The 144,179-nt window shown below is 31.4% G+C and overlaps 1 protein-coding gene across 2 annotated transcripts; it reads left to right on the forward strand.

Annotated features, from left to right (window-relative positions):
- Window positions 1-57,128: 57,128 nt before the first annotated feature.
- ASIC4_1 (acid-sensing (proton-gated) ion channel) lies at window positions 57,129-107,665 on the forward strand. Of its 2 annotated transcripts, XM_051212937.1 has the most exons (11): window positions 57,129-58,240; window positions 75,164-75,409; window positions 77,687-77,863; window positions 82,266-82,360; window positions 86,907-87,181; window positions 90,540-90,636; window positions 91,977-92,314; window positions 96,365-97,278; window positions 99,387-99,478; window positions 102,064-102,171; window positions 105,642-107,665. In XM_051212937.1, the coding sequence occupies exons 1-11, from the start codon at window positions 57,300-57,302 to the stop codon at window positions 105,650-105,652; spliced, it is 3,294 nt and encodes a 1,097-aa protein (XP_051068864.1). In that variant the 5' UTR covers window positions 57,129-57,299; the 3' UTR covers window positions 105,653-107,665. The 2 variants fall into 2 exon arrangements, with proteins under 2 accessions (XP_051068864.1, XP_051068865.1); XM_051212938.1 differs by lacking the exons at window positions 57,129-58,240; window positions 75,164-75,409; window positions 77,687-77,863; ... (2 more) ...; window positions 90,540-90,636; window positions 91,977-92,314 and having other exon boundaries at window positions 95,187-97,278; window positions 99,387-107,665.
- The last annotated feature ends 36,514 nt before the right edge of the window (window positions 107,666-144,179 follow it).

The following is a 144,179-nucleotide window of genomic DNA, read 5'->3' on the forward strand; positions in this document are numbered from 1 at the left end:
ACTCATGGTCTCAGCTATTGAAATTAATAAACACTCAATAAAAACTTTCTATTTCATTGTGCTAATATTTTCATAACATTCTGAAAGAATTTCTTTCGGTTTCATTTATATGACTATATGAAAATTATAACCCATTGTTTATATTGGTGGAATATTACTCTCAGATATTTTATTTAAAAACACAAGCGATTTAAGAAAACTAAAGCCATCTGAGTGAATAAAATTTCCTTTTCGATTGTGTTGTTCACTAAAGTTTGCTTTGTACTTTTTTTCAACTGCACATTGAATCAATAGTCAAAATGGCTACCTAGAATTGGATGTAAAATTAGTCAATAGTTCTATTGTCCATCTATCTAAATAAGGAGATTCATTCAAAATCATTCATGAAATCGAACAAACTGACCTCAAAGAAAATTGTGTAAGAATTGTATGCACAGCTGATACTTTGATAACTCGTTAGTTGGAGAGTGATTTATATTTTCTAGAGGGATATAACCAGTTCCGTTTCTTACCACAGTTATAAACTATTATTAATTTCATAATTTTGTTAGTTATTTTGAGCAACTTATATTTAATACTTAGAAAAAAATATATATATAATATTGGCTAAGTGAATAAGGTGTTGGCATTTGATGAGGTAGGTATTGGGTTTGAGTCACAGTGTGAACATCAACACAGATGCAGGTGAACAAAGCCGACGAGTCCAAAATAGAACGAAACGCAGGTTGCGGATCCAAACATAGGACAAAAATCAAACCAAAATAATGAAGTAAACAATGACAGGTTTTAGGTCAACAAGAACCAATCAACATAGAGGTCTACAGGACAAGCTGTGAGCCATATGTGGAGAAATTCGAACACTTCAATTCTACCTGACGTTTTTACTGATGATGTCGTTCAGAAGAACGATGAAAGCTCCACGACCAAACCATCCGTCTCCGAGAACAAAACTCCATCAAAATCATCCACCTGGGCTACGAATCTTCACTATCTTAATATTGTTATTTCAGATTTGTTTAAACTTTTCATTATGAACTATGGTAACGTAATGGGAAGTTCATAATATTTTCCAGTGTTTAATGCTATATACTTTTAGTGCAAACACCACGGAAAGTTGGTATATACTCTTACAAGTGTATCCTTTTGAGAACCATGAGGTACTTCACTTTGAAGTTTACTCACCAAATTACTGTTAGACAAAGGAATATTTGAATGTCAGAACTAGTTGTAAACTCTCAAGATTTAGATAAACTGCAGTTGATTACCGTTGAATATCTTTGTACTGAGAACTATTTACAATACCCGATGATATCGTAATAGATATAGAGTGAAATATTATTATTGTTATATTCTAAAATTTTTAAGTAACTATTCCATTTAAAAATGAAAACCTGTCTAATGTAGTTATTTTATTATGGTTATCAAAATAGTTCCTGACAGCAACAACCTATTATAGGAGAGAACAAACAGGATCCTGGCGGAGGAAGAAATCAGGAAAAAGTGCTGGAAGTGGATAGAACACACAATGAAGAAAGTACTCAACTGCGTCACGAGGCAAGACCCCACCTGGAACCTTCGAGGCCAAAGGAGAAGAGGAAGATCAAAGAACACATTACGTCGAGAGATGGAGACAGCCATGAGAAGAATGAGCAACAATTGGATAGAACCAGAAAGAAAGGCGGAGAACAGAGTGACATGGAGAATGTTGGTCGGTGGCCTATGCTCCACTGGGAGTAAGTAAGTAAGTAAGGAATCAAAGTAATTCTAAACACAATGCAGCATTTAATGGAAAAATACTAGTCCGAGAAGACTGTCTTAAAGTGACTTAACTTTTCCGAAATTTATTCACTTATGATATTATGTCACACGAATATAGATGTATTTATAAACAAGATTTACATACTTATCCGTTGTAACAATGAATATATGGTAATGATGGACTAACCTTTTGTTTTATTTCAATGAGATGAATATTGAACCGTTTATTTAAGCATCATTGATACAAATTGAATTCATGTAACAAATAGATGGCGTTTAATTTTCTCCTTAAATTGTTACATTTAATTGGTCAAGTCTACCTAGAAATACTGGGCATGACAATTTGTTATTTACAAGTACTGGACAACTATTATAGATACATATGGGCAGTAGGAGAATAGCATTATGGTACATCTAAATTGAAGTGCTACAATTTTAAAGTCATCATTAAACTAATAAAATAATTTAATATACGGTACCTAACGTTCATATTTATTTGTCACTAAGTAATAACCAGTTTCATGTTTCCAAAATAAATCACCTCGTAGACTGAATTAATCATAATTGTAATATACTACTATTTAATCTTAAGTTGTTGAAGATAACAGTTAGGCTTAAACCTAGTTTCATTCCGGTTGAAACACTACAGTGGTAACAGCCCTGACTTTGATATTGAGCGTTGTGAATGACACTTTGTTGAGAGCCTATAATAAAAAATTTACTGAATATTCGGAAAGACAAAAACAATCAGTAAGTCCACAAACATGTTTAGTACATTAAAATCCACTGTTGTCAGTGGATGAACTCAATAAACTCTCGATATGCGGTTATGGAGATAGTTGAGTTCTAATAAGTTCACAAACCGATCGTAATTAGACAGTCATGAAATTCTGGCAGTATCTGAGAACTGTCTTATCTTAGTATAGAGCTCAGAAGTGCACATCTATAACCCCAATATCAAGAATCAACCATAGGACCTTCCGTTTTGCACACAAACGGCTTACCTTAAGATCAGTGGGGTGGAATCCAATAGTGTTTAAAGGCTGGGAGTTCACCCGCGAAATCAAAAGTTCCGAGTCTGAAGATTGTTGTCGTGGTCGTCCACTCTTGAGAAATCCCATTCTAGGACGAAACAGCTATGAAATGCTTTCAGCTTTTCAATGATTGCTTAACTGTAATCGATTCATTATCTCAATACCATTAAATAATTTCGGTAAGGGTAAATTAAATTAAATCTACCGGCGAGACTATAATTTATGGACGAGCCAATCAGGAGCGTCTGAGAGATTTCAAGGTCACGGCGCCAACTTCATTGCTTAATGCTGACGTACGGTAGGTTCACAGGGGATTTTGTACAAAACGTGATAATTGAGAGGCTATAACGAACAAAACGGCGAGACTGTGATTTGTGGACGAGTCAATCAGGTATAAGATAACAAATCTTGTATTCTGGCCGTTTCGTTCTAGTATGGGACTCCTCGGCAGTGCGCGTCCACGGTCCCGTCCAGTGCTTCCAGGTTTTCCATGGTGGTCTAGCTTCAATTGAGTCATGAATACAACTAGTGAAATTCTTAAAATCTACATAAAACCCCTTCTGATACTAATAATTATTTAAAACTGCCCATCTACTTCTCAGAGTTTCATAATTTTACATTATTGTTTAATCGGAATAATTTATTTTCATGCTTAAAAAAGGTAAAACTAATTTTCTCATTATAAATTTCATGATTTCTTTGTTTTTTTTTAAATTTCTATTTATAGTGAAAGGTCCCTTACCAGGCTGATCTATAATTTCGGTGAAGGTTGAACTTCCAAACGTCGTTTCCCGCTGTGAATACCTAATGTTTAGACCACTGAACAGGCATTAAATGGTTTACACATCTAGTTGAGGATAGAATCCAGGGACATCAGATATCTAGGCGGAGCTTAACTTTCAGACCACTGAACCAGAGTTCACTAATTTATACATATAACTTAGTAATTAAAAATTACGACGTGCTTAGTTTTAAATAACTAGACTAACTAGTTGTATATAGATTTTGCACATAATATTTTATTTCGAGATATTCATCAGTTGTTTTCCTCATTCGAATGACAATGTCTTTTTGTATGATGAATTAATTGACACATATCAATATATGTCAAAGTGAAATATCAAACACAGAATAGCTGTTCATAAAATTTCAAAATAATTTCATACAGGGAAAGCAGCTGTATGACTGACAAATTAGCAGGCAAGCAATAATAAGATGATTGATCATGATCCCCTATCAATTAAGACAAATATGTTATCATAATGATAAAGTCAGATAGAAGAATAACTTGATACCATTAAACACTCAAAGTCGTACTTAATTAAGTGAAATGAAAAATTAGAGAGTATGAAATTATTCAGTCAAATAATAAATGAAAAGAAACTTGAACATCATATGTGAGACGATACAGCTTCAGAATAGAACCATCCATCATACATCTTATTCATTTAACAAAATGATGTACCTCACTACCTATGACGAATACAACAACAAAAAATACAGACTACAATATCAATATCATTTACTTTGAATACGAAATTTCCCCATTTTCATTAGGTTACCCTAGGAGTAATGAAGAACTAAAAGATATTAATCCAACACAAATACTCTTCATTCCGTGGTGCAAATTTACGTACTGAGAACTTAGTTTGAACATTAGGTATGCTATTTACAACTCTTAAATTTGTGAAAACAAACCAATTGCTTGAAGATTGTAGGAGATTTATGGAAGATCCTATAAGCATGAATTTATATAAAAGCCTTTTGAAAGGAGTTGTTAAAAAGCTTCCAGAGTATTATCATTTTTCTTCAGATTGAAGGTACGCTTTACTGAGGGTTGTTAGCTAGAACAAAGCCTAGGTTCAACAGTTATTGCTAATTACTTCCATTCACCCAATATTCAAGCTATGGATGGTATTTCAAACAATTCACTTTAGTATATCAATATAGGTTATGCTTCAATATAATTATGTATCTCTTTTTTCATATGTAGCATAGAGTTATCGTCAATTAACATAATAAAAATATATTGAATGTGTGACTCAACTGAATATTGTTTAAGTGTCAAGAAAAGAGATGTTTCAATACATGGAAATCATGCTTTCTAACATGGAATGAATAGCTGCATATTGATATAAAGGTTACTTTCTTTAATTAAGATTTATAATGATGTAATCAAAATCACTTAAACTACAGAAAGAAATGTATTATGAAATCACTTTAACTATTATTTAAAGCAAACAAAAGGTTTTATGACAACGAAAAGAAACTTTTAGTTCCTGGTTGAATTGTTAAGCGATATGGAATTCCATAGGTTTCTATTAATTTTCGTTGAATATCTGTTACCTCGATGAAAATGGTATTACTGAATTGATTATACAACTAAATAGGTAAAGTTTTCAAATCGATATAACCCACATATTTTGATTTCGCATCTTACATAAAAATATTCAAGTAGATCATCTGTAGCCAAGCTCCATGAGAACTTTCATTTTGTTTTAAATTAATACTGTTATAAATGGTAAGCATTAGGTATATGGAAAAATATGTAAGATTAATAGACACTAAAATCTATTCATTCTGAACTTTTGCTCACGAATTTTAGTTTGAGGTTCTTTTGAGAAAGATCTAAATTTGTGGTTTCAATAAAACGTAAACTCTTAGAAAAAGAGGAATAAATCGAGAAATTATTTATTTGACGAATATATTAGGCAGCATCATAACAAGAAAAGGATTGTAAAGCAAATTCGTTTGCTCCGTGATAAGCAAGTTAATTCTGAGAAAATTTCTTTTCGGTGATGTTATTTACTCAATACACCAGTGGGTTTCAGCTTAGTGGTCTAAAGATTAGGCTTCGTCTCGCAAGACCGGAGGTCCTGAGTTCGACATTGGTCGTAAATGGGGATTTCTGAGGGGTCCTATTCTTTTCAATGTTCTTAAGTTTCCAATGGTTAACTTATATCGGTTCGTAATCTCAATAACATTTAACAATATCTACAACCTCCATACTAGCAATTATATTTAGTAAAAAAAGTAACCTATTGAAAAGTAAAAAGTAGATTATATAACAGATTTTTTGTTGATTTCAAGTGTTAAATGAAGGTTACTGAACGATCCAGAACTTGGAGATGCAAATAAACGTACAAATGAAAACTACCAACTTAAAGAGTATGGTAAAGGTGAAGAAATAATTAAAAAACGTGGTAATAATAACATGTAACTAAAATTCTGATTTACATAGTGTGAAAAACTAAGTGTTACAACTATCATAGAATGAGCGTTTAAATGTATGTCACTTCCACATGGAGTTCTGGTTAGAAATATTAAATTTCTAAAGCCTCTTCAGTGCGAAATTTATTGAGTCCAATCTTTTGAATGGGCAACTGATTTTGAAGGACGTTTCTGGTGTGTACTATGCCCATAATTACCGAGATACTCTAACATTGAACTACTGATTATTTTTATTCTTCTTAAATGAGGTCACAAATGCAACACTGTAATAAATGATGATAGTTTTACAGACATATGTTCATTTCTAAAGTAAATAAGTTCCGCCAACATATTCATGATCTAGATAAATATATAAAACAAATAAGTTCATTCGTCCCATTAAATTATCTTGAATATATATGGGAATATTACCACAAAGTTAAAGTTAAGACCGTTTAATATTGATTTAGGTATAGATACTGTTGCAATATATATATATATATATATTTCCTGTTTACTGACCTAAAAATCTGCTAACACAGGCGTTTTAATATCCGAAATGAATATTCCTGATGAAAATGTTTTCTTTTCTATCAGTTTAAATAATCAATAAAACTTGCTGGCTCTAATACACAATATTTAAACGAACTTGGACTCAGAATGTAGAGGTAGAAAGTCGTAAAACATACATAACAATAAACTAATCAATTTAAAATTTATTCATAATATATAAAAATAATAGAAAACGAAAGGTGTATTTTCAAATAAAACTTGCAAGTAATTGTAAAATTCAATGATGTTGATTGTTTATTTCTGTATACAACTTTAGACTCATTTAGATTTAGTGATAACCTGGTGAGACTATAATTTATGGACGACCTTTGAGCGACGCTAGATTGACTTTGAGTGTCCACTTAATAACCAGGACCAAATGAGGGTTATAAACCTGTATGAAGAATTAGAATTAGAATTTACAGTTGATGATTAAGGTTAGGAACTAGGTGTTGGGTTTTCATCACAAACTGACATCAGCTATAATGCCAAAACTCTATTTGGTCAAATGGATGAATGAAGTTCACGTCAAAATCCAAGACCTGTTATCTTATACGTGATTGGTTCGTCCATAAATTATAGTCTAGCCGTTTCAACAATCTTTACTATCACTAAGAGTATGAATACCTGTAGTAGAAAGTTGAATTATGGTTAAACGCTTATGATAAATGTTCTTTTTCTTACTTAGAAAGTAACTAGCAACATCTAGAGACAGTCGTGCTGGTTTAATTTAGTTATTCTTAAATTTCACTCAAACGAGAAAAAATTCAGAGCGTGTAGGATGTATTACAAGCTCAGTTGTTGAGTTTATACTCGGATATTTGCTTTCTTAACAAATAAATTAATTGCGATAAATGTTGTCTTCAGCACAATTTTATTTTCCAAATATTTACATTTCATTTACATGATAAAGGAATTCTAAAATGACATTAGGTGAATATGGCATTTGTAACAGTATGGCAGACAACTGATTATGCAACACTTGAGATATGTCAAAATCTATGATAATCATGAACAACTCATCACGTGTTTCTTATCTATAATTCCCTTATGTGTAGACGAAATGTGACAGAAAATTGAAATGGTCAAATTAATCGTTCAATGATAACACAAAGTAGATAGCTGATTAGAATACAATTCAAACGTATGTTACAAAAGAGTTCTTCTGAAACAAAAATTATTTTAAATTCACTTGGTGTTGTTTGCTTTCTGTCTTCCGATTGTTCATTAGGACGGCAGTTGATCAGTCTGTTATTAGCATATGTGTTTACTGTGCGGTTGCCTCGATATTGCTTTAAGCCACATGCTTTATAAGCAAAGATAGATAGTGGCTATTGGTGGAATCCAGGACGCTTATAAGGCTTGTGACTTAGGGTAATATCGAGGTAATTCGCACAGTATGAACATATGCCAATAAGAGATTGATCAATTGCAGTCCTAAACAACAATGGGAGGATACAAGCACACAACATCAGGTGAATTTAAACTTCATCCAATCTCACAAGCTAGCGGCTATCAGGAATCAGTAGCTAAGTGGAAAATGTGATGTCATTTGAAACGGACGGTACTGGATTCAAGTTCTGGAGTGAACACTAACTCTGAGATGCAGGTACATCCAGCTGACGAGTCCCAAATAGGACGAAGTGGCGCGCGTCTTGGATTCTATTGCTAGCCACCATCTATCTTTGTTTATAAAAATTATTTTGCTAAGATTATGAAGTAAAATATTTCCAACTACAGAATTCTACATTTTTCAGTATCTGAATAATCAAAAAAATTATTCAGAAATATATACTAAACTTAAAATGATTTACTAGAGTTTATGCATAGAATACTGAAATAAATCTACTCTTCATCGCCTTATGTGTAGAGTAATTATTTTGAAACAACTTTGGAAATTTTAATATTTTGTACAGTCATCCGAGTTTGATAATGATAAATATGCTTCTTATACTCAAATTCAATTAGCTACTCTAGGGATAAAGTCAAAAGTGACTAGGAAGCTTTTATTGCTCAACTGAATCGAGAATTTATACATAACCAATACACAAATATATATCAATTTCCTAAGAGAGTTAAGCCAAACCTTAAATAATCGCATCTTTCGACTGTCATTTGATCTGTATTTGATTGACAGAGCATATCAAATTCTTTATAATTATGTACTGATATTACATAGTTATGTACCCGTTGAACAAGGCAAATTGACTATATTTATATAACAAACATTACAAGTTTGTATACACTCATGAACTCAGAATTTATTTCCACAAATAATTAATACAATATGAAAAAGCAGCGAAAATAAGTTGCCACTGATTATCTGTTTTATCACTTGTTTGATCATTTTTGTATACCTAGTTACGTGATATACTAAGAAACCAAGTTTGATTATAGTGTATTACTCACAATTGAAAATTAAAATAATTAAAGTTAATTATACATTTTAAAAAATATTTATTCAAAATAAAAGTAGTAGATATTACAAATCATGTTTATTTAGGTTAAAGTGTGTATAAATGACCTATTTACTTAACCAACTAACTGTTTAGTATATATAGAGCTTTTGATAAACTAGTGATTCTTTATATTCTTGAGATAGAGTCAAACAGTGATTAACAGAACTTTTGTTTGTTTTATTATATTCACCCTTAATTGATTTTGAAGAAAAATTACATTTTAATGTAACACTGAATTAAACTTATAATCTGGTGTTTATCACACATCATCAATCGACTGAATAAAGATAAAAAAATTACAGACATTAGTTCGTAATAATAAATATTCATTTCAACACATAGATATTACTGCAAAGGGCATCGAATATATATGCACCACACAAGTCACTTGATTTGTGTGTGGGTTGTGATACTGCCCGGGTGGTCAGACCGAAGCAGGTGGTTTTTTTACGAGGCACACTCCGAACCTTCGTCCCAAAGATCTGATTCATTAAGCAGTGGAGCAACGTAAGAAGATGCAGTCCCATGATAGCCGGTGACCAACGATTGGTTCATACTAGAGCCCATGTGCACCACTGGTTTGGAACCAGGGCTTTCCAACTCCCCTAAGTGAATCCATCTTGTCCGCCAACCCGGTTAAAGCTACAAACATTCGGTTTTCCTCCTCTGAATTTCGTAAACAACACCCCCGTCGCCAGAAGGCAGTGAGTAGGACTTCCCTGGTAGTGGCTGTATACGCGTGACCATGTGAGAGCATTTTGAGAGGGAGAGTGGAATATATCCATCTTCGTCAGTACCATGGAATTCGGGGACAAAACCGCTGAGCCCGACGTGATAATAAAGCGAAATTTGTGTACATAGAAAAAGCAGATGAAGTAGATTTTTAAGAGTTTGTTAACCAGGTATGACACTTTGTTTTGACAAATGCGTGTCAAGTTAATATTCTACTAAACAATTGATATTTCATGTTCTTACATTGAAATTTGTACATAAGGAAACAAATAAATCACGTTGCATAACTAGTATTTATATCTACTATGAAATACCTTACCATATGGTTGGTTAATTCATGATTTTTCCCAGTTTCTGCCTAGTCTGGTAATGTACAATCACTCAAATAAATGTCAAATAATACAAGTTAATTGCGAACTGCAAATGAAATGTCAATTATACTAAATATTCTTTACCTCTGAGTGAACTAATCTTTGCTACTCATTCCAAAATACAACGGACTATATAATTAAGATCTTATATAAATATTCGTCAATATTTGTTTGAATAATTTGGTAGGAATTAGTCACCTATTACAGGGAAGACATTATACCTAAAAATTATATTGAAAACAATCTCAGAGATTGAAATTTAAATATTTACATTTCTTTCAGCAAACTTGTCTGTCTACCACTATATACATGTTAGTTGTTCTGTTGTTTGCTCAAAAACAATAGTACAAATTAAAGGTTTTAAATTACCAAAATGCATATAAAATGAGAAATGTCAAATACATAGTTGTGATATTAAAAACTTGATCTTTGTCGGAAATAAGCGATATAAACAGAATGGACAGAAATAAGATTCAAACTACTTGTTAATAATCAGTCGTCAAATCGTGACTAATTGCTTTCCAACTTTTTGTCAGATTATTCCTATTAGCCTATATATACAATAATTCTGTCATTAATCTTCCTTTGTAAGCGCCAAACTCTTTCTGAAGTATTTTAGTCCCTTCAATGTTGGTTTTTTTATCCTGTTTCTAAAGAATGTCGATCCATCCTCAAGTTTTTTAAAGTTTACCGAGGATTTAGTAACATAATTCAAGCATTTTTTATACTTCTCCAATCTCAGATTTAGTCGTTTGAATGTTTTTATCACATAGACTGTATTACTTTCATGTAATTTGATTCCATAGATAGGATCTTGTTGTTCTTCATCTGGTGACTTATGGGAAACTAAACACAACTATCTGGTGTCCGATAATCAGCAAAATGTACTATGGTTGTTTGCTTACAAATAACTAACTTTGAAAAGCATACCTGGAAACGTGACGATAAGTTGAAGGTTCTGAATGTGAGAAGCATGGTGGTTACTCAGAAGCGATATTGAGTAATAGTGATGCCTTATCATGAGTTGAGTAAAGTTAAAAAATGAATTATTGAATTCTGATTCAGTACTCTGCAAGAATTGTGGACACTGTGTTAACTGCAGTATTATAATTAAAAAAAAGACATTATTGTGCATTGATAAGGGACACAAGTATAAATTGAAATTGGGGGAACTGTTCTCTGTTATTCGAAATAATTCTACAGTTCGATAGCTTGGAGCTCTAAGTGTTCTTCAGAACATCATCATCAGCATAAACTTGAAGTAGAAGTGGAGTATTGGAATTTCTTCACTTCTACTTCAAGTTTATGCCGATGAATGATGTTCTGAAGAACACTTTAAGCTCCACGACTAAATCGTTCAACCTGGAGGACAACACTCCAATAAAATCATCCACATGAGCTAAAAATATCCACAATCTCAATATCTATGTAATCTTTCTTTTAAAATATTTGTTACAAACATCTGCGAAACATAAAAATAGATAACTTTAATTATAAACCTTATCATTTGAAATATTTTATGGTCACTGATTTTTAACGGCAATGCATTTTGTTACGTTATCTTATGATTGAATCAATTCGTTTCAACAAATCGTTTACTATCATTATAGAGGTTGTGAAGATTATTAAGTTTTTGATTGAGATCATGAACCGATTGATGTTAGGCCACCGACGGAAACCTGGAAGCACTGGACGGCCATTTATTAAAGGAAAAATATTGGAGAATAGGTACTTTTTTAAGATATTTAAATGTTTGTAACTGTTGAGTGAAACCAGCTGACATAGAATCGAAAAGTACAGAGTTTTCTTACCCCCATATAAATTTAAGTTGGTAAAATTTACGTATATATATATATATATATATATATATATATATATATATATATATATATATGTTAGTGGTCTCTGCGCCTAATATGGACATCAAATCCGGGATGTAGGTACATTCAGCTGGTGCTTCTTAGATAGAACCTTTAGCTGATTTTTGATTCTACTGATAGCTACAATCCATATATTCTAAAATTAACATCATATAAGAACTTTTATTGAAGTCAAAATACCATTTACAAGATTACATCGCTTACATTATAATAAGTAAGATTAACTGTTCTTTTTCTACAATTGATTGAAGGACTATACATGAAATCTGAACACGATAGTAATTTTTTATATTAAATTAGTTCCATCCATGTTCACTTGGTTGTTCAATAATCTCTATAGAAGTTTATAAGATATGTCACTTTATACCCTTATTCTCTTACGTCATTTGATAAACAAGCATTCAAAAATTTACGCTAATAATCTGTGCTTTAATACATTGTTATTTGTCCGTCATACTCATCATATTAGTTTACCTGTGTTTTATCTCATATGGCTTGTATTTATTACAGTAATTACTTGTGTACAAGGGCATATTGAGCAGTAAGACAGAAATGATGAGTGTATATTGTTCAGCTAAAATAAACCGAATGGCAAAATAATATCATCAACTCTTATCACTATTTACATAAAGGAAATTTTTATTTACGTGATCTATTATTTTACAGCTGTTTGATACTTCAAAGTGAAACCGATGTTATGGTTCAGGGTGGAAGTTGACAAGAAACCTTAGACCTAGATTTCGTGCTAACGCTCTCTGATGAACTCGACCCCGTATCACTCATTTTCACAGTAACGGATTTTAACTTTGAGCTATTTCGGATGTTGGTCGCTTCCTTTAGGACGAAGGTATACTTACGACTGATTAACCTCTAAATAGTATTCAGTGTCATTTATCCCAAATCCTTCTTTGTAATGATCGGATTCGGTCGACGTTGTGCCGTTTTTTTTAAAAGTAGTTCATTATTTTTCATTTTATACTTTCCATTCTGTGATTATAGGGTAGTAGAGATTGTTTAGTTTTGATTGAAATCATGAATGGACCAATGTCAAACCACCATCAAAAACCTTTAAGCACTGGATGGACGTTTCGTCCTAGTATGGGACTTCTCAGCAGTGTGCATGTATGACACGGTCTCGCATACCAGACTGGGGCCCAGGAACTTCGGTCTCCCGCACGAATGCTTAGCCTTTAGAAGACCGAGCAAGCGTTCAACAGTGTTAATGCATGAGTATAACCAATGCACGATATTGCGCAATCGTACTCCATTGTTTTCAGTGAGTAACTGCCTCACACCACACACAGTTGGACTTCATTGGTTTGAGTCCCACTTACGAAATCGTTGATGCACACTTCTGAGGAGTCCTATACTTGGGCGAAATGTTCGTTTAGTGCTTTCAGGTTTTTTATTGTGGTTTAAGATTGATCCATCGATCCTGTAATTACTCATATAATATATGTTAGTTATTTCCTACGCATATGCCATAACTGTTTTCCCACCCTGCGTAACTAAAAAGACATTTTATTAGATTAACAAGCATCAGATAACCATTACGTAATGTAAAAAGGGCGGCAATAAAATCAAGTAATAAATCCTGATTTAATTAGGAGTTCTGTAACCTACGGAGTTTTTATCATTTTATCTCGTTTCTTAGTTACTTTTCACTAATGTTGATGTTTGGTTTTACATCATGTACATAAGTTATCAGATGTGACGGCATATCATCTGCATATCATCCTTCTATTCATTGCTTTAACAACCTGAAATGTGTTTATCACTACAAAAGTCTTAAAACAATTCATTCCAACGTTATTGCACTTATATAAAACGAAATACAGAACTAAACAGCTCTTAGAACACAGGTTATTCATGTCTCGTTCTTTCGTGTATCATTGTCTCTGCATAATCGCTCTACATTTTGTCACAGTAATCTGACGTGATTATCGAATTATGTTCCACAAACTATTGTATATTTACAACTGAGTGTCCAATTATGTATAAACCAGACAGGCTATGTACTTGTTGTGAAAATCCAGAGTTCATTGATAGCTAGTCGAATAAGAAAAGCTGTTAAAGTAAGACTAATCCAAATTAGTTGGGGTTTATTTAACTGTATTCGTACGTGAAAATTTAAATATTTCAATTCATGTATTCGTTATAAACAGTTTGTGCCCCAGTAAAACAAATCAATTATTTTTAATTGATTCATTGGGTCAATCTGAAGTCAGCCAAATTATAAATGCACTTGATTGGTCAACTGATGACTTAACTTTCCTAGGAATTAAACGTACACCATTAGTGGCTTTATTTTCTAAAGGAAATGTGTATTTATATAAATGAATAAGTGAGTTTCCGTAGATTATGATGCGTTTTAGTCAATAATCATCCTTTCTCACTCATTCTCCTCATTCGACGATATAGTTGGGCTTGTGTTTAGGAATACTGCAAATCTGTATGAACTCGTGGACACCACTCAACACAACAATAAATACTAGTATTATTGGTTTATAAGCTACGCTTTACTTATGGTATTGTAGTGGACGAGAACATAAGTGGGGGACAATTGAAAGTATTTGAACACAAAATTACAGTATATCTTAGTAAAATCAGCGAACCATACAGTAAATACTTAATTTACAAAATATCAATCAATTGTCTTAAACTTCACTGTTACTTTTTCAAATATCAGTCAATCATCACAGACTTCATTGTCCCTTCATTTCCATACCCATTGCTTACTGTTCATGTTCTATGCTTCTCGACCTTCTATTTCCAAACATTCTAATCCTGATTATCATTACATACTACTTATATCGATATAAGTAGCATACGTCACAGTATTATACCATCAACTGAGATTTGTTAATTAATAGTTGGTTATGTAATGATTCCATTGACTTTTTCTTTTAAAAAAAATAAAGTTTACACCAATCTAATCTTTGATGATATTTCATGGTGGTCTGTTAAATCACACACACACACACACACGAAGAGAATGATCTAAATTAAATTAAGTAAATTTGAATCAATTCATTATGATTTATTATAAAGTGTGTGGTTGATAGACTAATAGTGAAAATATCCTAAATTCAACAAGTGATAAAAATCAAATTGTGAACAAACAATGAAACAAACAAAAAACCAATATTGTAATTAATGTTTGTGTTTACTACCAATGAATTACATAATTATAATACAATACAATAACAACTAGAGAATATTATTTATAATTTCCGTTTCCTTGGTAGGTAACACTATATAGTGCTCAGATTACATTTTTCCATGTAAGTCTTTTCTTTCTTTTGTGAATTCAAAATAATTTATGTATTGAAATAACTCTGTGAAGTTAGTACTGATATAAAATCTGCATTGTCATTATTAAGAAAGAATTTAAATAATCACGTTGTTAATAAAATGGACTGAATTTGATCGGTCTTGTTGATTTATGTGTATTTTCTACAAAGTGTCTCAATCTAGACATTTTTCACAGATTTATGTACAGTAGATGGACTTAAGGTTAGCGTCGAGGTAATCGACACAAGCAATACAAACAAAGATCAGTTAGTTATCAGTCAAGTTTTATCAACAGAGTGATTATTTCAATCCTTTACAATAAGAATAAAAATAACATGTCCAGTGCACAAATAAGTTAATATTTGGAATCAGTAACTCAGTCGATAACGTGTTAGGGATTTGAAACTAAAGTAACTGGGGCCGAGTCCCGGTAGAGATATGAACAATGAGATGGCAATGTATTCAGTTAAAGAGTCCAGATAAGATGAGACACGTGTCCTGTATTTTACTGGTATGTACAGATTCATTTATCCAAAAAAATATAAATTGCCAGTTACTTAATTATTTGAGTCGTCAAACGATGTAAATATAACAAGATACTAAAAACTGTATTGTTGTTCCAATTCGTTTAGTCTATTTTCATACAGGAAAATCTCACATTGTATGTTATTCAGAAGTTGTTCAACAGTTCAACTGTCCTAATTATTTTTAAAACATATGTTATGACTAGCAGTGAAATCCTAGATGCATGTTTTATCCTATGTTGGACTTGTGAATAGGATGTCTCTGTACCTCAGTGTTGGTATTCACACTACGAATCGATTACAGTGTAGTTCTCAAGCCATTTTGGGGGTATCCAATCAGGATGAAAATAGGCCAATGAATCCCGTGATAATAAAGTTTTTTAATAATAATATAAACTGTTTTCATGTCATGTGCACATATATAAAGTTATAAATATGAATTTCAATAGTTGAGATCATGAGTCCATTGAAGCTAGATAACCATGGAAAACCTGGAAGCACTGGAAGTCCGTTTTGTTTTATTGTGGGACCCCTCATGATTTCAAATATTGAAATTACTATAATATCCACAAAAACCGCTCCTGATTATAAATATTATATAATCATAATTCCAAAGTGAGATATGAGTAATTAAAGTGAAAACTGATAATGTCTCCCTTCAAATACCTAGGAAGCATCATCAATAAACAAGGAGGATCAGATGCAGATGAAAAGGTGAGGATTAGCAAAGCAAGAACCGCATTCCTACAATTCAAGAACATATGGGACTTAAAACAACTTTCTACCAATATCAAAGTGAGAATCTTCAACACCAACGTCAAGGCAGTTTTACTGCATGCAGCTGAAACTTGAAGAACTACTACAACCATTATCAAGAAGGTACAACCATTTATAAACCGTTATCTACGCGAAATATTCAAAATCCATTGACCGGAGACATTAGCAACAGCCTTCTGTGGGAGAGAACAGACCAGCTTCCAGCTGAAGAGGAAATTAGGAAAAGACGATGGAAGTAGATAAGACATACATTACGCGAATCATCAAACTGCATCACTAAGCAAGCCCTGACATGGAATCCTGAAGGAAAGCGGAAAAGAGATAGGAGAAAGAACACATTACTTTGGGAAACAGAAGCAAATATGAGAAGGATGAATAGTGATTAGAAATAGCTGGAAAGGACTGGCCAGGACAGTGTTGGATGGAGAGTGCTGGTGGGCGGCTTATGCTCCTTCACGAGGAGTAACAGGAGTAAGTAATTAAGTAACTAATCATAATTTCAAAGTAAAATATGAATATTTAAAGTGGAAACTTTGAAGCATCGATGACAATAAAAAAATTAAAACTAACTATAAAAAATGGAGTGTACTTCCCAGAAAAACCGCGGAAGGGGTACATTATTGAAATGAAAACAAAAGAAAATGAAAGGAAACAACCAATCTCATAAACAGCTTAGTAAAAGTACACCATTTTAATCGTTTACGTATGAATACTTATGTTTTACCTTTTTCATTGAACAATAAGAAAAGAAACAAAGTCATTTTAATCACAAGTACTTAATAATCATGATAATAATCAAGTTATTATTTGAACGTAATAATTAATTAAGAAGTTCTTTTCCTGATTAAGCTACTGTAAATAAGAAAACACTCCAGAACTTAATATTATCTTGATAACCGACTGAAATTTGTTATTCTTTTTCCAATATCATACATACACATAATTTGTCACGCAAATATGGGTATGTACTTTTATATACAATCATTTACTTTATCTGAATTGAAAATGATTTCTAAAATTAAATACTAAATTGATGTTTTGAATGTTAAGAATGTTTTTTGTTTGTATGTTGTGTTTAAGAAATGATGTCTATTAACATGTTTCAACGATTTTTTTTTAAAAACCTTCTCTGGTACAAACTCCAAATAGACGTTTTGATTTAAAGTTGATGTTATTTATCGATATTTTATGAATGTAATGTAATGTAATGTAATGCGAGAGGGATTTTTGGGGAGATTTTAGAAATTTCACTAGTTGAAATCATTAGTCAGTTGAAGCTAGACTATCATGGAAAATCTGGAAGCACTGGGCTGCCGTTTCGTCCTAGTATGCGACTCCTCATCAGTGCGAATTCGCGATCTCACCCCGCTGGATTCGAACACAGAACCTATCGATCTCGCGCGCTAGCACTTAACCACTAGACCACTGAGCCGGTATCCAACGGTGTTAATGTCTAAATTCAACCAATCCACGAAGTTGCTCCATCGTACACCAATGTCTTCAGTGAGCTGATAGGTCCTGGGTTCGAATGTCGCAAGGCGCTATCGTGGATGCGCACAGCTAGGGAGAACCATACTAGGACGAAACGGCCATCCAGTGCCTGCAGGTTTTCCATGGTGGTCTAGTTTCAACTGACTCTTGATTTCAACTAGTGAGTATAGTGTTGACATTTTCTCAGGATTAAAAAGAGATATTTAACTATAATACAATAAAAATATATGTATAATATTAGTCCAGAAATAGGTTCAAACAGTTACTATTCATGATTCTTATCGGGATATATTATAAATTCATTGTCATTTTTATGACCCATTGGACATGGTGTGTTTCTTTTCCACCTAAATATCTTTGAACAAATTTAAGTGGTTAATTAACACGATATAAAAGTTCGTATGCTTAAGACCTCAAATATAAAGATGAATTAGATTGGGAAAGTGTCAAAATCGGTGATCAGGGAAACCGTGTGTTATGGAATTTCTTGACTATAAATTTCAATATACAATTTATCGAGGACTTTTTCAATGTCAAAGGTTGTCTTAGAATTCATTCAAAAATTAGAAAAACTATGAAGAAATATGGGATCAAGAATCAGGTCAAAGGGAAAAGTAGTCTAGGTAAATATGCAGACAACTACGGGTTGAAGGTCAGCCAAAGCCAATCAAGGTCAATCTTGGCAGTAGAAGCTGTCAGCAACATTGGAGAGATTCGAATAAATCATTTCTATCTGATGTTTACAATTGTGTTGTTAGTAAGAACAATTAGAGTTTCACAAGCAAAACATCCAGTTCAGAGAACGAAACCACACGAAGAATATATCTGAGTTACATATATTGCTTTAAGGTTTAGTTAGAAAGTCATGTATTATATCCATCTTATAGTGGCATATCAAACAATCAAGAGGTTCTAAAATTCTCGAATACTTCCAACTTAACAGTTGTATATCAGGATGACGACAATAGGACCTAATAATGTTGAGCATTCCAAGACCACTTGTGTATCCGTACAAATTAAAGCTGTATTACCTTAGTGAATGTATCCAACCAGGAACACAATATCTATAGAATATTTATCAGTATTGCAAATAAAAATCATGGTCATGCAACACACCGAATGAAACTGCGTACATGTTTTAACAAAATGAGCCCTACAATATCGTATAAATTATGTTTCAAGGGAATTTCATCCAAGTTTTTATTGAGTTCTATGATAAACAATCAAAATCCCTAATTACACTATATTTATCAATAGATAAAGAAGTAAGAAAATAGGGTAGTAAGACATTAAAAAACACTTCGATTAACCCATTGGATATTTCTAATCATATTATTTGTATTTGCCTGAACATAATTTATTTATTCATCACGTTATGATTTCATTATAGAATAAATCAAAAGTTTACTTTGTGAAACATTACACACGTTAGCTTAAAAAATACGGTGTTTTGACTGTGAACGTCTATTTATGTGCTTGACTAAAAGCTATACCAAACAGAGTTTAAATCAAGGACCTTTATATACGTAAAAGTTTGAGTTATTATACTATTGACATCGAATTTTTCATATCAACAACGGGATAACTCAAACATTCATAAATCAAAATAAATTCATATACCTTTTTACAAGCGAGTAACTATCTGCACTTTGTAGCTCGGCAGATAGGACATTAGGTGTCTAAATCGAAAGGTCCTAGGCTCGAATCCCAGTGTGGACATAAACACTGATGGTGATGAATCCAGTTTATCACTTCTAAATATGGCGAAACGCGTGTCTTTCATTCTAATGTTAGTCGAAATTCATCTGTTCTATAAAGGGATTCATTTGATAATTGAGATGAATCTGTTATCATTGGTTTCTAGCTTCATTATCGCATAAAAATATTAAAACACCGGCGTTATGTTAATGTACTCCTTCATTTGTCTGCAGTTTGAAGTCTTATACAAAGAAATAAATATTTCTTAAGGTGATCGTTCCTTAGGAAGTGAGAAATAACAGGCGTGCCAATTACGCATGACAAGTACACAGAAAATAAGTCTTGTAATGAATACGTTTCTCTTTTTCAGTGAATGTAAAATGTTGCCTCAGAACAGGTTGTTGAATCGAATTGGAAAGAAAGTTGCAATTAGGTGCGTTGACCGCTTCATCTATCTTGTAAATCCCATGAACCCTCAATAGGTTGATAAGTGATGAAATATGGTTACAGATTCAAAACGTTGACTTGGGTTTCCTTAACTTATTAACGCCTATTATGTAGGCAAGAGATCTGTCTGACTACCGCAGTGTACGCTTACCGTTTAATGGTCGATCATATTTTAATATCTATCGTCAAACATAGTATACAAATTGTCATATATTTCTGAAAAGAGTAGCTCATTTACGATAACATAATCAAACAGAGTAATGTGGCGTCGGTTTCTATGTTAAGACCAAATAGCTTATTCTAGCTTCCGGACAAGCCTATTTATTCATACTTCTTGAGTCACATTGTGAACTTGTTAATTATTCGCATATCAACCTTGACTGCTTTTATGTAAGCGTGTGTGTATGAGCATTTCTTATCCTATTCATCACATGACAGTAACTTATTTTTGTTCGACTATAAATATCTTAACACGCTTGACTAAATCGAGTTGGCTCATACACCACCACCGTTCATCGTTTCGTTTCTTTGATCGTCTGTCTGGATCGACGATTATATGAAATATACCAATTCAAAATTCATTCTCGTGTTTGACTTATTTAATTCGATTATTCACTAACGCGATTTACGTCGATAATTATATGCGAGCATTGGCGGAGTGTATATTTTGCCACTAATCATTCAATAACTATTATTCATACAAATTAACTAGAGTCAGATATAGGGCCACTTAAGTAATAACAATATTAAATGTAGAGTATCAAACGCAGATAGCATGTCGGTTATGGAGTGTAATTGTTTTTGGCCTCAGTGGTTAATACATGCATTTAATACACCTGTCCACTACCTAATTTGCATCGTAACAGCTGATGTAAGGGAATTGCATGGGATCAGACCAAGATGTGCTTTTATTTCACGAAGTTACTGAATGTAAGCTAATGTCCAGTTGATTAGTACAGCATATCTGGTCGGTTTAGGCTTCATAATTGTGCCAAATTGTCTACAGTTTAGTAGATGCTATAAAATACTACCTTGCTCTACATTTAAAAGTTCCATTCGACGTAACTGGTAAAATATTTCAAGTGTAAATATCAATACATAGTGATGCACTAGAAAATGAAGCATAAATATTCTTCATTTGACAAATTGTTTGATATCGATTCAAAGCAATTCTGTTATAATGTGATCTACTGTTTTCATTTTCTTTTGTCCAGTATTATTTTAACTGATCATTACGACAAGTTGCCAAATTATTTAAAGAAAACTTATTTAGTGAGAGATTCTCTTAATTTTATTCCCCCCCCCCCAAAAAGTTGAATATTATGAAAGTAATCCAGTTTGTTTTTTATTCATGTCACGGTTATTTTCAATAGCAATTTTAGTCACTGACTAATATTTAGAAAATTGATTTTCGAATTTCCGTCTACTAATAACACAATTAATAATAGGATACAATGGGATACACTGATATTATATATTGCATACATCGGATTGGTTACACGGTGATTCGTTGTCCAGTAAATGAAACAATTAAGGAGGAATTTTATTTATCTCAAGTTATTGATTCTATCTGATTCGGAGTATGTATCTATCAGTTGAGAATAAAACTTGATAAATACAGATTTTTTTGTCCGACAATAATAGATTTTAACTTGACCTCAATATCATCTATTTCATCCCCTTTCGTTTTACACTGAAGTAATTATAAGTTGGTGCCGTCTAATAATCTTTTATCATATAAGATTTATACTTAATCATAAATTATGTTTTAGATTCTAGCTAATAACAATAAAGTTTTCATTCCATTTCTATTTATCTATTTCACATAGGAATAATAAGATGATCAAATTATCGAAATGCTGATTGGATAGGTGTAATTTATAATTTATGTGTATAGTGGGCATAATGAAAAGTTTGATCACCACAGCTTATACATTTAAACGGATTAATACCTAGAGATTTCCACACACATATACACCTATATATTTAAAGGATTAAATATAAACATATGCAGCCAGATCAATGTAATTGTGAATAAGGTATTAGATATATTTATGTATGTATATATGTATATATATATATAGTTATTATTGTAACCCAGTTATTTACACTCATCTATGTCATTTGTTTTCACTCTATCTCAATGTAAAAATTCTATCACATTTTTTGGTTTGTAAGCAGCTGACGAGAAACCTCGAAATAATATGAATTCATACTATTCTGCACCAATATTTGTTCTTGCTTTATTTAAATTCATAAAGGGAACCAATTGCATGAAATTTTTAAAAAGCCGTCTCCCTGATCACATTTTTAAGTCACTTAACCGGTTGGTGGCAGTTCGTTGCAGGATATCGAGAGAAACAACAAGATTAAAGTTTCTGTTACGTTGCCTGAATGATGGCTGCTTTCCTCGTCATATTATTAAAGCTGTCCGTGCTTGCAAAATACCTCCTTCCTTAAAAAATCTTCGACGCGTCACAAAATCTCAAATTGAATGTACCAAGGAATTTATCTCAAAGCTTAAAACAGAATCACTCGGTTATGACAAAATTATTATGGATCTAAACATTGTATGCAGAATCAAACTCATGAATTTCATTCACGATGTTCAGTCCAAAACCAGTCATAAATTCCTAAAGACATTAACCAAAACACTTGTGAAAGAACAAAAACATAACGCTTTTTCTACGAATCCAGAAAAATACGTACATAATTTATCCAGTAAAAAACTAACTCGAATTGAAACTGAAGCACTCTCCCTTGGATTTAAATTTCACATTCCGAAAAAATGCAACAGAATAGACACTGAAACCCAGTTTGAGTATTTATATCAACAGTTGTCGGAACTGAAACCCATGAACGATGAAAAACATAGTTGGTTGAAATCGAAACTAGTTGACATTACAAACCAGTACATAACGACACCAACCCCACAATCGAAAGTGTTGACTAAAGATCACCAACTAGCTTTAAAAAGCTTGTGAAAGATGAAACAATAATGCTACTTCGTCCAGATAAGGGTTCCGGTGTAGTCGTTCTTAACAGAGACGAATATATTAGTAAAATAATGTCTACTTTAAATGATTCCACTAGATTTATCATCGATAATACCCAGAAGGATTTAACAGAGACGACAGAGGAGCGACTTGTAAATAAATTGAGAGATCTCCTAAAGAGAAATCTAATAGATAATCATACATACAATGAACTTAAACCTAAAGGATCACAATTACCGTACTTATACGGCCTACCCAAAACTCACAAGCCCAATATCCCGATTAGACCAATATTATCCATGGCCAATTCTCCTTTCCATAAACTCGCCCGCTGGCTGACAAAGTGCCTTGAACCAATACGAAAGAAACTAACACCTTACAGTCTAAAAGATAGTTTTGAATTTGTACAAAAACTTGACAACCTAAATGTTTCCGATAAATTTATGGTTTCATTTGACGTCTCATCGCTCTTCACAAACATCCCCTTAGAAGAAACGATAGAGATCATATGTGATTATCCCGAACTTCTACCCCTACCAATCCATGATTTTAAACAGTTTCTCTTCTTATGTACAAAAAACATACAATTTCAATTCAATAATGTCCTTTACCGCCAAATCGATGGAGTTGCCATGGGTAGCCCATTGGGCCCAATTCTTGCCGATATATTTATGGGAAACCTAGAACAAAAAAGCTTAAGCACGTAATCGATGGTACTACATTGTATTGCAGATATATTGATGACACATTCCTCGTCTGCAACAATCACGATCACGCCATTAAGCTACTCGATCTATTTAATAAAGCACACGAGGACATAGAGTTTACTATGGAACAAGAAGCTGAAGACAAATTCCATTTCCTTGATGTTGGGATCCGACGAACATCTGATGGTAAATTACATAGACATATTCACCATAAAAATACCTGGAGTGGTCTTTATCTCAATTACCACAGTTTCTGCCCAATGAGTTACAAAAAGGGTATTGTACGAACCCTTTTTGACCGCGCTCAAAAAATCTGTTCAAAAGAATACCTTGATGATGAAATTAATCTGATTACTAGTGTTCTACGCGATAATGAATACCCATTGAAATTTATCCAGAAATATGCAAAAAGCAATCCTCATACAAAATACGATGGAGTAGAAAGAAAAACCTGCTTTTTACACTTACGTTTCAAAGGTGATGAAATCGCTGGAATAATCAATCACAGAATAAACTCTGCATTGAAAGTCACCTACCCAGCAGCAAAACTTATGACAGTATGGCAAACGAACTGCTCACTTCAACAAACCAACATCGACAAGCCCTCTTTTCTTAGTAGCTCCAACTGCATCTACCAATTTACATGTACGTGCCAAAGCACATACATTGGAAGAACTGAGAGAAGAGTGCATGTCCGCATTTCTGAGCATGTTCCAAAAAACTTGAGGCTGCGTGGGACCAGGGCTTTCAACAGTGCAATAGCTCGACATCTACTTGATACCGGGCACACCATCAACATTCCTCATGCTTTCAAAGTTATCAATAGACAAAGAAGTACGACCACCCTCCGTTTTGCTGAAGCTATTATGATCAAAAACTTAAACCTGACTTATGCATTCAAAAAGAGACTTTAATTAACTTATCACTACCCTGGTAACCCTTTATTATTATTTTATTTTTATTTATTTATTTTAAAATATTTATATTCCTCCCCTATTACATAATTCTTAAACCACATTATTATTTACGCATTTCCACCACCTGATCCTCCTAAATTATCTTAACTTTTCAAATTCTATTTAATTATTATTACGTAACCTATCTTATGATTATTCAATTCCACTATTACACCACCCAACCCGAATTAATTCCTTTTGACCTCTGACCTGTTCTAGCATATATATATATATATATATATATATATGTATATATATATAGTTATTATTGTAACCCAGTTATTTACACTCATCTATGTCATTTGTTTTCACTCTATCTCAATGTAAAAATTCTATCACATTTTTTGGTTTGTAAGCAGCTGACGAGAAACCTCGAAATAATACATTTTTGTTTATACTGGATAACCCTTCATACTCAATTATATTTTCCTGTGTTTAAGAGTTTTACTTCGATTAGATACATTTTCAGTTTTGAGGAATTGAAAGGTTGATAAGAAACTCGAACAATTTCCGTAGATTTCCTATCATAACCCTGCTTCAGTGGTGACTTGCCTCTGGAATAAATAATTGATTTCTAATCTAGAACAGTAATTATTGGAGTTTAATCATCCTTAGAGTAGTAATAAATTAGTCACATGATATTACAAACTTGGCAAAATTAAGGATTTATGCAAGTGAATTCTAACTCAGTGGTCCAAATTTATGGTGTTCACAGTGAAATCTGAAGGTTCAGCGTTTGGTCATTATCGATATCGTGGGTGCCCACCACTAGCGATCCCAATACTAGAGTGAAATTATTATTCAGTTCTATCTGGTTTTTTATGGTATTCTATCTGTGTCTAGTTAGTGATATAAATTAAATTCACTTATCATCCATCTGATTATTTATCCGGTTTTTACGAATGTGAAGAAATGTCACATTTGGAGGAATATGAATAATCCATTGTTGTTATTTTATTTTCTAAAAAAAGTTGTTTTGTTACTTATTATAGGAACAAATAATTCTTTTGTCCCCTCATCGATTAACTGGGTCCCGATCCGCTGTAGGACCAATGACTCTCTACCTACCAAGGTCACAGTGGGGGATGAACAACTACCAAGGCTTCAGCACATATCGGTCCTAAAGATACCACCAATCCCGTGTCCGATTTGGGAATAAAGTTAGCAAGTAGATATTCTCTGTATTGTGAAGCCATCCTTATGACTCTATTCTCATATGGTTACATAGAAAAATGTTCTGAACCCACAACAACGTAAATGAGAAATTACTATGTGTGGTCGATAGTATTCGATGTGCACTAAGAAGGATTTGACACACATTACATTGATCACTACCCACTGATCAATCAATTGTGACTACATCTCAGTCCTACAGAAGGTCGGTCGCGGCCCGGATAGCCCAGTGGTAACATCTCTGACTGTGAAGCTGGGTGACACGGGATCGAATCCGTCAGGGAGCGACAGTTCCCTCGTGATTACAGGTGCACCTTGCTGACGAGTGCCATGTAGCACGAGAGTTAAGTCCAGGATTTCCTGTTGACTACCTTCAACCACTATCTTGCATCTTAAGTGAAAGAGAAGTAAGTAATAAGTCAGTAATTAATTAACAATAAATTGAGGAAGGGAAAAACGGTAAGATAGGTTTCTTTATTTCATATACTTTGAACAATTTGAAATACAATATCTACAATATTATAAAATAATATATCCCGATAGTTTGAAAAGTTTTGTACTCACGTGAAAAATATGATTTATATGCTTAAACTTATGCGCAAAGTTTTTATTTTTAATCAAGTAGAAAATAACTTCTTATATGTTAATGGGTAAAAACATAACAACTCGTGATTAACTGCCAATAACAAGTATGCCATCTTGACCATATTACTACATATGGTTATCATACATGCTTGTAAATAATGTAATAAAAGATAATAAACAATGTTTTATACTGAATCATATTGGAAATTATTGACCTGTTTAATTAACTTAATAAAATAAACATTTGTTATTAAGTTGAAAGATTAGAACTGTGCTGAGTTGTGATTTGAGTGTAGTTTTTTGGTCGAAATGATAAGATTATGAATATCAAAATACCTCAGTAACTACAGAGCACTATTTTTTCGTGGATCTATAGATTATAAAATCTGACATTTAGTTATCCGTATTCTTAATGATAGAGAAACTAGGTTTGCCAAAAGTCCATTTTAGAAAAAAGTACTTGAATTCTAATAATAGATAATCAGTACATACAAGTGTTGGTACTAAGAAAGCCTTATAATAATCATAAAGAAGAAGTGAATATTCGGTTTTACTTAAAGTTTATCATTTTCAAGTTGAAGAGTAAATATGGTTGATAGTAAGTTTTTACATAAGTGAATATGTGTATAGGAAACATGTAGGTTAATGAAGATGATAGTTTCAATTTTCATATTGTTTATATACAACAATCATTTTTATATAAGTATTCAAATATTATCTCAATTATGTAGAAGTAAACAGAATAATCAATAAAACTTTCAGGTGTTGGTTATTAGGTTTTCAGACTTTTTAGAATGTTGGAAACTTAGCATAGTCATTGATTGATCAGTGACTATTAACCACCTTCCTGTTCATCTAGGCTGTAATGCTGATCGAATCCTATCAACCAAGCTTCAGTTTGTCCAGTAATCTGAGTGACCTAACATATTATGGATTATTTAATTTGATGTTAAGGGTTTAGAAGTAGTCGTTAGAAAACCCTCAATCTAGGCTCTAATTAGCACGCGTCAGGACTGAGATTCGAGAGACCTGGCGCTAGATATCGTACAATGATTGATCGTATGCAAACATCTTATTCCCTCAGGTAGTCAACATCTACTTGCATAGCTCAGTGTCAAAGCCTTAGACTTTGAAGCTAATCGAGTCCCAGAGTGAACATCAACTCTGAGATGTAGGTACATGCAGCTGACGAGTCCCAGGTAGGACAAAACGTGCGTCCTGGATTCCACTGCCTAGCTACTAACCATCTTTGATTTGAAAGAATAATTTTTGCTTTCATTTTAAATGAGTGGTTCATACTAGAATATGATCACATGCATTGTCTTACATTATATTGAAAATGTCCCTTGAATTATTAAGATGCGAATCTGACCGTTTGACAGTTTCTATAGGATGCTTGGAACATTTACTTTCGTAACTATTAATTGAGGCAAGTAATCATATCACGAAAGTGATTATTGTGTAGTGATACTCTTGTATCTCATTTGGCTTTCAGTGTTCAAAATTATAACAACGTTTTATTGTCGAATACAAACTGGTATTTATTAGTTTCAGTAGTTTTTTTTTATCGTTTTTTGGAATAATACACTTGTTCATATTGTAGAATTTTATAAAAATCTGTCACTGGTTCCCTATTTGATATCAAAACATGACTAAAACTTATTTCAACCTTAATTTCCGTCTTCAGAACTTTCATACAAATAGTATCTTTGTGTATGTTAGTGACCAGTTTTGAGATGGATTCCATGCATACTAGTATGACGTCATACCTAGTAATGTTCAGTTATGTTTGGAATGAGGTACTTCTGTAACATCTGCATTAAGTGTTGTCGCTGCTCTATAGCGCTTATTGGTTGAAGTTGGAAATGTAGACCACATACTTTCAGTTCGTCACACGTTTCAAGTGTATGGAATCGGGGTGAAGGACGCGCACTACTCCGTTTTTGGGATTAATCAGCTCCGTGTATCTTCATCTGAGTGTAAATGCTCACATGAAGACCGATGCGCCGTAATGTTCTCTTTAAATTTCGAATGTGTTATCCGTTGAGCTGGTGAGTTTTAACAACCCCTGGTGTATCCACCAGGGTGAAGGTAAATCCATTTAACGAGTCTCAAAGAGAACAAAATGTGTGTGCTAAATTCCACAGATAGTCACCATCCAAATTTCCTGAATTAGGAAAACTAAACTGATCATTTCTAACAAGGACACTTTGTCGATATACCTGTGATAATGTGAAGATAGTTATCATACTAAATAAAGTTTTCTAGAAGTACGTTAAAACCAAAAGTCACTGAATATTTTTAATTTGATTCTATCTAGTTAAAGATTCACTCAATTTATTACATGGACAAGGAAAATTGTGCAGTAAAACTGATTGATTGTCAGTAAACACAAAATAACTATACTTTTAAGCCAAAATAAAAAAAACGCAAAATTCTTAGGTCAATATGAATGAAATATGTACATGTTAATTGGGTATTCAGTTTTAAATGATTTCAATTAATTATAAATATCAGAAAGAGGGTTCGTGTAGATAATAGTAAATGAATAGTTAGGTTCATGAGTCAATTGAAGATAGATCATTATGGAAAACCTGGAATCATTGGATGGCTATTTCGTCTTATTGTGAGACTCCTTCGTAGTGCGCATCCACGATCCCGCCCCGTGGGATTCAAACCCAAGACCTATCGGTCTAGCGAACGAACACTGAGACGAAAAGACCGTTAAGTGCTTCTAAGTTTTCAATGATGATCTAGCTTCAATTGGCTTATGAATCCAACTATAAAATTACTACAATCTCCCCAGAACCTCCTTCCTATAATAGTCATTAAAAATAAAGCGAGTTTCTTAAAACGTCTTTCTTGATAACCTATCCAAACTTCTGTCTAATCTCTTTTCCAACTGTTAATATATTTCAATAAATCTTCATATTTGAAAATTATGTATTACGTAAAAAGTTTACAAACTATCAGAAAGCAAACTATTTCTAATATTTAAGGCGAATCATTATGGTAATAAGAATATTTTTAACTTCACCTCTTTATTAGATAAATGAGGAACAATTACTATACTATATACTATATTTTCATATGATCACTAGTTATTAAATGAGGATTTATTGCAATATGGTATATTTCATGTCTATAGTTATCTGATATGATAAAAAAATCAATTCGGGCAACTATTCTTACCTTGTAGCATTTAACTAAGATATTATGTACTTTTTTTATTTGACTATAATGAGTTTACAATTATTTCTGTATAACACATGTCATAAGTTTGATTTTATGGTACATAGTTATTTAGTGTGAATAAGCGCTTGAGTGAAATTTGGTTGATGGAGAATTCCTGTGGAATAATATTAAAGATGTGCTTAGTTTCACATGTTGACACTTTTGGATACCGGCTCAATGTTCTAGAGGTCAGACGTTCGCTCGAGGGATCAATGGTTCTGGGTTCTAGTCCTGCGAGCGAGATCATGAATGTGCACTACTGAGAAGTCTCATACTATGACGAAATGGCTGTCCACTGATTCCAGACTCTCAGTAGCGGTTAGGCTTATATCGACTAGTAAATTCAATTGTGAAAATTATGCATACAAAATTAAAACAACTGATAATGACATTATCCACTGAAATTACACGCAAACAAGACTTAACAAATGACACCATTTATGCAAATAATGATTATCCACCAGTTATTTGTTTATTTTTTCAAACTGACAAAAAATGTCTATCCTATCAACTACTTAACCTCTCTCTACTCAAGTAAAAGATACAGTCATCGTGAAAAATTATTTAACCAACAAACATGTTACATGATAGATTACGTTTATTATCAGCAGGTTAACTATGAATGTTAAACGTTCGTTTTTACAATATTTATGAATATAATATACATATCACTTTCTCAATTCTCTGATTGATCATACACAGATAGAATGAGTTACAACTTTTAAATGATCAGATATATTTAAATTAACAACTTTTATGTTTTAAATAGGTATTTAGTAAAAATTCAATGATAGATAATAATAATAATACTAGTAATAATAGTAATACTACTAATAATAGTAATAATAAGTTCCTGTCGTCGAACTATTATTTAATTATAATTGTAATTTATGGTAAAAATTGTTCCAGACACAATTATAAACTAACTAGACATTAGTATCAGAAGGGATTTTGTGGAAATTGTAGTAATATCAATAGTTGAGATCATAAGTCAGTTGAAGCACTGAATGGCCGATTCGCCTATCGTGGGACTCCTCACAGTGCACATCCACGGCCCCGCCCCGCGGTAATCGAACCCAGGACATATCAGTCACGTGCATGAACGCTTAACCACTAGACCACTAAGCTAGTCAGCATTCAACAGTGTTAATGTCTAAATTCAACTAATCCACCAAATGGATCGACACATCCACAACTGTCATCAGTGAGTTACTATCTCACAACAGACCCAGTTGAACTCCACTGGTCACTGCTTCTCACTAGAACTCCAGGAACTACCTCTCGAAGCCAGTCAGTAGTGAGCAAATATTGACTTATATCAGAAGATGTTTTGTGGAGATTAAAGTAGATTGTAGTGGATTAGTTGAAGTTAGACATTGACACCGATGGATGCCGGCACAGTGTTCCCGTGGTTAAGCGCTCGCGCGCGAGACTGATAGGTAGACACTAATTAACTAAACTCATTATATATTATATACCACCATATTAACTAATTTGATTATTTCATTATCTTTTAACTAATCTTATGGGAAGAGAAAATTTTTATAGTAGAAATTTTGCTTAAAATATTTCTATTTTCTCTATCGTTTTATATGATCTTTATGATGTAATTATAGATAAATTTTCAATAATGAATGTTGAATTCTCACAGTAGGTAACTTATAAAGTGTACATCGACAAAAAAAAGAAAAAAAGAAAAACGAAATAGTGATTTTCTTATGAATAAAATTGCATAATAGAAGTTTAATAAATATGATGCAGCTTTACGAAATTGTTATGTTTCGATAAGAATAATAAATGGTAACTTTTGGGATCCATTTATGGACCAATACTATGCGTATATTTTTATGGAATAATCATATTCATGTCCTTCTTATTATCAGCCTTATTTTGAACTATGAACTATTATTATACGATTTACCATTCTTGAGTTGTGCTCAGTCGATCAATTACTATCTCCCACACTCACAGCCACATTTGGCTATATTTTGTACAAATGTTATTTTCTATTTTATTGTACTATGTGGTCTGTCTGGTTGGTATATAAACTCAGTATGCTTGAAATAAATGATTGATATTGCAGAGGCTGAGATTGGTGTTCTGAACTCAACTGGCTGAGCTAGGCAGGAAGTAGGACCGATAAGTACTCTAGACTGTTCGGACAGGTTTTATGAGTGATTGGTCCGTTCGATTAATCACTGTTCTCTAATTGACGGTATGATTTCGTTATACATTAACAGGGTACTCAGGCCACAAGTTATAACAGAAATGCAATAAAAAAGATGAATTTTCTTTTAAATGATTAATGTTAAAATTGGATATTGTAAAGTCATAAAAAATGCTTGTTCTCATTTCGGAAATTAGTTAAGTGTACTTAGTTGCGAAACTGTGTGCTGTTAATATAGATCCATGAATTCGGGGCTTTCGATCGATAGCTTTCATACATTGATTAATCACTGAATAGCGACTAATATTATCTACCTAATAAACTTCTCATTTTATAAAAACACTGAAAATATTAAAGAGGAAGAATGTTTTTGTAAAATCTCAACGAAAAGATTTGAATTAAATCCAACGTTTCACCTGGCAATCTGGTCCAAGATTTTTTCAAGCTTGACACGTTGGATTGACTATAAATTCTTTCGCTGGGACTTTAGAAATACATTCTTCTTCTTTATTGTCTCACATTAACTCAGCGCCCAAATACTGTGAAACTATTCGATCAAATTTAACACTGAAAAAAGTAAGTTTATTTGGTACTTTTTTTCTGAAATGAGGAAATTTTGGAGTAATATATCAAATTAAATGAAGAAAATACCAATCAAAAAGTTTACTAATTGATACCCAAGTATTGAATATTTTTCTAAATTAAAATCAAATTAGTATCCAGAGATTTTAAAGAAGCTGGAGTGAAGTGGGGGAAAAACGAATGTTTGAGTTCAGACGTTATTAATTAGGATCATTCGATCTATACTCATGAAACGAAGTTCAAATTTTTATGTTTATTTCTCAGTTTCTTCTAAAATATCATTGTTTTTATGTTATCTAATTCATTAGTTTTCATACTGTTTCAACACAAATACATGAAACTTACATTTTAATATTTTATAACAATTTGTCTTCAACTGACATTAAAATTTGAACTAATATTCGATGGGATTTTTTTTTCAGGAATAAATCATAATACGATTTATCAAACTAAAGTACATTTCTCTTTGCAATTTTAAAAAAGTAAAAAAACTCAGCACATAATCATTCGTTTCACTTGGATTATCATCATTATCATTATCCCGACGACTATACTTTATATCATAATTTTTCGGATTATATCTTAAACGTTTGTAAAGCAATTAACAGTCCATATCTCAATGTATGATTAATGTACTGAATTTCTGGTATTGCTTTAAGATGGTTAGTTACTAGTTAATTCCAGTCAAGAGATCTATTCATTTATTGAGACAAAATCATTAATTTAGCTAAAAATTATTACATTTTGGTTAATAAGTATATATACTTGCGATCTCATACACATCTTTTCAATACATGACCATTCTTCCTCAATCCCCCCTCCACTCACCAACCCACCCACCCACTTAAACCGTCAGAAACAAAAAAGTACGCATAACTAAATAAATACTTATGCGGCTGTCATATTTATTTAGTATATATTAATGATTATTCTTTAGCATCAAAATATTTATCATAAATTCTATAAATGAATTATGCAATATTAATGATTAAATTACTTTTTTCATTTTTATGTGGATTATATCCATTACAAAAAGATATAAATATCAATAATAAATTATAGATAATATTCTATTAGAAAGTTACTTGAACTGATATTACTACTTGTTTAAAGTAATAAAGTATAGATAAATATGCATGTCATTTTGTCAGTATTCATCACATTTTATTATACTTACTTTATTATTTATAAGATTACTTTGGTTTATGACAATAGAATAAGAATTCAAACTGAATCTCAATAAATAACTCACTATAATTATTTGTATTTATTCTTCTTAGAACTATTACATGTATAGTTTTTTTAATGAGTTTATTAAAACAATCCATGTAAATTAGTTGAGATCATTAGTCACTTGAAGATAAATCATTATGGACAACATGGGAGCACTGGGCGGTCGATTTATTATAGTATGGGACTCCTTAGCAGTGTGCATTCACGATCCCAGGACCTGTCGGTCTTGCGTACAACCGCTTGACTATTAGACCACTGAGCTGACCGGCATCCAACAGTGTTAATGTCCAACTTTAAATAATCCACCGAATTGAGCGATACATTCACCATTGTCATCAGTGAGTTACTATCTCACAACAGACCCAGTTGAACTCCACTGGTCACAGTTTCTCACTAAACTCCATGAAATACTTCATGAAGTCAGTCACTAGTGAGCATATGTTGACTAATATCAGAAGAGCTTTTGTGGATATTATAGTAATTTTAATAGTTGTGATCATGAGTCAATTCAAACTAGAACACCATGGAAAATCTGGAATTACTTGACGGCCTTTTCATCCTATTGTAGGACTCCTCAGCAGTTTTCATTCACGATCCCAGGACCTATCGGTCTTGCGCGCAAACGCTTAACCTCTAGACCATTGAGCTGGCTTATGATCTCAACTATTAAAATAATTATAATCCCCACAAAACCCCTTCTGATATTAAATTAGTCTTATTGAAAGTAAATAGTTTAGGTTATGTATAACTTATAATGATGGTAATTCATTGAAGTTGACTAAATTATTGTCAGCATTTTGATTAGTTCAGTGAAATAAGAATTCCTATTGAAATATATAATACACAACAATAATAATATTATAATTTTACAAGTGATTTAAAAAAATATATATTTTAACAAGTCAGTTTTATAAATAGTTCAACAATAATCAAGAGATGAATACTAAAATCACGCTAGGACCGAAAGGTTAAGGACATTAAAGGATCATGGATAAGCACTGCAGAGGATTTGCATACTGGGACGAAACGACGGTTCAATGATTTCAGGTTTTCCATGATGGTCTAGCTTCAGCTGACTCATGAATTTAACTATTAAATTAATAATTATAGTTGCTTTTAATTTAATCAGTTGAAATATCACTTTGTTAAATATTTACAATAGAATTCAATTATTTTACTGATTAACTTAATTTGTAGCAAATAGCTTTTAAGATAACTTCATAAACCGATAAAATGTACAGTTAGTTTGACATTATGCATAAGTTTACCGTATAGATACAAACAATATTAAAGGAAAAAAATCACACACACACACACGTATCATATCACCGATTTTCAACCAAACTAGATATACGTTTAATAACAGTGATACTTTTCATTTCACACGCAATACAATTTTTATCAGACAATTTCAAATATTTATAATCAACATTTATAAACTACTAAATCATATACTGATATTTCATTAAAGTTTCTTTAAATTATTAACTATAACAGTGTTCGGTTAACATCTTATTCACGACATCAGGGTTGAATTACTGAAGTCTTCCACTTTTATGTTGTTGTCGTTTTTTAATACTGTTAATATAATTCTTTGAAAAGGAATGTTCATAATCTATTCACATATATAAATGGAAAAAGAAAAAGAAATAGTTGATTGTATTTTTTCTCGCTTCATTGAATTTTTATTTGATAAAATGACAATTACAGAAGTTGTTTCATTTCTTCTTTTAAACTAAATTGAATAATGAATGTTGAAAAGGAATGGTTTTTTAAGTTTAGGCAAAAGTTTATAAAATATGATAGATGTAAAATGAAATCGTTTATCATTGTATTAGTAGTTTACAATTCATTATATACTACATCATATTACATTATATTTGATGTCAGTTGATCATAAATATGTTAACATTTGTTTTAGCGGAAGCGGTTCTTTTCAATTGTGATCTACTAGCATATGCTCATTGGTGAGTGATAAACTTATCTAATGCTAGATAAACATTATTCAACCATATATTATAAAATATTCTTCATGTTAAATTGATTTGTATTAAAAGTATAGACTTTATGCCGAGTGAATGGTTGACTTAATTCAATGTAGTTGTATAATAATTAAACAAAGGCACTAAATTTTCATGCATTTAGTCCCCTTGGTAAATGTTTACAAAACAGGAACATAAAATATTGGAGGATCAAGTAAATTCATCTGTTTCGTCTGCTCTAAATCTCACATATTAACATTGGTTTGTTTAAATTAATAAAACGTTTTACAGATGTAATTTGGTGGGTAACATGTATAAGGTCATTTAGTTTACTAGTGAAAAGCTAATTTCAAATAATTTACATATTCATACAAGTGATATAGGTGATGATGTAACCGAGTATAAGAAACTCGTGAAAATTGCTATAATTACAAAAGGTGAAATGATCAAAGCGATGATAATTACGAAGACACAATAGTGATGTAATCATTATATTAATACTTGAAGATGGTATGACAGAAAAAACACTTGGATAACTACACTGATATCAGATCAAGCATTTCATCGAATAAACATTAAATAATAAAACTAATTATGATAACCTAAATTGGAAATGAAAAGTTGACTAAAGGGAACAATGAATATGTTATTGTTATTAGATTAAGATAAATTCAAAAAAATCAGAAACTGAGTGAAGGGAAGTGTAGCAATTGGGTTTTATACAAAGAATAGCCGCTAGTTATGAGCAGGATAATTATTACTCAAAAAAGCAGTAATATGATCTACCGAAATGACTTCACAGATAGACCGATCACTGAAAAATGTAAATTAACGATACTAAAAAAGTTAGTGGTACATAAACTTTTCAAATAATGCTAAAAACAAGACTTAGAATCTTTATGCCTTGCCAACACGACAGTAAATTATCAGAAGATCCGAATCAAAAACTGGTAACGTGAATAGCACAACAGCATGGTGTTGTCGTTATGACAACCAAGCTTGAAATGAGTATTACTTTTCAACTATTTAATGATCAATCGAAATTCATCTCTCATTGAATAAATTCATATGTACGTCAAGTTTACTAGATTGATAATAAAGGCTCTAAAGCAATAAAATACAACTACACACTATTAAAATCATTTTTATACAGGAACAATTTACATCAGGTTCTCATATTTCTATATGTTTTAGGTACAGATTTTTGTTTGATAAGGAATCTATTTCTATAAGTTGGCTATCTTAATGAACTAAATATTTCTTGTAATAATATTGTAGCAATAGAAATAAATAGTTTTAAATAACATATATTAAATCTTTACAGTTCTTAGATCCTGAATTGATATTAAGCAGACCACCAATGAAAGCCTGAAAGCATTGGATAGATATTTAGTCCTCGCATTGTACTCCTCATCAGTGTGTATCCATATTTTCCAACCAGGAATTAAACCTAGTAGCTTCGGACTAGTGCGTGGGTGGTTAATCTCCAGACCACTGGATCGGGATCCAATGATGCAAGAGTCTAACTTTATTCACTTCACAATATTTTGCGACCAAATCCAAACCAACTTTCTTAGACAAGGTCATTTTAAGATCCACTAAATCTAAGGGTTTTTTTTAGAAATGTACTGGAATTTAGTTAAGACTGAATGCATTTTGTTCAAAATAACAGGTTATCTGTCAGCAATTATTACTTGTTTTGATTATGATTCTTGTAATCATAAGTAAATAACACAGTCAAATATATGATTTCTGTCAATAACACTGTAAATTAAAAAGTCATATCAAGTTATATATGGGTCTCAGTGGATTATACTTTATTCAGCATTCTTATTCTTTTCAAACACTTTCCATAATATTTAAACCTTTTGACTCCTAGTGTAGCCTGAACACTTTGATGAAAGCATAGTTATTGAACCATTATTAAAAGCTACTAATGGTTCATACCATAATTGCTACTGCTTTACAAAACCTAAAATGTAAACTAATTTTCTTAGTATGACCTTTTAGGAATTTAGGAAATTAGTAGCTTTCTTGACATTAAGCTGGGATTTACATTGGAGTGAATATGTTTCAAGGGAAAGATCTGTTTTAGAATTAAATCGGCCAAGATGATACTTGAATCTTTCAATGAATTTTAATATAAGTTGAAGTGTAGTAGAACGAACAATCCACTTGGTTTTCTATCTCTTTCTTTCTCTCTCTCTCTAAAGAAAACTCATCTAAATAAAAATGTTTTTTCGAGGATATAATTTTTTACTGTTTCACAAGAACAAGATAAAATATAATATTGCATTAGTTTCATATCACTTCTCAAATGATCTGATTGGTAAAGTCTGTTTAAAATTAAAAAGAAATAACTGAGTTTTGTTTTGTGCATCAAATAAATTCCCATCTAAACTGCATTATATTTTAGTTTTACCTCCTTATAATTTGAAATAATTATTTGCATAAAACATTGATTAATTAACAAAGGTAATCAAAATATGATGTAAAATATAATTTAACACGTAATATAACACATAAATATTGTAGCTAAGGGTTACCGAATAAACATGTGCAACACAAGTCAATTGATTTGTGTGTAGGCTGTGATACTGCTCGAGTGTTCAGACCGAAGCAGGTGGTTTTCTTAGGGGACCATACCCGGAGTCTTTGACCTATAGGTCTTATCCATAGGACAGTAGAGTAACGTCAGCAGATTCAGTTCCATGGTAGCCGATGACTAATAATTGGTTCATACGCCATTTGTTCCTTCAGGATAGTGTAGCTCATGTGCACTATTGGTTTGGAATTAAGGTTTTTTAACTCTCCCAGGTGGACTCTCTGTGCCCACCAACTTGGTTAAAGCGCCGGTATTCAATTTTCGTCCTCTCAATTTGGTAAACAATACCCCGTTTGAGAGAAGGCGGCGAGTAAGACTTCCGTGGCGTTAGCTGTATACACGTTACTATGTGAGAGCATTTTCAGAGGGAGAGTGGCCTTTCTCCACCCTTGGCCGTAGCAGAGCATTCAAGGGTATAATAATGAATTTGGCTTAATTTTAAAGAAAATTTCCGCTTAACTATTCATCAACTTCATTATCATGATCTTTTAACTTATTTAATTTATAAATCTGTATTGTATTATTATTATATGATGTGATAGTTAACATGAAGAATTGACCTTAGGATAAACAATACTTGAAAACTAGATCAAGTTGGAATTCATATTATTTAACTTGACTCTAATTTCTGATAAAGAAAATTTCATTCTGTCTATTAAATTGAATCATTATTACCATTTCTATTATCTTTCGTTTTCTTTTTTTCTGTTCTTATCTATATTTTCATATTTGTAAAAACATTTTATACATCAGTCAAGTTAATGTTTATGACTGATGGGTATATATATATATATATATATATATATATATATATATATATATATATATGGTAATAATTGGATTTGATCTGTTTATTCAACCTTTAAATGTTTATCGCCAATTACTGTTTATTCATTAGTTAACTTAAACAATAACATTCAATTTGTCAATTAGTTTGGATAGTAATAATTTTGTTTTAATCATAGTTTTGTTTTAGAAGGATTTTCTATTTGGTAATATGTCTTTCAATTAATGAATAAACACAAAAGTAAATAAGAAGCACATAAAAAAAGATGAATTAAGGTCATGATATGAGAACAAACAGTAAATTGGTTTATAGTAATTGACATCATAGTAATGATAATATTGCCAATAGCTTCAGAACATATATGAAAAATAAGTCAGATGAAGCAATATTTAGGATATAGTGATTGTGACTAGATATTACGTTTGAAATGTACATTTCGTCTTGTTTCGGATTCTACAACTGAATATACGTACATCACACTAGTGAAGTACAGTTTGATACTCGAAGCCTCTTCCTTTCAGTTCAAATACAAACGGGTCATACAATAGGCTGTTGAGTCCAGACTGTAACTTATTTGTTCAACGAGTACAATGTATATGAATATCAACTCTGGGATGTAGGTACATCTAGATGATGAGTCCCAAAATGGAATTAGATGCGCGTCTTTTATTCCACTATTAGCCACCATTCATCTCTGCGTATAATTATTGTTATGGTCTTAAATTATTGTATTATTAATATCTATATCTGAATTTCGATCAATCTTTGTTAGTATTTATGCATATTGTGTGAAGTTTCTGAATACAGCCATTATATCACAAGTTATTTGGAGTAGAGGAACTCACTAGCTCACAGTACAACTTGTCAGGATTTCGGAACAAAATAGAAATTGGGTTCAAGTTTCACTATGAATACCACTTACAGGTTGTAAGTATATCCAGATAATCAGCCTACGACTAACCATTGTCTCATTATTTTAAATAGGTTTTAACGTAATGACAATGTTGAAACAATCCACAGAGAATCCATATATTCCAACGCTGGTTGATCAAAAATGAGATAATTCAAATTCCTACAAATATTGACTCAACTTTTCATGTTTGCTTTAAAAATTCAGTATATTTCATGAATATTTAAGCAGATAATTACTATATCGATTGATTCATATGTGAAATACATTACTGTTATAAAGCCTTTGTGACAAAAATTTAAAAGATTTGAGTTTACTTAGTTTAGGTATTTCAACAGGGAACAATCGGTTTATGCAGTAAACTAAGTCATTGAAATGGATTTACAAATATTTATGTCAATAATTTTGATGTGATGAAAACAATGAAAACAAACATAGCATTGTTTAAATTTTTATCGAGATCATGAACCTATCACCAATAGGTCACTACTAAAAACCCGGAGGCCTTGGACTACCGTTTCGTCCTTATATGAGACTCCTCGACAGTGCGCATCCACAATCCTGCATGGGGTACTCGAAAGCAGGATGCATGCTGCTGACGAGTCGGTTCATGATCTCAATGAAAATCAACAATCTCCACAACTTTATACTGACAAATATTTATCATTAAGTAACTTACTTTGACAAGATACTTTCACATTACTCTTTCTGAAATAGATCAAAGTGAGAAGCTGGATTCTAGAATATTGTGTCACAAGTAATAGTATCGTTTGGTTTGGATTATCATAAGATAAACTAAAGGTAACATACACTGTAGGCGAACTTGAACTAATTATAACGTTAAACATTCTTAAATATAAGATTTTTGATGTAAAATAGATTTATCGTTGTCATTAAAATGAAATGTCCTACTATTTTGATAGCTATTTTTTTCATCAAACGTTTACTTAATTTGTTGTTCATATTTATTTTGAAATAAACATCTGTTCTTTTCTCATTGTCGTTGAAAAGGTAGAGATAAATAACTACAAAAAATGATAGTCACAACTGGACATATAAGAGATAATCTGTGTCCAACTATAATATTAAAGTAAGTTGAAACAAGTTTATCGATTTGACTAATGAGAACATCATCATAAAAATAGAATGATGTAAATATTGTATATATACTTGTATCAGAAGGGGCTCTGCGCATATGCTCACTAATGACTGGCTTCATGAGGTATTTCATGGAGTTTAGTGATAAAAAGTAACCAATGGAGTTCAACTGCGTCTGTTGTAAGATAGTAACTCACTGAAGACAATGGTGGATGTGTCGCTCAATTTGGTGGATTATTTGAATTTGCGCATTAACACCGTTGGATGCGGGTCAGCTCAATGGTCTAATGGTTAAGCGCTTGCGGGCGGGACTGATAGGTCCTGGTTTCAAATCTTGCGTGTCGGGATCGTGGGTGCGCACTGCTGAGGAGTCCGACAATAGAACGAAACGGTCGTCCAGTGCTTCTAAGTTTTCCATGGTGGTTTTTCTTCAAATGACTCATTATCTCAACTACTAAAATAAGTATATATTTTTAATTGTGTTAATAGAATGATTTCAGTAATATTTGTCATATACATTTATTTCATATTTATTAGTAGGCCTCGGTAGGCTTGTGGATATGTGTTGTTAAAGTATCAAATACTAGAAAGAAATAGGTGTCCAGTGCTTTAAGGTTTTTAATAATTATCTAAATTATATCAGTTTATGATCTCAATAACATTCAGAAATCTTTACAATCTTCCACACTTTTAGTAAAATTAATCGAAATTAAGGTGGTTTATTTTTAAAGAGCAGGTTCTGGAAAGGTTCTTATTGAAATGTATCTGATATTTTAGCTACCCATATAAAAAAATTTGTTGATTTCCTCGTTCCTATTTTTCTGAATTCTTCTCATTGTTAACATTGTTATAATCAAAAATGTTTGTAATGAAAATTCTTAAATAACATTTACATTCTATTTCGACTTTCCAGTTTGTGACAATCTTATTTAGTCTCTTCATCCAAAGAATCGTATATTTCTCAACTTTTCATAATATCTACTGATTCTATGACTATATACTCAAGGGTATTTGGTTAAATTCACTTCATTGCTGTTCAAACAAAAGTATGATATGATTATTTACTTGTAACAACATGAATACATATGTTTGTGTAGCTTTTTAAATGAAGTCAGTGGGACAGATTTCATCGATAAATTAATCTTATGACTAGAATATATATATATATATATATATATATATATATATATATATATATATGGGCTCAAAGTCAAACAAAAGTCATTGAGTCTATGTTTCCATACTTTTTTTTCGTTTTTTTTCTTTACTTACATTTGAAAGTTGTTTCCCTTTTTAAAATATTTTTCAATAAAAATGACAAATTACTTTTAAACATTATTCGAAAAAAAGGAAGATTTATTTATAAATAAAATACATTAAGGGTGGTGAATAAAAAGAAATATTTATGTTAAAATTGCAGGGGTGACATTATGCGTGAGTATAAATCATTCTCTCTCACTCTCTTCATTGAAACAAAAATTCAGATTAGACTAGAAGTGAATTCATTACAGTCGAATGGATAATATTCTTTGAATGGTAACTAAAGCTAAACTTTAGTTATCTATAAATAAACCGTTAACTGTTTTGTCATTTTAGTTTAGATCACAGTTGTCGATCTTAACATTTTGTATAGATTACATACAAAGGTTGAAGATTAATGGAAGTATAATGAAAAACTACAAAACATGTTGTATCACTATCAAAAGTTGGGGATTGTCATGTTTCATGTTATTTGAACCTGTCAGTTGGATCTATTTGTATCCTAGTGTTCGCGAGTTTTAAGTAATACGAAACGCGAATTCGAGATGTCACTGCTACTCACTATACATCTTTAATTAAAATTCATGCATAAGTATCCATGATGAAGAAAACCACGCTGGATGCACATACGCCTAAAGAGTTTGACCGATTGTAAACCTTAACGTTAATGAAGGAAGTGTAGACACATCTGCAGATCAAGTTGCATTACGTTCCCATTCACTGGGTCTTATAAAATCACTCTAGTTTTAGATATACAACATTTAAAAAGGATCAGCAGGCTACATCTGAACTAGGGTTTTTGATATTCTGGAGCTTAAACAGTTTTAGTGAAGTGAAAGTTAAATACTTTCTTCAAGTTCTAAGTTCTTGGATAAATAGACTTATTATTGTTGTTCTTAACTTTCCTTAATAGGTATATGTAATAGTGCCAGTCAAAACCAGATGTTACGAGAGAGAGATATTTTCCTAGTTTGATGCTTCTCAGAAGCGTACGTTTGTGATTTATCGCCAGATCAAGCCCAGAACATTCAGGTCATGAGGCTAGTCTGTCTTATTTATACCAATGTGTCAAGATGTGAATAAAACTAGCTGGATTTTGGGCTCCAAAATCACAGATTAGACCACGGATCAGGCGATAGTTGTTTGTTATTGTGACCCTTTAAAATGACAAATCTTTACAATCAACCAAGTGAAAGTACATTCTTTATTCATCCATTACTTCACGTGTAGACCTGAACAAACATTGTTCGTCTAAGACGTAAGGTGACATAATAATGAATTTATGTGTGATGCAATCGTCAATGACCATCTGGACTCAGTAGACCTGAGGACAGCCCATTAGCGTTTGGAGAGAAAAGCTTTGGGTTCGAGTCCCGATGTGAACGTCAACGATGAGATGAAAGTCCATCTGGCTAACGAATAACAAATAGAAGGAAGCGTGAATCCTATATTCTATTGTTAACCACTAGTCAACTTTGCTTAAAAGTGTATTCTTAATCGTTCTAGAGGTTTGATTTTCTCAATTTCTTCACTTATCTTCATTTTTATTCTCATGACGGCTTTATCAATTACGTGGGAGATTTAGTCGACAACTAAATTTGTGTTCACTTGGTGTTGTTTGCTTGTATCTTCCCGTTGTTATTTATGACTACAATTGATCAGTCTCTTGTTGGAGTGTGTGCATCCTGCGCGGACTGCCTCGATATTGCCTGAAGTCACAAGCTTTATAAGCAAAGATGGATAGTGACTAGCAGTGGAACCCAGGACGCGCGTTTTGTTTGTGATTTTTGAACTCCAATTTATTAATCGTAAATTTACACAGTCTTATAATAAACACTTTTTATTATATGTTACAGGTAAACACTGTTCAAATAGGTATCCATATAAAGGTTGGACTTGATAGCTTCAAATAAATTGAGAATTGGGTAGAGAGTCAGTAATAAATGTATTTTTATTATATCCCAATGAACATAAAAAATTGTATTTCTGACATTTCGTGACCTAATGTAAACTGCGTCTTTAGAGTAAATAAATAACCGTTAATAAATTAACACCAGTTCATATCGTACAACGGAAATAATGCAAAATACTTTTTATACACATAGTACCGTTTATCATTTTGATAAGAACAAGAATAGAGATTCTAGCGGAATAGGATGTATTCTTTTTATTTAGTTGGTTCTCGTTAGTTCATTACAAACCGTGATATTTAAATTCATAAATAAGCACAAAAATTACTGAAAATGTTCTATATGATATGGTTGATAAACACTGAAACCAATGAGTAAAACTAAAGCCTGATTGGAAATTTATTGAAAACTAGAGATAACTTCAAAGGTGTTTTAGCTTAGTTTGCGTCTGCTGAGGAAAGAACATACTGTGAAAAGAACCCAATAATACCTTCAAATCTTACTTTAAATGCAAGATCTTTTTAGGTAACTGAATTTGTCGAACCAACCTTTTATTATCTATATTGTAAAGCATTTGTAGAAAACGCATTTATGAAATGTACAGAACTAAAATTGTGAAACAAGCATTTTCGAATAGTTTTTCATTATAATGAACGTTTATTTATCCTACTGGGATAGTTTTCATTGGCTGTAAAGGCTTAGCAGTAACAAGTAATTTTACAAACAAAGTTTTGATATTGTTTCATCATATTCAAAACAGTATGGGAAATAAAACAGGTATGCCGATTATACAGACGATGTTACCCAAGATAGTTATTTAGATAAAATAATATCGTACAAAGAAAAAAAAAGGAGTCATATGGCTATAATACTGCTAATTAAGAGCCAAATTGAAAAACACTATTAAAACAGAATATTGTCATCAAACGTTATAGTTGAGCTAAAATTAACGTAACAAACACAAATGACAAAACACTGATATCCAATAAGTTATGGATGAACAACAGCACAATTCAACCTTAAAAATAACAATCATTTATTTCATCTATATTTTTTGACAATTTTCACGTAAATTTACGGACAAACTTCTAACTACCAACACATAAATATTAATTCTAGATATTCTGTAACCCTTATCCATTACCTCTGGTGGATAACCGTCATACAATCGACATGGTTAAATTACACTGGTGTAGCTCCTGGCGTTCTAGTCAGAAGCTGTCAACAGTACAGTTGAAGTATGAAGTATTAGACGGTTATCCTTTAAAGTCAGCCGAGATCATTTCGCGATCTAAACGATGAAAATTCTAGTATCTTCACAAATCTCATTATACTAAAGTCAGTGATATCTACGTATTATGATAGATACATTTATAAATTTATTTAAAAAACAACAATAAACGTCTAAAAGAAGCACAACTCACTCAATTCATCGTTTCACTGTCATAAAACAAAATATGTAGGATTTTAGACAACAAGTCAATAAATAGGTCATATAATTAATAAATTCAGTATTAATAATCCTTTAACTGGAACACTCCGTAACCAAAATATCTCATTGTTGCATTCATCAAAAATGACTCTATCAGATACTTGAGACCATTGGAAATTATTTCATCTCCTGTTCAAAATAGCTAGTAATAATGTTGATAATGATTTCTTTGATAAGAATGACCATAAAACCAAGTTTACAACTTGCTATTCTGTTTTGAAACGAAAAAAATTAATAACCTACCATTATTTTTGTTGTTGTTTATTTTATTATTTTCACTTTTTACTTCATGTCATTCGTTTCTGTTGTGCTTTTCAAAATGTTTTCTTTGTTCGTTTGTGTGTGTGTGTGTACGTAAGTATGTACGTCTGTATGTATGTGAAGAAGATATTTGTCAGTGGTTTGAATGGTTGAGCGAATGTCCTATTTCATTGTTGAACTATCGTTAACAACTTGATAAGAACGTTTATATTAATAATAATCATACTATTATTATTGCTATTTAGCAGTTCATCCTTTTTTGTTATTATCCAATTTTAAAATTAATTGCTTTGTTGACAGTTTAATTCTTCTCTGTTCACTTTGCTTCTTTATTGAGAATATTTTCAAATATATGTACAAAATAAAAAACAAATTTTCGCATTTTAATAAATTTTATATTATTGTTATGTAGTAGTATAGTGGTATGACTTACTACATCATAGAATTTGATGCGGTTTTAACTAAACCTCTGAACTGGCTTGGTATATTCTATACGTCAGTACATGTGAGTGGATATTGTAACCTGTGAGTTGCAATTGAAATGGCAACTTATCAATAATACTGAACGAAAACTGATTTATGCTCCTCTATTTGGCTAAGGTCGCACATAGTTAAAATCCTAAACTTCGGTTAAGCTAAATAACCACTGAAATACTGAAAGAATTGGGAAATTGTCTGTCACTTTGTAGCCGTTTCACTTCAGTTTACTTGATAAAAATAGGTGTATGAATGGCTTAAACACCAAGAGACCCCAAATGCCCTGGTACAGCCGAGAGTTGGGAGAATCAGTTCTTCCTCTCGAAATGCTCTCACATGGCCACGCGTATACATCCACTTCCAGGGAAGTCCTACCCACCGCCTTCTGGCGACGGGGGTGTTGCTTACGAAATTCATAGGACGAAAAGTGAGTGTCCAGCGCTTTAACCAGGTTGATGGACACGACGGATTCACCTAGGGTAGTCGGAAAACCCTCATTACAAATCTATGGTGCACATCGGCTTCAGGATCCTGAAGGAAAAAATGGCATATGAACCAATTGTTGGTCGCCAGCTACAATGGGAATGCATCTTCTGAAGCTACTCCATTGCCTCATGGATTGGATCTTAAGGTTGAAGGTTTCGGGTGTGGCCCCATAAGAAAACCACCTGATTCGGTTTGGGTAGTATCCCAGCCCTCAAGGAAATCGAACGATTTATGTAGCGCATATTTGTTTGGTGTCGCTTTGTACCAATGTTTATGTGTTTAAATAAATCAATAAATAAATAAATAAACTTTAAATAGTTGAGATCATGAGTCAATTGAAGACCCGGTTTAACTCCACTGGTTACTGTTTCTCAATAGAACTCGAAGATATACCTCTTGAAGCCAGTTATTAGTGAGCATATATTGATTAGTATCAGAAGAGGTTTTGTTGAGATTATAGTTATTTCAGTAGTTGAGATCATGAATCAATTGAAGATAGATCACACTGGAAAACTTGGAAGCACTGGTCGGCTGTTTCATCCAACTGTCAGACTTCTCAGCATTGCTTATCCACGACCTAGCCTCGCGGGACTCGAACGCAGTTGTTCTAGTGAGAAGCAGTGATCAGTGGAATTCAACTGGGTCTCTTGTAAGATAGTAACTCACTGAAGACAGTGGTGGATGTGTCGCTCAATTTGGTGGATTATTTGAAGTTAGACATTAACACTGTTGGTTGCCGGTCAGCTCAGTGGTTTAGAGGTTAAGCGCTCGCGCGCAAGACCGATAGGTTCTGAGTTCGAATATCGTGAAGCAGGATCGTGGATGCGCACTGCTGAGGAGTTCCATGATCACTGTTCAATGCTTCCAGGTTTTCTATGGTGGTCTATCTTTAATGGACTCATGATCTCAACTACTGAAATTACCATAATATCTACAAAAACGCCTTCTGATTCAAATAAATAAACACTAAGTTTACTACAGTCAGCACATTGACATATCGAGATCCATATATGAAATTTACATGTGATACATCATCCATTCATTTATTCATTCCTCAAAGTGAATTCTTTTAGAAAGAACTAAGTCGGTTACTCAGAATTATTTTTTCGTCCATTAATAAACAATCATTATAAAATTAATCCTTTCATAATTTATTTGATCAACTTTATATTCATCATAAAAATTTCAAATTATAAAAAAGTATTAAGTTTGACAATAAATGGGATTTAAGTCTTATAATGAGAAAAAACAAGAAAAAAACTATAAAAATGCTCATTTGTCTAATTTGAATTGTGTACCCTTTTTTTAAATCGAATAGTTTCTGTACAGAATTATGATTTTTCTTAAAAAATTTTTTTATTTTTTTTATTTTTTGCTTGATTAATAGACCGTTTTAATAGTTCTGTTTTTTCTAAGTGTATCTAACACAGATTGTCTAGTATAATGAATACTATACATTTATATATGACAGGTTAACAGAGACTAGTAAATTAACTGGCTTTCAATTACAAATTAGATTAGTTGAAATGTTAACAAAAAAATAGTTTTTTTTATTTTCTTAATTTTGAAACTTTCCCTAATCCTTTACAAACATTTCTTCTTTACAGTTTTAAATACTTGATTGGAAATGACAGATTAGAGAATATTTCTGTCTCCATATTATTAACGAGAATATTTTCTGTTTATTATTCGAAATCACAGTTTCCTTTTGCTTATTTTCTTAGTTTTCATTATCATTCCGTTTAGAGGTGGAAACATTTGAGATTTTTAAAACTCTCAAGATGATGTAACGAAGAATTATTAAGTATATGATTATCTTTTAATGATATAACAACCAATGTATTGAATTTTTATGTTTCCAGTATTATGAGTTTTTGTTTTGACATATAAATAGTCTTCATATGATTCACCTTCATCAACTTATTATTAAGTGATAATTCACTTGTTGTTCAATTATATACTATTTTATATTGGGTAACATCATCGACTTCCTATTTACGATACGTTGTGGTCAAGTAATTAATATGTTTAATCCCATCAGTGTTTCGGTTACATTGATAGAGGGTTTTATCTAATGGCTGTGTTCTGACTTCTGACTGGTCGTCATGATAGTGGAGGGAAGTTAAGAGATTAATAGTCTTTTTATTGACCAAGCATGCAATCTAATTTTCAGTTGAGAGATATATTGATATCGACTCGACTTATAAGACCGTAGATAGATGACCAACAGAATAGAACAGTCAACAGAAACGTAAACGACCATGAAGATGCGAAGAAATTCATACAGAAAGCAGTTCATTAGAATAAACTGATCTGTTATTATTGATTAATGAACAAAAGCTTTCTTTTACTTGAAGAATATTTTGATGATAATCTTTTATGAGACAATAGAAGTTTAATAATTAGAAAACTTAGCTTAGAAACATAAAACAGTTAGGATATGTAGGCTTTGTTTTTTTGTTTTGTTTTGTTTTGAGAAAGTGAGAAAATTAATTGAACCAACATGAAATAATATTAATAAAACAAACTTTATAATTACACCTGTTGCTTAGCAGAAAAATTAATAAATTTTCTGATCACTAGGGAAATAAATTAAGAAATTGTAAATATTTTAGTTAATTTATATTTCTGATCTACAAAAACACACATATAGACATATATGTAAAGGAACTATTCCCATATCAAAATATTGAGATAGCCATTTATTATGAAGAGATTGTAATAAAGAAACCTTGAAAAAGAAAAGAAAGTTTGTGCGTGTGTGTATAAAGTGGTTAAATCATATATCTATATAATTTTATTTTATGAATAATTTAGTTATATCATTGTATACACGTAGATTTTATCAACTGTTGACTATAATACAGTGTAGTTCTTTCGTACATTAAATAGTATATGAATTTCATTAGAAAAAATATTTTTATTTACTTTAATATTTGAGTGTTATTTTAATATTTTTTGTTATATCCCGATAAGAATAATAAATGGTAACTTTTGGGATCCATTTATGGACCAATACTATGCGTATATTTTCATGGAATAATCATATTCATGTCCTTCTTATTATCAGCCTTATTTTGAACTATGAACTATTATTATACGATTTACCATTCTTGAGTTGTGCTCAGTCGATCAATTACTATCTCCCACACTCACAGCCATATTTGGCTATATTTTGTACAAATGCTATTTTCTATTTTATGGTACGATGTGGTCTGGTTTGTTTGTGTATAAACCCAGTATGTTTGAAATACATGATATTGGTGTTCTGGACTCAACTGGCTGAGCTAGGCAGAAGGTAGGACTGATAAGTACTCTAGACTGCTCACACGGGTTTTACGTGTCATTGGTGTGTTCGACAAATCACTGTTCTCTAAGTGGCGGTATCATTACGTTATACATTAACAGGGCACACAGGACACACGTTATGACACTTTTATATAAAATGAAGTATATTTTCCATTAAAGATTGACATTAACTAATGAACTGTATACAGTTCTAAACTTTTTAAGAATAACTAAATAGTGGTTAGTTTTGGGATTCAGAATGTGTATTTTGTTCTACTTGGGACATGTCGACTAGATGTATTTGTATTTCATTGATGTTGTTAACATATGAACTCGAAGATAAATGGGGATGAAATGTGCTTCCTGGAGTTCTCAACTATTCACAGTCGAAGTTTACTTAAAAACTTGTGACTTGGTGACATTATAAATAATATTAATGGTTTTATTCAATATTCTATAATTGTACAATATGGAGTTCTTATCATAAATTATTTCAACAAGTTTCTTTTACTTATTTCTTGATTGAGCCTGGCGACAAGTATTGATTGATCGCCAGTCAGATGTAAGCAATTTCAGGAATCAACATCTGAATAATGTGCATTATTTTCAATCTATATTGCCAGCCACGACGAAGTCTCTGATTGTACTCTTTTTTAACTCATACAGCGAAAGGTCATAATCGTTTTACAAACGTGACTGAATACGTTATGCGATTACTAGTCATAATGATATGTTCAAACAAACAAAAACAGATAGATTGTTGTTGAAATATCTAGATGGTAGGGATAGGTAGCCTGGATATTCATATAGTCCACCTTAATTCCTTATCACTGCAGTCCACTAAGAATGAGCATACGGTTAAAAGAGACGGATCAATATCAGTCCTTAATATCAACGAGGAGAATCAAACTATCAAGATATTAGATCAACAAATTCAAGCGAATATTACTGTTTTCATTCGGATCGTCATATGACTCTACTTTAATATACATGAATATTTATATGAAAATTATTATTAGTGAATGATTATAATGAAATAGATTGGATAACTGTACATAATAGGCAAAAAGTACAAATTAGTAGTAAGAAGATAGGTGTATTAGTAATACTGATACGAAGAATAAAATAAAAAAGTTGTAGTCAATAGTTAAACATAGGAAGTAGGTGAAAATTGGATAAATTGACTTTAAAATATTCATTACATAGCACTAATAATGTCACTTCATAAGAAGTGTGTAATTCATTGGATAGTGATCATCCACTCGTAAATTGGTATGATTAGTTTCATATTTCCATGTACTCACATAGATATCTATATATATTAGAAAAAAGCTTGATAAAGATGTAATTGAGAATAATATAATTCTCTTATATGTATCATTCCAAGTTTCACGATGAGAATTTTTATAATTTTAACATCACGATATGACCAGTGTTATTATATATAAATACAATGAATCATTGCACAATGATGTAACATGATTTAACAAAAGTTATTAGGCTAATAATCAATAAGTTATGCTTTATAGTTACAATTAGAAAAGAGTCGATCATGACTGTTAATCAATATATTATCTGATCCTTTATAACTTATTGAATTTATGACTATTCATTTAAAGTTTTTAACAATAGCTTATTCATAAGAATAAGTTTGTGATAAGTGACCATTGGATACTAAATAAAAAATCAATTTAAACTGTTGCATGTCAAGATAGTATAGATGAAACAAGTTCTGTAATATTATAGCTCAAATTTCTAAATCTTCTATATGAGACAGGTAAACATTTTAAATTCAATTCACAGTATTGATATTAGTTCTTTGAGGAAATGACAGGCATTCAAGTTTATATATGCTATAATTATCAATGTTTTGCTGGAAATTAACGATTACTAAATCTACTTTGAAATAGTTCATATTTACTTGTTCACTATTAAGTAAACCTTTTGAAAAAATTTAAAATTTTTCTAGTTGAGATCATGCGTCGACTAAAGCTAGACCACCATTAAAAACCTGGAAGCACTGGGCGGCCGTTTAGTCCCATTGTGGCACTCCTCGGCAGTGAGCACTCACGATCCCGGCTCACGAGATTCGAACCCAGGACCTATCAGTCTCGCTCGCGAGCGAGACATTAAACGTTTTTATTTATACGCAACATTCAATAATCAAGATTTAATCTATGACGTGTTTACCACCAAAACGTTGATGTATTTAGTAATAGTAAACAATTAGCTTTGTAATAGGTTTAATGATATCACTGGGATGTCAAAAATTGAGTAGATAAGTTTGCACTAGAACCTAACTGAAAACTAAATGTTTTAAACACGTCAATGGTCCGATAAAATGAAGTCTGAAGTTTATTTATTGAAGTGTTTTTCTGACTAATGGGTTTGCAGAGACATTATATAGTAATCGGAAAGAAACCATGCTTAACCTACTTCGCGTGCTTTTTGGTAATTCTCAGTCAATCTACCTCAAATTGTGAAGGAATTATTTTCCTAGAAGGATGCAAACCCACGTCTTTTAGAATCACAATTTAAGACTTTACCTCCCAGCTATTCAACTGACCTCTCGAGAATAAAAATGACATTGATAACTACATAATGTTTAATTGATTGTACTGAACGTATTAGATATTTTATGAGATTATTAATTCGTGTATCATGCTTCTACCGATTTAGAGAATTCATTGATTTCTTGATTTTAAACGTAAAATCCTTTCTGCTTAATTGATTATAATATTCATAAAAGCCTTATTATAAATCATAAAGAATATTATTTGGCACGAATCCTAAGGTAGATATTCATCATATCATGTATTTAAGTAAGCAAGTACGATCTAAAATAGATATGAATGAATCCACACAATTGATCAAAGGGAATAACCAGGTCTGTATTAAGTATATCTTTTAAAATACAGAATATGAGTTTAGAACTGCAAATAAAGTGATTATGATAACTGTCACTGTTGATATCCCTAACTAAGGTTGGTTAGACAACTACTGAAAATCAGAAAGCTCTGAAGAGGTTTTTATTTTATAACGGCGCTTCTCAGAAGTAAACATAATCCACACAAATACTTTATACTATCGATAATAATATGGTTACTAGTGAATAATTTTTAGCGGCGGTTTCCAAAGTTTTAGTAGAAAGCAATGGCAAGTTTAATCATGTTGGGTGTGAGAGTGTTTCAGACCGACGGGATTGGAGGATGATTGTACACTATCGTGAATAGACAGAATTCAGAATTCTAAACCGTTAGATACTAACTCAGTGGTTTAAATCTTAAGCGATAACCCAAACACATGAGGATTCTAAGTTCGATCTTAGTTATGGATGTGTATTCGCACTTATTTGATATAAACTACGAAATTCAACAATCTTAATGAATCCCTTATAGTGATTGCATTAACGTTTATAAATACTTAACTGACTATAATTTAATGAATAGAACTAGGACTAGTTCTCTTTTAAACGAATTATATTTATTATTTTCAGCTGTACCTGGAATGATCATCATCATTATTTCTTCCTCATTAGAATAATAATGCTTGTATAAGCTGCTAGATCAAGACAAATATTTTATCTTTTTAATGAGACAATGACAAAAACTAAATTATCCTTAATTATGTTATCTGTCTTTTCTTAAGACGGACCAGTTGAAGTAAAATACTGTTAGGTCAGTACTCAGTCAGAGTATAAGGTTTCATAGCTAACAAAAGAATCTTCAGTAAGCTGATTACTTTCAAAAATTTATGAAATAACATTGTAGTAGACGTTACTCACAGGATCATTTGTAATTAGTATTGTGCAAAACGCGCCCTCAAATTTGTCGGACAGAGCGAAAAGTTTCAGTACAACGAAAACACAGCGTTGGCACATCATGTAGAGATCAGATGACGTGGCAGTTCAAATCATAGAACACATCGAAAGATGAAAATAAATGATTGAAGGCTATTTACATGTATTATTTAAGTGCTTTGTAACTTATTACATGAAATCAACATTCCTATTGCCTATTACCTTCTTTTACAACATAAATTCTGTTCCTTGTCATTTTACAGTTCAAAAATATTATTGAACCTGTTATGAATATTTCGAAGATGTGGTTAGAAACTTTAACATGTAAGGTAGTAAAATTAATATATTAGTCATAAAGAGATGTGAACTAAACATTATGTTTCTTAAGCAAAAATTGGTAGTGGTTAGCAACTGAATCCAGGACGTGTGTTTCGTCTTATTCGGGACTCGTCAGATGGACGTACCTGATGTTCACTCCGGGACTCCAACCAAGTACCATTTCCTTCAGACGTCATCACATTATCTACTTAACTACTGGGACTTAGTGGCTTAAATAGCTTGTGACTTAAGGTAATATCGAGGCAATCCGCACAGATGCACATATAACATCAAGAGACTGATCAATTGTAGTCCTAAATAACAATAGTAGGATAAAAGTAAAATAACATCAAGTGAATTAGGTTTCTTGTTTTATAACCAAATGTACTTTAACCGATTACTTCCAATGAATTCATAAAGCTATACTACATTGTTCTATGTTTTATTATTACTTGCTTCATTATACAGTAAAATGATTAACTTTTTAATAACTATTTTCATTTGAAATTACACAAATGTTTACATCTGGTTAGTTAGTTAGTTACATAGTGTTAAAATCAAAGTAAATATAATAATAATAATAATAATCATAAACTCATTTATAAGAGGATAATATTGACCTAAAATTGAATTTTGTTTAGAAAATTAGAATACAATTACAAAAATAAGTAATACTAAAGTTTCTCATAGAAATACATAGAATGATACTCTTTAGGTCAAGAAATAATAAAGAAAAAAGAAAAGAAAATCTTGTTATAGATAAATATGTTGAATTTTTTTGTTTTGTAAGTGGGGTTAGGGATATAATAAAAAGATTGTAATTTGTCCAAATTACTTGTATTCCCCCGTTTAGTTTAACTATAAATATTATTATACAATGAAACTATCAAAGTTATGTTGAGTGAATTGCAACTAAGTGAAGTAATAAACGTAAGAGTCAAATTCTATTATGATCGTGAACCAAAAGAAACTAGTCTCTTTTCCATACATAGAAACTGAATGGGTAGATCAATTGTTCATTAAATGTTAAATTTACTCAAGATTTACAATTCTTCTGGTCATTATTAATTAAATATTCCTGAAAATCATTCTGAAATGATACTTTAAAAGGCTAATAATTTAGTTCTTACTGGTTACTGATGTTTTGAACTAGCAGCAAACAGAAACACAACCTTCTAGAACTAATTATATGATTAAAGTGATTTTAAAACATGCTATTTATTATTGGTTAAACTATTTGTTTTTATCAAATTCTCAAAAATGATAAATTTGTAACTTCAGTGGAAGAGTGAACAACCTTTTGATGAACGTTCTGAACTGGTCATGATCGTGTTCTCAACAGTGACCAATTTTAAGATGATAATTTATGAAGTTACAGTGTGAACAAGCTTCTAGTGAAATTAAGCGCGTTTGAAGTGAAACATATTTTAGCAGTGATAGGGAATGATGGTCGAATGATTTTTAACTAAAGTATACAAAAAAAGATGATTAATCAGATTTCTAAAGTTTATTCACTGACAGCCAAGACCGATGGTTTCAAGATCGACCTCTGATAGATCATGGAGAAAGAAACATTTATTTACTGAATCCTATCTTTCAACTGTTGTTCAGCTATAAACAGTCCATGATGTAAATTATGGATTGGAAATTCCATCTGTAAGTAATGCACTTTTAACAAGTTATTAATGTAATGAGAAAACGATATTTATTATTATATATAAATTGAATTCACTTGGTATTGTTTACTTCAATCTTCTCATTGATGTTTACGACTGCAATTGATCAGTCTGTTATTGGCATATGTGCATTCAGCGAATGGCCTCGATATTGACTTAATTCACAAGCATTTTAAACAAAGGTGAATAGTGGCTAGCAGTGTAATCCAGGACGCATGTTTCGTCCTATTTAGAACTAATCAGCTGTATGTACCTGCATCTCAGAGTTGATACATTGTTTTCTCGACATTTTCTCATTAATATCTCCTATGTACTGTTTTGTAATCTATCATTCTTAGACGTTTTTGGTGTATCATTTATATGTTAGAACAAAAAAATCAGTATTTGTCCTAAAATCTATATTTGATCTTTGTATATCACTATACTTATAGAAGTATTCATAAAAATTCATATTACTTTTAAATGTTCATATTTATTTATTGATGTTTTATAGCATTGAATTATAGTGGTCGATTTTTAGTTTCCAAGTGATTTCTTTTTCAATGTAAATACTGATAACCAGCAGAAAAAAACACTTTATTATTTCAAACTTAATAAATAAACTGATGCTGTCACTATATAAGATTATAATCCAATAAATAAAATACAACTATAAGGAAATAAGAAAAACATGCATTGTTAAGTATAAAATATAAATAAAAGAAATATTTTTAAACCGAGAAGAATCAGATTACAATGATTCTATAAAAAGGAGTGATTTCATCAAAATTATCAGTAATGCATAAGTTTATGTCTATAACTGCAATCTGATGACCTTTTATTACATGGATATATATATATATGTTTATTATCAACCACATTAGCCTACCTGTTCTTAAATACTAAGACTGATTTTTGAATTAGTTAGATGATTGGTTGAGTCTGTTAACTAATCAAATTTCAAGAAATTTCATGTTATATAAATCTTGAAAGTTATTCATTTATACAATTATGATATTGATAATATCATAATGAAATATAAACTTCCAAGAAGTAATATTCAACAAATCATTATGATCATTATTTTTATGATTCCATTCATACACTATCAATGAAGTTCAATAAAAAGTCTACTGAAATAGCTGCAAATAATCAATGTCCTCAGAATTTCGATCTTACATGTGAGTTTCATTTGAATCCAAGTAATCATCACCCAAATGTAAATTTAATGAATTCTAGTTTATCTAATTCTGTAGATAAATCAGTATCTAATCCAATATGTAATGACTCATATTTATATGATACAACCATAAATCAATTGTTGACTTTGAAATCGGCTACTATCAAGAAACCACATACAAATACATCTATTTGTTCTAAAACTTCATTTATTTCCAAAACACAAGATCCATTCAATACAATAGGATATGAAACAGGTCAAGTAAACACAAATCATGAATTTTATCCTGAAATAATCAAATGCGATAGTAAAACATTACCATTGTGTAAGTTACAAAGTAAAACAATACCATATATGCAAACAGTACCACATTTCATATATATAAGTAATCCTAGTAATGATAATAATAATAATACGGATGGTAATAATCAAATGACTGAATTAAATACATTTACTTCAACTAAAAATATTCCATTTGCTCAACCAGTAAACTATGAACAAGTAATAAATAGAAATTGTGAGCATATATTAGAGAATAATCAGTATATCTGTCCTAATATTTGTATTAATTCATCATCAACATCATTATGTGAATGTAAAAGAGGTGATAGTGATTTTGATTTTAGTAATATTCTATTTAATAATCCTCCAGATTATTATCCAATTCATAAAATTCACGGTCATCAACAATCAATTCATGTACAAACAGAACAACAACAACAGCAGCAATATGGATTTAGAAAATTTATAACACATGAGAATAGAGATGAAAAATGTAATTCAGTGACATCATGTATGATAAATTATGAAGCTGGTGAAAATGTAACACGTTCAAGGATAAATTTGTCAAAATATTTTAAATGCTGTCATAGGTATGTTATGAAGAGTGAATAAAAAAACAAGTTTTTTGTTTGTTTATCGATGATATCGTGTAGGAGACAAACAGTTTAATATTAGAAGGCGTTATGTGGTTATTATAGTGATTTTAATATTCGAGATCATGAGTCAACACCGTTGAGTGCCCTTCTAGTAGCTTAGTAGTTGAGCGCTCGTGCGCGAGACTGATAGGTCCTGGGTTCGAACCTGGCGACGCGGAATCGTGGATGCACACTGTTGAGGAGTCTGACAGTAGAACGAAACGGCCATCCCGTGCCTCCATATTTTCCATGGTGGTCTGGCTTCAATTGACTCATGACCTCAACTATTAAAATAAACAATTACTAACAATACAACATTGTTGCTGCTATGTTATCTATTTTATATACATGTGAATCATTCAGTTATTAAAACCAAAACGAATCTATCCATTTTTATGACTGCACTGTAGACTCTGTCATCCCAAGCATTCTTATTACCATATATCATTCTCAGTCCCAAATTCTATTCTAAAAATATCAGAATACTGGATATAGGATAATGTGAACCGAAGGAATTTACAAAATGATGATATTAAGACTATTTTGTAGTCGTAAGATATGGTGGCATTGATCTAAATTATTAATTCACATGTAACACATTAATCGATGATATTTGAGGAAGTCGACCGAAGAAAACATTCAAAAGGCATGGAAAGAAACATCAAGTAAACACTGTATGAAAACAATAGCATGAGAATGAAACTAGCAAAACTTTAAATAAGGTCGGATGGTGTACTCTGATGTAGTAGTGAATCTATTTTAATTATAATATTCAGGTTAAAACCAACATCATTTAAACAAAATAGTGATGATAAGACAAATGAACATAAGGATGTAACCATATTTAGCTGAATAGTAAAATATATAGGCAAATTACAAGTCTTATTCCATACACTCATAATACATATTTTTACCGATTTGAAACCATTTAATTCAGAATGACAATTACAGTTGATGCCGGTCACAATAATTAGAATAAATTAATGTATATTCAGCTGTAAAAATGACGCTTTCTAGTATATAATCAATAATGGTAAAAAAACAATAGAACACAATGTATACATTATTTCTGTTACCATGAGCTCACATTGTTATTTTAATGTTGGGATTAATTTAGATAAGTAAACAAAAATAAAGAGAAAAGGCTTTGCTGCTATAATGTATAAAAAACAAACAATAAATGTTTACTATTTATTTGAATTGACCTCAAATAGAATTTAAAATGATGTAATTCGCTTGGAATGAATACGAAAAAGAAATGATGGTTAAATAAATATAAAAGTTGTTTTGATAGTAGGTTAATAGTAAACATGTAAGTTAAGTGACTTTTAAATTCACTTGGTATTGTTTATTTGAATCTTCCTATTGATGTTTATGACTGCAATTACACATGAGAATAGAGATGAAAAATGTAATTCAATGGCATCATGTATGATAAATTATGAAGCTGGTGAAAATGTAACACGTTCAAGGATAAATTTGTCAAAATATTTTAAATGCTGTCATAGGTATGTTATGAAGAGTGAATAAAAGAAATAGATTTTTTGTTTGTTTATTTATCATATCTTATTGGGAATATATGCATAATGTGCGTATTGCTTCAATATTGTATTCAGTCACAAACATTAGAAAAAAAGATGGATGGTGGAAAGATGCACATATACCAACAAGTGACTGATCAATTGCAGTTCTAAACAACAATCGGAAGATACAAGCAAACAACACCAGGTGAATTTAAACTTCATCCAATCACACAAGCGAGCGGCTATCAGGACTCAGCAGCTAAGTAGACAATGTGATAGCATTTGGAACGAACGGTACTGGATTCAAGTCCTGGAGTGAACATTAACTCTGATATGTAGGTACATCCAGCTGACGAGTCCCAAATAGAAAGAATTGGAGTGCGTCCTGGATTCCACTGTTAGCCACCATTCATATTTACTTAACTGACTTTAATTTAATTGTGGTTTATATATATTTATCAGCTTAAAAAATGATTATTTTTAAGTAATCTCTAGTAAATTGTGACCGTGGAAAATATTTGTAAGATCAGTTTCACGGAGATAAGGTAACTCATTAATAACTTTTAAAGTAAACCCCTTATTTGAATTGTAATGCTTTTCGGTTTGATAGAATCTACAACATAACAATAAATATTGATGTTTTGTCATTTAGTCTTAGTAATTTGAAATTTTGACATGATAAAATTTCAAGGAATATATTAGAATACTTTACGCTGAACTCCATACCATGATTTCCACAAAAGGATTATTTAAAGTAAAATAGACAGTCTATTTCTTAATAACATTTAATTAGATTTATAGGTGATACACATTGCATGATGAAATCTGTCGAACATTTATTAAATACCATGGAACACTCGAGAGTCATTTATTCTAGTATAATTATCAATAAAACACACTTAAAATCCCCTCAGGTTTCAAAACCAGAGTATTCAGATTTTATGGCTAGTGTTTTACTTCCACACTAGTGAGTTAAAATTAAGTGGTCTGAATTTTCAACTTTATTATAATTACAGCATAACACGAAAATCCTTGATTGTATTTTGCTATGACTGCCACAATCTACTTCATTGGGCGAAACTTTCTACTAGAATTTCAGGAAGTCAACTATGAACCACATGAATATAATTCTTCTAAAATGTCTGTAGTGTTTCGTTGATTTGAAGGTGGTATTATTTATGTAATAAAATCAGCTGAGTGACGATGTAATCATCGAACTTACTGAAAAGTTTTTTTGTCTGAATATGCATTTACTTATCAGTACTCGAATATTATCAAATTGTAGAGAATGCCACTTAAAAACAAAAGTACTTTTACAAAGCTTTCAATGTAAGTAAATTAACATAAAATTAAATGTATTTAAGTAATATAACAAAACTTTCACTGAAATCAACTCTCATCAAATGATTTATAATTTGTTAATATAAATTATGATTTTTCTAATTTAGGTCAGAGATAATTTGATCATTATTAATCTGTATGAATAATTGACATATTATCATTTAAAGCCATTTGTAAACACATGAAATATACCACTGAACTTTGGCACATTCATGAATATCTTTGAATAATAGGTAGTTATAATTTAAAATCCATTAAATTATTGACATGATCTACGAATTAAATAAGACAATTTGTCGTGTATTATTTAGCTTGCAGATTAGCTGGTTAAGCTAGGTCTTGAAATGTATTAGTGAATTTACATTTCTAATTAAATTTCGTTCAACGAAATACCATTGGTGCAGTAAGCACGCATTTAATGTTTACATTACTTTATTCTTGATCAAAAAAAGCGTGTACATTTAATTTTAAACATCGGTCTTGTTATGCCATTTATCTTTAAATACTGGAAAAATACGACTATACGTTCATGAAAACACTCAAGGTTAATATGTTTCCAAATAAGACTTAGTCGGAATTAATAAACATTTATGAATATTATTCAAGAATACAGAAAAAGATTTTTGTTTATCACACTCAGTTTATTCATAAAAGTATTTGTTACCACCTTCAATTCTATAAATGGTCATGTCATTCCTTGTCTTTCTTTTACATTAATCATTACAAATGTTTTATACTAATTTTTACGATGACAAAATTATTGTAACATTATACCACTAATCTCGTGAATACTGATTAAAATAGAATGAAGTTTTTGGTGTAATTAATATACATTCTAACAGCAGTCCTCAATACTTCCATACTTAGTGACATATAAAGATCAAAATGTAATGTAATATTCAACAGTATTATTCCCAGTCTGTAGGTTCCATTGATTATTTAACTATAAATAACCAGCATTGTTTATTAATAAATAAGCAGAAATGATATAAGTTAGTTATAATAATAAAATGTCCTACTCATGTTTCTTCAGCTTTTATTCCAAACAGAAATTAATATAAATACTTCCTTATGTTATAGATAAATTTAACGGATGGTACACGTTTATGATTACTTTAAATTTATGGACTAAATCTAGCTTAAATAAGAAACTTAAAAAATATATTGTAAAGTCACTTCTACTATATTTACAATAAGTAACCAACATCCTACATGGAACTAAGTACAAGAGCTTTCATTTATAAGCAAAGATAGATATTGGCTAGCAGTGGAATCCAGAACGCGCTTTTCGCCCTAGGTGGGACTCATCAGTTGGATGTACCTGCATCTCAGAGTTGATGTTCACTCTGTGACTCGAATCCACTATCATTCGCTTCAAATGCCATCGCGTTAAGACAAAACGCGCGTCCTGGATTCCACTGCTAGCCACTATCCATCATTGCTTACAAATAGCTTGTGAATTAAGGCAATATCGAGGCAAACGCACAGTATACATATATGCCAATAACAGATTGATCAATTGCGGTCTTAAACCTCAATGGGAAGATACGAGCAAATCAATACCAAGTGAAGATCTTTCATTGTTCTGATGGGTAGAAATTTTCTAGTGAAATGCATCATAACTGCAGTTAACAGTTTGTTTCATAGTTATTCAATTACACTATTAAGCAGGTTGAAAACTTAGACAAACTTGGTTTACAATACTGTTTGAGTTTCATTTATTTTTCAAATGAACTAAGTTTACATAAACAATATACAGGAAAGTAAAATTAAGAAAATTGACTATAATAGAAAATAAGTTCTAAAATATAACTTTATTAATTAAGCAAATGATAATGGTGATCAATAGTCCCCCTGAACAAAACTATTCTTGTTATTTCCATATAATTGATAGGTGGCAGAACTCTCTATAATTATATATTGATTCGCTAGAATTTTTAGCGATACATTCTGACTTGATAAACATCAATACTAACAGAATTTTTGTTTAAAACGTTACAGAAAATGATAGCAAATGAAGCTGAAAACGACCATACTACTTCCCTTTTTTATACAATCATGTGATGATATGTTCTATAAAAAGGGATAGTTCCTCATTTATGATCACATCAGGTTATGTTTGGCTTTTATGAGAATCGATAGATTTAACTGAACTGTTATAATAAACTCTTCAGTATTTAAAGCAAAAATTATCAGCATATGAAGCAAGGGTAAAATACTAGAAAATAGTGAGGTATATATATATATATATTTTCCACGTGAAAGACTAGTCCAATCATAAAACTATAAACCAAATTAAGTTTGAGTATTTAGGTTTACTCTTAATCGATAACGACTTTCAAATATAGGGATCCTAATTTTGAAAACTTCAAACAAAATTGTAAGAATCAGGTACATTTCACATTTTCGATGCTATATAATGATACAAACACAAAATTACTAACGGTACAAGGAAGTTTTACTGTTTCTTTTGGTCGTAAAGATCTTACATTATTTAAAATGAGCATAACTTGAACTAACTAAATATGTTTATAATAGTAGCTATAAAACTGTTATGCAGTACTTAGTTAGTCTATTAAAATGTTACATTGAACAATAAATAAATGATTAATTTAAAAATTATTCATTCATGTAAACGTCTACACAATCTGTACTACTCAGTAAAACTTTAAACCTACATCTGTATATATTAAAAAAAGGGTAAATGGTAAATATAAGTGTTTAACGACAAAACGATTATAAACTCTATTTGTCTTACAGTTATCAGTAATGAACTATTAAACATATTTCATTGGATGAACGGTTTAACAGGATAGGCTTAAAGAAAATCAAATATAATCTGTATTAACTCAGTTATTAAACGTTGAATTATGACGCGATACAAACAAAACGAATACTGAAATAATGTAGACATTCCGATAAAAGTGTACAAATCATGAACTAGAGTAATTAGGTATTAAATCAGTTTGCTGCAATTCATTTATCAATCAGTAATCTGGATGGAATTAAAACGGCTTTCCAAGTAAATTATCCCAAAATATTTCGTTTCAGACGGTCGCAAAGTTAAGAACTTTCACGACTAAGAATCATAAAAACGTCACATCGTAACTATAGGATCCATCAGGGTTGCCCCTTTTTACAACGTTAAAGGGGATATAAATTAACGGAATAAGTTATCTTGACAAATAAATACCATTGAAGAAATACAATATTATCTACCGGCTCATACATTGAACTTCACTTTTAACCAGTTTTAAAATAGTATCAAAGAGACGTTCAGTTCTCATAGTCAACAGTCGCCATTTTGCAATATAAATAATTTACAAAATAAATTGTAATTCATATTTATTGCTTTAGTGTTTAACAGACTTGTGTTTCATAAACCCTTCAAAAACATGAACTTTCTTATATGAATTTTATTATCATTAGATTATTTCTAAAACCTTTCTGAGATTATTCATTGCACTGTACTTGTATTTAATCTATAGAGTGATGTTCCTAATAGGTAATTGATTTATCTATCATATTATAATCATTAGGCCTGTATTATCAATATTATATGCGATTATAATCATCAGTAGGTTACAAGTTAGTCTGATAATTTGTAAATCAACCAAACCGTATGCAAATACGTGTTTGTAATGAGGCCACACTATCTAATAACAGTACATATATATATGAAAACTAATTTTATTCAATCCTTCCAAGTATTTTTTTGATATAATCACTAGTAAGCTGAAATTATACACGAAAATTACTGACCGGCGCCAAACTAATTATGAAAATTAATAGATTTATGACTATTGATGAAACCAGTAGGGTGTAAATCAATACTGCTGAGCTAACTATTCAAAGAAGTATGATACGAATGAGTTTTTACGTAACATGATTAGTGCATATTCCAGAAAACGTGTTGCAATTTTCATGTTGCAATATATATATTAAAGCTACTATAGTTTATTAAGTTCCACAACTAAATATTCAACAGGAAGTAGTCAGTTGTCTGCAATTAACAATTTACGTCAATGAATCTATTAAACAATTGGCTATTTATAGTTTAATCAAAAACTCTAATGAATATTATTTATAATGCATTCTTGATTAAATGTATTAACACATGATTACATAATTTTGTACTAGAACATTCAACCAATTCTGAATAAAATTAATTTATTCAATTTGGATTTGTGAATATGAATGCACATTAGAATTCTTGTGTATCGACAGTTTTTTTTAGGGAGGAATAATGATACTTAAGAATATAAATGTTATTACTTATTATTTTATTTATTTGAATACATAAATATCGGTATAAAGGGGCACCGAATACATATGCGCCACACAAGTCACTTGATTTGTATGTGGGCTGTGATACTGCTTGAGTGCTCAGACCAAAGCAGGTGGTTTTCTTAAGGGACCACACCCAGAGCCTTTGACCTACAAGTCGAATACAAAAGACAGTGGAGCAACGTCAGGAGATGCAGTCTCATAGTAGCCGGTGACCAATGATTAGCTCATACGCCATTTCTTGCCTCACGATCCCGGAGCCCATGTGCACCATTGATTTGGAATGGGGGTTTTCGAACTCCCCTGGGTAGAACTTACGTGTCCACCATCTTGATTAAAGCGCCGGACACTCGCTTTTCATCCTCTCAATTTAATTAACAACACCTCTACCGTGAGAAGGCAGTTAGTAGGAGCTATTTTGTAACTGAAATGAAATGAAAAGTCATTTTAGTAAAAGAAAACATGAACAAAACATACAAATGCCTTATTTAAGTGTGTTGTATTTTTTTAAAAAGTTTGTGCTGTAAAAAAACATTGAATAACTGTCCCAATCGGTTTTTCACATTTTGAATTTTAAGTATTTTTCCAATATAGTTCTATAGAGCAATTAGAAGACTTAGTTGGTCTGAAAAATGTGATGCAAGTTTTGTAAAAAATCAAGTTTTACCTTTTCAGATGCAATTTGGCTCTTTAGATTAGCAAGTTTATGCAAAACGAAGGGAGTCTTCTTTCTAAGTCAATTTAGAGGTCTTACATTGGGTAACAAATTTCAAATCCAAAAATTAGCATTTATGGATTTGATGTGCTTTAGACAAATAATGACTGGGGTATATAAGTCAATAAGATAACCAAATATTCTTGAAAATTTTTTTAATATAACACTGTAAAAGGTTATTCACAGATTATGTCGTATTTCACCAGAGCTGAATCTTTTTTTAGCTAAACTGATCTGAAAAATTAAATGAATTAAACCTATTTATATAGAAACGACATGACAGGTTGCGTAACAGTGTATAATGAGTCGTTAGAGAGTAAAATAAGTGGTTAGTAACAATAGTAATATAGAGAACTAATCAGTTAAACTGCCGCATATATTCATCAGGACTGGATGTCATTCTAGATTCACTGATGAAAGTCTGAAAACAAATTGTCGATATCAAGGAACGCTTAAATTTTCAGGCCTAATTCTGTAAAAAATTCCATAGAGGATATGGAAATGTTGAGCGAAAAGACCTTTAGAATATTTTAGAAAAACATTTCACTCTGCTAGGCTTCGTATTGTCTTTTCCAACCAGTTTCATTGGCATATTAATGGTTAAACCTTCACGTTAGGCTATAAAGTTGTGAATCTACGAGTTTATTTGATCTTGTGATGAAAGTTGTATCAAGTAACCAAAGTTAGCGCCTTCCAAACACATCCTTAAGCGTTATCCTGTTTACTTTCTCAAAAGGAAACAGGAAGTAATCAACAGATGAATATTGGAACATTGTCAATTCTGGTTACATATCTTTACTATGAATATCTTTAAAATTAACTATGTGATCAAAATTTTTGACTTAAAAGAAGATTTACCAATTTATTAGAGAGAGTTTAGCAATTATTTAGTACAAACGTGATCTCTGTTCAAGGTCACACGGTAATAGTGCTTTAACGGTTCTAGTTTTTATATTCGGTAACCAATTACTACTAACCTCTTCAAATTTTCATCGGTTGCTATCAAATTTCAAATTGTTTATTTCTTTGATTACTTCTTTCATACTCATCAAGTAGACAGTTATCTTCCATATCTTTGATCTTGAAACTATTTTTCCGATTAACGTTTTCATTTTATTTTTATATTATTGTATGACCAAGTTGTGACACTTAAAATTTCCGTACAATTTTTAATGTTATCAATTTTTGTTTTGCAAAAGATCACTTTTACAGTAAAATAATAATGAATACAGTTAACTGTAGAGTTTCATTAAGCGATATCATTCATAAGAATATGCTCTTCACATAATTGGTTGTATTTTATCTGACTAGACTTTATTATTTTGGTTATCTCATTGAAATTAGATTTTCGGAATATTGCAACTCGGGAATAAAATAAAGTGGGTTCCGATTATTATTGTCACGCTTAAACTATTTAATTGCCTTGACATTTCCAACATAATTAGGAAATCATTCTTCCCAAGAGAAATAAGTGAAAGTAAAGAGATTAAATCAATCATTTTTGCAGATATCAATGGAATTGACATCCCCTTTATCATTGATAATTTCTAGCATGACTAAGCATATATAAAGCTGAATCTTGGCTCATAGGTTCAAACCTGACAAAAAATCCAATCTCTTTTTGACAGTGAGTTGTGTTGTCAGCAACCTGGGAATCATATTAAAGCAGAAGTAATAACCATAAGCATTAGAAAACCATACTTCAGTATTCAAAACACGAATACTGAGCCTCTGATCTTTCATTGAACATCTTCAAGGTTTTCATGTTAACGTACAGCTTACTTATAAAAATTTATTGTTCAACTTTAAGCAGTGATCTTAATTAACTAAGCACAAATAAACTAATGAACACTAGGAAGTGATTTCAATTGGTTATGGAGGATACTACTGACTTTGTCAATGATTCAAATCATGACCTTTAATCTATCTGTATATTAAATTTTAAACACCTCTCTCAAAGTTATTACTTTAATTCTTTGTTAAATATGACAGTTCATTAAGTGTCAAGTAGATTGAGATTACTTTATAGTTAATCTTAACAGATAGACAAATTATTCCTATATCAAAATATGAAATCATATAAACAAACATTATTGATTTTATAAGGAATTACATAACATATATTTCACTGGTTGAAATCATGAGTCAATTGAAGCTAGACCACCATGAAAAACTTGGAAGCACTGGACGGCCGTTTTGTCCCAGTATGGGACTCCTCAGCAGTGTGCATCCGCGATCCCGCCTCATGAGATTCGAACCCAGGATCCACCAGGCACTTAACCAACTAGACCACTGAGCCGGCATCCAACATATATTTCATTAAACATGAAACTATAATTGATAGCATTTCATATTATTTAACAAAAATACAAAATGGTAATCTTATCAGAAAAAATCTATTCAAATAATTATTATAACTGTCAAAACTTGATTTATGAAATAAAAAAGAGAAAAAAAATTAACAAATTAGGTCTATAAATGAAATGGTATAACATATATGAATCTAATTTAAATACTGAATAAAATAGCACTACATAATGTTACTTATTGTTGTTATGTTATATCCGTTTACTAATGTATTTCAATGTTCAACATTGTCATTTATTCGACAAAATAAAACAAACAAAAACACGTTTAATTTAAGAAAGCTTCTCTTTTTTTTCAAGTTAAACATTATTTATTCTCATGACTGAACAATGAATTTTTCAATGTTTCCTTAAAATGAAAATTTCAAGACAATAATGTCTTGATATGATTGTTAAGTTTTAGGAAATGCAATGACATATGTTGTTCTAGTAAGTTCATTCAGCCATTTGTAAAACTATTGTATAATGAACATCAACTATTCAGGATTTAATTGTAACAATAATAGTTCAATTTACTAATTAAATGTTTTTATTCGTATTTCTATTGAATCATACAGAACTTAAGTTAAGAGATAGTAACTCACTGATGACAATGGTGGACGGTGATGCAGTTTCGTGAGTTGGTTGAAGTTAGACATGAACACCGTTATATACCAACCGGCTCTGTTGTCCAGTGGTTAAGAGCTTGCGCGCGAGACTGATAGGTGATGGGTTTAAATCCCTTGAGGAAGGATGGTGGATGCACAGTGCTGAGGAGTCCCACAGTAAGATGAAACGGCCGTCTACTGTTTTCAGGTTTTCCATGGTGATTGCAGTTAAATTAATCAGGAAACAGTGAATAAATAGTTAAAGCTACCTAGAAGTACTAATCCATGACCAAAAAGTATAATAATCTAAACATTTTCGAATTTAGGATTATAATGAAAACTTTAAAATAGTCAATAAAATTTAGTGATTTACATTTTCAATACCTCCCTAGATCAACTATTGAGTGTCATCATTAAAAGGCACTTTTCCAAATGTAATCAGAATTAATATACTGAAATTCTTACATTTTAACGTTGTAAAAGCTCAGTAAAACATTATATTCCAAATGAGGCTTATTTCTTTGAAGGTTATAAAATCTCAGATGTCAGATTCAAGATTCAAAATTTACGTAATTGATTACATTTACAACTTTCATGATAAATAAAAAGTGTACGGTTACTAAAGATGAAAGATTCTATCAAGATTTTAAAAAGTTCTAGTTTCACAGCTTTCGACGTTGCATTTTTGTAGTCAGTTCAGTCATTTTCAACAGGAGAAATAAATAAATCAAATGTTTCAGAGTTTGGAAATTAAAGTAGAAATAACTACACTCTTTATTATTAAATAAGTAAAATCCATTGAAGTTGTGTAATGATTATAACCCTTACTCGTTATAATATTGTGACAGCTCTCAGTTTCGTTCTAAAGTGTTTATGATACAGTGCATTTCAGGTCATGTAACTATGACTGATTATATAAACACCTATAGTGTTGTGATTGATGTTGCCGATTTTATCATTATGGATACTATGATATTAATGTTGTTGTCATCCATTCGATTGATCAACATATCTTGTAACATGAATTTCAATCGACTACTTACCAAAGTTTTCTTTTGGTGGATTTAAACAAACGATATCACATTTAGTGCTTCTAATACTTAACGTATTTTTAGCGACCTCTGTAACACTATTATTATCATTGTTATTATATTCTAAGTATTACTTCTAACAAACGTAATGTAATAATGTTAATATTAATATTAAAACATTCATTTCGATCAACGGTGATTGAATAACAAATATACATATATATATATATATATATATATATATATATATATATATATATATTCTCTAATTAACAGATTCATATCACATACCAGCTAAGTTAATAAAATAATAATAATAATTTATTATCATACATCAACCGTAGTAAAGAAATCAAAGTGTACTTTCGACATTAATTCTCTTGTCATTAAAAAGATATACATCAGTATACTTAAATTCCGTTTCCATCCAGCTAAAACAAGAAATCATTTGACATTGAATGCAAAAAAGGGTGGTCATTGAAATACAATCTATTTACATGGTTATTACATGCAATTAAATTATAAACCATTGAAATTTATTTTATTCAAAGATTTATCAACTTGGATTATTACACTTCACTATATCATGAAAAATGAAGTAAAGGTTATATTCTGTGATTGAAATGAATGTTTGTATACTATTTCAGAAATTTAGAAGACGACTGAAACACTGGATTACGCTTTCAGTCCCTCTATTTTCCAAAAGTAATAGGTTAATTTCAATAGTTGAGATCATGAGGCAAGTGAAGTTAGACCACTATGAAAAACCTGGAAGGACTGAATAGCCGTTTCGTCCTAGTATGGGACTCTTCACCCCTTCTGATAGTAATAAATTAACTTGAAGATATAAAATGTTGACTTGGCGTTGATAGAATATTTTGCTGTATAATACTTTACAAATAGTTATTATTCAAAACGATTGTCTACATTTCTGTCAGTTGAATATGATAAGTAATTCATCGAAAAAGCACTCAGTAATATCAAAAAGTGTTTTGTGGAGACTAATTTGGGAAATATACTTTTCATCAGAAATTTGTATTGGAGAAAAAAAAACATCTTTTTGACAGTCAGTACACTTCTATTTATAGTACAGGATTCTACTTCTAAATGATTTTACTAAAATTGTAAATGTGAACTATTGTATCCCTGCTCAGTGTTATGTACAAACTAGTTTAAAAATGGAATCTGAAGGTTCTTCACTTAAGCAAATGTTCACGTTTCAAGAATCTTATATCGATTCATTGATCCAGAGATTATAATGATTCACTAAGTGATGTCTACATGTTCGATATGATATTTTCTATGAATTCAATCCACAAACTATAGTTCCGTTAGGGTTGATAATGATGAGATTATTATATATATTTTATAGTTAATATATAATTGTGAAACAATTAAATAAGATTAAATAATTAACACAATATTCCTTATTAATGGTTAGCACTGACTAACTGTGAATATTAAGGAATACATTCATTAGAGAATGGTCGCAAAGGACAAAAATGTTTGTATTAATTTCAACGTTTTTACTATGAATTGTCTTTAATTAACATTCAATAAATGAATCTTTTATATTAATAAATTGGGTGATAATAAAATTTGCTTTTACAAATATGAGTTCAGAGAAGGGATCTCTTTTCCACGAATTTATTATCAAGCTGTAAAATCGCATATATATGTATATATAAGGATTTCTTTGTTAAAGTACTAGTCCCTTGAGGAAATGTGAACAAGGGATAACTAACATGATGAGATAAGCTTCCCGTCCGGTCGCCTCAATATGCATCTACCAGTTCACTTGCTCTTGTGGAGAAAAATACATTAGCCGTAGCTAGCGCTCGCTTTCAGTTCGGATACGGGAACATGTTCCAGTGTAGTTCCATAAGGATGAGAGGAAATCAGACAGAAGTTTCAGACTTGAACATCTAATCTACTGTAATCACTCTACTAATACAAAGGCTGATTTTAAGGTCGTATATACGATTCTTCCAAATCCACCTGGATCTCTTAGGATGCAACTTCTAAAAATAACCGAGGCTCTTAGCATTTATGAGGTCAAGCCAGAACTATGCCTACAAATAAAGTACGTCATATCGTTACTGTTGCCTTAATTATTATTATTATTACATTTCTCCCTTTACTTATATCTCATATTCTCATTATTTTATTCACAAGTGCTTATGATGTTACTTACAATTATTGCGACAAAAACATTTTAATCACCTTGCTTCATTCACGTTATAATTCGTAACTAACTTATTAAGTCTATTATTAGTATTATTATTATTCATATTGCGCAATCTAGTATTATAATCCATCTCTTACATCATCTTGGTTATTCATTGGTCACATTTCCTTTAACCAAAATATTCTCATATATATACGACTATACAGCTTGTTAACAAATTCGTTTAAAAGAGATATCTTCGCTGAACTTCATGTTTTTAATGTTTAAATGGAAATTATCTGTCAAATATGAGTTCAAAAGAATACTGTACTTTAATCAATAATTAGAAGAATAATCAGTTAAATGTTACATTTTATTTGGAACTTGTCAATGGAATATTCCAACTTTTATGCTTGATCTAGTTTACTAAGTAACGGTAGTCAACACTTATTTGAAAAATAAAATTTTTTGTATTACTACTTTTCTTACCTATAGGGTTCTCTAAAAAAAGTCTATTATGATGATCTGCAGGTTCATTTAGCTAATTAGTTTCATCTAGAATGTAAACTATATTCTGTTTTTTTTGCATGAGTTTACCTGGAATATCGTTATTTTGTGAATATATACAAGATAGTTTTACACGAATCCCGTATCCTTAAACAGACTGCTTATGCTCGAGCTGATTATTGACATAAAAATACCTCGAAACTTCAACTTGGAAAAATATTTTTTTGGAAATTGCTTATTTAATAGGTTTGAAAATTGAATGAACTCAAATGAGGTTTGAGCAATATTATATTAGTCCTTTCAATTGATCACTAAATTTATTCTATCAATAATCTAAATATTATGCCTATCTGTCTGTAATTCAGCTCATTCTAACTTTATAACCAAGAAAACATATTATATGATGGATGATATATTATCTTCGTCAATATCTTCATTGTATGGATATTTATCTTTGATATTCTAAAGGTACTATTTAATTCATACTAGTTCCTTTTGTCACCAGTCTCCATAACAATGGTATATCAACTCCAGTCGGTTGTTCAGATTGTCAGTATATTATTGTAAAATGAAAGATTTTGTCTAAAAGTAACAACGTCAATAGACAATATGATTTTTAAGAAATAATATCATGATTTAATTTCCTGAAATTTATTAATTCAGTCATATGTAAGCAATTTTATGAGTTTCCTTCATGGATTTTGGATATTTGGTTAAATATAACTAAATGATCTCAATCAAAAACTTAATGATCTTCACAACCCCATACTGATAATTACCATGTACTCACTAGTGACTAGCTTCGTGAGTAAAATTCTTGGAGTTCTAGTGAGAAACCATGACCAGTGGAGTTAATCCATATCAGATAGAGACAAGTATCTAACTCAGTACAATGGAAGATAGTCACGCAAATTCATAGACTGGTTGATGTTGACATTAACACCATTGAATGACGGCCGGCTCAGTGGTCTAGTCGTTAAGAGCTCGCGGGTGAGATTGAACGCCACGAGTTGGAATCTCGCGAGGCGGGATCATGGATGAGCACTGCTGAGAAGTCCCACAATGCGACGAAACGGTCGTCCAGTGCTTCCAGGTTTTCCATGGTGGTCTAAAATCAATCGGCTCGTTGTCTGAATCAAAAACCTAATAATCTCCACATTCTCGTATTATGAAATTCTCAACTCTTATTACTGATACCACATATTAATGGACACAAAATGAAACGGATAGTTAAGTTGTGTTGTCTGATAATACACAATGAGATAAAGTCCTTTTAAAAATATTTCTGAATATTTATTAATAACATAAAGACTCTACTAACAAACTATTTGTCTAACAACTTTTTATGGCTCACATAAATGTTATTGGGACTAATATAATTAAATGTAAAACAAAAATGAAATAAGCTTAAAATGAGTTATAATGTAATTCATTACGTAACTGAACAGTTAACATTAATAGTGCTATTACAAAGACCATTTGATTAAATCATCAATAGATTGTATTGCTTTTAAAATGTATAATTTAATAAAAATGACCCATTGAAGATAAGCAGACATCTAGATTATTATTATTATAACCCAGATTGGATAGTTCAATACAATATTTCAACTTATCAATGCTCTTCCTATTGCATTTGTGTATAGAATGATTTATTTTACATAATGCAACCATCATTCTGATGTTATCAATTATTCTGGAGGAAATCCACAGACTAGATACTGCTGTATGTATTGTTTATCATATTGCTGTTTTACTCCTTCCTGTAAGGTGATTGTAGATAATGTGGAAGAAATTTTAGACCTAGATTTTGTGGCAGTTAAAACTTATTGATAATGTGTACCTGAAATGTTATTGGAACTCGTGCTTTTCATTAAATCCAGATTCGCATCACTTGGCCTCTTAGTTCAAGTTCTTGCGATCCTGTTCCTATCACAAACGACCTCTTATTGTTTAATCATTTAGTGGTGGTTTAATTCTACAGTATGGCTGTTACATAATTCTTTTTGTCAAGAACTATTTACTCATAAATCGTAGATGCTCACTGCCAAGGAGTCTCAAACTAAGACAAGATGTCCGTCTAATGCTTCCAGGTTCTTCATAATAGTGTAGCTTCAATTGACTCATGATCTCAACCATTGAAATTAATAAAATTACTATAATATTCACAAAACCCATCTCTGATTATAAAACAAATGTATTAATTTAGTCTACATTGGTTAGGAAAAGATAATCATGCTATATTTTCTCTAAAATCGCTTTATTTTTTAGCGACCTCCATTAATCTAATGCATTTTATTTCATTGGTAATTTTTTTTAATTTTTCTTATTTTTTATTTATTTTTCTTTTGTAGGTTAACAATGATACTGATTTGTCTTTTAATTTTTATTTGTCTTTGTTACCGAATTATTGATTATTTCAATCGACATGAAATGATGAAATCACTTTTTGTGTATAATAAATTCCCTTTATCTAAACAATCTTCTTATAAAAATATTAATGATAATGGAAATAATAAATTATTATCATTAATGCATAAAGAAGAACAGAACATATCAGATTGGTTTACAATTACTTTGTGTAATTTAAATCCTATACGGTAAGTAATAATGAAAAAAATGGTGTGATCTATTAAATGTTTTATTCATATTGAGTGTAAAAGTTTACATTTTTAATTACAATAATAATAGTAGTATTAATTATATGTCTAATGTTGAACTACCGTACTCGTAATATTCAGGGTAATCAGTAACAGATTTGCTGATAGGATTTCGAAGATTTTATACAAGCTCATAAGGAAAAGTTTTGACAAGGATAATTAGTAAACTAAAACAGGAAACCTTATGACTGCAAGTGTAAGCTTTAAAAAATTATAGCATATATGTATGAGCCTGTTATCATACTCCTGTTTAGTTGTTTAATGGATATCGACGGCTAACAGGTAAGCCTAGGTTTTTAGGTTTGACTTTATTGATTAGTGAATTACTAAGGCATTGTGAATTTTTCAATGATTTATATCTCAGCCAAGTTTTACTGATGTCTATTCTCGAAATCATTATTGTATATGAAAGTATGCCATTTGTTTCGAAGTAACTCATTTTAATTACCAATTGTTCAATAAATCAATGCTTATTGATTAGGAACTTTGAGTAGGTTAATCAGATTTCATAAATGATCACCATTTGGTTATACAAAATTCAAATGATCAAGCATCGTATAACTATATTGTTGGATTGTACTATTAATACGAACAAAATCTTTTCAAATACATTATTTGCTTATAGGCTATTTAATCAGTGCTGGATTATTTAGCATTTAAGTAATGCGTAAAATGTTTATTTTAGAGTAATAAAAGTAAGGCACTATGAAAATATTAATCTTAAGATAATCCTAATTTTTCATTGTATACGGATGTCTAAATTATGTAACGTATATCGAAATAAATAGTCACTTCACGTATCATCGATGTAATTTGCAAAATGACTACAAGTCAATTAGAATACTATTAATATTTTAGTCAATTAATATAATTATTAGCTACATACATTTGTACACTTGGTTGAAAGAAAAACAAAAACCTGGTTTCGTATTCACTATATGCAAACTGAGAGGCTTCATTCTTACAATGTTTAATGCTATGTATTTACCCAGTAGTTCAGTATTTTGGATAATCTTACTAACTAAAAAGGGTAATATAAATTAAATGATGGTTGAAAATTTTTTCCTTTCTAAGTGAATCGTATAGGTGAACTCATAATATTCTAAGAAGGAGTGCACAAGTCAGGAGTGATACTGTTTACTTAGGAAGAAGTTTATTTTTATCATTATTCTTGCTTATTAGATTAGTACTATTCCCTAAACAGTTTATACAGGTAAAAGAAACGAGATTTTCTAATTTGGAAAGCTACCATAAAAAGAGAAGAATTTATGTCGTAGGGTTAAAAATATTTGGAACACAGTAAATATATATTGTTCAACCGTTAAACCATTGGGAGTAGAACTGTTATGTTTAGATTCCGTTTGATCAGGTTTGATATGGCCATCAGATTAACATCACTATTCTTCTCAAAAAAACGTTTGGCTAAAACCCAAATACATATATATCTATCTGGTAAATAAATTCAATAATTCATTATTATTTAATTAGAACTAAACAGAGTCACTAATTTATATAGAATGGATGGAGTATAGATAATTATGAAGTACGAGAAATACATTCTATCTTATTTGGGATCAGCAATCTGAATGTGCTTGCATGGCAGGTTCGATATTTACTCTGGTGTTCGAACACAGGGCCTTTCGCATAGAAACGTTAACGCGTTGTTCAATTGGCACTTAAGTCCATATATAGTTGCATCCAGCCAAATATTTTGTATATAAAACGAATGGAATAGAGAGAAGAGAAACGATGCAGAGTGGAGATGGCTGGTAAGCCAACTCCCATTTAACCAAGCGTTAATCAGTATTTATAGTTACACAAAAGTTACAGATATATGATGAGTAATGGGATAAGAATTGTACACACACCTACGCGCTCATATAAAAACAGTTAAGATTGATAAGCGAATAACTAACAAGGTCAGAATGTGACTCAAGTAGAATGAATAGAATGGGCCGTCCAAAAGCTAGAATAAGGTATGTGGACTTAACATAATAACCGACACTAGAAAAGGTCATTATACCATACTGTTTGTTAATGGTGATTATGATTTGACCATAATTATTGCCAATTATTAATTGATAAGTATACCCTAAGAGTTGGTAATCGTATATTTCTGCATTAACTATTTTATCTAATTTTGTTTTAACTTATTCACTTTGGAAAACGAGCGGTTTAATAATAATAATTTTCATTAATTATTTTTCTTTATTTTAGTGGAAGCGCATTATTCACTGTAGAAAATGGTTCGGAAATCTACGATCGTATTATTAAAATTCGTCAGAATGAAATAGATTTCACTGGTATAACTAAAATAGTGAATAACAATAATGCTCTTGTATCCAAAGCATTACTTAAACGGACTGGACATAAACTGAATGAAATGTTAAAATTGTAAGTAGTATCTTTCCATAATATTTAGTATGAGATTACTTTTCTGTATTTTGTATATTGACCCAGAACATCAGGTTGATGTACTAAAATCTTTGAAAATTATTAATCGAAAATCAAACTTTATCTTTTAAAATTTGTCTAGGCTACAGCCATTAAACATCTCAAGCCGGATCTATATATTTACCTGTAAACATTAGTAAAACATTCCTTACTACTTTTCAACACTATTTACAATTTATTACATTACTCTTGCGAATTTCCCTTATTTTAATTGGATCATTCTCATTTCATACAAATTCATAAATTTTATTAATCATAGCTCAAGTTGTCGTTAACAATTATTCCCTTGTGTTCAGTTACTTCATCACATAATCAAGTGGAAGATATCTGAGAAACCTAGAGTGACTTGTAGAAGTAACTGGTTTATTTATAATTACTGATAACTTGATAAAAAAAGGAATTCGTTTTGGAATGTAGCTATGTAACCAAATTGTTATTGAAGAAATGTCTCCAAAAGAATATCTTTAAGTAAAGAATAGATTTTTACAACTGTTCATTCAAAAATTGAATATTTCATAATTAACAGATATCTAGTTTAGTTTTTAACAATTGTCATTGTTGTTTATGCCTCCTTGATTTGTCCATCAACATAATGTTAAACTCCTTGCTCCCTTCCCAATTAATCACACTGTTTTATTCATGAACAATCAAGTCGACTTGATTTAAAAGTGGGTTTAGCAGTGAAAAAAAGGAAATTGTTTCCGAACCATTTGAAGCTCGTCACCTGTATGTACTTAAAAACAATATTAAGACATCCTCTACTCAACGAAAGTACATGTCATTAGATAGTGATCACGTGAAGCTGTAAATATAAACAATAAGGTAATATCTACGGTTTCTACACCATCTCATCGTGGTAAAGTAGGTATTTTTCTGAAATAGCTAAAGTTATATACACCACCATAGTAGCGTAATCGTAGGCTTTAAGTTTGTCTTACTTATGTTTTCACATACAAATTAAAATGTCATTACAGTACAACTAACAGAAAATGCATATATACACATATATAATTTCCAGTAACATACGTTCAGTTGTAAATTAGGGAAAATTATTCAGGTGATTTATTGCTTTAAATTCAGGAAACAATTCCGAGTAAAAAACATTTTTTAAATATCTATATATTAAGCAAAAAATATGTTTAGTTTTTCAAAATGCTTTTCAATATTTTGATTACATTGGCTTGATAGTTGAATTCATGAGTCCATTAAAGCTAGACTACCATGAGAAGCCTGAAAGCACCGGACGGTCGTTTCGTCCTACTGTGGGATTCCTCAGCAGTGCGCCTCTACGGTACGTATAACCTATAGACCACTGAACTGGCATCGAACGACGTTCGCACGACAGCCCGATAGGTCTTGGTTTAGAATCCTGCAAGTGGGATCGTGGATGCGCACTGCTGAGGATGCCCACGATAAGACGAAACAGCCGTCCAGTGCTCTCAGGTTTCCCATGATGGTCTAGCTTTAATCAACTGATGAATTCAACCATTAAATTACTGTAATATCCATAAAACGTCTTTCTGATTACAAGTTAGTTTAGCTTGTTATTTATTCTTATTAAATTTTATTATATTTACATGAGAATAAATTATGTTAGTTTATGAAAAAAGCTTTGATTCTAGAATTAAAACGTATTCCAATCAGATTATGAGTTTACATGTTTAGTTGAAATATTCTAGTAAAAATAATGTTAAATGTAATTTGTTCTTTTCTTAAAAAACCACACTTCATTTAGTCAATCATCCATACACACTACTGAATTTATCAAAAAAATATCCATCAATTCAATATGTCATACTATCAATACTAACAAAAATAATTATGATTAGATAAAGGTTGAAAGAAATTGTAATACTAGTATGGAATACTCTGGACAATAAACGTATACAAAATATAGTTTATATCAATGGCTAATTATAGTTAGACAAACATAGATAGCAAGAATATACGGATTAGTATGTAATTCTTTAGTATTTTAGATCTTTAAAACTCATTGAAATATTATGCTCTAAGATTAAAAGTAGGTTTCGAAATAAACTACTTAATATTCCTCTCTGAGTTCATCAACATATAATAAAATGAGCTACCTAACAATAATTTCATTCATTCAGTATGATTATTGTTCTCAAAACAAATACTGAAAAGGCAAAACATCCATTTTATCATACCTTTCTATACTAATGTAGTAAGGTTTAATTTACAACTTATCAATAGCTACTTAGTCATTATGAATTAATTCAAACTTCGAACATGTGTAGTAAAAAAGGAAATATTCACAAGTCTTTTGAAATTTATTTAAACATGTCTTTCACAAGATATCATTACTGAATTATGAACTTGTTAAAGTATGAGATTGAATGAACCACTTAATTGCTGATTTACTAATTGTCCACCAAAACTATTTCGAATGTTTCGTACTAATTTTTAATGATTTCATGAATGAGCACTGTCAAGTATTCTTAGACATTGATAAGACAAATATTTTAGTGTATTTTCGCATTCAATCAATTTGAAGTAGATGCCTGTTTATGATGAAAACGTGACATTTCATTTATGAAAGTTTTTCAATAATCTAAATGGAGTTAAGACTACATCTAAACCGTTATTTTTGAAATGAATCGTAATTTTGTTTTATTTGATCAACATAATGAAAAGGTGATTCGATAAATAAAATTAATATTACCCATAGTTCAAATCGCGGACTGATCATAGGTAAACCACGGTTAAAAAAATTGGAAACACAGGACGACCGTTTCGTACTAGTACAAGGCTCTTCAGCGGTGCGTATCCATTTGTTATTTTACAAAATATACAATTATTTTTCGTCATATGCACCACTACTTAAATTATTTTTATGATTTTCAAATGACGAATGCCTCAATACGCCGTCAAGTTCGCTTATTCACCACTTTCTCGAAAAAGAATCCTTTTCACCAATATTCATGAGATCGATATCAAAATCCTTTTAGTATAACAAAACAAAGAGTTATTCGTTGCCTTCGAATGAGTTTGAGAACAAAAGTAGTGCAAAGGATAATATGGAATCTACCACAAATATCATTATCAATAATATATCAGTATTTATGAAAAAATAAATTTATGATGAGTTATCTGTAATGAATAATGTCCTTTTAGAAAAAACAGAATTCTACACATGTCACCAAGAGAAAAGTTGATTTAAAATGGCGTTCAGTCAAAATTATCAAGATGAACATAAACTCTGGGATGGAGGTACATCCAGCAGACGATTCCCAAGTAGAAGGAACCGCGTGTCTTGGATTCCACTGCTAGTTACTATCTATCTTTGCTTATAATGCGTGTGAATTAAGGCAATATCGAGGTCATTCGCGCTAGATGCACATACGTCAATAAGAGACTGATCAATCTCAGTTGTAGACATCACTGTGGAGATTTAAGTAAACAATTACCAAGTGAATTTAAACTTCACCTCATTGCACAAGCTAGTGGATATTAGCCAAGAGGATAATGCGGTGGCGTTCGAATTCCAGAGTGAACATCAACTCTGGGGTTCAGGCACATCCATCTGACAACTCCCAAATAGGACGAAAGGCGATTCCTGGAATCCACTGTTAATCTCCATCCATCGTTGCTTAAACTCACTTTCGCTTTCAGTAATATGACTTTCAAATATTGATAACCACAAGATTTTATTATGAATTATTCTCGTTTAAATATCACCATAATACTGTTAATGTGTATTTCGAAACATCCTAATAAATATTATGTAAATATTAGTTTTAAAATATACAGATATATAACAACATCTTAGAAGGCCTGTACATCACATATATGCTGATCAATGCCTTCAAACAATTATTTAATGATTGTGATAATATCTTAAAAAACATAATACCAACTGTAAAAGTTACCATCCAAATGAGACTACATCTATGGAAATTTATTTTCTAGTAGTGAATAAATGTGATCCATGCACTTTGAAGCTAACAATACTGAGACAAACTAATTCCAAGGTAAACAGAAAAATGTTTTCAACGTTGAGAAGCCTTAACAGATGAAATAAATACGGAAAATAAGACAAGTATTGATAGGTACAGTGAGCTTTTCATTTTTCAAAAAGAATATTAAAACATAAAATCAATGCATATTACTCCAATTGATTTTTGTTGATAAATGATTTCCGTTTAAATGTCATAGTTATCATTTCCGGCAATATTATCTAACTATAAAATACCAGTGATATTACCGTGTGTTTTCTAATATATATGATTCATTTATCTGAGGGTTCATTGCAATAGTTTTTAGGAAACTATTGACAAAATGAATATTATAAAATTGTTTTCAACAATCTACTATCTTACAGTTGTTATACTGGAAATGAAAAATGTTCACATCGAAATTTCACATCTGTACTAACTATATATGGACAGTGTTATCGTATGGAGCTGCAACCATCAGGTGAGATATGATTTTTGTCATTTTTGTTTTAATATAAGGGTAGTACAGAGTTATATTGAGAAATGTTTAGTGACGTGGGATTCATTGTTAAAGCATTAATAACAAAAATAAGTATGTGATTGTATCAAATGTAAACAGATGTGTTAATTAGCACTGCTTTGCATTATATATATATATATATATATATATATATATATATACCACCATGGTAAACCTGGAATAACTGAACGACCGTTTCGTACTAGCATGAGACTCCTCAACAGTGTGCATCCACGATCCCGACTCGTGAGACACGAACAGAGGACCTATCAATCTCGCGGGCGAGCGCTTAACATATAGACCAATGAGCCAGCATCCAATGATGTTAATGTCTAACTTCAACTTATCCACGAAAATGAGCGACAGATCCACTATTGTCTTCAGTGAGTTTCTATCTCAACACAGACCCGGTTGAATTCCACTGGTCACTGCTTCTTATTAGAACTCCAGGAAATACCTCTTGAAGACTGTGACTAGTGAGCAAATCACGATTATAATCAGAGTGGGGATTTGTGGATATTATAGTATATATATATATATATATATATATTGGGAGGGGTTTTGTGGAGATTCTAGTAATTTCAATAACTGAGATCGTGGATGCGCACTGCTGAGGAGCCCCACAATAGGAAGAAACGGCCGTTCAGTGCCTCCAGGTTTTCCATGGTGGTCTTGCTTCAATTAACTCATGATCTCATCTATTGAAGAAAAGATATATAAGTAGTCGCTAACTTGAGTATATAATATTTAGTAAAATAGAAAATGTTATCATTTGTAGACAGGTAATGGTTCTTAACAAAACACTACATATATAGGAAACGTTATGAGATTAATGTTTACCATCAGATTACACTGCCAATAAGTCCCTAACACACCTAATTAATCATATATATTTGTTCTCCATTTATTAATATTTAGAGTTCTAATAAACTATTTGTTAGAACTGATAAATGACTTTCATAACATTATAGTATGAAAAAAATTTATTAATCCCCTATAGATACTAAAATTTCCGCAAGTAACAAAAAATGTACTAATTCATGAATATGAGCTCTTTCTCCGTTTCTAAAAATTAATTGAACATATAAAACTTTGCAAGATTATCTTGTTTTCATTTCAGCTCTTGTATTATTTTTAAAATTGATTAAATTCACATAAATTTGTTTGCTGTAAATGTGAAAAATGAATCTTAGACAATTAATTCATGGATTTCTACTCGGTTAACACGTTGGCATCTATGTCATATGTGTGCAGAAAAAAAAGTCAGTAGATTAGTATTACAGTTAGCCTAAATGGAAATTCTATGAAGTGGAGTGAATCTCCTTGATTATCTTATTATAGTCAAATTGATAAGAACTTTGTAATTCTGTAGTAAACAGTTGCGAAAATTAAAAAAACAAACCAAACATAATTTTAGTTTACAGATGAAAATCTACTGAAACGACAAAACTTTTCCATAAAAACGAAAACGCCAAAATAAAGAAGAGCTTTGATGTGTTTAATTAATCGGGCAAAATTTATTTTGTCGTGGTTTAGTAGAACAAATATATGATTTATCTACCTGATAGTAGGTCTATGAATATGATTCCAATAAGTAGTATCTGATGATTAGATTTCGTCTATAATCATGGTCTTTCGTTTCAAGTCAACGAAAGTTTGTCAAGACATAGATTAGATGCATAAACAATACTCTATTACTGTAATGTTGATGTGTACAGATGTATTGATTACAAATGAATAATTTAAATTAAATGACAGTACTTTCTCGCGCTATTATGCTTTCTATTCATTCAATGTTACTGTTGACTATTTAAATGTTTTACGGATGCCCTTTTTATTTCCTCTGATTACTTAAGACAGAAGATAGAAATTACTGATTAATCACATGCGAACTATTTTCATCTTGTCTAGGTACTCCTTTATCTATTGGGTGTAAGACATTGTTTGATTATTTCATAAACATTATATCTAGGAGAAAAATATTTGTCTGTATGGGATTGTACAGATTCATAAATTCCATTGGAATCATTAACTAATCAAAACTGAACAACCAGTGAAAACCTTGAAGCACTAGAGGGCTGTTTCACTCTACTGTCAGACTATTGACTTTCGGTCTCAGGTACGAAGGTTTAATTTCAAGAGCTATGATAAGTGATCCAACAGTGTAGATATCTACTACAATCAATACACGATATTGCGTAACCATCTTCTATTGTATTTAGTGAGCACCTTCATCTCACTTAACATCCTCGAACAATCGGTTATAAGATAAAACTAAACTGATTTCAATTGCATTTCAGTCTATATCATCTCGCTTTATACTTTTATCTAACATCATACTTTGATAATTTGCAATCTGCATGATGTTCTTTCGATAAATTCATATTCTGTATTAAATCTCTTTTTTAAAATAGTCGGATAATATATGAACTAATGTTAAATGATAATAATTGTCCGATATGTAATTCTTAATTTAAAATGCCTTACAAATTTCAAACAGTTTATGTCACTTGTCTAACGATTTATAAAATGTCAATGAAAAAGTGTACATTTTCTTTTCACAACTAACCAATACTAATCGTTCTAAAGGGGAATGTAATTGGTGGTGCTATCTGATTATTTTTTTTAGAAAAAAACAAAACAATTACCTTATGAACAACATGAACATTCTAAGTTCCTTGGTGGAAAAAAGTTTAATTAAAAAAAAATCGAAAATTCAATAGAAAAAAATATTTTTATAGGATAGATTTGAGTACCAGCTCAAAATTGACGGTAACAATACAGATGTACTTACCCAACTTTGTTATTCTTATTACATGTTGAATTTTTAATTTATCTTATATATTTGATGCTGGAAATTCATTCTTCCCTCTCAAGTCTTTCTTTGACTGTTAGTCTTGATACTATGTTAACTATTCTGTTATTTGTCTTGATAATCTCATTGTGTCACATTGTTATAGTTTGATGACAAACCAATTTATAAATGTATAAGAACTCATGTTGTTTGAGATTGATTAAATATTGGAAATCAACGACCTTTAAAAGAACATTTCATATTAGTTTGGGTGTGTGTGTGTATGTATGTTTTTTTCGATAAGTTTGAAAATGGGACAACTTTCAGAGGATTTACATTTGAGTCGTTTTTTTCTGAACAATTCAGTACAGTTTATTTAATTTAAACAGTGCATTGAATTTGTAGTAGTATTATTTGCTTGAACAGTTTTATACATCAATATATTCAGTGAATGATGACTGTTTTTTTTTCTTTATTTAAGTAGAATGTTTCATTCTGGTGAAAATAAACGATACATTGAAATGAATTTTTAATTCAGAGCGATCTTTGCTGATATTAATATATATATATATATATATATATATATATATATATATATATATATATATCAGTAACAATAAGTGAATAATACTGGTTTTTATCTGATATATGGATGTTGTTTTTGTCAGAAAAATCATTGGTGTGGTCAACTCTTTGTTGAACGTTTATAGTCCACTTAAAAATGTAGTAAATTGTTTTGCATCCGTAGTACACAAAACATAAAAATCATTTATACTTTAATCAGCGAAGACTATAAGTATTTTCTTGTTGGATGAATAAAAATCAATCTATTGCAGTAGTAACATACCATAGAATAATGATTTAAATAAGTATTTCATTATCATCGATGAGAAGTTTTTGAAAAGGCATTAAATTATACCATTCACGGATAAATCATTGTGTATAGTTGATGACAAACAAAAACTAAACTTTCATGATAATTAGAACACTCCTGAATTCTTTATTGCCTCGCCAACACCGTGTATACCACTTGGTTTTGAAGCCATCTGTCATATGGACTGAATTTTACTATCTGGCAACATTTTCAGTTAGTAAATAGTATATATATATATATATATATATATATATATGTCAAATCAAAAAAGCATTTAAGTGTTCCCAACCCATCACGAGACTTGAAACACACGTATTTTATATACCTCGGATTTTCGTTGAATTAAGTTGCCGCTTGCTAAGTTATCTAAAATCTCATAAGCTTGAATTTGTTTGTAGTCGTTTCTGACTATTTCCAAATGAGACCTCGATGACGACAATAAAACTGTTCGCTATTTCTTCACGTTCAGTGGAGCAATATCATATCACTATAATATCACAATAGTTGATATCATTAGTCAATTGAAGCTAAATAATCATGGAAAACATGGAAGCACTGGACGACCATTTCGTCCTCTTGTGGGACTCAGCAGTGTGCATCCATGATCCTGCCTCGCGAGATTTGAACCCAGGGCCTATCAGTCTCGCGCGCGAGCGCCTAACCACTAAACCACTGAGGCGGCATCCGACAGTGTTAATTAAAAGTATTTTCAAAGATGGCAAAAATGTTATCATAAAAAAGTAAGAAGTATGTTTCATAACACTTTGTTAAGTTCATCAATTATTACTTTTTTTATCATAATAATAAAATGTATATATTTTCTTTTGCAAAATATTTAGTCTATGAAGTTAGAATTGTGTTAGATTCACAAGATTATGATTATATCATACCTCATAAAGGATCAATTGGATTCCGTTTATGGATACATCCTAGCGAACAAAAAGCATCTTATATTCTTGATCTGAAAGACGATAAAGATAATCCGTGGAAAAATACACAAAATGAAAACGTAATAGATTTCAGTTCATTACAACAATCAGACATTATACAATCGAATGAGATCACTGTTAGTACAGAATTCCAAACACTAATACGTGTGGCTTTAGATATGAATGTGAGTTTATGCAATTTTGATTAACACTCAATATTGAAATCTATCACTGTGTATATTAACAGAATAATTTTTGTTTTTCACATCACGAACTAACCGTAGTTCAGTGGCTGCCGAAAAACAAGGAGCATTAAATTATTTGTTGGTCTTAAGTATAGAGATTTTCAGAAGTGTACATCAAATATCTCGTTACAGAACAACTGTTAGGTTTACCAGAGTTGAGACCGGGTGGTTTACATTTTTGAATGCAGTCAACTCTATGTTTACTGCTGACTAATGTAGAAGGATAATCCTAGCGGTTTCGGCGTGAAGCCGTGACCAGTGAAACTCAACCATGCCGGGTTTGTGGTGGTTACCCACTAATGACATTGCAATATTATTCCCAATATCCCTAGGACAGAGTAACTGTCTTATGTTTATCAGTTTACTATAGTTGTCTAACTAAGGCAAGTTCATGATATAAACTATAAAAGTTCAAAAATCTCCACAGACATCTTACCTTCATAATTATTTTACTAGCTAATAATTTGCTTCTCAACACGTGAACACATCAAGACATACACCAAGAAATTTGATAAGTTTCATACACATAGTTCCCTTTATTATCTTAAATAGAGCAAGAACAAAGATTGGTGCAGAATAATATGAATTCATTTTATTTCGTTAGGTTCTCATCAGCTGCTTACTACCTAAATTATTTGAAAATTCAAATTATTACAGATATTGACATATTTATATATAAGAGTGTGATTAAGGATCAATACATGTGTATGATGATGTAGCGAAGATTCAGATAGAGTTAATGAGCTCATAAAATGTTTGATTCGAATAAATAAATAAAGTTTGAGAGGGAAAGTTCTGGAACATTGAAATAGTGATTAGAACTCATGAAAATAGATTAATGGTAATAAAGAAAATATGAATTGAAATCAATCAGTTATGTATGATGTAATTTATATTTCAGAAAGAGTTGCAATAATGACGTAATAAATAAATAAATAGGAGCAAATGAATAGAAAGAGTGGAGGTTATTGTTACCAGAGTAAATAAAGATTTATTACTGTCTCTTTTTGTATACATAGATCTGGTTTTAAGCGTTTGATTGCTAACGCTTCAGCGAATTTCAAAAGGTTCGAGTTTGATTGTTTGTTAATCACCTTGAAGGACTTCAGTATATCAGCTTTATGTCCTGTGTCAAGGAGATGTCTTGCGATAGCACTGTTGAATGCGTTCAATCCATTTAACCTTAAACTTTTCGGAATATGTTCTTTGAATCGGACGTACGCTCTCTTTTCTGTTCTACCAATGTAACTGCTTTGGCAGGTACATGTAAATTTGTATACACAGTTGGTGGTAACATGAAAGGGATACCTGTTGACCTTTGATTGTGTCAAAGAGCATGTTGTTTTGGACAGGACAATCAATTTCGCTGCAGGATAAGTTCTTGTCAGTGCAGTTTTTAATCTCATATTGATTGATCCTGTGACATCGTCACCTTTGAATTGAAGTTTAATAAAAATAGGCTTTTTATTTGCTGTAATTTCTTTCGGCTTTTTAACTTCACATTTGCTGTATTTCTCAATAAATTTCAGCGGGTATCCGTTATTCTTTAAACATTTTTTAACATTCATAACTTCCTCTTCTAGTGTATCGGAAGTACATATTCTTTTGACCAGTGCCTTTTTGTAACTGATTGGACAAAAGCTATTGAAATTGAGATAACTACCATTCCATGTGTCTTTCTTATAAACTGAACGTTGAACTGTACCATCTTTTCTTCTTTTCATCGCTATATCGAGAAAATGGAACTTGTTTTCTTTTTCATGTTCCATAGTGAAATGAATATTTGGATGAGCTTCATTGAAAAACGTATTGCAAAACTGTCTCTTTCATATAAAATTCCAGATATCTTGTGCTGAATTTCAAATGTCTGCTTCGTATAAACAATTGTCTATTTTTGTCAAGGAAAACAGATGTAAACGAAAAATTCTAGATTGTTTTATCAAACCTCTACTGATATAATGGCTTATAAATTAGCATAAGATGGCTTCGATCCACGAGTTTAAAATTTATTGACAAATGGCAGCCAGATTAGATAATTAAATAACTAGTTACATTTGTGAACTCTGATTTGCAGCACAGCCATTGAATTATGTTATACTGGTTGCAAAACTTTATAGTCCTAGTGCCTACTGCCGTACAGGCTCATGGATAGTTTCAGCTATGAAACGTCTAACTGGGATAAATCTCATTGGTTTTAGATTGTCAAACAGTGTCAGTCCATACGGGAAATTGTCTTATATTATGATGATAGGATGTTTAAAAAACAAGTAGTTGAGCTGGCGTATAAAAAAGATTAGGGTATTTGTGCTGTATGGATCGAATGTCGTCTGAAAAGAATTTTATTTCATGATTCCGTACTATATCAGTCTAGAAGCAAATTACGCCGTATTTGTGTTCTTAAAGACGCGAAATTTTATTATATTTAATCAAACAACAAATGTTATAAAATTAAATATACCTGAGACCTTAATTGATAGATCATAATGAGAAATCATTGCAATGTAGCAAACAACATTTTGGATGCTTGATCCTTAAACAGTCTATTAGTGCTCGAGAATCCCTATGAAATTACATCAATTAACAGATACACCTTGACGTCCAGTAATGTTCGTATAAGATTACTAACACTTAGTAATGATTATCGTTTCTAGGTATGTAAACATTAGATTCACTATTTGGCACTTTCGCCAGCTATACTATGTTCTGATGTACGGCTTGTAAAAATCGCAACGACATTCTGTCAACCGTTGGAACGTTTTGAATTTCTGTTAAATCAATCTGTATTTTCGTTATTACCACTAGCTATTTAGACGAGAAGAATATCACTGCAAAGACAGTGATCTATTTCCTACCTGGAACTCGCAAAATGAATGAGTTTCGTTGTAATATTTAAGAAGCAAATACTTGACGCTCGCAGTCGCAAATATATATATATATATATATATATATATATATATATATATATATATATATATATATATATATATATATATATATATATAAAGTCAATTACAATAATCAGTCCCCAATTTCCCTAGGTACCCTAACCACTATTCACTTATAAAAAGACAAGCTTATTTTTTGGTAATTACATGATAATTTACATAAGTACTCCAAGACGTTGTTTATTAGTCACGTTAGTCTTTTATTTACTGTAAAGACTACATAATAAAGTCTTTGAGGGAGTGGAAATGAATGACCGTTAGTGAATCCTGTTATGGTCTTGTCAAGATGTTAGTTGACAGTTAGTTCTGCAATTTCATGAAACTGTTCTATAATAATCTTTGCAATATAATAGGTTCATTATAAACGAACCAATATGAAGAATGGATTATGTTCAACATCAACGGGATTTACAGAATGTGAACAAAATGCTAACCAAAAGTTACCGACAGGTACCGTTCATAACTTTATTTAAAATTACATTAACTTTGACTTTAAAAGATAATGTAATGTAGTGTACTTAGATGAATTAGTGATAGTCGCAAGCTACAACTACAATACTGTCTGTATCTAATCACCAAATTAATGAAAGGCGTAGGCAAACATACTCGTCATCAGTACTACGCAAGCATTAGTGCTAAATTAAGAAAATTTTATTTCTATGACTTATGATTTAGTACAAAGGGTAGATAATTATGTAGTTTAAGCATGTGGCAATGAGGATAGAGATGACTTTTAGATTTTAAGCCTAAATTAATAATCGATATTTGGGTCTTTATGAAAGCCTGATTGGATAGATATTCTATATCTTTGCAGACAAACACATGTCACGCCGAATGCATTTATCATTTGGCTGCTGAGTTCAGATAACTATTGGCTTATACAACGGAGACGAACCTTAATCCAGCTATAATGGTTCAAATCCCCCGATTGTTGATAGGAAAAACCATTATCAGTCAATTTTCATTTAAAATATGTCTACCCTGTGTGGACTGAATCAGTATTTCCACTGAGTCACAAGCACTTTTAAGCAAAGTTGCTTAGTGGCTAGCAATGGAGCTCGGGAACGAACATCAGTATTAGGTCACAGATACACATAGAGAATAAAGTTCAAAGGAGGCGAAATATGAGTTCTAGATTCCCCTGATAGGCACTTACCCAGTTTACTGAAATACGCTCATGACTTCATGTAATACTAAGGCAATCCGCTCAGAATGCATGTATACCGAAAGTCACTAATCAATTACAGTCCTAAAGATCAATAAAAGTGGGTGTTTAGTACATTAAAAATGAATATATTATGCATTCACATGAACATTAAGATCTTACAATGATACAAGAATATGACGTAGCATGACTTTTAAATCAAGTAAATGAGAATTTTAAAAATATGAATAATCATTTCCAATCATTATATCCTTCAGATGAATAGTTTTAAGCCTAAACTATATATCGTTTAAAAATCGTAAAATAACACATTCTTAATTGTTTTGAAATACTCACAAATATGGGAATAGATTAAATATATTACAAACCCATATTCTCACGTATCACAATTTGAGGATGCGCATTAATTGATATATGGTTATAGTTTCATATACTTCATATTTAACTATTCTTAAGTCGAGTATATTTGTCTCGAGTTTCTAGCTGTCGCGCGGGGAAAGTTCGGCAAGCTTAGCTGAATCAGAAAAACCACCTATAACATACACAGATTTTGTTGCTAACAATTTAATATATACAAACTGCTGATAATCAACAAGTTTTTATCCCCTTACAATTACATTTTTAGATTTATTAGAAGATACTGTTTGGTTATCTGACAAGTACAATCATAATGTTTGGAATGCCCGCATTGTATCTGCAACACAATCTTCGAAAGCGACAATAATGTACAGTTTACTAGCGTTACGTAATCCAAATTTATTTATACGAAATAAAATTGATTTGGAACGTGGTCTACGAATACAACAACGTGCATTCATTCAGTTGACCAATGAAACAGCTTTCAATGAATTACGAAAACTTGTTCCAGGTTATGATGATTTAAGAAATCAACTAAGAAGTATAAAACAACTACTACATGAAATCGAGATTGGAATTTGGCGAGATCAACGAGAAGCTTTACAAGTAGGACTGAAATGTTTTTAGTTTTGTGATATAAGAACGGTGAAGTCTTATTCCTCAAGGTAGATGACGAAATTGTTAGCCTACTTCGATAAATGAACTGTGGAAATATTTGTTCACAAATCAATATTCGTTAGAGATACACTGAAAAATAAATGATTAGTATACCTTAATATGGGACTTCTCACCAGTGGGAACAATTAATTCAGGTCCCTTAAAGTGTACGCTGTTTGGAGCACTGTATTGGCATCCTTTGAACATTAGTTCACTGTCGCTGAGTATCATTACTGATAACTGTCTTACTTATCGAAATATATTCGACCTTATGACCGCATAGCTCATGAGCGATCCCAAACGCAGCAATCTAACGGAGGACTTTGGGTTCACTCTAAACCTATTTCAATATCTTCATGATAAAAGTTTATGAGGCTAAGTTTTGAATGACTAAGACACGACAAAGAAATTTTACGAAATACAAATTTGGTTGTCCTGACACATTAATGCGACTTAAACTCCGTTTTAAAATATTGATTTTTCAAATATATATAGACATGCACGTTTTGTTTAAACCATAGTTTGACTGTGCAGTAACCAATGAACTTCAACGAGCAATTAATTTTGTACCAGTTTTCGCTTCAAGGGTTAAACATATTTCCTCGATTCATCTAAACAGATGTTGTTTCCCTCTTACGTGAATGATGTATAATCAATAAATATATAATCAATAAACATAGGTCCAGAGAAGATTATCTTTTATCAAGTGGTTTTTCTATAGAAATATATGTAGAGCTCAGAGGTGCAGATTGTTGAAACAATATCCAAACACATTTATGTCATTTTGTATACTATTGAGTTTTTTCGATGATTTAGTCACATTCTCCTGTTTGACATACACGGCTTTATCACCAAACAAAACAATATGTTTTACTTATATTGGAGGCCATTTACTATAAACCACAAATCAATGCGACATAGGCAACCTAAAACGTATGACGTATTTGCATCTCAAGTTATCACACCGTACCAGTACAGTGAAATGAAATTATCCAGTTAAATATCAAATCAGTAGAAGCAGTACTAGTAATAGTAGTGGTATCATTAGAAATAAAAACTATCAGGTGTCGAAATGATTCGAGAAGGAGGAATAAGAAGATTGGGAGGTACAAAACATTTGTACAACTTGGGTTTTAAGGAAGGCAGAGAGTAAACGAATTTGTGACATTGTGAGTGAATGAGAGTTATATTATTCAATGTTTCTAACCATTCATTTTGATTGCACTGACTCGTTTCAGGCAATCTGGATCTACAAATATTTGTCACTTCCACAACTGAAGATTCGAATAACTGACTCTTCGTTTTGATTTGGTAGTCCGCAGATTTCTTTAATCCCACTCTTACTCCAGTTAGCATCGCACATTTAGGTATGCTGTGGTGACACATATCCAGAAAATCTCAGTAACAAAAAGTACTCCTGACCTCATCAAACGCTTTACAATCTTTATCCAGCACTTTGAGCCTAACCTGACGATTACTCACTACGTGTTCCCATGACAAACAAATATCAATTCCAAGACACATGATCAGATACTATCCATTTGAAAATGTCCTTCTACTTTTAAGGGTGACATTTCACATAATTCTAAAAGCACATACAGTAATAAAATTTTTCACAACCTCTTCAAAAGATATGAGGGTAACTGTGATTTTAGACTTTATTAAAATCTGATGGTGATATATATATATATATATATATATATAGTAGCACAGTGAAAGCAATTGAATGATGGTCTATAGTTTTGCTTAGGTGGAAAGACCAACCCAATAGCATATAAGTATGCGTATCTCCTCAAAAAAATCAGTAATCCTGTGTCCTAACCTCATAAAAACTAAACAAAGTTCAGTTTAAATCGAATTTTATCCCTTTTTACCAGATATCTTCTGAGTCTACTTGCCAGTGATACACAGATTAGAACCTGTCATTTATGAGCATATGTTCACGTTTCCAAACCATAAAAGCATAGAGATGAAAGTGTTAAGACAAACCATAGAGTGGTCAAAATACTAACTTACCTGCTTACTTACTTACGCCTGTTACTCCCAATGAAGCATGGGCCGCCGAACAGCATTCTCCAACCCTTTCTGTCCTGGGCCTTCCTTTCTAGCTCCATACAATTGTTGTTTATTCTTCTCATATCTGTCTCCATTCCTCGGCGTAATTTGTTCTTTGGTCTTGCTCTTCTCCTTTGGCCTTGAGGGATCCAAGTGGGGTCTTGTCTTGTGATGTAGTTGAGTGCTTCCCTCAATGTGTGTCCTATGCACTTCCAGTGATTCATTCTGATTTCCTCCTTCGCTGGAATCTGGCTTGTTCTCTTCCACAGTACGACAGCAATAGTAAAAACTATAAGGCATAGAAATAAAAAAAATAAAAAGAATTTCAGTCTTTTGATCTAATAAAAGGCAAAAACTGCATGCATCTGCGCTACTGTGAAACTTTCTGAGCTATGTTAAACAACATCTGCACGCACTGTTAATGATTGTCGCGTGGAACTTTACCATTTGGTCTACCTCTATATTGGTCAGTACAGTAATACACAAATTAGACATAAAAGATACAGTGTATGATTAAAAAGTTTTCATTTCAATCATTTTGTAGTTCTAATTCCCTTTTTTCAAGTCTCATAGAAATGTTCAATATAATTATTTATTCAATTGTGATGAATTAATCACATTAACTTGATGACATTGATGATGATGATGACGATGACATGAATAAGTTCATTAGCAATTAAGGCGCCATAAATCGGCTAAATGAAACATGAATAAACGAATGAATAAATGAAAGGAAAAAAATATATTATAAAAATGACAACTGAGATGAATATGAATATACTACTGATTTATTATTCAGGAATTTCTAGTACAAAAGTTTAATAATCTAAAGGATATGTAGTCTCCTGTTTTAAAACAAAAGATAGATATTTTTAGTACACAAGTTAATTAATTATAAATATTTGATAAAACAGGAATAGTGTAAACTAAGCTTTATAATATATATATTATAAGCGTATGAATATTACCTATATATTTCACATTTACTAAAGTGAGTACTGTGCTCATTTCCAGTATTCAAACACTAGTTAGGAATAAATACATCCCTAATTACTTGTAACTGACTTAATTGTATTGTGAAATAATCGAATATTCTTTATTTTCTCTAATATTTGTCGGTTAAGTTCTAACTCACGAAAGCCATACATTTAATCTCAAACTAAGACGAAACATTTATCTCATGTTTCTTGGTTTTCAGTGATTCTTCACTTGATGTTCAGGTGACACTTTCAGTTTAAAACATAGATTTATGAAAAAAGAATATATTTTTTTAGTAAATTCTCTTCAGGTTCTTCATTTAGATGAACTCATAAGCCATCCAACTAGAATCTAATTGTATTTAGTCGAGTTTCAAGTTGGTTATCATTTCGATGATATAATTAATTTTTTACCAAATGTATTTACGTTATGCAATGTTGTATTCACATGTACAATGAATAGTAAGGGCCGTTGGTCATGTAATTAATTCATTTAGGTCATTAAAATTGTAGATGCAAGTGAGATAGGTTGGTCCAGTATTTATACTACTTGACTTTAGAATTAATGTTGAGTAACTTTGGAGCAGTTCACAAGTAGCCCATAGTAGTAAGATCAGATAGATGTTTGATTAAGTTAAAGCCATTCAGTAATTTACAATGCCTTCGAACATCCGGTCTAAATAATGATTTATAATGTTATACTATTTAATTCTTATCTTCATTACTACTTGTTGATGTGAAGACACAACCAATTAGGGGAAAGAGAGTCGGCACACTTGGATTAGAGGGTTTTGAAGATTTCAGATAAGTCCTGTTTACTAATTCTTAATATCATGAAACGTAGCTTCAAATCAGAAGAAAAAGACAAGATTACGTTAACTGATTAAACAGTTCACCCATATATCCTTTATTCTACAGTTTACTCATATATATCTGCTTCTCAAACTGAACTTTATTATTATTGCAGATGACACATACAGATTCAGCCTGTTCAAAAATGGTTATTGGATATTTTGAAACATTGATCAATATAACAAAATCATTTCAAGATGAGCTATGCAAATTATCATCAATTGATGTTCTCTATACAACTAGTTTTTTTAATTGTTTAAATCATACTCAATCAATGTATGATTATCATTCCCAATTAGATATGAATAGTACATATCAGTTTCCATTATATAATCGTTTATCTTCATTACGATTTCGTATCCATCCAAGAACTAATAATCATACATCTATAATACATGATTCTGTCAATAATATTGATATGAATTATTATGAATACATGCAAAATCCTTCATTAATCGAATTACAAGTAATCCGTTTATTTTTCTCGAATATAACATATAATTCTAACTTAAAAGATATTTTAAGAAAGTACTTAAAACTTTTATCAGCAAAACGTATGCAGATGGCAACACGAACTAGTAATACTCGGTACGGCCTTTCTTTAACACCTCATTCACCACAATCATCTTCGTCCACATCTTTAACAAACTCTCTAACACCAATTTCTTCTTCAGTCGTTCTTTCTTCGTCATCAACTTCCACATCATCATCATCACCGTTGGCATTATTGTCCTCTTCTTCCGGATCAACCATTACATCACATTCACTTCAACTTTCAGACAGAACTATTACTCAGAATTCATTAAATAATGCAGAAACTAACCAGCCATTGTGTACATCACAAATTCAAATTCATATCGATTCAATATACAAGGTAAAATTAGAAAAGTTAGGAGAAGCTATTGCTACAAGTTTACAAAGATTGGAGTTATTTCAAACAAGTATGAATATGATCATCAAATGGAATAAACAAATTCTAGAAACTTTTTCAATAGATTATGAACATTTACAAAAAGTGGATGAAAAAAGGTTAGTATTTGGTTGTGATATACTGTTTCTTTTATCATATTCATTAGATTTCATAATAGAAACTTGTCATAAAACAGATACTGTATTTGCGATGGTTTAGGAGTTACGTCTTCAGACACAAATTCAATGCGTGATATTCGCTATGCGATTTCGGCTCTAGTCAATGTACAGTTTGTCTGGCTACTTCATAGTATCAAGAGTTTAAAACGCTCATATAGGTCATTGGGAGGTGAGATTTTTGAGACTCAGATAGTTCAAAAATCTTTGAATTGATTGCTTTCGCTGATTTAAGACGCTCACAGAGTTCAGATGGGATCGCATGAATAGATAACAGGAATTTTATTCTATAAGATCACACAATACACGTATGCATCTGTCTGGTTTCGACTGTACGACCGAAGAATTACGGTGCATTTTGACAATTTAAAAAGCTACACAAAAGACCTAATAATCCTATAGAGTTGAAGAATTTTCAGGTTAAATCTGTAATAGTAGTACATGCTATTCTCATGAATTTTCAAATTGATATTAAAAATTCCAGAATAATTCAGAATGTTTATTCCAGTCATAAAGAGTGGTGAGTAGTCGAAGCGTTGCACATGCAAAGTCTTTCTACCCTCAATAAGAAAGAAGGCCTGACTATTCATCCAAACTGGAGTGATTTGTCAATGACCACCCTATTCATCTTCTACACAATCTACACACACACTCGATTTCAACCCCACCGCTTCATAACAAAAATACATACATTTTTCATACCTATCTTCTGACGTACAAATAATGATGTGTCGTACAGGTTCACTTTAAGCAAAATAAGATGGCATTGACATTTCCAGACTTATTACTATTTGATTGTAATAAAAATATTATGGATTGTTTCCTTTGCGCTGTCTAGACTTGCATTCATTTCATTTTGGCTATTTATTTATTCCGAAAAAAGTGACTTACGTTAAGTCACAAAACGTCAGAAATATAGTTTTCTGCTTGTTGGAATATCACGAAAATATATTTGTTATAAGGTTAAGCTAATGAGGAGTTTAGAAATGTAAATATAAATCAATCTCTAGATGTTCATTATCACTTACTGTTTCTCTAAATTATTTGGAGTTCGCGCATATTCCGTTGGAATTATCTCTAGAAATAGTTCAGCTATGAGCACAGGTTTATAATTGGTTTATGAGGTTCTTCTGGTTGAAGTTTGACTTGGAAACAATCATATCAGACGAGAAGCAGCTATCCACCAATGGCACTAGAAGATGGTTGAACCATTTCGTTAATTGACTAGAGTTAAAAATACACATCACCGGATGTCGGCATACTGACCAAGATTTTGAGATCTCATCACAAGATCTGATGGAGATTCCTTATATAGTCACAGGGGTTAAGGCTGCACTTTGCTGAACAGTAGCTTACTGTTATGTAATAGCTGTCCATTATTTCTCACTAACTGATGGTTTTCTGAATAAAATCTGTTTCTAATTTAAGCTATGACATAAAAGAATACTATTATACATCCTTTAGTACAAGGCGCTGTTAAGATTGTTGAACTTAGTAGTTTTGCATTAAAAGCTGATGTTTTGTACAACCGTTGAGATATCGGATGCAATTTAATCAATGAGGAAATGTTATCACTGAAACTCACTTCCATCATGAGATGAGATAAATATCACCAGTGGCAATCGATTAGGTTGGTGTTCTATCGTAAATCAACTGTAGAACCAAACAGTACTTGCTGATTTTCAATGGTTGTTTTGCTAAAGTTAGTCCATCACGTAACAAGAGTATAAAGGATAGTTATCAAGCTAGCTCTTTTGAGACGCATTTACGTACATTACTCAGCCATGCTTTTCAAAAGATTAGGGCAATTTGATGTACAGGGAAAATAGAATGATCAAATGTTGTAATAATATCTAAATATCAAATGTGAAAAACTTAAACGAAAGTGATGAATTGTTGTGAATGAATGATAAAATAGAAGTTTATGAAAGAATAAAAGGTTGAATATGTAGTATAAAACGATTATAATTGAAGAACTAGATATATGATTAAAGTAACTATATTGATTAACGTTTTAAGACTATTGTTTATGAAAATTAATTAATTTTCAGCCTTGTTGCATTCACTGTTCAATTTGAAACTATTGGAAATGATATAAGTATGACACAATTAACACCTATGGATAAAATATTTAATCCTTTCGGTAAGTTAAATATTCACCTTTTGTTTATTAAAATTTATTTCAATAGTTGAAACCATGATGGTTTAGCTTCAACTATTGAAATTTCTAAAAATCTCCAGAAAACCCCTTTTTGATAAAATTTATTTGATTACCTTCATTGACAATACTGTGTGTTTATTGTATGCAAACACAGAAGTTTGCTAGCAGTGGGATCCAGGACGCGCGCTTCTTCCTATTTGGGACTTGTCAGCTAGTTGTACCTACACCTGAGTTGATGTTCACTTCGGGACTCGAATCACGTGCCGTTTACTTCAAATGCCATTGAGTTATCCACTTGGCTACTGATTTCTGATAGCCACTTGTTTGTGCAATGGAATGAAGTTTAAATTCACTTGGTATTGTTTACTTGAATCTTCCCATTGATGTTTACTTGACTGCAATGGATTAGTCTCTTATTAGCACATTTGCATCCAGCGCGAATGGCTTCGATATGGTCATAGTTCACAAGCATTATAAACAAAGATGGACGGTAGCTAACAGGCGGATGTTTGTGATTCAAGGTAATATCTAGGCTATTCGCACAGGATGCACATATGCCAATGAGAGACCGATCGATTGCAGTCCTAAATATCAATGAAAAGATCCATATAAACAATACAAAAATGTGTATTTATTGATTTGTCAGAGTGAATAATTATAAAAAAGCTAATTAATGCGAAACAATTTATGTTTGTCCCTTTTTGCATTTTAAAATATCTTAGCAATATACATTCAGATATCTATGATAATACTCACAGTTTGAATAATTTTTCTATATAATTATTTTAATTGTAATAAAATGTTTCTATTATGATTTGAACCCAATCTCTTTTTCTTCAAACAGCTTCTGAGTCCAGATAGCCACAACCGAAATTGCTGTATTAGCAACAAAAAGAGAGTACAACTGTACTGATTTAGGTTAATCCTATTATGTGCTGTTCGATTCCCTAATTAATCATTTAAGAATCAAATTTCATTATTAACTACTGATAGTATACCTCAAGACAACAGCACCATTTTGGTTTAAATATTAAGTGTTCTAATTCAGTATAAAAATTTCACTCTTGTCGTTAAGCAAGTATTATGTATAAGTATAAAAATAACATATTATAAACATAAGGTTGAAATTTGTTTTATACTTTTGTCTTGAAAGTGATATTATATTGATAAGTAAGTTTCCTCTTTCCCGTTGTTCGAATTCAATTCTGATTTTAATGTATCTTTATGAGCAGATAGGGTCTCTGAGCAAATGCCTCGATTAATATTTCTGATATAATATCTAGTAGTGATAAGCTTATCATCCTGTTTGAATATTTGTCAGCTGCACGCACTTGTGTGCAAATGTTGTTTTTAAAACTAAATCAAGAACCTAATATTGGTCAATTCAAATGTATTATTCACTAAACCATTTAATTGAATTGGCTACTAACATCTTCAGTGAGCATGATATTTATTATTGTTACTTGTATAGTGAGAGATGAAGAGTTCAATGTGATATTAAGGAACACCATTATGAAGATATTTTTCCTTCTCTATCAAATCAATTATATAAAGAGTGAGGTGCATAAGAAATCACCTTAAAACCATAAGATCTTGCAGAACATTCTTACCAATATGAATTTATTTAAACAAATACTAGTTTAAATAATTAAGATATGATAATGAGTACAATCAACAATCTCTAATGATAACGATATTGATTTGATTAGAAATATTTGTATGATAAAACTTGTGGTTCTTGACATACTTCGTATAATGAATAGATTACCAAAACTACTGGAATTACCTTTCAATTATTTGGATTACACAAAGTATTTAAGTTATCTAGTTGTTGATTTACGTGACAGAATTGTGAGTAGTCACATTTACTGTTATGTATTCTATGTGGATTGTCTCGATGTAGCTATTCAGTCACGTTTTATGGAAAGTATGGGTAGTGTTTGACAGTAGAAGTAGAAAATGATGCCCTACATGTTTCATGGTAAATAAATATATCTAAACAATGTTTATAGATGAATAGGTCCCGAACAAGAAATCATATTAAAAATAAATTTAAGCTTATAGTCCATCTGAATTTAACACGGATCAACCGAATTTCATAATTTCGACTATAGACTGATCTTGGTAATAATTAAGTTAAGCATTTACTCCATCAAATATTGGCTTAGTGGTCTAAGGTTAAAGAGCTTGCATAGGAGTTCAACTATGTTGAGTGTGATATGGTCATCTATTAATGACATTCGAAGATGACCAAGGAATATTGAAATTGTCTGATTTCAGAGATCTAGACTATAGGATACCAACTCAATGGTCTTATGGTGAAGCGGTCGTGACGTGACTTGATGGTGAGTAAACTGATACGAACTACTGAGGAGTTCTACACTAGGAATAAAAAGATTTCCGGTGATTCGTGAATTTCAATCATTGTTTTACTAATATCAGTTCATGGTGTAAACCATGAAATCCTACTTTACTGTAGTTTGTTTGCATTCAAACCTCATTAATCTAACGTGTTTTTCTATATTCTACAAATGTATCGACTAAATGAAAATCCGTCTACAAAAAAGGCGAAATTATGGGAATTTGTTTCGGGACACTAAGTCTACTGATTCCACTCTATTTGGTCGTGGATTATTTTTTCACTATAAAATGTAAATCTTCAATGGATAGACAAGGTAAATCAAAATCTCTTAATTTACAAAATTTATTTGAATTATTAAAAATTTCTGTTTGATACTATAAGTTAAAGGTTGTAAATTGAGTAATGTCGAAACAGTTAACAGAATCGAAATCAGGCTAACGTGAAATATAAATGGTGGATATTTTATCTAAAGTTAGTTACTCTGAAGATTTTATGTTGTTACGATCTGTAAAGTTTAATCTTGGTTCAGCTTACGGATAAATGGAAGGTAACAAATGTATCCGACTAGATAGATTAAATGATAATTATCATTATGACGTTTTGGAGATTGTTGAACCTAGATTGATATCATGAAAGGATCAGTGTTAGACCACCACTGGAAACCTGGAAGCACTGAGCGACCGTTTCGTCGTAGTATGGAACTCCTCAGCAGTGCTCACCCACGATCCCGCATGCGTGACCCTAACCCAGGACCTTGGATCTCACGCGTGAATCATTGACTTTTAGACCACTGAATATTTAACAAAAACGTAATTATGGAGATGTGAAAAGTAAGTTAACAGTCAGGTGGAGAATGTCAGTTCAGTGAATTGAGGTAGAAACATTACATCACACAAATAGTGTTTTACATAGCATAAAGTCTAATAGGGATAGGTGTGAATTATTTACTATTGCAATGTTGCACAGGTTACAGTCACAGAGAGATGTGAAAGATTGCAGTAATAACTGATGTATTACTTACTTACTCCTGTAAGCCATCAGGAAGAAGAATAGACTGAACACCAGCATTCTCCACACAACTCTGCCTTCGACAATCCTTTACAGTTCCTTCCAGTTCCTACTCATCATTCGCACGAATGATTCCAATTCACGACGCAGTGTGCTCCCCAGTCTTCCTGTTCCCCGTTTCCACCCAAGACTTCAACTCCGCTCTTGCCTCATGATGCAGTTCGGTGATTTCCGAAATATATGTTCTATCTACTTCCGACATCTTTTCCGAATTTCCTCATCAGTTGGAAGCCGTTTTGTTCTCTTCCACAGTGGAATGTTACTGATGATATCCGGTCAACGAACGTTGAGTATCCTGTATAGACAATTGTTTATAAATACTTGTACATGTTTGATGATGGTTGTGGTAGTTCTCCAAGTTACAGCACTGTACATTGGAACTGTTTTGACGTTTGTACTGAAGATTCTGACTTTGATGTTGGTTGACAGTTGTTTCGAGTTCTATTTGTTATTTAACTGTAGGAATGCTGCCCTTGATGTGCTCCGCAGTGCTTCAATGTATCTAAGATCAGTTCTTGGTTTAAACTATGAAAATTCTAAATAATTAGATGTTTACATGATTTTAATTTTATTATAAGTATGACGTAGTTTAAAATCTATATATTTGTCAAATAAAATTTTTTACACTTTGTCCATCATTGTCGAATCAGTTAGTTCTTTTACATTTACATTTATTGAGTTAAACTTAATTCTTTCCTTGATTTCCAGGTAAATTCGGAATTTTTTTATAAAAATCCATTCAAACCACGTATTTAAGGTTATGCATTCAATAGATGTACTTTAAAACTTATATATATTGCCGTTCATACATTGGTTTTTCTCTGTCGATTCGAGTCCGGTGTTTTTTGTCCCTTGTGATAATCGTATTCGACCAAGTTGAAATGTCCTCACTGGTCTATATGACGCGTTGTTTAATTATAAATGTTCAGAACCTAATTATATTGGTGTTGACTACTGTCATATGAATAATATTGATTCTCAGTACATATAAGTTGAGTCCTTTCTTTGATCTGAACTTTAACAGATGAAATATTGTAGTGGAAATGATTGAAGGAAAAAAGATATATCACTTTAAGAATTAAATACGTGACCTAAATATCACCTCTTCATTTCACCTGAATAACAAACACTTTGGGATGAAGTATAATCTTCAGCTACTTATTCGTTTTTTTCTTTAAAATGAAATATTTACAAAGGGAGAAACAATTATGTCTCTTGACATTAGATAAATAGCCCAATTTTTCCACTATTGAAGTGAATAACAAAGCCTATATATAATTTTTACAGAGAACATTACACTGTATTTCAGAATTCCACATTTGTACCATGTTTAATTAATAAACTGAACAAAACATTGATGATGATTGTTTCAGAAATGAAGAAACCAAACAAAATTCACAGAGAAAAAATACTCAAGGACAACGAGTATTAGAGCACGAATGATCCATTTTTGATAACTTCTGCTTCATCAGGCACCAAAGTTAAACATGCAAAGTCAATAACATTCTGTTGCAGTACACAAAATATTAAAACTCTAATTAATTTATGTTCTAAATTAAAAATGGTAAAGTGCATATCAGTGCAAATGTCATACTTAAAGTCTAAGAAACATTATTTGCCTCAATCGAAGTGATAAGATCTACTGATAATTTAAAATCACATGTAAGGAGATAATTTTAGTACGGAATATGAATTGTCTTGTCGTTATTGTGATGATAATAACGATAATGGCATTAAGAATAATTATCGATGATGACATCCTCTAAAATAAGAAACATTAATGCATGATTCAACGATGAGAAAAATGACTTTAAGGGAAGTACTATTCATGATAATGTGGAAAGCGTTAGAATTCTAAACAAAAAGAGACGATCGTAATACGTATCCAAATAAACAGAGATAATGAATGTATCTTTTACACATACAGACGTTATGTTTCTTAGATTTGATACCATTCGCTTCAGAAACATAGAGTACGAGTAGTCTTACACATCTTGGTAAATTACTAGATACTTGATATATAACTGAGAAAGTATCCTTAGTTTTGACGTTACGTCCATTATAAGTGATGTCAGTTCGTGATGAAAACCCTAAATCGAATTTCTAACCTTAACTATCACCTGTAAATCCTAATTCTAATTCCTCACACAGGTAAATAACCCTCATTATGTCCTCGTTATTAGATGGACACTCTGAAGGTCGGTCTAGCGTCGCTCAAAGGTCATCCACAAATTATAGTCTCACTGAATAATATCTTCACCTCCCTACTTACATCTGAGTCATTGATTACCATCATTTGTTTCCATATTTAAAAACGTGCAATTTAAAAGTTAGTCAAAAAAATTTATACTTAATTACAAAGTTTTATTGCTGTTTACTCATGTTTATAATACTTTTTAAGTAATAGAAATCACAAGTGGTTTTTGTAGAGACTTTTAAAAATTTCACTAGTTGAAATCATGAGTTAATTGAAGCTAGGCCACCATGGAAAACCTGGAAGCACTGGACGGCCGTTTCGTCCTAGTATGAGACACCTCAGCAGTGCGCATCCATAATCCACGAGTTCCATACTAGGATGAAACGACCGTCTGGTGCTTCCAGGTTTTCCATCGTAATCTAGCTTCAATTGACTCATGATTTCAACTAGAGTAATAAAAGTCAATAAATAACTTGTTATATTTATGTTTCCTCTATTGTGTTTGATTTTTCACACAGGAGTTATATAAATATTCATTCAGTCAATAGAGAAAAAAACAAACTAACTTGAATATTGTCAAATTGTCTTTCATTAATTCAATTATCAATTATGAAAAGAAAATGGTGACATATAAATGTAATTAAAACTGAATTGTAAATAGTGAGTATATAGCGAGAGAACACAAGAACATTTATATTAATCAATTCAATATCCTTTCCAACATTTAAACTAGTTGCTGTACATACCTACATAAACTGTATCGTTTTTTTTTATTCTTTTTTTGAAATTTCTTATTAATTAGCCCTGAAATTCTTTTATGTGTATAGTTCTTTGATGTTGTCATTATGATTATGATAGATGTTGTTCTTTGTGTATGCAAACAATCAACTCATCATAGTTACCATGATGTACAGAAGTTTATTATTATGATCTGAAAATTTGACTTTTCTTTTGCCCTTGTAAAATGAACAATTCTATATTCTATATTGTAAATGTTAATTTTTTAAAGAAAAATTATATTGAATTTAATAAGTAAATTGTTCAAAGTGAAAATAAGTAGACTTTTGTGACAAAAAATTATTTTGATACACTATGGATAAGATATAGTAATTGAGAAGGTGGATTAATTTGTAATTTTTGTGACCGGCAATTTAATCTCATTGGTATAGTTGCTGCGGTACAGACCTATACCCCAGAAATAAGCAAGTAGTTTTCTTGGAGAGCCATGTCCCAAGCCCTTGACTAAGAGGTTTAATTCACAATGGCAGTGGAACATCTTCAAGAATTGCATTCAGATAGTAGCCATTGGACAATGATAGATTTATACATTATTTTGATGCTTCAGGATTCAAGTGTTTATGTGGAATAATCGATTGAAAAAAAGGACTCCCAACTCATTCTGATGGATCATATTCGTCTGTTAACTTAGTTTAAGCGTTCGACATCTTGTTTTCGTCATTGATTTGCTGTAAGCGTTACCCCAGAAAAGACACTGAGTTTGATAATCCGGACAGTAGTTATAAGTGCATGTCCTTATATAGGTATTTCACAAGGGAGAACGTATTATTCTCACCTTGTGCCCTACCTGATCAAGTACCTATCTTTGTATCACTATAATTTGTAACTGTTGTAGACTCGAGATTTATTAGCATCTGCACAAAATTTAAAAGGAAATGATTATTGAAAAAAAAAGCTATCAAATGAACATATTTTCATTAAGGTTGGGACATATTTCTTTAGGTCAGTAAAATTATTCATCAATAACATCATTATTTCGGATTATGGTATATCAGACTCAGTCAGTAATGTTTGTGACAACGCTTGTAGATCTTCTATGGCTACGTCTGATCCCAGGATTTGGTATCCTCACCAAAAAACTCACAAGCCAGAATAAAGAATTTAAACTCAGAACTCCGGGAGAGTAGTCAAATAGCTACGGAAATTAGGAGATACAATGTTACAGTACTCGGAATCAGTGAAAACCACAGAATAAAAGCATGACAGGAAAGGGATGATTCGAGATAGACCCTGATGCATTCAAGTCACAAAGAGGAAAAAGTTCTCCAAACTAAGGGAGTTGATCAGATGTTGCGCTAAGAACCACGAAATATAACATCAGAATCACACATATACAGCAGACCATAATTCAAAATAAACAACGAGACATATAAAACGAATAACAAAAATATATTCAGCGACAAATCAAATTAAAGACGACACAAAAAAATTCAGGTTAAGTGCAAAACAGAAAATAGCGCGTAGCAGTGCAAAGGACCGAAAAACAATTTAAATAAGAACAGATCAGATAGCAATGTAAAAGCTTCATTATTGACCACAAATCAAACTAACAGCGTATTCTTACCTTGGTCATTAACACACACGACATTCAATATATCTGTCACATACTCCATATTCAACACTGATTCCTATCTATCTTCACAAGACTTTAATCAACAACAAAAAATCTCTCACAAAGATAGATGAGCAGTGACAAGTAATTTACATCGTTTCAACTCTTGTATCAACACAATTGATCAATTTCATCTATTACATAACTCACTTACCTTTTACGTAAGACCACAAAATGCATTTTCAATAAGGCGAAAATTCCTATTGAAAATCAAGCCAAACGTTTAATAGAGAAGAAATATTGCAAATTCAAATGTAAGGATTATAGTAAAGTAATTAAGTGTGATGGTCACAGCAGTCACTGTATCATGTCAATAATAACACTAATAATTATAATAATATTAATAATAATAATAATTATAATGAAATGTATTGGAATATATTGGTGTAGAGAGTCAGTTATTCATTGGATCATTAGCAATGTGATATTGTCTAGCCGTTTAATTGCTGATGGAATTATGTGGATCGATTTGCAATGTGTCCACAAGCACAGATCACTTCACATGGCATGCATCATGGTGAGATGCAAAGTGCTGGTTTGACGTAGTCGAAAGGAAACAGTGGGCCTAGATTTCCTCCAATATATCCAATACCCATTTTATTAAAATAGTTCAACTGATCGAACTTGTAGACAAGTTCGTTTCATTTCACTCTTTCTTCATTTTAATAACATACTATAAATTATGCTATGTATATGTAATCAAAATGCCTCAAAATAAATAATATCGATCAACATATTTGTTCGTATATAGGGTGAGATCAGATAGCTAGCTCACAGGTTCATTATTGACCACAAATCAAACTAACAGCGTATTCTTACCTTGGTCATTAACACACACGACATTCACTATACCTGTCACATACTCCATATTCAACACTGATTCCTATCTATCTTCACAAGACTTTAATCAACAACAAAAATCTCTCACAAAGATAGATGAGCAGTGACAAGTAATTTACATCGTTTCAACTCTTGTATCAACACAATTGATCAATTTCATCTATTACATAACTCACTTACCTTTTACGTAAGACCACAAAATGCATTTTCAATAAGGCGAAAATTCCTATTGAAAATCAAGCCAAACGTTTAATAGAGAAGAAATATTGCAAATTCAAATGTAAGGATTATAGTAAAGTAATTAAGTGTGATGGTCACAGCAGTCACTGTATCATGTCAATAATAACACTAATAATTATAATAATATTAATAATAATAATAATAATTATAATGAAATGTATTGGAATATATTGGTATAGAGAGTCAGTTATTCATTGGATCATTAGCAATGTGATATTGTCTAGCCGTTTAATTGCTGATGGAATTATGTGGATCGATTTGCAATGTGTCCACAAGCACAGATCACTTCACATGGCATGCATCATGGTGAGATGCAAAGTGCTGGTTTGACGTAGTCGAAAGGAAACAGTGGGCCTAGATTTCCTCCAATATATCCAATACCCATTTTATTAAAATAGTTCAACTGATCGAACTTGTAGACAAGTTCGTTTCATTTCACTCTTTCTTCATTTTAATAACATACTATAAATTATGCTATGTATATGTAATCAAAATGCCTCAAAATAAATAATATCGATCAACATATTTGTTCGTATATAGGGTGAGATCAGATAGCTAGCTCACAGGTTCATTATTGACCACAAATCAAACTAACAGCGTATTCTTACCTTGGTCATTAACACACACGACATTCACTATACCTACCACATACTCCATATTCAACACTGATTCCTATCTATCTTCACAAGACTTTAATCAACAACAAAAAATCTCTCACAAAGATAGATGAGCAGTGACAAGTAATTTACATCGTTTCAACTCTTGTATCAACACAATTGATCAATTTCATCTATTACATAACTCACTTACCTTTTACGTAAGACCACAAAATGCATTTTCAATAAGGCGAAAATTCCTATTGAAAATCAAGCCAAACGTTTAATAGAGAAGAAATATTGCAAATTCAAATGTAAGGATTATAGTAAAGTAATTAAGTGTGATGGTCACAGCAGTCACTGTATCATGTCAATAATAACACTAATAATTATAATAATATTAATAATAATAATAATAATTATAATGAAATGTATTGGAATATATTGGTATAGAGAGTCAGTTATTCATTGGATCATTAGCAATGTGATATTGTCTAGCCGTTTAATTGCTGATGGAATTATGTGGATCGATTTGCAATGTGTCCACAAGCACAGATCACTTCACATGGCATGCATCATGGTGAGATGCAAAGTGCTGGTTTGACGTAGTCGAAAGGAAACAGTGGGCCTAGATTTCCTCCAATATATCCAATACCCATTTTATTAAAATAGTTCAACTGATCGAACTTGTAGACAAGTTCGTTTCATTTCACTCTTTCTTCATTTTAATAACATACTATAAATTATGCTATGTATATGTAATCAAAATGCCTCAAAATAAATAATATCGATCAACATATTTGTTCGTATATAGGGTGAGATCAGATAGCTAGCTCACAGGTTCATTATTGACCACAAATCAAACTAACAGCGTATTCTTACCTTGGTCATTAACACACACGACATTCACTATACCTGCCACATACTCCATATTCAACACTGATTCCTATCTATCTTCACAAGACTTTAATCAACAACAAAAATCTCTCACAAAGATAGATGAGCAGTGACAAGTAATTTACATCGTTTCAACTCTTGTATCAACACAATTGATCAATTTCATCTATTACATAACTCACTTACCTTTTACGTAAGACCACAAAATGCATTTTCAATAAGGCGAAAATTCCTATTGAAAATCAAGCCAAACGTTTAATAGAGAAGAAATATTGCAAATTCAAATGTAAGGATTATAGTAAAGTAATTAAGTGTGATGGTCACAGCAGTCACTGTATCATGTCAATAATAACACTAATAATTATAATAATATTAATAATAATCATAATAATTATAATGAAATGTATTGGAATATATTGGTATAGAGAGTCAGTTATTCATTGGATCATTAGCAATGTGATATTGTCTAGCCGTTTAATTGCTGATGGAATTATGTGGATCGATTTGCAATGTGTCCACAAGCACAGATCACTTCACATGGCATGCATCATGGTGAGATGCAAAGTGCTGGTTTGACGTAGTCGAAAGGAAACAGTGGGCCTAGATTTCCTCCAATATATCCAATACCCATTTTATTAAAATAGTTCAACTGATCGAACTTGTAGACAAGTTCGTTTCATTTCACTCTTTCTTCATTTTAATAACATACTATAAATTATGCTATGTATATGTAATCAAAATGCCTCAAAATAAATAATATCGATCAACATATTTGTTCGTATATAGGGTGAGATCAGATAGCTAGCTCACAGGTTCATTATTGACCACAAATCAAACTAACAGCGTATTCTTACCTTGGTCATTAACACACACGACATTCACTATACCTGTCACATACTCCATATTCAACACTGATTCCTATCTATCTTCACAAGACTTTAATCAACAACAAAAAATCTCTCACAAAGATAGATGAGCAGTGACAAGTAATTTACATCGTTTCAACTCTTGTATCAACACAATTGATCAATTTCATCTATTACATAACTCACTTACCTTTTACGTAAGACCACAAAATGCATTTTCAATAAGGCGAAAATTCCTATTGAAAATCAAGCCAAACGTTTAATAGAGAAGAAATATTGCAAATTCAAATGTAAGGATTATAGTAAAGTAATTAAGTGTGATGGTCACAGCAGTCACTGTATCATGTCAATAATAACACTAATAATTATAATAATATAATAATAATAATAATAATTATAATGAAATGTATTGGAATATATTGGTATAGAGAGTCAGTTATTCATTGGATCATTAGCAATGTGATATTGTCTAGCCGTTTAATTGCTGATGGAATTATGTGGATCGATTTGCAATGTGTCCACAAGCACAGATCACTTCACATGGCATGCATCATGGTGAGATGCAAAGTGCTGGTTTGACGTAGTCGAAAGGAAACAGTGGGCCTAGATTTCCTCCAATATATCCAATACCCATTTTATTAAAATAGTTCAACTGATCGAACTTGTAGACAAGTTCGTTTCATTTCACTCTTTCTTCATTTTAATAACATACTATAAATTATGCTATGTATATGTAATCAAAATGCCTCAAAATAAATAATATCGATCAACATATTTGTTCGTATATAGGGTGAGATCAGATAGCTAGCTCACAGGTTCATTATTGACCACAAATCAAACTAACAGCGTATTCTTACCTTGGTCATTAACACACACGACATTCACTATACCTGTCACATACTCCATATTCAACACTGATTCCTATCTATCTTCACAAGACTTTAATCAACAACAAAAAATCTCTCACAAAGATAGATGAGCAGTGACAAGTAATTTACATCGTTTCAACTCTTGTATCAACACAATTGATCAATTTCATCTATTACATAACTCACTTACCTTTTACGTAAGACCACAAAATGCATTTTCAATAAGGCGAAAATTCCTATTGAAAATCAAGCCAAACGTTTAATAGAGAAGAAATATTGCAAATTCAAATGTAAGGATTATAGTAAAGTAATTAAGTGTGATGGTCACAGCAGTCACTGTATCATGTCAATAATAACACTAATAATTATAATAATATTAATAATAATCATAATAATTATAATGAAATGTATTGGAATATATTGGTATAGAGAGTCAGTTATTCATTGGATCATTAGCAATGTGATATTGTCTAGCCGTTTAATTGCTGATGGAATTATGTGGATCGATTTGCAATGTGTCCACAAGCACAGATCACTTCACATGGCATGCATCATGGTGAGATGCAAAGTGCTGGTTTGACGTAGTCGAAAGGAAACAGTGGGCCTAGATTTCCTCCAATATATCCAATACCCATTTTATTAAAATAGTTCAACTGATCGAACTTGTAGACAAGTTCGTTTCATTTCACTCTTTCTTCATTTTAATAACATACTATAAATTATGCTATGTATATGTAATCAAAATGCCTCAAAATAAATAATATCGATCAACATATTTGTTCGTATATAGGGTGAGATCAGATAGCTAGCTCACAGGTTCATTATTGACCACAAATCAAACTAACAGCGTATTCTTACCTTGGTCATTAACACACACGACATTCACTATACCTGTCACATACTCCATATTCAACACTGATTCCTATCTATCTTCACAAGACTTTAATCAACAACAAAAATCTCTCACAAAGATAGATGAGCAGTGACAAGTAATTTACATCGTTTCAACTCTTGTATCAACACAATTGATCAATTTCATCTATTACATAACTCACTTACCTTTTACGTAAGACCACAAAATGCATTTTCAATAAGGCGAAAATTCCTATTGAAAATCAAGCCAAACGTTTAATAGAGAAGAAATATTGCAAATTCAAATGTAAGGATTATAGTAAAGTAATTAAGGGTGATGGTCACAGCAGTCACTGTATCATGTCAATAATAACACTAATAATTATAATAATATTAATAATAATAATAATAATTATAATGAAATGTATTGGAATATATTGGTATAGAGAGTCAGTTATTCATTGGATCATTAGCAATGTGATATTGTCTAGCCGTTTAATTGCTGATGGAATTATGTGGATCGATTTGCAATGTGTCCACAAGCACAGATCACTTCACATGGCATGCATCATGGTGAGATGCAAAGTGCTGGTTTGACGTAGTCGAAAGGAAACAGTGGGCCTAGATTTCCTCCAATATATCCAATACCCATTTTATTAAAATAGTTCAACTGATCGAACTTGTAGACAAGTTCGTTTCATTTCACTCTTTCTTCATTTTAATAACATACTATAAATTATGCTATGTATATGTAATCAAAATGCCTCAAAATAAATAATATCGATCAACATATTTGTTCGTATATAGGGTGAGATCAGATAGCTAGCTCACAGGTTCATTATTGACCACAAATCAAACTAACAGCGTATTCTTACCTTGGTCATTAACACACACGACATTCACTATACCTGTCACATACTCCATATTCAACACTGATTCCTATCTATCTTCACAAGACTTTAATCAACAACAAAAATCTCTCACAAAGATAGATGAGCAGTGACAAGTAATTTACATCGTTTCAACTCTTGTATCAACACAATTGATCAATTTCATCTATTACATAACTCACTTACCTTTTACGTAAGACCACAAAATGCATTTTCAATAAGGCGAAAATTCCTATTGAAAATCAAGCCAAACGTTTAATAGAGAAGAAATATTGCAAATTCAAATGTAAGGATTATAGTAAAGTAATTAAGTGTGATGGTCACAGCAGTCACTGTATCATGTCAATAATAACACTAATAATTATAATAATATTAATAATAATCATAATAATTATAATGAAATGTATTGGAATATATTGGTATAGAGAGTCAGTTATTCATTGAATCATTAGCAATGTGATATTGTCTAGCCGTTTAATTGCTGATGGAATTATGTGGATCGATTTGCAATGTGTCCACAAGCACAGATCACTTCACATGGCATGCATCATGGTGAGATGCAAAGTGCTGGTTTGACGTAGTCGAAAGGAAACAGTGGGCCTAGATTTCCTCCAATATATCCAATACCCATTTTATTAAAATAGTTCAACTGATCGAACTTGTAGACAAGTTCGTTTCATTTCACTCTTTCTTCATTTTAATAACATACTATAAATTATGCTATGTATATGTAATCAAAATGCCTCAAAATAAATAATATCGATCAACATATTTGTTCGTATATAGGGTGAGATCAGATAGCTAGCTCACAGGTTCATTATTGACCACAAATCAAACTAACAGCGTATTCTTACCTTGGTCATTAACACACACGACATTCACTATACCTGTCACATACTCCATATTCAACACTGATTCCTATCTATCTTCACAAGACTTTAATCAACAACAAAAATCTCTCACAAAGATAGATGAGCAGTGACAAGTAATTTACATCGTTTCAACTCTTGTATCAACACAATTGATCAATTTCATCTATTACATAACTCACTTACCTTTTACGTAAGACCACAAAATGCATTTTCAATAAGGCGAAAATTCCTATTGAAAATCAAGCCAAACGTTTAATAGAGAAGAAATATTGCAAATTCAAATGTAAGGATTATAGTAAAGTAATTAAGTGTGATGGTCACAGCAGTCACTGTATCATGTCAATAATAACACTAATAATTATAATAATATTAATAATAATCATAATAATTATAATGAAATGTATTGGAATATATTGGTATAGAGAGTCAGTTATTCATTGAATCATTAGCAATGTGATATTGTCTAGCCGTTTAATTGCTGATGGAATTATGTGGATCGATTTGCAATGTGTCCACAAGCACAGATCACTTCACATGGCATGCATCATGGTGAGATGCAAAGTGCTGGTTTGACGTAGTCGAAAGGAAACAGTGGGCCTAGATTTCCTCCAATATATCCAATACCCATTTTATTAAAATAGTTCAACTGATCGAACTTGTAGACAAGTTCGTTTCATTTCACTCTTTCTTCATTTTAATAACATACTATAAATTATGCTATGTATATGTAATCAAAATGCCTCAAAATAAATAATATCGATCAACATATTTGTTCGTATATAGGGTGAGATCAGATAGCTAGCTCACAGGTTCATTATTGACCACAAATCAAACTAACAGCGTATTCTTACCTTGGTCATTAACACACACGACATTCACTATACCTGTCACATACTCCATATTCAACACTGATTCCTATCTATCTTCACAAGACTTTAATCAACAACAAAAAATCTCTCACAAAGATAGATGAGCAGTGACAAGTAATTTACATCGTTTCAACTCTTGTATCAACACAATTGATCAATTTCATCTATTACATAACTCACTTACCTTTTACGTAAGACCACAAAATGCATTTTCAATAAGGCGAAAATTCCTATTGAAAATCAAGCCAAACGTTTAATAGAGAAGAAATATTGCAAATTCAAATGTAAGGATTATAGTAAAGTAATTAAGTGTGATGGTCACAGCAGTCACTGTATCATGTCAATAATAACACTAATAATTATAATAATATTAATAATAATCATAATAATTATAATGAAATGTATTGGAATATATTGGTATAGAGAGTCAGTTATTCATTGAATCATTAGCAATGTGATATTGTCTAGCCGTTTAATTGCTGATGGAATTATGTGGATCGATTTGCAATGTGTCCACAAGCACAGATCACTTCACATGGCATGCATCATGGTGAGATGCAAAGTGCTGGTTTGACGTAGTCGAAAGGAAACAGTGGGCCTAGATTTCCTCCAATATATCCAATACCCATTTTATTAAAATAGTTCAACTGATCGAACTTGTAGACAAGTTCGTTTCATTTCACTCTTTCTTCATTTTAATAACATACTATAAATTATGCTATGTATATGTAATCAAAATGCCTCAAAATAAATAATATCGATCAACATATTTGTTCGTATATAGGGTGAGATCAGATAGCTAGCTCACAGGTTCATTATTGACCACAAATCAAACTAACAGCGTATTCTTACCTTGGTCATTAACACACACGACATTCACTATACCTGTCACATACTCCATATTCAACACTGATTCCTATCTATCTTCACAAGACTTTAATCAACAACAAAAAATCTCTCACAAAGATAGATGAGCAGTGACAAGTAATTTACATCGTTTCAACTCTTGTATCAACACAATTGATCAATTTCATCTATTACATAACTCACTTACCTTTTACGTAAGACCACAAAATGCATTTTCAATAAGGCGAAAATTCCTATTGAAAATCAAGCCAAACGTTTAATAGAGAAGAAATATTGCAAATTCAAATGTAAGGATTATAGTAAAGTAATTAAGTGTGATGGTCACAGCAGTCACTGTATCATGTCAATAATAACACTAATAATTATAATAATATTAATAATAATCATAATAATTATAATGAAATGTATTGGAATATATTGGTATAGAGAGTCAGTTATTCATTGAATCATTAGCAATGTGATATTGTCTAGCCGTTTAATTGCTGATGGAATTATGTGGATCGATTTGCAATGTGTCCACAAGCACAGATCACTTCACATGGCATGCATCATGGTGAGATGCAAAGTGCTGGTTTGACGTAGTCGAAAGGAAACAGTGGGCCTAGATTTCCTCCAATATATCCAATACCCATTTTATTAAAATAGTTCAACTGATCGAACTTGTAGACAAGTTCGTTTCATTTCACTCTTTCTTCATTTTAATAACATACTATAAATTATGCTATGTATATGTAATCAAAATGCCTCAAAATAAATAATATCGATCAACATATTTGTTCGTATATAGGGTGAGATCAGATAGCTAGCTCACAGGTTCATTATTGACCACAAATCAAACTAACAGCGTATTCTTACCTTGGTCATTAACACACACGACATTCACTATACCTGTCACATACTCCATATTCAACACTGATTCCTATCTATCTTCACAAGACTTTAATCAACAACAAAAAATCTCTCACAAAGATAGATGAGCAGTGACAAGTAATTTACATCGTTTCAACTCTTGTATCAACACAATTGATCAATTTCATCTATTACATAACTCACTTACCTTTTACGTAAGACCACAAAATGCATTTTCAATAAGGCGAAAATTCCTATTGAAAATCAAGCCAAACGTTTAATAGAGAAGAAATATTGCAAATTCAAATGTAAGGATTATAGTAAAGTAATTAAGTGTGATGGTCACAGCAGTCACTGTATCATGTCAATAATAACATTAATAATTATAATAATATTAATAATAATAATAATTATAATGAAATGAATTGCAATATATTGGTATAGAGAGTCAGTTATTCATTGAATCATTAGCAATGTGATATTGTCTAGCCGTTTAATTGCTGATGGAATTATGTGGATCGATTTGCAATGTGTCCACAAGCACAGATCACTTCACATGGCATGCATCATGGTGAGATGCAAAGTGCTGGTTTGACGTAGTCGAAAGGAAACAGTGGGCCTAGATTTCCTCCAATATATCCAATACCCATTTTATTAAAATAGTTCAACTGATCGAACTTGTAGACAAGTTCGTTTCATTTCACTCTTTCTTCATTTTAATAACATACTATAAATTATGCTATGTATATGTAATCAAAATGCCTCAAAATAAATAATATCGATCAACATATTTGTTCGTATATAGGGTGAGATCAGATAGCTAGCTCACAGGTTCATTATTGACCACAAATCAAACTAACAGCGTATTCTTACCTTGGTCATTAACACACACGACATTCACTATACCTGTCACATACTCCATATTCAACACTGATTCCTATCTATCTTCACAAGACTTTAATCAACAACAAAAATCTCTCACAAAGATAGATGAGCAGTGACAAGTAATTTACATCGTTTCAACTCTTGTATCAACACAATTGATCAATTTCATCTATTACATAACTCACTTACCTTTTACGTAAGACCACAAAATGCATTTTCAATAAGGCGAAAATTCCTATTGAAAATCAAGCCAAACGTTTAATAGAGAAGAAATATTGCAAATTCAAATGTAAGGATTATAGTAAAGTAATTAAGTGTGATGGTCACAGCAGTCACTGTATCATGTCAATAATAACACTAATAATTATAATAATATTAATAATAATCATAATAATTATAATGAAATGTATTGGAATATATTGGTATAGAGAGTCAGTTATTCATTGAATCATTAGCAATGTGATATTGTCTAGCCGTTTAATTGCTGATGGAATTATGTGGATCGATTTGCAATGTGTCCACAAGCACAGATCACTTCACATGGCATGCATCATGGTGAGATGCAAAGTGCTGGTTTGACGTAGTCGAAAGGAAACAGTGGGCCTAGATTTCCTCCAATATATCCAATACCCATTTTATTAAAATAGTTCAACTGATCGAACTTGTAGACAAGTTCGTTTCATTTCACTCTTTCTTCATTTTAATAACATACTATAAATTATGCTATGTATATGTAATCAAAATGCCTCAAAATAAATAATATCGATCAACATATTTGTTCGTATATAGGGTGAGATCAGATAGCTAGCTCACAGGTTCATTATTGACCACAAATCAAACTAACAGCGTATTCTTACCTTGGTCATTAACACACACGACATTCACTATACCTGTCACATACTCCATATTCAACACTGATTCCTATCTATCTTCACAAGACTTTAATCAACAACAAAAATCTCTCACAAAGATAGATGAGCAGTGACAAGTAATTTACATCGTTTCAACTCTTGTATCAACACAATTGATCAATTTCATCTATTACATAACTCACTTACCTTTTACGTAAGACCACAAAATGCATTTTCAATAAGGCGAAAATTCCTATTGAAAATCAAGCCAAACGTTTAATAGAGAAGAAATATTGCAAATTCAAATGTAAGGATTATAGTAAAGTAATTAAGTGTGATGGTCACAGCAGTCACTGTATCATGTCAATAATAACACTAATAATTATAATAATATTAATAATAATAATAATAATTATAATGAAATGTATTGGAATATATTGGTATAGAGAGTCAGTTATTCATTGAATCATTAGCAATGTGATATTGTCTAGCCGTTTAATTGCTGATGGAATTATGTGGATCGATTTGCAATGTGTCCACAAGCACAGATCACTTCACATGGCATGCATCATGGTGAGATGCAAAGTGCTGGTTTGACGTAGTCGAAAGGAAACAGTGGGCCTAGATTTCCTCCAATATATCCAATACCCATTTTATTAAAATAGTTCAACTGATCGAACTTGTAGACAAGTTCGTTTCATTTCACTCTTTCTTCATTTTAATAACATACTATAAATTATGCTATGTATATGTAATCAAAATGCCTCAAAATAAATAATATCGATCAACATATTTGTTCGTATATAGGGTGAGATCAGATAGCTAGCTCACAGGTTCATTATTGACCACAAATCAAACTAACAGCGTATTCTTACCTTGGTCATTAACACACACGACATTCACTATACCTGTCACATACTCCATATTCAACACTGATTCCTATCTATCTTCACAAGACTTTAATCAACAACAAAAAATCTCTCACAAAGATAGATGAGCAGTGACAAGTAATTTACATCGTTTCAACTCTTGTATCAACACAATTGATCAATTTCATCTATTACATAACTCACTTACCTTTTACGTAAGACCACAAAATGCATTTTCAATAAGGCGAAAATTCCTATTGAAAATCAAGCCAAACGTTTAATAGAGAAGAAATATTGCAAATTCAAATGTAAGGATTATAGTAAAGTAATTAAGTGTGATGGTCACAGCAGTCACTGTATCATGTCAATAATAACATTAATAATTATAATAATATTAATAATAATAATAATTATAATGAAATGAATTGCAATATATTGGTATAGAGAGTCAGTTATTCATTGAATCATTAGCAATGTGATATTGTCTAGCCGTTTAATTGCTGATGGAATTATGTGGATCGATTTGCAATGTGTCCACAAGCACAGATCACTTCACATGGCATGCATCATGGTGAGATGCAAAGTGCTGGTTTGACGTAGTCGAAAGGAAACAGTGGGCCTAGATTTCCTCCAATATATCCAATACCCATTTTATTAAAATAGTTCAACTGATCGAACTTGTAGACAAGTTCGTTTCATTTCACTCTTTCTTCATTTTAATAACATACTATAAATTATGCTATGTATATGTAATCAAAATGCCTCAAAATAAATAATATCGATCAACATATTTGTTCGTATATAGGGTGAGATCAGATAGCTAGCTCACAGGTTCATTATTGACCACAAATCAAACTAACAGCGTATTCTTACCTTGGTCATTAACACACACGACATTCACTATACCTGTCACATACTCCATATTCAACACTGATTCCTATCTATCTTCACAAGACTTTAATCAACAACAAAAATCTCTCACAAAGATAGATGAGCAGTGACAAGTAATTTACATCGTTTCAACTCTTGTATCAACACAATTGATCAATTTCATCTATTACATAACTCACTTACCTTTTACGTAAGACCACAAAATGCATTTTCAATAAGGCGAAAATTCCTATTGAAAATCAAGCCAAACGTTTAATAGAGAAGAAATATTGCAAATTCAAATGTAAGGATTATAGTAAAGTAATTAAGTGTGATGGTCACAGCAGTCACTGTATCATGTCAATAATAACACTAATAATTATAATAATATTAATAATAATCATAATAATTATAATGAAATGTATTGGAATATATTGGTATAGAGAGTCAGTTATTCATTGAATCATTAGCAATGTGATATTGTCTAGCCGTTTAATTGCTGATGGAATTATGTGGATCGATTTGCAATGTGTCCACAAGCACAGATCACTTCACATGGCATGCATCATGGTGAGATGCAAAGTGCTGGTTTGACGTAGTCGAAAGGAAACAGTGGGCCTAGATTTCCTCCAATATATCCAATACCCATTTTATTAAAATAGTTCAACTGATCGAACTTGTAGACAAGTTCGTTTCATTTCACTCTTTCTTCATTTTAATAACATACTATAAATTATGCTATGTATATGTAATCAAAATGCCTCAAAATAAATAATATCGATCAACATATTTGTTCGTATATAGGGTGAGATCAGATAGCTAGCTCACAGGTTCATTATTGACCACAAATCAAACTAACAGCGTATTCTTACCTTGGTCATTAACACACACGACATTCACTATACCTGTCACATACTCCATATTCAACACTGATTCCTATCTATCTTCACAAGACTTTAATCAACAACAAAAATCTCTCACAAAGATAGATGAGCAGTGACAAGTAATTTACATCGTTTCAACTCTTGTATCAACACAATTGATCAATTTCATCTATTACATAACTCACTTACCTTTTACGTAAGACCACAAAATGCATTTTCAATAAGGCGAAAATTCCTATTGAAAATCAAGCCAAACGTTTAATAGAGAAGAAATATTGCAAATTCAAATGTAAGGATTATAGTAAAGTAATTAAGTGTGATGGTCACAGCAGTCACTGTATCATGTCAATAATAACACTAATAATTATAATAATATTAATAATAATAATAATAATTATAATGAAATGTATTGGAATATATTGGTATAGAGAGTCAGTTATTCATTGAATCATTAGCAATGTGATATTGTCTAGCCGTTTAATTGCTGATGGAATTATGTGGATCGATTTGCAATGTGTCCACAAGCACAGATCACTTCACATGGCATGCATCATGGTGAGATGCAAAGTGCTGGTTTGACGTAGTCGAAAGGAAACAGTGGGCCTAGATTTCCTCCAATATATCCAATACCCATTTTATTAAAATAGTTCAACTGATCGAACTTGTAGACAAGTTCGTTTCATTTCACTCTTTCTTCATTTTAATAACATACTATAAATTATGCTATGTATATGTAATCAAAATGCCTCAAAATAAATAATATCGATCAACATATTTGTTCGTATATAGGGTGAGATCAGATAGCTAGCTCACAGGTTCATTATTGACCACAAATCAAACTAACAGCGTATTCTTACCTTGGTCATTAACACACACGACATTCACTATACCTGTCACATACTCCATATTCAACACTGATTCCTATCTATCTTCACAAGACTTTAATCAACAACAAAAAATCTCTCACAAAGATAGATGAGCAGTGACAAGTAATTTACATCGTTTCAACTCTTGTATCAACACAATTGATCAATTTCATCTATTACATAACTCACTTACCTTTTACGTAAGACCACAAAATGCATTTTCAATAAGGCGAAAATTCCTATTGAAAATCAAGCCAAACGTTTAATAGAGAAGAAATATTGCAAATTCAAATGTAAGGATTATAGTAAAGTAATTAAGTGTGATGGTCACAGCAGTCACTGTATCATGTCAATAATAACACTAATAATTATAATAATATTAATAATAATCATAATAATTATAATGAAATGTATTGGAATATATTGGTATAGAGAGTCAGTTATTCATTGAATCATTAGCAATGTGATATTGTCTAGCCGTTTAATTGCTGATGGAATTATGTGGATCGATTTGCAATGTGTCCACAAGCACAGATCACTTCACATGGCATGCATCATGGTGAGATGCAAAGTGCTGGTTTGACGTAGTCGAAAGGAAACAGTGGGCCTAGATTTCCTCCAATATATCCAATACCCATTTTATTAAAATAGTTCAACTGATCGAACTTGTAGACAAGTTCGTTTCATTTCACTCTTTCTTCATTTTAATAACATACTATAAATTATGCTATGTATATGTAATCAAAATGCCTCAAAATAAATAATATCGATCAACATATTTGTTCGTATATAGGGTGAGATCAGATAGCTAGCTCACAGGTTCATTATTGACCACAAATCAAACTAACAGCGTATTCTTACCTTGGTCATTAACACACACGACATTCACTATACCTGTCACATACTCCATATTCAACACTGATTCCTATCTATCTTCACAAGACTTTAATCAACAACAAAAATCTCTCACAAAGATAGATGAGCAGTGACAAGTAATTTACATCGTTTCAACTCTTGTATCAACACAATTGATCAATTTCATCTATTACATAACTCACTTACCTTTTACGTAAGACCACAAAATGCATTTTCAATAAGGCGAAAATTCCTATTGAAAATCAAGCCAAACGTTTAATAGAGAAGAAATATTGCAAATTCAAATGTAAGGATTATAGTAAAGTAATTAAGTGTGATGGTCACAGCAGTCACTGTATCATGTCAATAATAACACTAATAATTATAATAATATTAATAATAATAATAATAATTATAATGAAATGTATTGGAATATATTGGTATAGAGAGTCAGTTATTCATTGAATCATTAGCAATGTGATATTGTCTAGCCGTTTAATTGCTGATGGAATTATGTGGATCGATTTGCAATGTGTCCACAAGCACAGATCACTTCACATGGCATGCATCATGGTGAGATGCAAAGTGCTGGTTTGACGTAGTCGAAAGGAAACAGTGGGCCTAGATTTCCTCCAATATATCCAATACCCATTTTATTAAAATAGTTCAACTGATCGAACTTGTAGACAAGTTCGTTTCATTTCACTCTTTCTTCATTTTAATAACATACTATAAATTATGCTATGTATATGTAATCAAAATGCCTCAAAATAAATAATATCGATCAACATATTTGTTCGTATATAGGGTGAGATCAGATAGCTAGCTCACAGGTTCATTATTGACCACAAATCAAACTAACAGCGTATTCTTACCTTGGTCATTAACACACACGACATTCACTATACCTGTCACATACTCCATATTCAACACTGATTCCTATCTATCTTCACAAGACTTTAATCAACAACAAAAATCTCTCACAAAGATAGATGAGCAGTGACAAGTAATTTACATCGTTTCAACTCTTGTATCAACACAATTGATCAATTTCATCTATTACATAACTCACTTACCTTTTACGTAAGACCACAAAATGCATTTTCAATAAGGCGAAAATTCCTATTGAAAATCAAGCCAAACGTTTAATAGAGAAGAAATATTGCAAATTCAAATGTAAGGATTATAGTAAAGTAATTAAGTGTGATGGTCACAGCAGTCACTGTATCATGTCAATAATAACACTAATAATTATAATAATATTAATAATAATCATAATAATTATAATGAAATGTATTGGAATATATTGGTATAGAGAGTCAGTTATTCATTGAATCATTAGCAATGTGATATTGTCTAGCCGTTTAATTGCTGATGGAATTATGTGGATCGATTTGCAATGTGTCCACAAGCACAGATCACTTCACATGGCATGCATCATGGTGAGATGCAAAGTGCTGGTTTGACGTAGTCGAAAGGAAACAGTGGGCCTAGATTTCCTCCAATATATCCAATACCCATTTTATTAAAATAGTTCAACTGATCGAACTTGTAGACAAGTTCGTTTCATTTCACTCTTTCTTCATTTTAATAACATACTATAAATTATGCTATGTATATGTAATCAAAATGCCTCAAAATAAATAATATCGATCAACATATTTGTTCGTATATAGGGTGAGATCAGATAGCTAGCTCACAGGTTCATTATTGACCACAAATCAAACTAACAGCGTATTCTTACCTTGGTCATTAACACACACGACATTCACTATACCTGTCACATACTCCATATTCAACACTGATTCCTATCTATCTTCACAAGACTTTAATCAACAACAAAAATCTCTCACAAAGATAGATGAGCAGTGACAAGTAATTTACATCGTTTCAACTCTTGTATCAACACAATTGATCAATTTCATCTATTACATAACTCACTTACCTTTTACGTAAGACCACAAAATGCATTTTCAATAAGGCGAAAATTCCTATTGAAAATCAAGCCAAACGTTTAATAGAGAAGAAATATTGCAAATTCAAATGTAAGGATTATAGTAAAGTAATTAAGTGTGATGGTCACAGCAGTCACTGTATCATGTCAATAATAACACTAATAATTATAATAATATTAATAATAATCATAATAATTATAATGAAATGTATTGGAATATATTGGTATAGAGAGTCAGTTATTCATTGAATCATTAGCAATGTGATATTGTCTAGCCGTTTAATTGCTGATGGAATTATGTGGATCGATTTGCAATGTGTCCACAAGCACAGATCACTTCACATGGCATGCATCATGGTGAGATGCAAAGTGCTGGTTTGACGTAGTCGAAAGGAAACAGTGGGCCTAGATTTCCTCCAATATATCCAATACCCATTTTATTAAAATAGTTCAACTGATCGAACTTGTAGACAAGTTCGTTTCATTTCACTCTTTCTTCATTTTAATAACATACTATAAATTATGCTATGTATATGTAATCAAAATGCCTCAAAATAAATAATATCGATCAACATATTTGTTCGTATATAGGGTGAGATCAGATAGCTAGCTCACAGGTTCATTATTGACCACAAATCAAACTAACAGCGTATTCTTACCTTGGTCATTAACACACACGACATTCACTATACCTGTCACATACTCCATATTCAACACTGATTCCTATCTATCTTCACAAGACTTTAATCAACAACAAAAATCTCTCACAAAGATAGATGAGCAGTGACAAGTAATTTACATCGTTTCAACTCTTGTATCAACACAATTGATCAATTTCATCTATTACATAACTCACTTACCTTTTACGTAAGACCACAAAATGCATTTTCAATAAGGCGAAAATTCCTATTGAAAATCAAGCCAAACGTTTAATAGAGAAGAAATATTGCAAATTCAAATGTAAGGATTATAGTAAAGTAATTAAGTGTGATGGTCACAGCAGTCACTGTATCATGTCAATAATAACACTAATAATTATAATAATATTAATAATAATAATAATAATTATAATGAAATGTATTGGAATATATTGGTATAGAGAGTCAGTTATTCATTGAATCATTAGCAATGTGATATTGTCTAGCCGTTTAATTGCTGATGGAATTATGTGGATCGATTTGCAATGTGTCCACAAGCACAGATCACTTCACATGGCATGCATCATGGTGAGATGCAAAGTGCTGGTTTGACGTAGTCGAAAGGAAACAGTGGGCCTAGATTTCCTCCAATATATCCAATACCCATTTTATTAAAATAGTTCAACTGATCGAACTTGTAGACAAGTTCGTTTCATTTCACTCTTTCTTCATTTTAATAACATACTATAAATTATGCTATGTATATGTAATCAAAATGCCTCAAAATAAATAATATCGATCAACATATTTGTTCGTATATAGGGTGAGATCAGATAGCTAGCTCACAGGTTCATTATTGACCACAAATCAAACTAACAGCGTATTCTTACCTTGGTCATTAACACACACGACATTCACTATACCTGTCACATACTCCATATTCAACACTGATTCCTATCTATCTTCACAAGACTTTAATCAACAACAAAAATCTCTCACAAAGATAGATGAGCAGTGACAAGTAATTTACATCGTTTCAACTCTTGTATCAACACAATTGATCAATTTCATCTATTACATAACTCACTTACCTTTTACGTAAGACCACAAAATGCATTTTCAATAAGGCGAAAATTCCTATTGAAAATCAAGCCAAACGTTTAATAGAGAAGAAATATTGCAAATTCAAATGTAAGGATTATAGTAAAGTAATTAAGTGTGATGGTCACAGCAGTCACTGTATCATGTCAATAATAACACTAATAATTATAATAATATTAATAATAATCATAATAATTATAATGAAATGTATTGGAATATATTGGTATAGAGAGTCAGTTATTCATTGAATCATTAGCAATGTGATATTGTCTAGCCGTTTAATTGCTGATGGAATTATGTGGATCGATTTGCAATGTGTCCACAAGCACAGATCACTTCACATGGCATGCATCATGGTGAGATGCAAAGTGCTGGTTTGACGTAGTCGAAAGGAAACAGTGGGCCTAGATTTCCTCCAATATATCCAATACCCATTTTATTAAAATAGTTCAACTGATCGAACTTGTAGACAAGTTCGTTTCATTTCACTCTTTCTTCATTTTAATAACATACTATAAATTATGCTATGTATATGTAATCAAAATGCCTCAAAATAAATAATATCGATCAACATATTTGTTCGTATATAGGGTGAGATCAGATAGCTAGCTCACAGGTTCATTATTGACCACAAATCAAACTAACAGCGTATTCTTACCTTGGTCATTAACACACACGACATTCACTATACCTGTCACATACTCCATATTCAACACTGATTCCTATCTATCTTCACAAGACTTTAATCAACAACAAAAATCTCTCACAAAGATAGATGAGCAGTGACAAGTAATTTACATCGTTTCAACTCTTGTATCAACACAATTGATCAATTTCATCTATTACATAACTCACTTACCTTTTACGTAAGACCACAAAATGCATTTTCAATAAGGCGAAAATTCCTATTGAAAATCAAGCCAAACGTTTAATAGAGAAGAAATATTGCAAATTCAAATGTAAGGATTATAGTAAAGTAATTAAGTGTGATGGTCACAGCAGTCACTGTATCATGTCAATAATAACACTAATAATTATAATAATATTAATAATAATCATAATAATTATAATGAAATGTATTGGAATATATTGGTATAGAGAGTCAGTTATTCATTGAATCATTAGCAATGTGATATTGTCTAGCCGTTTAATTGCTGATGGAATTATGTGGATCGATTTGCAATGTGTCCACAAGCACAGATCACTTCACATGGCATGCATCATGGTGAGATGCAAAGTGCTGGTTTGACGTAGTCGAAAGGAAACAGTGGGCCTAGATTTCCTCCAATATATCCAATACCCATTTTATTAAAATAGTTCAACTGATCGAACTTGTAGACAAGTTCGTTTCATTTCACTCTTTCTTCATTTTAATAACATACTATAAATTATGCTATGTATATGTAATCAAAATGCCTCAAAATAAATAATATCGATCAACATATTTGTTCGTATATAGGGTGAGATCAGATAGCTAGCTCACAGGTTCATTATTGACCACAAATCAAACTAACAGCGTATTCTTACCTTGGTCATTAACACACACGACATTCACTATACCTGTCACATACTCCATATTCAACACTGATTCCTATCTATCTTCACAAGACTTTAATCAACAACAAAAAATCTCTCACAAAGATAGATGAGCAGTGACAAGTAATTTACATCGTTTCAACTCTTGTATCAACACAATTGATCAATTTCATCTATTACATAACTCACTTACCTTTTACGTAAGACCACAAAATGCATTTTCAATAAGGCGAAAATTCCTATTGAAAATCAAGCCAAACGTTTAATAGAGAAGAAATATTGCAAATTCAAATGTAAGGATTATAGTAAAGTAATTAAGTGTGATGGTCACAGCAGTCACTGTATCATGTCAATAATAACACTAATAATTATAATAATATTAATAATAATCATAATAATTATAATGAAATGTATTGGAATATATTGGTATAGAGAGTCAGTTATTCATTGAATCATTAGCAATGTGATATTGTCTAGCCGTTTAATTGCTGATGGAATTATGTGGATCGATTTGCAATGTGTCCACAAGCACAGATCACTTCACATGGCATGCATCATGGTGAGATGCAAAGTGCTGGTTTGACGTAGTCGAAAGGAAACAGTGGGCCTAGATTTCCTCCAATATATCCAATACCCATTTTATTAAAATAGTTCAACTGATCGAACTTGTAGACAAGTTCGTTTCATTTCACTCTTTCTTCATTTTAATAACATACTATAAATTATGCTATGTATATGTAATCAAAATGCCTCAAAATAAATAATATCGATCAACATATTTGTTCGTATATAGGGTGAGATCAGATAGCTAGCTCACAGGTTCATTATTGACCACAAATCAAACTAACAGCGTATTCTTACCTTGGTCATTAACACACACGACATTCACTATACCTGTCACATACTCCATATTCAACACTGATTCCTATCTATCTTCACAAGACTTTAATCAACAACAAAAAATCTCTCACAAAGATAGATGAGCAGTGACAAGTAATTTACATCGTTTCAACTCTTGTATCAACACAATTGATCAATTTCATCTATTACATAACTCACTTACCTTTTACGTAAGACCACAAAATGCATTTTCAATAAGGCGAAAATTCCTATTGAAAATCAAGCCAAACGTTTAATAGAGAAGAAATATTGCAAATTCAAATGTAAGGATTATAGTAAAGTAATTAAGTGTGATGGTCACAGCAGTCACTGTATCATGTCAATAATAACACTAATAATTATAATAATATTAATAATAATCATAATAATTATAATGAAATGTATTGGAATATATTGGTATAGAGAGTCAGTTATTCATTGAATCATTAGCAATGTGATATTGTCTAGCCGTTTAATTGCTGATGGAATTATGTGGATCGATTTGCAATGTGTCCACAAGCACAGATCACTTCACATGGCATGCATCATGGTGAGATGCAAAGTGCTGGTTTGACGTAGTCGAAAGGAAACAGTGGGCCTAGATTTCCTCCAATATATCCAATACCCATTTTATTAAAATAGTTCAACTGATCGAACTTGTAGACAAGTTCGTTTCATTTCACTCTTTCTTCATTTTAATAACATACTATAAATTATGCTATGTATATGTAATCAAAATGCCTCAAAATAAATAATATCGATCAACATATTTGTTCGTATATAGGGTGAGATCAGATAGCTAGCTCACAGGTTCATTATTGACCACAAATCAAACTAACAGCGTATTCTTACCTTGGTCATTAACACACACGACATTCACTATACCTGTCACATACTCCATATTCAACACTGATTCCTATCTATCTTCACAAGACTTTAATCAACAACAAAAAATCTCTCACAAAGATAGATGAGCAGTGACAAGTAATTTACATCGTTTCAACTCTTGTATCAACACAATTGATCAATTTCATCTATTACATAACTCACTTACCTTTTACGTAAGACCACAAAATGCATTTTCAATAAGGCGAAAATTCCTATTGAAAATCAAGCCAAACGTTTAATAGAGAAGAAATATTGCAAATTCAAATGTAAGGATTATAGTAAAGTAATTAAGTGTGATGGTCACAGCAGTCACTGTATCATGTCAATAATAACACTAATAATTATAATAATATTAATAATAATCATAATAATTATAATGAAATGTATTGGAATATATTGGTATAGAGAGTCAGTTATTCATTGAATCATTAGCAATGTGATATTGTCTAGCCGTTTAATTGCTGATGGAATTATGTGGATCGATTTGCAATGTGTCCACAAGCACAGATCACTTCACATGGCATGCATCATGGTGAGATGCAAAGTGCTGGTTTGACGTAGTCGAAAGGAAACAGTGGGCCTAGATTTCCTCCAATATATCCAATACCCATTTTATTAAAATAGTTCAACTGATCGAACTTGTAGACAAGTTCGTTTCATTTCACTCTTTCTTCATTTTAATAACATACTATAAATTATGCTATGTATATGTAATCAAAATGCCTCAAAATAAATAATATCGATCAACATATTTGTTCGTATATAGGGTGAGATCAGATAGCTAGCTCACAGGTTCATTATTGACCACAAATCAAACTAACAGCGTATTCTTACCTTGGTCATTAACACACACGACATTCACTATACCTGTCACATACTCCATATTCAACACTGATTCCTATCTATCTTCACAAGACTTTAATCAACAACAAAAATCTCTCACAAAGATAGATGAGCAGTGACAAGTAATTTACATCGTTTCAACTCTTGTATCAACACAATTGATCAATTTCATCTATTACATAACTCACTTACCTTTTACGTAAGACCACAAAATGCATTTTCAATAAGGCGAAAATTCCTATTGAAAATCAAGCCAAACGTTTAATAGAGAAGAAATATTGCAAATTCAAATGTAAGGATTATAGTAAAGTAATTAAGTGTGATGGTCACAGCAGTCACTGTATCATGTCAATAATAACACTAATAATTATAATAATATTAATAATAATCATAATAATTATAATGAAATGTATTGGAATATATTGGTATAGAGAGTCAGTTATTCATTGAATCATTAGCAATGTGATATTGTCTAGCCGTTTAATTGCTGATGGAATTATGTGGATCGATTTGCAATGTGTCCACAAGCACAGATCACTTCACATGGCATGCATCATGGTGAGATGCAAAGTGCTGGTTTGACGTAGTCGAAAGGAAACAGTGGGCCTAGATTTCCTCCAATATATCCAATACCCATTTTATTAAAATAGTTCAACTGATCGAACTTGTAGACAAGTTCGTTTCATTTCACTCTTTCTTCATTTTAATAACATACTATAAATTATGCTATGTATATGTAATCAAAATGCCTCAAAATAAATAATATCGATCAACATATTTGTTCGTATATAGGGTGAGATCAGATAGCTAGCTCACAGGTTCATTATTGACCACAAATCAAACTAACAGCGTATTCTTACCTTGGTCATTAACACACACGACATTCACTATACCTGTCACATACTCCATATTCAACACTGATTCCTATCTATCTTCACAAGACTTTAATCAACAACAAAAATCTCTCACAAAGATAGATGAGCAGTGACAAGTAATTTACATCGTTTCAACTCTTGTATCAACACAATTGATCAATTTCATCTATTACATAACTCACTTACCTTTTACGTAAGACCACAAAATGCATTTTCAATAAGGCGAAAATTCCTATTGAAAATCAAGCCAAACGTTTAATAGAGAAGAAATATTGCAAATTCAAATGTAAGGATTATAGTAAAGTAATTAAGTGTGATGGTCACAGCAGTCACTGTATCATGTCAATAATAACACTAATAATTATAATAATATTAATAATAATCATAATAATTATAATGAAATGTATTGGAATATATTGGTATAGAGAGTCAGTTATTCATTGAATCATTAGCAATGTGATATTGTCTAGCCGTTTAATTGCTGATGGAATTATGTGGATCGATTTGCAATGTGTCCACAAGCACAGATCACTTCACATGGCATGCATCATGGTGAGATGCAAAGTGCTGGTTTGACGTAGTCGAAAGGAAACAGTGGGCCTAGATTTCCTCCAATATATCCAATACCCATTTTATTAAAATAGTTCAACTGATCGAACTTGTAGACAAGTTCGTTTCATTTCACTCTTTCTTCATTTTAATAACATACTATAAATTATGCTATGTATATGTAATCAAAATGCCTCAAAATAAATAATATCGATCAACATATTTGTTCGTATATAGGGTGAGATCAGATAGCTAGCTCACAGGTTCATTATTGACCACAAATCAAACTAACAGCGTATTCTTACCTTGGTCATTAACACACACGACATTCACTATACCTGTCACATACTCCATATTCAACACTGATTCCTATCTATCTTCACAAGACTTTAATCAACAACAAAAATCTCTCACAAAGATAGATGAGCAGTGACAAGTAATTTACATCGTTTCAACTCTTGTATCAACACAATTGATCAATTTCATCTATTACATAACTCACTTACCTTTTACGTAAGACCACAAAATGCATTTTCAATAAGGCGAAAATTCCTATTGAAAATCAAGCCAAACGTTTAATAGAGAAGAAATATTGCAAATTCAAATGTAAGGATTATAGTAAAGTAATTAAGTGTGATGGTCACAGCAGTCACTGTATCATGTCAATAATAACACTAATAATTATAATAATATTAATAATAATCATAATAATTATAATGAAATGTATTGGAATATATTGGTATAGAGAGTCAGTTATTCATTGAATCATTAGCAATGTGATATTGTCTAGCCGTTTAATTGCTGATGGAATTATGTGGATCGATTTGCAATGTGTCCACAAGCACAGATCACTTCACATGGCATGCATCATGGTGAGATGCAAAGTGCTGGTTTGACGTAGTCGAAAGGAAACAGTGGGCCTAGATTTCCTCCAATATATCCAATACCCATTTTATTAAAATAGTTCAACTGATCGAACTTGTAGACAAGTTCGTTTCATTTCACTCTTTCTTCATTTTAATAACATACTATAAATTATGCTATGTATATGTAATCAAAATGCCTCAAAATAAATAATATCGATCAACATATTTGTTCGTATATAGGGTGAGATCAGATAGCTAGCTCACAGGTTCATTATTGACCACAAATCAAACTAACAGCGTATTCTTACCTTGGTCATTAACACACACGACATTCACTATACCTGTCACATACTCCATATTCAACACTGATTCCTATCTATCTTCACAAGACTTTAATCAACAACAAAAATCTCTCACAAAGATAGATGAGCAGTGACAAGTAATTTACATCGTTTCAACTCTTGTATCAACACAATTGATCAATTTCATCTATTACATAACTCACTTACCTTTTACGTAAGACCACAAAATGCATTTTCAATAAGGCGAAAATTCCTATTGAAAATCAAGCCAAACGTTTAATAGAGAAGAAATATTGCAAATTCAAATGTAAGGATTATAGTAAAGTAATTAAGTGTGATGGTCACAGCAGTCACTGTATCATGTCAATAATAACACTAATAATTATAATAATATTAATAATAATCATAATAATTATAATGAAATGTATTGGAATATATTGGTATAGAGAGTCAGTTATTCATTGAATCATTAGCAATGTGATATTGTCTAGCCGTTTAATTGCTGATGGAATTATGTGGATCGATTTGCAATGTGTCCACAAGCACAGATCACTTCACATGGCATGCATCATGGTGAGATGCAAAGTGCTGGTTTGACGTAGTCGAAAGGAAACAGTGGGCCTAGATTTCCTCCAATATATCCAATACCCATTTTATTAAAATAGTTCAACTGATCGAACTTGTAGACAAGTTCGTTTCATTTCACTCTTTCTTCATTTTAATAACATACTATAAATTATGCTATGTATATGTAATCAAAATGCCTCAAAATAAATAATATCGATCAACATATTTGTTCGTATATAGGGTGAGATCAGATAGCTAGCTCACAGGTTCATTATTGACCACAAATCAAACTAACAGCGTATTCTTACCTTGGTCATTAACACACACGACATTCACTATACCTGTCACATACTCCATATTCAACACTGATTCCTATCTATCTTCACAAGACTTTAATCAACAACAAAAAATCTCTCACAAAGATAGATGAGCAGTGACAAGTAATTTACATCGTTTCAACTCTTGTATCAACACAATTGATCAATTTCATCTATTACATAACTCACTTACCTTTTACGTAAGACCACAAAATGCATTTTCAATAAGGCGAAAATTCCTATTGAAAATCAAGCCAAACGTTTAATAGAGAAGAAATATTGCAAATTCAAATGTAAGGATTATAGTAAAGTAATTAAGTGTGATGGTCACAGCAGTCACTGTATCATGTCAATAATAACACTAATAATTATAATAATATTAATAATAATCATAATAATTATAATGAAATATATTGGAATATATTGGTATAGAGAGTCAGTTATTCATTGAATCATTAGCAATGTGATATTGTCTAGCCGTTTAATTGCTGATGGAATTATGTGGATCGATTTGCAATGTGTCCACAAGCACAGATCACTTCACATGGCATGCATCATGGTGAGATGCAAAGTGCTGGTTTGACGTAGTCGAAAGGAAACAGTGGGCCTAGATTTCCTCCAATATATCCAATACCCATTTTATTAAAATAGTTCAACTGATCGAACTTGTAGACAAGTTCGTTTCATTTCACTCTTTCTTCATTTTAATAACATACTATAAATTATGCTATGTATATGTAATCAAAATGCCTCAAAATAAATAATATCGATCAACATATTTGTTCGTATATAGGGTGAGATCAGATAGCTAGCTCACAGGTTCATTATTGACCACAAATCAAACTAACAGCGTATTCTTACCTTGGTCATTAACACACACGACATTCACTATACCTGTCACATACTCCATATTCAACACTGATTCCTATCTATCTTCACAAGACTTTAATCAACAACAAAAATCTCTCACAAAGATAGATGAGCAGTGACAAGTAATTTACATCGTTTCAACTCTTGTATCAACACAATTGATCAATTTCATCTATTACATAACTCACTTACCTTTTACGTAAGACCACAAAATGCATTTTCAATAAGGCGAAAATTCCTATTGAAAATCAAGCCAAACGTTTAATAGAGAAGAAATATTGCAAATTCAAATGTAAGGATTATAGTAAAGTAATTAAGTGTGATGGTCACAGCAGTCACTGTATCATGTCAATAATAACACTAATAATTATAATAATATTAATAATAATCATAATAATTATAATGAAATGTATTGGAATATATTGGTATAGAGAGTCAGTTATTCATTGAATCATTAGCAATGTGATATTGTCTAGCCGTTTAATTGCTGATGGAATTATGTGGATCGATTTGCAATGTGTCCACAAGCACAGATCACTTCACATGGCATGCATCATGGTGAGATGCAAAGTGCTGGTTTGACGTAGTCGAAAGGAAACAGTGGGCCTAGATTTCCTCCAATATATCCAATACCCATTTTATTAAAATAGTTCAACTGATCGAACTTGTAGACAAGTTCGTTTCATTTCACTCTTTCTTCATTTTAATAACATACTATAAATTATGCTATGTATATGTAATCAAAATGCCTCAAAATAAATAATATCGATCAACATATTTGTTCGTATATAGGGTGAGATCAGATAGCTAGCTCACAGGTTCATTATTGACCACAAATCAAACTAACAGCGTATTCTTACCTTGGTCATTAACACACACGACATTCACTATACCTGTCACATACTCCATATTCAACACTGATTCCTATCTATCTTCACAAGACTTTAATCAACAACAAAAAATCTCTCACAAAGATAGATGAGCAGTGACAAGTAATTTACATCGTTTCAACTCTTGTATCAACACAATTGATCAATTTCATCTATTACATAACTCACTTACCTTTTACGTAAGACCACAAAATGCATTTTCAATAAGGCGAAAATTCCTATTGAAAATCAAGCCAAACGTTTAATAGAGAAGAAATATTGCAAATTCAAATGTAAGGATTATAGTAAAGTAATTAAGTGTGATGGTCACAGCAGTCACTGTATCATGTCAATAATAACACTAATAATTATAATAATATTAATAATAATCATAATAATTATAATGAAATGTATTGGAATATATTGGTATAGAGAGTCAGTTATTCATTGAATCATTAGCAATGTGATATTGTCTAGCCGTTTAATTGCTGATGGAATTATGTGGATCGATTTGCAATGTGTCCACAAGCACAGATCACTTCACATGGCATGCATCATGGTGAGATGCAAAGTGCTGGTTTGACGTAGTCGAAAGGAAACAGTGGGCCTAGATTTCCTCCAATATATCCAATACCCATTTTATTAAAATAGTTCAACTGATCGAACTTGTAGACAAGTTCGTTTCATTTCACTCTTTCTTCATTTTAATAACATACTATAAATTATGCTATGTATATGTAATCAAAATGCCTCAAAATAAATAATATCGATCAACATATTTGTTCGTATATAGGGTGAGATCAGATAGCTAGCTCACAGGTTCATTATTGACCACAAATCAAACTAACAGCGTATTCTTACCTTGGTCATTAACACACACGACATTCACTATACCTGTCACATACTCCATATTCAACACTGATTCCTATCTATCTTCACAAGACTTTAATCAACAACAAAAATCTCTCACAAAGATAGATGAGCAGTGACAAGTAATTTACATCGTTTCAACTCTTGTATCAACACAATTGATCAATTTCATCTATTACATAACTCACTTACCTTTTACGTAAGACCACAAAATGCATTTTCAATAAGGCGAAAATTCCTATTGAAAATCAAGCCAAACGTTTAATAGAGAAGAAATATTGCAAATTCAAATGTAAGGATTATAGTAAAGTAATTAAGTGTGATGGTCACAGCAGTCACTGTATCATGTCAATAATAACACTAATAATTATAATAATATTAATAATAATCATAATAATTATAATGAAATGTATTGGAATATATTGGTATAGAGAGTCAGTTATTCATTGAATCATTAGCAATGTGATATTGTCTAGCCGTTTAATTGCTGATGGAATTATGTGGATCGATTTGCAATGTGTCCACAAGCACAGATCACTTCACATGGCATGCATCATGGTGAGATGCAAAGTGCTGGTTTGACGTAGTCGAAAGGAAACAGTGGGCCTAGATTTCCTCCAATATATCCAATACCCATTTTATTAAAATAGTTCAACTGATCGAACTTGTAGACAAGTTCGTTTCATTTCACTCTTTCTTCATTTTAATAACATACTATAAATTATGCTATGTATATGTAATCAAAATGCCTCAAAATAAATAATATCGATCAACATATTTGTTCGTATATAGGGTGAGATCAGATAGCTAGCTCACAGGTTCATTATTGACCACAAATCAAACTAACAGCGTATTCTTACCTTGGTCATTAACACACACGACATTCACTATACCTGTCACATACTCCATATTCAACACTGATTCCTATCTATCTTCACAAGACTTTAATCAACAACAAAAAATCTCTCACAAAGATAGATGAGCAGTGACAAGTAATTTACATCGTTTCAACTCTTGTATCAACACAATTGATCAATTTCATCTATTACATAACTCACTTACCTTTTACGTAAGACCACAAAATGCATTTTCAATAAGGCGAAAATTCCTATTGAAAATCAAGCCAAACGTTTAATAGAGAAGAAATATTGCAAATTCAAATGTAAGGATTATAGTAAAGTAATTAAGTGTGATGGTCACAGCAGTCACTGTATCATGTCAATAATAACACTAATAATTATAATAATATTAATAATAATCATAATAATTATAATGAAATGTATTGGAATATATTGGTATAGAGAGTCAGTTATTCATTGAATCATTAGCAATGTGATATTGTCTAGCCGTTTAATTGCTGATGGAATTATGTGGATCGATTTGCAATGTGTCCACAAGCACAGATCACTTCACATGGCATGCATCATGGTGAGATGCAAAGTGCTGGTTTGACGTAGTCGAAAGGAAACAGTGGGCCTAGATTTCCTCCAATATATCCAATACCCATTTTATTAAAATAGTTCAACTGATCGAACTTGTAGACAAGTTCGTTTCATTTCACTCTTTCTTCATTTTAATAACATACTATAAATTATGCTATGTATATGTAATCAAAATGCCTCAAAATAAATAATATCGATCAACATATTTGTTCGTATATAGGGTGAGATCAGATAGCTAGCTCACAGGTTCATTATTGACCACAAATCAAACTAACAGCGTATTCTTACCTTGGTCATTAACACACACGACATTCACTATACCTGTCACATACTCCATATTCAACACTGATTCCTATCTATCTTCACAAGACTTTAATCAACAACAAAAATCTCTCACAAAGATAGATGAGCAGTGACAAGTAATTTACATCGTTTCAACTCTTGTATCAACACAATTGATCAATTTCATCTATTACATAACTCACTTACCTTTACGTAAGACCACAAAATGCATTTTCAATAAGGCGAAAATTCCTATTGAAAATCAAGCCAAACGTTTAATAGAGAAGAAATATTGCAAATTCAAATGTAAGGATTATAGTAAAGTAATTAAGTGTGATGGTCACAGCAGTCACTGTATCATGTCAATAATAACACTAATAATTATAATAATATTAATAATAATCATAATAATTATAATGAAATGTATTGGAATATATTGGTATAGAGAGTCAGTTATTCATTGAATCATTAGCAATGTGATATTGTCTAGCCGTTTAATTGCTGATGGAATTATGTGGATCGATTTGCAATGTGTCCACAAGCACAGATCACTTCACATGGCATGCATCATGGTGAGATGCAAAGTGCTGGTTTGACGTAGTCGAAAGGAAACAGTGGGCCTAGATTTCCTCCAATATATCCAATACCCATTTTATTAAAATAGTTCAACTGATCGAACTTGTAGACAAGTTCGTTTCATTTCACTCTTTCTTCATTTTAATAACATACTATAAATTATGCTATGTATATGTAATCAAAATGCCTCAAAATAAATAATATCGATCAACATATTTGTTCGTATATAGGGTGAGATCAGATAGCTAGCTCACAGGTTCATTATTGACCACAAATCAAACTAACAGCGTATTCTTACCTTGGTCATTAACACACACGACATTCACTATACCTGTCACATACTCCATATTCAACACTGATTCCTATCTATCTTCACAAGACTTTAATCAACAACAAAAAATCTCTCACAAAGATAGATGAGCAGTGACAAGTAATTTACATCGTTTCAACTCTTGTATCAACACAATTGATCAATTTCATCTATTACATAACTCACTTACCTTTTACGTAAGACCACAAAATGCATTTTCAATAAGGCGAAAATTCCTATTGAAAATCAAGCCAAACGTTTAATAGAGAAGAAATATTGCAAATTCAAATGTAAGGATTATAGTAAAGTAATTAAGTGTGATGGTCACAGCAGTCACTGTATCATGTCAATAATAACACTAATAATTATAATAATATTAATAATAATCATAATAATTATAATGAAATGTATTGGAATATATTGGTATAGAGAGTCAGTTATTCATTGAATCATTAGCAATGTGATATTGTCTAGCCGTTTAATTGCTGATGGAATTATGTGGATCGATTTGCAATGTGTCCACAAGCACAGATCACTTCACATGGCATGCATCATGGTGAGATGCAAAGTGCTGGTTTGACGTAGTCGAAAGGAAACAGTGGGCCTAGATTTCCTCCAATATATCCAATACCCATTTTATTAAAATAGTTCAACTGATCGAACTTGTAGACAAGTTCGTTTCATTTCACTCTTTCTTCATTTTAATAACATACTATAAATTATGCTATGTATATGTAATCAAAATGCCTCAAAATAAATAATATCGATCAACATATTTGTTCGTATATAGGGTGAGATCAGATAGCTAGCTCACAGGTTCATTATTGACCACAAATCAAACTAACAGCGTATTCTTACCTTGGTCATTAACACACACGACATTCACTATACCTGTCACATACTCCATATTCAACACTGATTCCTATCTATCTTCACAAGACTTTAATCAACAACAAAAATCTCTCACAAAGATAGATGAGCAGTGACAAGTAATTTACATCGTTTCAACTCTTGTATCAACACAATTGATCAATTTCATCTATTACATAACTCACTTACCTTTTACGTAAGACCACAAAATGCATTTTCAATAAGGCGAAAATTCCTATTGAAAATCAAGCCAAACGTTTAATAGAGAAGAAATATTGCAAATTCAAATGTAAGGATTATAGTAAAGTAATTAAGTGTGATGGTCACAGCAGTCACTGTATCATGTCAATAATAACACTAATAATTATAATAATATTAATAATAATCATAATAATTATAATGAAATGTATTGGAATATATTGGTATAGAGAGTCAGTTATTCATTGAATCATTAGCAATGTGATATTGTCTAGCCGTTTAATTGCTGATGGAATTATGTGGATCGATTTGCAATGTGTCCACAAGCACAGATCACTTCACATGGCATGCATCATGGTGAGATGCAAAGTGCTGGTTTGACGTAGTCGAAAGGAAACAGTGGGCCTAGATTTCCTCCAATATATCCAATACCCATTTTATTAAAATAGTTCAACTGATCGAACTTGTAGACAAGTTCGTTTCATTTCACTCTTTCTTCATTTTAATAACATACTATAAATTATGCTATGTATATGTAATCAAAATGCCTCAAAATAAATAATATCGATCAACATATTTGTTCGTATATAGGGTGAGATCAGATAGCTAGCTCACAGGTTCATTATTGACCACAAATCAAACTAACAGCGTATTCTTACCTTGGTCATTAACACACACGACATTCACTATACCTGTCACATACTCCATATTCAACACTGATTCCTATCTATCTTCACAAGACTTTAATCAACAACAAAAAATCTCTCACAAAGATAGATGAGCAGTGACAAGTAATTTACATCGTTTCAACTCTTGTATCAACACAATTGATCAATTTCATCTATTACATAACTCACTTACCTTTTACGTAAGACCACAAAATGCATTTTCAATAAGGCGAAAATTCCTATTGAAAATCAAGCCAAACGTTTAATAGAGAAGAAATATTGCAAATTCAAATGTAAGGATTATAGTAAAGTAATTAAGTGTGATGGTCACAGCAGTCACTGTATCATGTCAATAATAACACTAATAATTATAATAATATTAATAATAATCATAATAATTATAATGAAATGTATTGGAATATATTGGTATAGAGAGTCAGTTATTCATTGAATCATTAGCAATGTGATATTGTCTAGCCGTTTAATTGCTGATGGAATTATGTGGATCGATTTGCAATGTGTCCACAAGCACAGATCACTTCACATGGCATGCATCATGGTGAGATGCAAAGTGCTGGTTTGACGTAGTCGAAAGGAAACAGTGGGCCTAGATTTCCTCCAATATATCCAATACCCATTTTATTAAAATAGTTCAACTGATCGAACTTGTAGACAAGTTCGTTTCATTTCACTCTTTCTTCATTTTAATAACATACTATAAATTATGCTATGTATATGTAATCAAAATGCCTCAAAATAAATAATATCGATCAACATATTTGTTCGTATATAGGGTGAGATCAGATAGCTAGCTCACAGGTTCATTATTGACCACAAATCAAACTAACAGCGTATTCTTACCTTGGTCATTAACACACACGACATTCACTATACCTGTCACATACTCCATATTCAACACTGATTCCTATCTATCTTCACAAGACTTTAATCAACAACAAAAATCTCTCACAAAGATAGATGAGCAGTGACAAGTAATTTACATCGTTTCAACTCTTGTATCAACACAATTGATCAATTTCATCTATTACATAACTCACTTACCTTTACGTAAGACCACAAAATGCATTTTCAATAAGGCGAAAATTCCTATTGAAAATCAAGCCAAACGTTTAATAGAGAAGAAATATTGCAAATTCAAATGTAAGGATTATAGTAAAGTAATTAAGTGTGATGGTCACAGCAGTCACTGTATCATGTCAATAATAACACTAATAATTATAATAATATTAATAATAATCATAATAATTATAATGAAATGTATTGGAATATATTGGTATAGAGAGTCAGTTATTCATTGAATCATTAGCAATGTGATATTGTCTAGCCGTTTAATTGCTGATGGAATTATGTGGATCGATTTGCAATGTGTCCACAAGCACAGATCACTTCACATGGCATGCATCATGGTGAGATGCAAAGTGCTGGTTTGACGTAGTCGAAAGGAAACAGTGGGCCTAGATTTCCTCCAATATATCCAATACCCATTTTATTAAAATAGTTCAACTGATCGAACTTGTAGACAAGTTCGTTTCATTTCACTCTTTCTTCATTTTAATAACATACTATAAATTATGCTATGTATATGTAATCAAAATGCCTCAAAATAAATAATATCGATCAACATATTTGTTCGTATATAGGGTGAGATCAGATAGCTAGCTCACAGGTTCATTATTGACCACAAATCAAACTAACAGCGTATTCTTACCTTGGTCATTAACACACACGACATTCACTATACCTGTCACATACTCCATATTCAACACTGATTCCTATCTATCTTCACAAGACTTTAATCAACAACAAAAATCTCTCACAAAGATAGATGAGCAGTGACAAGTAATTTACATCGTTTCAACTCTTGTATCAACACAATTGATCAATTTCATCTATTACATAACTCACTTACCTTTTACGTAAGACCACAAAATGCATTTTCAATAAGGCGAAAATTCCTATTGAAAATCAAGCCAAACGTTTAATAGAGAAGAAATATTGCAAATTCAAATGTAAGGATTATAGTAAAGTAATTAAGTGTGATGGTCACAGCAGTCACTGTATCATGTCAATAATAACACTAATAATTATAATAATATTAATAATAATCATAATAATTATAATGAAATGTATTGGAATATATTGGTATAGAGAGTCAGTTATTCATTGAATCATTAGCAATGTGATATTGTCTAGCCGTTTAATTGCTGATGGAATTATGTGGATCGATTTGCAATGTGTCCACAAGCACAGATCACTTCACATGGCATGCATCATGGTGAGATGCAAAGTGCTGGTTTGACGTAGTCGAAAGGAAACAGTGGGCCTAGATTTCCTCCAATATATCCAATACCCATTTTATTAAAATAGTTCAACTGATCGAACTTGTAGACAAGTTCGTTTCATTTCACTCTTTCTTCATTTTAATAACATACTATAAATTATGCTATGTATATGTAATCAAAATGCCTCAAAATAAATAATATCGATCAACATATTTGTTCGTATATAGGGTGAGATCAGATAGCTAGCTCACAGGTTCATTATTGACCACAAATCAAACTAACAGCGTATTCTTACCTTGGTCATTAACACACACGACATTCACTATACCTGTCACATACTCCATATTCAACACTGATTCCTATCTATCTTCACAAGACTTTAATCAACAACAAAAATCTCTCACAAAGATAGATGAGCAGTGACAAGTAATTTACATCGTTTCAACTCTTGTATCAACACAATTGATCAATTTCATCTATTACATA

This window comes from Schistosoma haematobium, chromosome 3 (assembly GCF_000699445.3).
Source record: "Schistosoma haematobium chromosome 3, whole genome shotgun sequence".
Lineage (NCBI taxonomy): Eukaryota > Metazoa > Platyhelminthes > Trematoda > Strigeidida > Schistosomatidae > Schistosoma > Schistosoma haematobium.

Bases quoted from the DNA above. Each gene is read 5' to 3' on its own strand.
- ASIC4_1 (XM_051212937.1), top strand. From the start codon at position 57,300: ATGAAGTTCAATAAAAAGTCTACTGAAATAGCTGCAAATAATCAATGT. The intron at 90,637-91,976 runs GTACCGTTCATA...TTACATTTTTAG, and splicing joins TAACCAAAAGTTACCGACAG to ATTTATTAGAAGATACTGTT. The intron at 92,315-96,364 runs GTAGGACTGAAA...TTATTATTGCAG, and splicing joins ATCAACGAGAAGCTTTACAA to ATGACACATACAGATTCAGC.